At 50.5% G+C, this 127,241-nt stretch overlaps 2 protein-coding genes across 6 annotated transcripts; one reads left to right on the plus strand and one right to left on the minus strand.

The window, feature by feature from the left end:
* Positions 1–48,263: 48,263 nt before the first annotated feature.
* PPP2R2D (protein phosphatase 2 regulatory subunit Bdelta) lies at positions 48,264–101,648 on the plus strand. 5 transcript variants are annotated; one of them, XM_027586830.2, is made up of 10 exons: positions 48,264–48,383; positions 48,492–48,584; positions 81,170–81,267; positions 85,096–85,261; positions 85,656–85,768; positions 88,732–88,909; positions 91,705–91,869; positions 94,049–94,218; positions 94,291–94,382; positions 99,864–101,648. In XM_027586830.2, the coding sequence occupies exons 1-10, from the start codon at positions 48,377–48,379 to the stop codon at positions 100,141–100,143; spliced, it is 1,362 nt and encodes a 453-aa protein (XP_027442631.1). In that variant the 5' UTR covers positions 48,264–48,376; the 3' UTR covers positions 100,144–101,648. The 5 variants fall into 5 exon arrangements, with proteins under 5 accessions (XP_027442631.1, XP_027442657.1, XP_027442643.1 ...); XM_027586842.2 differs by lacking the exons at positions 48,264–48,383; positions 48,492–48,584 and adding an exon at positions 78,157–78,205; XM_027586838.2 differs by lacking the exons at positions 48,264–48,383; positions 48,492–48,584 and adding an exon at positions 80,433–80,624 and having other exon boundaries at positions 99,864–100,155.
* A 6,816-nt stretch (positions 101,649–108,464) lies between these two features.
* Positions 108,465–121,241, minus strand: BNIP3 (BCL2 interacting protein 3). The gene is made up of 6 exons (XM_027596809.2): positions 121,040–121,241; positions 113,505–113,655; positions 112,907–112,991; positions 111,062–111,168; positions 110,824–110,973; positions 108,465–109,336 (listed from the first exon to the last, which is right to left on the minus strand). The coding sequence occupies exons 1-6, from the start codon at positions 121,083–121,085 to the stop codon at positions 109,291–109,293; spliced, it is 585 nt and encodes a 194-aa protein (XP_027452610.1). The 5' UTR covers positions 121,086–121,241; the 3' UTR covers positions 108,465–109,290.
* Positions 121,242–127,241: the final 6,000 nt, after the last annotated feature.

A 127,241-nucleotide genomic window follows, 5' to 3' on the forward strand; every position in this document is an offset into this window, starting at 1 on the left:
CAAAAGAAAGCTGAGGCGGCAATCCTTATATCAGACAAATTAGATTTTAAAACATGGACTGTAATAAGAGATGAGGAAGGACACTATATCCTACTTAAAGGGTCTATCCAACAAGAAGATCTAACAATGGTAAATATCTATGCCCCTAACATGGGAGCAGCCAATTATACAAGGTAATTAATAACAAAAGCAAAGAAACACATTGAAAAAAATACAATAATAGTGGGGGACTTTAACACCCACCTGACTGAAAAGGACAGATCATCTAAGCAAAAGATCAACAAGGAAATAAAGACTTTAAATGACACACTGGACCAAATGGACTTCACAGACATATTCAGAACATTCCATCCCAAAGCAATGGAATACACGTTCTTCTCTAGTGCCCATGGAACATTCTCCAGAATTGATCACATCCTAGGTCACAAATCAGGTCTCAACCGGTACCAAAAGATTGGGATTATTCCCTGCATATTTTCAGACCACAGTGCTTTGAAACTAGAACTCAATCACAAGAGGAAAGTTGGAAAGAACTCAAATACAGGGAGGCTAAAGAGCATCCTACTAAGGAATGAATGGGTCAACCAGGAAATTAAAGAAGAATTAAAAAAATTCATGGAAACCAATGAAAATGAAAACACAACTGTTCAAAATCTTTGGGATACAGCAAAGGCAGTCCTGAGAGGAAAGCATATAGCAATACAAGCCTTTTTCAAGAAACAAGAAAGGTCTCAAATACACAACCGAACCCTACACCTAAAGAAGCTGGAGAAAGAACAGCAAATAAAGCCTAAACCCAGCAGGAGAAGAGAAAAATAAAGATCAGAGCAGAAATCAATGAATAGAAACCAAAGGAACAGTAGAACAGATCAACGAAACTAGGAACTGGTTCTTTGAAAGAATTAACAAGATTGATAAACCCCTGGCCAGACTTATCCAAAAGAAAAGAGAAATGATCCACATCAACAAAATCATGAATGAAAGTGGAGAGATCACAACCAATACCAAAGAAATACAAACAATTATAAGAACATATTATGAGCAACTCTGTGCCAGCAAATTAGATAACCTGGAAGAAATGGGTGCATTCCTAGAGATGTATCAACTACCAAAATTGAACCAGGAAGAAATAGAAAACTTGAACAGACCTATAACCAGTAAGGAAATTGAAGCAGTCATCAAAAATCTCCCAAGAAATAAAAGCCCAGGGCCAGATGGCTTCCCAGGGGAATTCTATCAGACATTTAAAGAGGAATTAATACCTATTCTCCCGAAACTGTTCCAAAAAATAGAAATGGAAGGAAAACTTCCAAACTCATTTTATGAGGCCACCATTACCTTGGTCCCCAAACCAGACAAAGACCCCATCAAAAAGGAGAATTACAGACCAATACCCTTGATGAACATGGATGCAAAAATTCTCACCAAAATACTAGTCAATAGGATCCAACAGTACATTAAAAGGAGTATTCACCATGACCAAGTGGGATCTATCCCTGGGCTGCAAGTTTGGTTCAACATCCGCAAATCAATCAATGTGATATAATACATTAACAAAAGAAAGAACAAGAAACATATGATCCTCTCAATAGATGCAGAAAAAGCATTTGACAAAGTACAGCATCCTTTCTTCATCAAAACTCTTCAGAGTATAGGGATAGATGGTACCTACCTCAATATCATAAAGCCGTCTATGAAAAACCTACAGCGAATATCATTCTCAATGGGGAAAAACTGAGAGCTTTCCCCCTAAGGTCAGGAACACGGCAGGGATGTCTACTCTCACCACTGCTATTCAACATAGTATTAGAAGTCCTAGCCAGAGCAATCAGACAACAACAACAAAAAAAAAAAATCAAAGGGATCCAAATTGGCAAAGAGGAAGTCAAACTCTCACTCTTTGCAGATGATATGATACTTTATATGGAAAACCCAAAAGACTCCACCCCAAAACTGCTAGAACTCATACGGAATTCAGTAAAGTGGCAGGATATAATTTCAATGCACAGAAATCAATGGCATTCCTATACACCAACAACAAGACAGAAGAGAGACAAATCAAGGAGTCGATCCCATTTACAATTGCACCCAAAACCATAAGATACCTAGGAATAAATCTAACCAAAGAGGCAAAGGATCTGTACTCAGAAAACTATAAAATACTCACAAAGAAATTGAGGAAGACACAAAGAAATGGAAAAACGTTCCATGCTCATGGATTGGAAGAACAAACATTGTGTAGATGTCAATGCTACCTAGAGCAATCTACACATTTAATGCAATCCCCATCAAAATACCATCCACTTTTTTCAAAGAAATGGTACAAATAATCCTAAAATTTTATGGAACCAGAAAAGACCCCGAATAGCCAGAGGAATATTGAAAAGGAAAAGCAAAGCTGGTGGCATCACAATTCCGGACTTCCAGCTCTATTACAAAGCTGTCATCGTCAAGACAGTATGGTACTGGCACAAAAACAGACTCATAGATCAATGGAACAGAATAGAGAGCCCAGAAATGGACCCTCAACTCCATGGTCAACTCATCTTTGACAAAGCAGGAAAGAATGTCCAATGGAAAAAAGACAGTCTCTTCAACAAATGGTGTTGGGAAAATTGGACAGCCACATGCAGAAGAATGAAACTGGACCATTTCCTTACACCACACACAAAAATAGACTCCAAATGGTTGAAAGACCTAAATGTGAGACAGGAGCCCATCAAATCCTAAAGGAGAACACAGGCAGCAACCTCTTCGACCTCAGCCGCAGCAATTCTTCCTAGAAACATCACCAAAGGCAAGGGAAGCACGGGCAAAAATGAACTATTGGGATTTCATCAAGATAAAAAGCTTTCGCACAGCAAAAGAAACAGTCCACAAAACCAAAAGGCAACCAACAGAATGGCAGAAGATAGTTGCAAATGACATATCCGATAAAGGGCTAGTATCCAAAATCTATGAAGAACTTATCAAACTCAACACCCAAAGAACAAATAATCCAATCAAGAAATGGGCAGAAGACATGAACAGACATTTTTCCAAAGGAGACATCCAAATGGACAACAGACACATGAAAAAGTGCTCCACATCGCTCGGCATCAGGGAAATCCAAATCAAAACCTCAATGAGATACCACCTCACACCCGTCAGAATGGCTAAAATTAACAAGTCAGGAAATGACAGATGTTGGGGGATGCCGAGAAAGGGGAACCCTCCTACACTGTTGGTGAGAATGCAAGCTGGTGCAACCACTCTGGAAAACAGTATGGAGGTTCCTCAAACAGTTGAAAATAGAGCTACCATACGATCCAGGATTGCACTACTGGGTATTTACCACAAAGATACAAATGTAGGGATCCGAAGGGGTACGTGCACCCCGATGTTTATAGCAGCAATGTCCACAATAGCCGAACTGTGGAAAGAGCCAAGATGTCCATCGACAGATGAATGGTTAAAGAAGATTTGGTATATATATACAATGGAATATTATGCAGCCATCAAAAGGAATGAGATCTTGCCATTTGCAATGACGTGGATAGAAATGGAGGGTGTTATGCTGAGTGAAATAAGTCAATCAGAGAAGGACATGTATCATATGACCTCACTGGTAAGAGGAATTCTTAATCTCAGGAAACAAACTGAGGGTTGCTGGAGTGGGGGTGGGGTGGGAGGGATGGGGTGTCTGGGTGATGGACATTGGGGAGGGTATGTGCTATGGTGAGCACTGTGAATTGTGCAAGACTGTTGAATCACAGATCTGTACCTCTGAAATAAATAATGCAATATATGTTAAGAAAAAAAGAAAAAGAAGATAGCAGGAGGGGAAGAATGAAGGGGGATAAATTGGAGGGGGAGATGAACCATGAGAGACGACGGACTTTAAAAAACAAACTGAGGGTTCTAGAGGGGAGGGGGTGGGGGGATGGGTTAGCCTGGTGATGGGTATTGAGGAGGGCACGTTCTGCATGGAGCACTGGGTGTTATGCACAAACAATGAATCATGGAACACTACATCAAAAACTAATGAAGTAATGTATGGTGATTAACAGAACAATAAAAAAATTTAAAGAAAAAAAACTACAGACCAATATTACTCATGAACACAAACACAAAATGTTCAATATAACATTGGCAAACTGGATCCAGCAATATATTAAAAGAACAATACCTCACAATCAACTGGGCTTTGTTGATTGCCAAGTTGATGCAGCACTTGTAAATCAATTAATGGAACCTACCACAGTAACAGATTAAAAAATAAAATCACATAATCCTGTAGCTTAAATTAGCAGAAAACATATTTGACAAAATTCCACATCCTTTCACCCTCAGGAAAGAGAGAAAAGAACTTCCTTATTTATGAAGATTTTATTTATTTATTTGAGACAAAGCGAGAGAGATCACAGAAGGAGAGGGAGGAGAAGAAGCAGACTCTCCGCTGAGCAGAGAGCCCAACACAGGGCTTGATCCCAGGACCCTGACATGATGACCTGAGCCAACGGCAGACACTTAACTGACTGAGCCACCCGGGCGCACCCTGAGCTTAATAAAGCACATTTACCAAAAAAAAAAAAAAAAAAAAAAAAAAAAAATCTATGAATAACATGTTATTTAATGGTTAAAGACTAAATGCTTTTGCTATAATATTGGTGATAAGGCAAGGATGTCTTCTCTTTCTTTTTCCATCCCTAATCAATATTGTACTAATTATAGCCAATGCAATAACATAAGAAAAAGAAATAAAAAGGCACACAGATGAAAGAGGAAGAAATAAAACTGTCCCTATACACAAGATGATTCAGAAAATCTCATGGGATCTACACCCCCCCAAAAAAAGGTCCTAGAACCTATACATGAATTATAAATCTTCTCACAAAATAAAAGGTCAATGTACAAAAAAAAAAATCACCTATTTTCTACATACCAGCAATGAATGATTAGAAAAGAAAATTTTAAAAACAATCTCATTTACTTCAGCTCCAAAAAATGAACTATGTAGGCATGAATCTAACAAAGTAAGTAAAAGATCTATAGACTGAAAACTACAAAATGCTGGTGAGAGGAATTGAAGAAGAGATGAATAAATGGAAAGACAAGCCATGTTCATGGATTGAAACATTCAGTGTAGTTAGGATGTCAATTTTCCCCAAAATGATCTATACATTTAACACATTCCTAGATAAATTCACAGCAGGATTTTTTATAGACATGCAGATGCTTATTCTAAAATTTCTATGGAAAAGCAAAGGAGCCACAATAGACAAATATTTTTTTAAAAGAACAGAGTTGGCAGGCTTGTGTTGCCAGATATTTACTTACTCTAAAACCACTGTGATTAAGATAGTGTGATATTGGTGAAAGAATAATCACATCTATCAGTGGAAAAGAATCAAAAATCCAGAATAAACCCACACAAATATGGTCAATTGATCTTGGACAAAAGTGCAAAGGTAATTCAATGGGGAAAGGGTTATCTTTTTGACAAACATTTCTGGAGCGAGTGGACATCCAGATGCAAAAAAAGCAATGAGCTCAACCTATACTGTACACATTATACAAAAATTAACTCAAAATAGATCATAGGCTCAAATGTAACATGAAAAATTATAATACCCCTAAAATAAAACACAGGAGAAACTATAACCCTTTAGATTAGGCAAAGAGTTCTTGAATGGGACACCAAGAGCGTGATCCATAGGAAAAAGTTAGTAAACTGGACTTCATCAAAATTAAGAATAACTACTCTTTGAAAGGCACTGTTAAGAGAAGAAAAGATAACTCACAGACTGGGGGAAATATTTCAAATCATAAAGCTGATAAAGGACTTGTATCCAGAATATATAAATAATTGTCTAACTCAACCATAAGAAATCTAAAAACCCAGGTTTTTTAATGGCAAAAGATTTGAACAGATACTTTTCCAAAGAGGATATATAGATGACAAGCAGATGGGCAATGATGGTTTTCTTCCTTTCTCACTGGAAGCTGCTGTCCCGAGCCCGGTGGGCCGTGGGTACCTACACCAGTGCAGCCTCTCTGTGTCCGGGTGCCCCCAGCCTCTGTCCCTGCACATCCGTGCTGGTCACGAAGCTCCTGGCAGCAGTCATAAAGGGGAAGATCTACAACCAGTCAAGCGTGTGGCATGCAAGCTAAGCAGACTCACTTAAATGACTGAAATGGCATTTTCTTCCTTGGCCTTTTCTCAGACGACTTGGATTTATGAGCTTTGGTAAAGTGCATCTTCGAGAAGGCCAAGTTTGTAAAACACAGTTCCTTTGTTGAAGGACGTTGGCTGTCCGAACTCCTAACTCTCCAAACTTCACACTAATACTTCTTTAGCCTGCACACCCTGTAGAGGTGAAAGGCACCCCTGGGAAAAACCCCCCTAAGAAGCCCCACACCCCACACTCCCGTCCAGGTGCAGCTTCCCCCATTCCCCCAGGATCTGCAGGCCTCCAGCCCACTGTGGCCTGATGGCACAGCGACAGTTGGCAGCAGACAAGGGGCCTAAGTCATATTTGCCCCCAACATGGCATCACCCTCATAAAACCCCCAGGCTCCAAAACAGAAAGTCTACATTAGCAAGACAGAACTCGAGAACAGATCCCTGCCCCCAACCAGGTGGGCAGTACCATCTACGGGGGCTAGAACTGCGTTTCCCAGAAGCCCCTTCCCCTGCATGACTCCAGATTAGATTTGGCCACGAGAAAAATGTGTGCAAGTCACAGAAGGCAGAAGTGACCCAGGTGACCTCCGAGGTCATAAGAGTTGCATTGCTCTGTCTTGCTCACTGGAACACTCATGCTTCGCCTTGAGCCACCTCAGGCCACCATGCTGTAAGCAAGCCAGGCCAGCTGGAGAGGCCCTGGTTTTTAGTCCTCCCAGGCCAGGCTCCAAGAGTGGGTGACCATGCCTCTGGATGATTCCAGTGCCCAGCTATCAGATCACCCCCAGCCCCCAAGTCTTCCTAGCTAAGGCCCTAGACACTGTGTGTTAGAGACCAGCCATCCCCAGTGTCCCTGTCCAATCCCTGACCTTCTGGATCAGTGAGCATAATGAGATGACCACTAAGTTCCAGGGTGATTTGTTACACGGCAGTAGCACCTGAGACGCTCCCAGTGGTTGGCCACCATGCACAAGAGAGCCAAAGCTCTGGGCAAGACTGAGAAGTCCAGAGAAGTAATCCTACCAAACATACTTTGTTTTCTTGTGCTCATAAGGACATATTTTCCTGGTCTAAGCCAGATGTTGCATGGCTTTCTTCTTCCCTATTCCAAAAGAGAAGTGCTAATGGTGTTGGCCAGGGTCAGGGAGTTATCCTCCCTTTGCCCAACCTGGCTAGACGGGCAGGTGAGAGGCCCTGGTCGACCATCTCAGGTGAAGGCTATTCTGGACTCCAGTCACAGGCTGCTGGGGGAAGATGAAGCCCCTTCTGTGGTTTCTTTGCCTTTCTGCTCATTCCCATCCTTCTGTTCTGTGGGAGCCTCAGGGAGTTCTAGAATGATGAGCGCAGGCTGCTGCCGAGTGTCTCACCTTAGTTCAGCAGGGGAAGGCGGACGGTGTACCCAGCATTGAGCAGGGCAGGGCTTCAGCTGGTGTTCAATTTAGAGAAGGTTTGTTGCAGTAAACACACCAAGATACGTTTCTTTGAGGGTGTTTGTCAGATAATCTCTGGAGGCCATCTTCCCACATCATTTTTCTAGTAAAAACATGGTATTTATTCTTTATTCTAGAAGGAGATTTACTCCCTTAATAATGGGAATCCTGATACTGGCGGGTTCTGTTGCATGCTGGAGCTAATGTTCGCTTTTGAAGCACCATTCCCCTGTCAAAGGTTTAATTGACAACGGGAGATTTACCGCAGCGAGGTGACGGAACATCTGGGGAACTTGAGAACCGCCTGTTTTTACAGCCTTAAGGCTACCAGCAATTTGATAAGCATAAGATATGGATAATTTAAATGTTTAAGCATTTAATTACTAGCAAATGGGAGATGTTTTGTTTTATGTTCTGTGGCTTATTATTTCATAAGTTTTCATGTAAAGCATCCGGGAGCAGGAACCCCCAACTCTCTGTCTCAGTGTCTCTGCCCCGAGCCGTTGCTTTCTGAGAGCCTGCACGTCGCGGCCTGGGGAGACCCGGTCCAGAGCACAGTCCGGCCTTCCACCACCAGCGTCTCGCCCCAGTCCCGCCTCACACGGCCACATCTGAGCGCGGGAGGCCACGACCTGATGGACGGTCTCCGGCCGCCACCAGCAGCCCCGACACAGCACTAGGGGGCCGCCAGGCCTCCTCGGAGACCCAGGGAAAGAACCAGGACCAGCCTTTCCTCGACCATCGGGACCTGAAAACCTAACGGCAGGGAGCGCTTTGGGGAACCTTGGACACACGACCACAGATGCAGCCTAAAGACATCGCCCCTGTGCTGGCATCATATGGACCGTATGGAAAGCCTAGGCTGGTTCCTTTCCAGCTTCCTGTCTGCTCCTTCCCCGGACGGCGTCTCCCTCCACCCGCATCAGCTCTCCGCAGGAAACCCGTGTTAGAAAAGTGTCATGAATGCGTTTGTCTTTTTCTTTTTCTCCCACTCAGACAGACATAAACGTACAGCCATTCAGGCTAAGATACAGTTACAGGGGCTTTGGTTTTGTTTGTTCTACAAAAACAAGAACAGGATGCGTATGTTTCTCTGAGATTTGCTTTTCTCTCCTAATAAACTCCGTCTGGGTATGGGTGGCTCATCCTCCACGTCTGTGGCGTCCTCGGCCCTGGACACGCGAGGTGTTGCCAGGGCGTGGCCTCTGTGACCGAGGCTCTGATCGGTGTTCTGGAACAAAGTCTTTCTGGAATCATGGTTTTCCTTGTATAAGAATATATGTATTTTAAATATTACTAGTTGATGAAAGATGAGGCAATATTCTAGAGCAGCTGTGCTGGAAGATTCCCACGTGTGAACACCGTCACTAGGTCGAGACTGGCAGCCGAGAGTGGGGGGAGCATCAGAGCCACCGGGTGCTCCCCACCCAGACACGTATTCAACCTGACACTAATTCTCCATGTGGGCGGAGTGACAACGCCATGTGGGAAGTTTCCAAACTCCACCTTAACGAGAGCTAGCTATGTCCCCTCTGTTATTCCGGAACCTGAGTACATCTATGAGCACCAGCCCAGCTATCGGTCAGCTTCCAGTGCTGATTTTTCAACGTGTCATCGGCTTCACTGCCCTACACAAGAGAAGCCAGGCCTATGGGTTCCTCCAGGAACATCGACACCAAGCCTGCTCTTCCAGCCTTGCTGGACAAAGAGCCCCTGCTGGGCAGGTCCCATCTGGCCACTGTACACCTGGCCTCACCCATGATTGCCACCTGATGTCTTCCAGAGGGGTGCCCAGAGCTGGTCTGGCCACCAGTCCCCCTAGGGGGACACCCCATTCCCCCACCTATCTGTTAGATGAAAGACACTCTGACACACAGCCACTGGGCTTGGGGGGGGCGGAAATGGTCAGACACAGACATATCTGTCATGCACCAAGGGCTGGAAAGGGGGTGGCGATGGCCCCTGAAGGGAGGAGGGACAGCCTGCCCAGGCTGGGGACGGGCCTCCCAAGAGAGGGGAAGAGGAAGGGATAGACCATTTCCTGCCAAGCCTCCAGGTGGGAAAGGGCCAGCACATGAAGGGGCTGAACAGAGGCAGCCCAGAGTAGCTGGAGCTCAGACAGAAGAGGCCAGGGCTGTGAGTGTGGGTCCAGACCCCAGCAAGACAGGGGTGTTCAGCCAGAAGTGACAGGATGCCTGAGACTGCCAGGTGCCCCAGCCCTCGAGCAGGTGGAGCATTTCCCACATGGCCCATTTACGGTCAGGAGAGCCTGGCAGCAACGGGGATGGCCCCCCAGGCCAGGGACCCCAGCACTACCACGATCCCAGCCCCCTGTGGACTCATTCTAATTCAGACTTTATGTGCACAACGTTCAGCACTGCGCTGACTTTCAAATCTGGCCAGCTCAGCAGAAAGACGGTAAGTAAGGAGTGCGGATGCTGAGAACAAATGTCACGGCAGAGACGGTGCTGGCAGGGCAGTCACACCCCACATCTGAGTCCTGCCCCCAATTACTTACGGCTTTATGTCGAAGAGTAGTTTCGGGTTATTTACAGCAATGCATAGTCCTCCAAAAACCCCCGGAGAAACTGCTAAGCAACAAATGATAGAGCAAATCCTCATGACTTAGGCCACGAGGGGAAAGCCTGGCCTTAATTCAGACCCCAGGTAATTGGCGTAGGACACTAACCAGAAGCCGATTCACAGCACTTATTAACATGGAGGGCTAAGCTGCTCATTAGTGGCATGAATAGGAAATGTGAAATCCCACACTTGTGCATCAATTATTTTATTTTTTTTAAGATTTTATTTATTGATTTGAGAGAGAGAGAAAGCACATGAGACAGGGGGAGGGTCGGAGGGAGAAGCAGACTCCCCGCCGAGCAGGGAGCCCGATGCGGGACTCGATCCCGGGACTCCAGGATCATGACCTGAGCCGAAGGCAGTCGCTTAACCAACTGAGCCACCCAGGCACCCCTGCATCAATTATTTTAAACACTGCACAGTTTCGGTGGTTAGTCTAAACCACAGAAGGGCCAGGCAAAGGCAGTGTCCAGAAGGCTCCTCCCAATTTGGCGGGGGGCCCGGGGCCTCCGCCTTGCCTGGGTCGTGGAAACACCCCAGGACGGCCAAGGGGGGCATTCACCTTGTGGCAGTGACAGCGGGGGTGTAGCCAGCATGTGCCCCCTCCCCATGCCACCCCCACAGGCTCCCCGCCACCCGGACCCCTGCAAGTCCCGCCGATCTGTTCTCACACCAAGAATAACATGCGTGTTGCCTGGTTTTGAAGGTTTGGTTTCCGTGGAGTGTAAGGCATCGCCCCATCCCATCCAAAGGTGTTCCATTCACGTCTTCTGTGAGTTCAGTAGATATTCAGTATCATCATGAAAACAGTAATTCCGAATTGAAATCAAGAGTGTGAAGGCAGGACAACCTGAGTGAAATATTTATCCCATCCAGGGGCCCGGTTCCCCCAAAGCAGGAAAACACCAAAGGTGGTTAGTTTGAGTTTGAGATCATAAGACAAAATGGAAGGCTTTCCCTCATTTTATAGCTCATTTTATTTCCCCCCGTAACAAACCCTACGTGAGCTAAGACAGGAGCACCAAGTAATTAATGCCCACGCGTGACGCCAAAGCCACCTGTGAAGACACAGCGTCTTTAGATGGTGGGTGTGTGCGTCGATCCAACTAGAATTCACCAGATCCAGAGTGACTGGGCAGCAGGGGAGCCCCAGGCCACTTCCGACCCTGTCAGCCTCCGCGAGGGGGGGGCGGGAGCGCCCACTTCTAACCCAGTCCTCCCCCCGCAGCACCAACCACTCCCCCAGATGCTCAGGGAAGCCAGGTGGAGAAAGGGGAGCGGGCACCCCAACCCCAGAACCAGCTCTTTGGCAGCAGGAGCAGGATCCGGCAGCTGTGCCCCCGGCCCCACTGGCCGGTACGAGGTCTGGGGCCAGTCCCGTGAGGCTTCCAGAGGCCCCACACCAGAGGGAGGAAGCAGACTCCCCAAGCCTGCCTAACGCCATTAGGCCACCTCTCCTCCCTAAAACATTCTTCACACAGACATCCTAAAACTGCCCACCCCCACCCCGGGGCCTCTCCACTCCTCTCTGCTCCCTGAGATTTTCCAGGACCGAGGCCTCTAGATGCATCACTCGGAGGCCAATGCCCCCCTGGGGACAAAGGGATGTAAGTCCTTTGCTTTCAAAGCACATCCCCGGAAGCCCCAGAGGGCTAGTGAATTATTCTTGCTGCCTCTTCCCCCCCCCGTTCAAGACTGGGGTTCACACTGGTAACAGGGCTGTCGAGGTAACATCCGGCATCACCTGCTGGGCGGTGACCGTGGAGCAAAGGAAGGTTGTCTTGTTGCAGCGAGACGGAGTGGGGTTGAGGCAAGAAGAGCCACCCTCCCTTAGCCCTTAGGGACGGCACAGAGGTCTCCAGCGGGGCCTGTCTCTGACAGGAGCCTGTGATCCCCCGTCTCAGGCGGCCAGCACCTTCCTGCCCCACCTGGTGCCCGAGACTTGGCAGGTTCCTGAGGACGCTTTGGAAGGTGGGCCTATTTAAAGCAGAAAACACAAGTCCTGGCTTCGGAAGCACATGCTACACAGAAAAGCACAACCCCACAGGGAAGGATGGGTTAGGAGTGTGTCTGGTGCTGAAAAAACGGCGGCGGGGCGTAGGGGCCCGGGGGGGGCCTGGGGGGGGCAGGTGTTGCTCTTGTTTCAGGATCGGGAGGAGGCAGGAGGCCAAGCCCAGCCGTCACCCTCCCCAGGCCTGGACAGTGCCCTGACTCCCTTGCAGGGTCAGGCTGCGGGGCGCTCAGCCCCAGAGCTGGCTAGGCAAATGGACCACGGGGGGCGGGGGTCAGGGCCCCAGAACTGGGGCTGGGGGTGGGTCTAAGGGAAGTCACACGGAACCAGCTGCCACTCCCACTGCTGGCCTGACTCGACTGGCAGTGACAGCAGAGATCCACTCCAGCCAGCTCCAGGGTGAGGCCAAGGTCAAGCCCCTCGCCTGCTCAAGGACCAGAGATCCTGAGTTGGGCAGTTCTGGACTTGGGTGGCCTCGGGGACCCCACGGCAGGGGCCCAGACACCCTCACTCAGCTCCTGAGAGCTGCCCAGTTGCCCCCCAGGGTCTCTTCCACCTGCTCTGAGCCCTTGTTCTCATTTCTACTCTGGTCTCTCCTCCCAGATCTCCCGGCTAAGTGACCAGGGCTTCCCGTTTCTCTGCAATCAAAGCCATGAGATCTGGACAGTCTGATTGACCAGCTGGGCTACTGACCCCGAGCCAGAGGCCAGAGGTCGCTGGTCAGCCTGAGGCTGGCGCCCTCGGCCAGGTGTCCTTGACCCTCGTCTGTGCCCAAGGGACCCTGTGTGGTGGCTATTTCCAGCAAAAGCTGGGGGAGGCGTCTTCCTTGGAAGTGAGAGGGGCCGGTGGTTTCAAGAGCTCACCAGTGAACATGAAAGGAGAGGAAATGGGGTCTTCCCTTGGCCTCACCCCTGAACGCTGCCCCCACACAGGAGTTCGTGGAAACTGTCCAGGGAGGCATCAGGGAGCCGGGCAGGTGCACCATCCGCCCCCCTCTGGTCCTCCTGGGCCACTCACCAAACAGCCACCCATGAGACCCCTGAGGAGCCCCGGCCAGCTCCTGAGAGTCCAGCTGCTGCCCCCAGATGCCCCGAGGTCCCGCCAGGAGTCTGGGGCAGGATTTCAGGCCCTGCAGGCAGCCTGAGAGCAGTTCCCCATTTAGTGGTCTGAGTGGCTTGTGGGTCTGAGATGGCTCAGAAAGGCCAGACCACAGAGGAAAATGAGCACTTGACTATAAACACTTAGCTTCCGCGAAAGAGCAGCTGTTTTCCTAGAAAGTGTGAGCGCAGTCTTCCCCACAAAACAAGAGCGAACAGGCCTCGGGAAGGGGCATGCTGCTGGCCACACACCACACGCACAAGGCCTTTATTACAGGAGAAAACGTTTATTCCACCCACTGAGGTGCTTTTAGAACACAGAACACCTGGCCACAAGGTACCCTGCCACACGGGTCCTGCAGGAGGAAGCGGCTGACATGTCCGGAGCCCCCCTTATCTTCCGACCGCACGGCGGTCCCACTGTCCTGAGACCCCCAAGTCCCACTAGTGAGGAGCAGCAATGGCTGTGCATCTAGGCCCCCATTGGACCCCCTCCCCACTGCCCCCCAGAGCCACCTTCTCCAAGAGAGTGGTTCCCACACACACAGAGGCTGGGCCTCGGCCCCTCGTGCCCCACAGACACCCCGTGAACTCCCAGCCACTTACCCCCAGGAGTGTAACATGTCTGGCTTTTGCTTAGCCCTCCATGGGCCCCATCAGGGGTTCCCCTTGTCCTGCCATGACCCTCAACCAGTTTAGCTCCCCTCTCTGCCCCCTGAATGCATTAACCCTACACCCAGCTAGAGCTAAACATCTATTTCCCAGAAGCTTGCAGAGAAAATGGACCAGCTCCCCAAAACACCCTGACCTAGGGAACAAAATGGCAGGGCCTGGGGGGGCAAGATGACAAGTCAATAGCCCAGGAAATGGTCACGCTTTCTTCCAAAAACAATCCCCCTTCTGAGACATCATCTTGACGCCCTAATGGGGGTTTCTGTTGAGACACGACAGAGTAAACAGGCATTCTGGTCACACTGTCCTAGAACCCACTGAAACCAGAAGGAATTGAGAAGTGGCAATGGGGGAAATCTGCACCCCACTTAGGGCTGTCAGGGGCCACTTTAGGGACATCCCCAGACATGAGAGCTGAAGCCCCAGCCCCCCGAACGTGGAGGTTTGAGAGACACTGACACAGATGGTTTGTGTCGCCTCAGGCCCCCAGGGGCGCACACGGCCGGCCCAGCGGGGGACAGGGGTGTCCTTCTGGGGAGATGCGCACACCCCACACCCTGTACGTGGGATGTCACAGCGGGGCTTGGGCCTGCAGACCCTCTGTGAGGACCCAGCCATCCACCTCCACGCCCATCGGGGGCCCGACCCTCAGCAAGCCACCAGGCACCCGACTTCCGGTCCTTTTCTACTTGCTTCATCCCTTAACACCGTGGGGACAGCCGGAGACCTGAAGAATCTGGGGAAAAGCCTCCTCCTACCTTAGGAGGGGCGGAGGAATGGGGTGAACAGAGGGCAGGAGGGAAACAGACAACGCAGGGCTCCGAGAGAAAGTTTTTAAACATTAGAATTAATCGCCTGATATGGATAAGAAAAGATATTTCATCTATGGAAAAGAAACAGGTTCCTGTTTTTCAAATTTAGAGAACAATTTAAAATGAGAGCTAGGGTGGGGGGATTAAATCACCAGGAAAGTGAGAGGGTACAGGAAGGGAAAGACAGGTATTTGGAAAACAGGAGAGAAATGAGACAGAATGTGATCTATTTGGGAAATCAAATCTAGGACTAAAAGCTATTCCAGAAATTGGAAGCAGAAAAAGAGAAAAGAAGAGAGAGACGGGAGGACCAAAGAATTACCGAAGAAATAATACAAGAAAATTTCCCAGAAAGAGAGGTTCTAAATGAATCAATCCACCAAAAGCCCAGCATGGAGTCTGAAAACCAGCTTATTCTGAGAACAGGGAGTGAAAGCTTCCAGAAACAATAAAAGAAGCCCAATTTTAAAAAAAGGAAGAAGAAAAAGGAAAGAAATCTTCTCCTTGTGGTGAGAACTCGGGATTCCGTGTCTTAGCGGCATCCCCGTGGGCCCCTGGGCAGTGTCCCACGATACGTGGCGTCCCCAGGCCTTCTTATCTCACAGCTGAAAGTCTGTGCCTTCGACCCCTCCCCACCCGCTGCTTCCAGCAGCCACGGGTCCTATATCCTTTTCGGAGTTTGCTTTTTAGTTTTCGGTTCTTTTAGATTCTGTATATAAGTGAGATCACACGGTTTGTCTTTCTGTCTGACTTATTTCACTTAGCATGACGCCTTCAAGGCCCATCCCTGGACAACCTCACTTGTAATGACCAGGGACAGTTCAGGTACCCATTCCTCTGGCGCGCACACACACCAGCCACAGGGGAGTAAGGCCTACCGGGCGACTGCGGGCTGGGGAACGGGGCCGTTAAAAATGATTATGCAAACCCATGTTGGTTGATATGAAAATGTGCACAGTATATTATTAAGTGGGAAGAAGCATATTCACAGATTATTATCAGATGAGTCTTCTTCTAGAAGTTTACAAGAAAACCTGCAAGGATACACAGCAGAATGGGGTGAGAGGTTTTTGAAACTGCAGGTGCATTTCCCTCATGCTTGATACCTTCCTGCTTTCGCATTTTATTTACAAATACAAGCTACTTCAGAGAATGTGCTCACTTTCTTGAGAAGGTGTCCCTGAGGCAGGCCACCCCCATGGACCTCCTGCAGGCAGCCAAGCACCCCACATGGCCCCGGGAGTTGTCTGGTCCTCAGGCAAGTGCCAAACCGCAGATCAGAACACTGGGCGAGAAGCCCCTTGCCCCTGAGGGCGGTCACACACAAGTGTCAGCTGTGTCTTCCCTGAAGGTGGCTGTCAGTACGCTGCCCCCGAAGCGCCCCAGCACCCCACGGACCTCCCCCAAGAATGGTATAGGAAAAAGGCCCACGCTGCCCAGGAAAGACACCTTCCCAGGACAGCCCTGGCTTCTTGGGACCTCGGCGCACCTGGTACCAGCTTTTTGGGAGCAGAGGGAGGGAGCAACAACTAACCCATTTTTTCACTTTTTAAAAAATGTATGTGTAGTCAAGTTCACTTTTCGTGTGCCGTTCTGCAGTTTAGATGTAAACTCCCACCGCAATCAAAATACGGGATACTCCCACCACCCCAAAATTCCCTCCCAACCCTTCACCACCGTCAGCCTCTGGCCACTGAGCTTAGAGAAGAAGATCCCTGCTCCTCGAAAATTGCCTTTTCCGGAGCGTCGGTGTAGAGCCAGGCATTTTCAGCCCAGTCGTCCCAGTGCACAGGGCGCCGAAGATCCCACGCGGCAGGCGCCCCGTCCTGCTGCCGGCGGCGGTGCGCTCACCCATCCGCAGCTGAAGGCCCAGGCCGTGCCCGGTTCCCGCAGGTACAGCAAAGCCGCTGCGAACGTTCAAGGACGGGTTTTCAAAGTGAACCTACTTCTTCCTCCCCGCGGCTGCTTCTCCAGGCCCGGGGGCCCCGTGCCTGCTTGTAAGTGCACGTGTCCCGTGTCCCGGGCTCCCCCAAAGCTTCTCCACAGGCCCAGCAGCCGCACGTCCTCCAGTTTGTTCTTGTTTCTCAGTGGTTCCGACAGTGGGACCCCCTGACTGCTCCGACCGTGTTCACGGCCGGCAAGGGCCCCCCATGCCCTCCCTGTGGCCTGGCGTCCGTTCAGATCTCAGGCCGGCGTGTGAAATGCTGTGTATGCTTTCTCATTCTGGAATTTGCTTATAGATTCCGAAGACAAGTCTCTTCAGGAATGCGATTTGCCAAGATCAGCCCCAGTCTGTGCTTGGCTTTCCCTTAATGCCGCCTTTCACACAGCAGTGTTTCGTGTTGGTAAAGTTCACGTCTTCCGTGGTTTCTGATTTTGGTGTCCTACCTGAGAAATCTTTTTTTTTTTTTTTTAAGATTTTATGTATTCATTTGACAGAGAAGAGAGAGGAGCAGGAACACAGGCAGGGGCAGTGGGAGAGGGAGAAGCAGGCCTCCCGCGGAGCAGGGCGCCCGGCGCGGGGCTCGATCCCAGGAATCGAACCTGAGCCGAAGGCAGCCGCTTAACGACTGAGCCACCCAGGCGGCCCCTACCTGAGAAGTCTTTACCAAACCCAAAGTCACAAAGATTTTCTCCTGTTTTTTAACTGGAAATTTTAAAAATTATTCCTCTGGGTATTTAAAGTTAAATTGGAGAGTTTGTCGGGATGGAGGGAGCCACGACAGCAATAATCAGGAGAAAACCTACATTAATGTCAGATATGAGACCACTCTTGCCACAGCACATCATGCTTTTGATTTAGGTATGGGATGCTCGGGGAGCACGCGAGAGAACCTCGGCCTCGCTTCGATCACCAGCAGGTCACAGGCTGAGGCCGCGCCTGGTCTGCAGGAACTCCTGCCATCCGCGTCGGGACACTGCCCTCTGCTGCCCGTGCAGCGAACAGCGCCGCTCTCCCCGCCGCCCGCCGGTCTGCGCGGTGGGCCCTGCGGAACCCGCTCCCACCGCCACGAGGCAGGCCTGTGATGGCAGCACCCAATCCCAGACAGGCCCTGCTTCACCCTTGGCTCCTGGCTCAGCTCTCACCCTGGCCTCCCCCAGAAGAAGGAGACCATGGGGGGTTCCCTGTAAGGCCACCACGAGTGCAGAAGGAATGTATGCATGCATGAGTACCCGAAGGACTCGAAGGACTCCAAGGACCCGAAGCAAAGCCCCCTGGGAACCCCTCCCCCAGGACCTCACCAGAGGAGAGAAGAGTCTTCAGTTCAAATAAGATTTAAGAAACTGGCAACAGCATCCATTGACCCATTTGTTGCACATCTCATAATGAAATCTAAAGAAGCAATGCTAAATATATATAAATATATATATAAGTATATAAAAATTGCATATGAAAATAAGTTGACCTGATTATTCTGGGGAGGTGGGAGAGTGGCGTCTTTCCTCTGGTCTCCCAACCACTGTGATAACCTATGTGCACAGCCCCTTAATAGGGATGGATAAATAAACTAAAACATGTGGCCCCGGAAGGTCACAGCCTAAATTGAGCCTTTCGCTACTAGCCCAGGGGGCCTCACTCATTCCAGGGAGGGGCAGAGAGACAGTCTTCAGTGTCTCCAAGAGACTGCGCTGCCTCTGAGTCGTTGAAAGTCGTCGTCACCCAATACACACACAGGATAGCAACTGTGACCCTTGTGTCCCGAGGCTGAAAAGGACCCAGGTCGGGGGGCGTACCCTGGTTCTGTGGATGTGCGTCAGACGGCACACATAGTCTGCTCTGAGCCACTGAGAGGACACATTACTGGAGGCTTGAAGCTCGAGGCAGCCTTCCATCCACCTGGCACGGGCGCCCTGCCTCGGACCCCCTGGTCACGCCCCTCCAGCCCCCACACTCCACAGCTCCCCTGCCAGGTGCGGAGGCCCAGAGCAGAGGGAAAGCCCCCCAGCTGCGGGAGCTCCAGCCGCATCTGGAGGGACGCACCTGCACACAGGCTGATACAGGCAGAGAGGAGAATCGTGGGCTTCATTGGTCTCCCCGAACCCACCCAAAATGCTGATGTGCTTTCATTCTTGCTCAAGAGTTACCAAAAGTCGCTGATAAGATCTAGTCTTTTCAAAAATAAACTTCTGATTGAAGCCACTCTGTTAGAAAAGAGTCCTGAAGTCTGGGCTGCTGTGAGCCCCATTCGCGGGGACCCCCCTCCAGTGGCAGGAGCAGCTACTGGCTAACTCGTGCCTCGAGGCGGCTCCCTTCATCCTTACTCTCTGGGAGGAAAAGGTACTTGCTTTGATCCAGGTGGAAATAATTCTACAAGCTTGTGGGAGGCATGTGCAGGAAAGGGAGCCTCCAGGTTGTGTCTTTGTGTGTCGGGCACTTGGCCGGAGGTGTCAGTGACGTTGGAGGGACCCCCACGTGGACAGTCAGGAACAGTGTCCCTCTCTTAATGCCAGCTGCTCAGCAACCTCATCCCTGCCCTTTGCCGAGGAGACTAACATACTCACAGGTTCCAGGGGTGGGGTGTGGGCGTCCTTGGGACCCTCATTCCACCAAGCCCAGAGCCACTCTCCAGTCCGGTTGAGTGGAGACAAAGCCCCCCCTGGGTGTGCTCGTGGGGCAGGGTGTGGACTCAGCCCAGGCAGAGGCAGCAAGTCAAGATGACAGGAGTGGACCTAGAGAGGACAGAAGTCAGGGGGCCCTGCGGCGTCAGCGCCGGCTCTTTCTGAGTGATCGATGCAAGTGTGTAAACCGGACCCTAGTCCAGGTCGGCAAGCCTCCCCCAGTCAGGTCTGTTAGTGTTGAAAATGCTTCAGAGCCTATGGCCACGGGAACAGGCAGTGACAACCCTCGGCCACTGGACCAGGCAGAGGACCAGCCTGGAGTCCATACAAGGACACGGTGGGTTCAGTGGCAGCACCTGGGGGGGGAGAGCTGTGGATGTCGGGGTCCCTGTCCAGCTCTCGGGCAGGCCCTGTGGCACTGCCGCAGAACTCATGCCTCTCTTCGCCATTGCCGCTCCGAGAACAGGCACCATGATCTATCACGCACGAGGAAGGGCGGCCAGCCGTGAAGCCACCATGACACCTGCAGCTGGAACCAGGACAACTGTTCCCGACCTCCGACCCTCCGTGGACAGCGGACGCGGGCTTTACACGGATAGACAAGCAGAGGGGGGAGAAAGTCGTCTCTACTGACAAGACACCATCCATCATGACATAACTCAATTGCGTGATAAGAGAAGATACTGAGCCCAGCTCTCCTCCCCCAGGACTGACCCCAAAGAAGCAAATAGAGGGGAAAAGCTACAAAACTCAAGAGGGTTTTACTATGGCCATTCAAGCCCGAGGAATAATGTCTCTACATGTGCAAATTTCTTAAAAGAATGTTTCTGACGTGTGTCAACTTTGTGCAACAACCCATGAGTGCTTATAGGAGGCATAACTGCTCTAACAAATGCCTCTAAGAGGCTGGAGAACCAGCAGCAGCTCAGCAGGGTGGCCAGATGCCGTTCCAGGAGGGAGGGGGTGAGCAAGAAATCCAGGCTGCCGGCAGAAGACACCACGCACTGGCCGACTCAGGGAGAGCATAGCTGTGGGGGCCAGAACACGAGCTGCCTTCCGGCATTGAGCCCGCCCCTCCAGAGAAAGGCCAGAGGGACGTCCGTGTGGGTGTGTACAAACCATGTGCAGAGGGACAGAGAGAGATTGTGAGGGATTGACTCATGCAATACTGGAGGCTGGCAAGCTCAAAATCGACAGAGCAGACGGGTAGCTTACAGACCCAGGGAGAGCAGACACTGCAGCTTGAGCTCAAAGGCCACCTGCTGACAGAATTCCCCTCCCCATCCCCCCCCCCGAGGAGATCAGTCTTTTTGTTAAGGCCTTCAACTGATAGGATGCGGCCCACCACATGATGGAGGCAATTCTGCTTTACTCAATATCTAAGGACTTAAATGCTAATCCCATCCAAGAAACACCTTCAAAGCAACATCCAGAATAATGTCTGACCAAATATCTGGGTACTGCGGCACATGAAAGTAACCACTGCAGAGGCCTTGAGAGCGGGGTACCCCCTGGGCACAGAGCCAGGAGAGCAGACTCTTCCACCCAAAACCCGAGAGGGACTGCTGAGTACGAATAGCTCGCAAGGAAGGAGGGTGAAACAGGAAGACTTGTCTCTAGGTAAAACAGAACCTTCCGCAGGTGGCGCACACACGGAGCTGGACCTAAGTCGGTGGAGGGGGGCACCGTGATCCTTAGGGAATTAGCTCATGTTGCTAAACACACCAACACTTTCCCTAGGAATGTGGGAGCGTGATGCCACTTGAGCCAGATCCTAGAGAGATCTTGTCTGTTTTCTTTCTTGAAATAAGCAATACGGAGTTTGAATTCACATGGAGAATTACTCATGTCTGTAAATAGCCAAGAATGTTTTTTAAACTGTGAAAAGGGGATTACACACCAGTGGAATCCTGAGCACACGGCCCAGGCCCAGGAACCCGCAGGAAGGTCAAGGACCTGCCAGAGCACCCGGAGCTGGTCAACTCATTACGGCTGTGTAGGCAGATCAGTGAAAGCAGAGACTCGGTTAGTGGGAGGCCTGGCATATTTGGCCGTGAAAAAAGAAATCCAGAATCCTGTGTCATACCATGCATAAAAATAGACTCTGTGTGGAATGAAGATGTAAAGGGTGGAAATATTAAAAGGGAAGAGACCAGTCTGTAGCCCTGGGAGGGGACAGACCTTCCCCCAGAAGGGGCAGATGTCCAGAAGCCACAAAGGAATCAGGGCTGTCCCGTGGGCTATGAGATTTTTCTTCTCTATTACAGTGAATGTCCCTTATGTGGAAGAGCTCGTACGCACTGACAAAAACATCCAAACAACAGTATGAAGAGGCATCCCCGGAAGAGACGTGAGCTGCCAGTCCAGAGGCAAGGAGAGGGTCCTCTTCCCAGCAGGCAGGTGGTGCCCGGCGCCTGGAGGCTAAACGTCAGGCCAGCCCAGGTGACCAGGCATTTTGGGGGGATGGGGGGCCTGAACAAAGAAGAGACCGGTAGTCAGAGTCAGGGACACCCCAGACGAAAGGGATCTAGCGGCCCCACTGGGCTGTCCCACCGCCGTGCACGAGACAGGGCCTATTGCCATCCTCAGGCTCTACCCACGTTAGGGGACAGTCTGGTGCCTGAAGGAAAAGTGTGCAGGTCGATAAGGTGTGGGGCCCCCCAAAGGGGGCTGTTCCTGGAACCCATTTCCAAGACAGTCCCCCAAGGAAGAAGAGAACTGTCGCCGAAACTCGGTTTGGTGACACACCAGAGTGTTTGACGGGTTCAAGCACGTCTGGGCTGTGGCTTGTTGGCAGCGACTCCTGACGGCCGGGGGGGGCCCTGCCAGCCGAGGGTCCGCGAGGCCGTCCCGAACCGCTCTCCATGTGGTCCTACCAACCAGCCGAGGTGAAAACGCTTCCGGCCGGAAGTTCCATCCCAAGAACCTGGCACTCTTCCAACACGAGGGGATTGTTTTTTTACGCTAAACCAGAGGATGGAGCCAACGTCTGCGCATTTGGCCCGACAACTCTCCCAGATGATCTGTGACATCTCGTCTTCCCCGTTAACGAATTCCTCTTCATTTCCAATACTCCAAGAAACCAGGGGCAGCCAACAGTCTGTGTCTCCCTCCTAAACAAAGCTGCCTCTGGTTAATGATCAAACAGGTATTACTGTCACAGTCTTGATCAATGACATGTTACTAATAACACACTCATGACTGCCCTGAAGAGTAAAATTCTGTGGAGTTGCAGAGGGGAAGACAAACACCAAGTTTGAACAGAGTGACTCCTGAAGATGGTGCTGGGGTGCCCACCCGGCTCCCCAGCGAGGTCGGGCGTGCCGGCCTCCGCAGCTGAGCCTCCCTCCCGCGGCCACCCGCGTGCAGTTCTGGGCACAGGACACAGCCATCCACCGGTGACGCTCTGGGGCCACCCGCATGCAGTTCTGGGCACAGGACACAGCCATCCACCGGTGACGCTCTGGGGAGCCCCACCTCGGATCAGGCTGGAGTGTCGGGAAGGAGCTCCCACAAGCAACATGCGCCCCAAGCAAGCTTGAGTCTCCAAGACAGTTTCTTCTCTGATTTAAGTCCTTCTGTTGCCAAACTGAAAAGCATTGATAATATTCTATCTGTTTAATGTCCAATTAACGCATTTTCAAACAAGCAAACTTGAGATGAAATGTGATTTCAAGTCATTCTTGCCACAAAGTGTCACCCTGTTTCATCCTGAACACCGCATAAGGGACTGTCTCCATCTGGCCTTGTTTCCTGTGAATCTGAAACGGATCCAGGCGGAGCCCCAGAGCGACCCTCCTTCTCACAGCGACGCCCCACAGGGAGGGAGTCCCAGGGATGGAGTCAGAGCCCGGGCAGGGGGCTCACCCAGAAAAGGCTGTCGCTGCCAAAGAGAGGGAGGCCCTTCCAGACGCAGCACCAGGCTTCCTCACTTGGCCTCCCTGGGGCGCCTCTGGGGGGGGTGGGGGGTGGTGACGAGGTGGGCAGGACCCCCGGAACATAGCTGAGGCCCTCTGGAGCCGTGTCCCCGTGGAGAGTCTGTTTGCAGCCGAGCTGCTCCTATGGGAGCCTGTGTCCCCTCCCCGCAGCAAACGTAGCTTGGAAAGGGACCCTCATGCCCTGTCTGGAGCCTCCCAAGCCCGGTTGTCTTGTTCTTTTTTCTTTTTTCTTTTTTTTTTTAGATTTATTTATTTGAGAGAGAGAGCATGATCAGGGAGAGGGGCAGAGAGAGAGCGAAAGGGAGAGAAGCAGATTCCCCAATGAGTGTGGAACCTGACACAGGGCTCGATCTCACGACCCGGAGATCATGAGCTGAGCTGAAACCGAAAAGTCAGGCACTCAACTGACTGAGCCACCCAGGTGCCCCAAGCCCGCTGTCTTCTGAGTGTCTCACTGTGCCTCTGACCCTCGCTGGCCTGGCTACGGACGGTGGCCTCCTCCCCGTCCCCTGTTGTTGACTGGGCTCTGCTCTGCGTATTGGTTAAAGCTCACATCCCAGAGCAGTTCTCATGGCTCTTCAGGGCGGCTTTGCTCTGCTGTGACATGCTCTGGAAGTTGTCATCAGAGCCCCGGGGACATGGGGACCGCTTCTGCCCCCGAACTGTGCACCAGAGAGTGGCGAGAGTGGCAGGCTCAGATGGACCAGGGGCGGGTCCGTGAGCCCCACTCGGCCACCACGCAAGGCATTACTGGTCGGCATGGGAGCTGTGTTCAAGGTGGGGTTAACATGTGGAAGTGTATGTCCTTCTGCAAAAGCCACTGGATTTACACTGAAGATTTTCTAGAAGGTATTTTTAAGTTCCCCCGGCCTGGCCGACTCCAGGTTTCTGGCAGCACGCCATCTCTGCAAGACCACACGTCCCAGAGACACGTGTTTGACCCAATCAAGGAAATCTCTATTGGTTCGGTCTCCTGATATTTGCCAAGGGTCTCTAGAGGCTGGGGATAGAGCAGGAACCCCAGCCTGGAGGTCAAGTTTATGAATAGATGCCCGACATTCCCCAAGTGCGGAAAGATGAAAGCCCGTTTAGGTGAGTCCGAGTGAAAAACTGAAGAGTCGGTCCAGCTTTTTCTTGGGCGATGTGGAGCTGTCGTGAGGGTGGGTGCAGAGCCACGTCAAGGCCCTCGACGCCCTGTCTGAGCTGGGGGTTGCTCCCGGCATCAGAACCCCTGGACCCAGGCAGCCGGAGCAGGGGTCACCTCCACTGCCTGAGCTCCTGGCTGCTCTGCCTGTTGTTCTGGAAGCTTCTGCGCTGGTGTCTGCCCCCAGCCGGGAGCGTGGACCTCCCTTGTGAAGCGCTCGGGTCGGCAGACGCTCCCTGGCTGGGATGACGTCAACGCCCGGCCCTGGGCTGCAGTTGGAGCTGGGCGCACAGGACCGACGGCAAGCCTGCCTGGTGGGCGTGCACCTGAGGCCGGGAGCTCCGGTGGGGGGGCCACACTGCTGTCCCCAGGCGCCGAGTGGGGGACCCACAGCCAGCCCTGGCTGAAAAGGACAAGGAAATGTGGCCGGGTGAACCTGACCAGTCAGTGGCCTGTGGCCCAGGGACGTGGATGCCGGGGGAGTCAAGCTAGACCCCAACCCCTGCGCGTCGCACTGGGTCTGGCAAGGCCTGGGCACCAGTACACCAGAGAGGGAGTGAGGAGAAGGGCCTGAGGCCTGACCCCCACCGCAGGCCCCAGTCCTGGGCGCCCGCCCCCAGGTGACGGGAAGGGTCCTGAGGATCCAACAGAGCGTGCACGGACGAGGACTTTGTAAATTGCCAAGAACTAAATAAATGTTGGGGTTATTATTATTACTTACCAAATTAACTACCCATATTCCATAATTGCAAAGTGCTTCTGAGCAGAGCAGATCGGGACACCAGTGCTCATTAAAAATGCCAGGCGACTCCACATCATTTCGCTGACCTTTGCATTAATTCTTGCCTTTTCTCTCCTCATTAAATCCTATTCCTGGAGCTGTTAGTAGCTCCCCAGTCTTTCCCCTGATTAAATAATGACCCAGGATCAGTCATGTCGGTGTTTCCCATTTTCATTACACCAGCAGCCCGAGGCACCCCCACTTCGGAGGTGTCTGTGTTTGCCGCTGGTGCTGGCTGGCAAATCACCCCCATTTGTGTGCACTGAGTGTGCTTCTCACACCAATTATTAAAAGCTTGCAATTTTGGGGGGGGGGGATTCACTTTTACAAATACTTAGGTTGGGATTTGATCTCCCCTGCACTGAAAGAACACTAATGACTCCCATTCTATCAGCCAAATTTTATCTTCAAGTTTGAGGAAGGATGAGGAGTGACTCTGTCAGCAGACAGGAGGCCCTCCTCCTGGTGGTTTCTTTAGAACCGGGTGGAGGCCACCTCGTTAGCCTGTGGGCAAGCACCCAAACAAGCCTCTAGTGCAAGTATCTGCCCCCACACAGCCCCCCGCCTCAAGTATTTCCTGACTTGTACTAGGAATACCAGACTTGATTCCTTACAGGGGCAAGAACTACAGTGTAGGGTTTTAAGATGTGTTTGAAGTTCAAGATGGGTCAAGAACAAAAAAATACACAGACCAATTCAACAATGAGCAGAGGACTCAAATGAACATTTCTCCAAAAGAGATACACAAACGGCCAATAAGCACATGAAAAGATGCTCCACATCACTGATCATCAGGGAAATGCAAATCAAAACCACAATGAGATACACCTCATCCATCAGGTTGGCTGTTATCAAAACAACCAGGACAACCAGAAAACAAGTGTTGGTGAGGATGTGGAGATATTGAAGCCCTTGTGCACTGATGTGGGAATGTAAAATGGCACGGCCTCTGCAGAAGGAGTGTGGTGGTTCCTCAAAACACTAAAAACAGGGCCATGTACACATTCCTAATTCCAGCTCTGGGCACGCACCCCCAAGGACTGAACGCAGGGACTGGAACAAATGTTTGCACCCCGTGTTCCCAGCAGCATGGTTCACAGCTGGAAGGGGCCCGAGCGTGCACATGGAGGAAGGGAGGAAGGGAGGAGGGTCTCAGCCCTGCGAGGAGCAGCCCCGAGGGCCTGATGCTGAGTGAGAGAAGCCAGACACGGAAGGACCAGCACCGCGTGCCCCACCTTCGTGAGGTCCCCGGGGCGGCACCGTCAGAGACGGAGACGAGACGGTGGGCGCCAGGGCGGGGGAGGGGATGGGGACCGAGCTTCCGTCTGGGAGGATGAGAGTCGCGGGGCTGGAGGGTGGGGCTGGCTGCACAACACGGGGAATGTGCTGGACGCCGCTGAGCTGTACATGTGAAATGGTTAACATAGGGGCACCTTAACTCAGTCGGTTAAGTGTCCAACACCAGGTCTCAGCTCAGGTCATGATCTCAGGGTCGTGAGATCAAGCCCTGCATTGGGCTCTGTGCTCAGCACAGAGTCGGCTTGGAGATTTTCTCTCTCCCTCTGCCCCTCCCCCACCTATGCTTGCGTGTGCACGCTCTCTCTCTCTCTCAAATAAATAAATAAATCTTTAAAATGGATGAAGAAGGGTGCCTGGGTGGCTCAGTTGGTTAGGCCACTGCCTTCGGCTGGGGTTGTGATCCGGGGTCCTGGGATCGAGTCCCACATCGGGCTCCCCCTGTTCGGTGGGGAGCCTGCTTCTCCCTCTGCTTGCCACTCCCCCTGCTTGTGCTCTCTCTCTATCTCTCCCTATATGTCAAATAAATAAATAAAATCTTTAAAAAAAATAAAAATAAATAAAATGGATGAAGAAGATGTGGCTCATATATACAATGGAATACTACTCAGCCATCAAAAAGATGAAATCTTGCCATTTGCAACAACATGGTTGGAGCTAGAGGGTGTTATGCTAAGTGAGATAAGTCAATCAGAGAAAGGCAATTATCGTATGATTTTACTCATATGTGGAATTTAAGAAATAAAACAAATTAACATGGGGAAGGGAGAGAAAAATAAAGCAAGATGAAATCAGAAAGAAGGAGACAAACCATAAGAGACTCTTAACTCTAGGAAATAAACTGAGGGTTGCTGGAGGGGAGGGAGGTGGGGGGAGGGGTGGCTGGGTGATGGGCATTAAGGAGGGCACGGGATGTGATGAGCACTGGGTGTTATATGCAACTGATGAATCATTGAGCTTTACCTCTGAAACTAATAGTACACTATATGTTAATTAATCAATTTTAAATAAAATGAAGTAAAAAATGGCTAACATAGGAGTTTTTATGTTATATATATTTTAAATAAAAATAAACAAATAATTAAATAGTAACAATTAAACAATTGTTTAATAACCAATTAAAATTAATAATTAAACAAAAAGTAAAGTAAAATAAAAAAAAGGTCAAGGTGGGTCCCTTGGTCACCCCTGGACAGACCACGGCAGGACTATTCAGATGAGACAAATATATGGCTTCAGGAGCTATGAGGGGACCAGACCCCCACCGCCCACAGCCTGAGGAAAGGGGCAGCCTGTGGGTGTGGGTCACCATCCCTGCCCAAACCCTCTGAGCCCTGAAAGTACAAGCCGACTACAGAGAAGAATGAATATTGCTTTCTGTTCTAATAATAATAAACTAAAATTTAGTGGATGGTATTGAAACTGCCCCATATTTACGACCCCATAGCCGACTAGACGGGCAGTTCGTACGGCTCAGCAGGTGTTGTGTCCCTCAGTGCCGCAGAGCGGAGCTGGAGCCTCGCCGCCCCAGGCCAGGCCCACTCTGCCCTTTCACACAGAGGAGAACACCTGTTTCAAGGTCTTCTTCTAAAAAGGTCTCTATTTAAGGGTGAACAAGAGGTTCTGTACCCAGCCTGAAGAATTGAGGGGGACCCCTATTTGGACTCTGGAAATAAGAACCTTTATTTCCAACAATGGAAAGAATAGACTGATACCAGCAAACAGCCTCCTGAGCAGGCCTTTGCATTCCAAGTCCTGGCAGAGGGACTGACTTCCCAACGCCTGTAGACCAAAGCCACTGCTGTGGGGAGGCTATGGGACGCAATGACTGGAGGTTTCTTGAGGAACTGAGGCACAAATGGGGATATGAGATACACACATCTGTGATAATAATCACAGTTTTGTCCTAACCCTACATTAATGGACATAAAAAGATTTAAGGGGAGCAGGGGAGGACACTGGAGAAAGGATGAACTTGCCAACAGGGTGACAGTGATCACTCTATGGCCATCTGACCTCTAGCTGGCCCTTCAAATGGCCCAATTCTCCCAGCATGCACCGCAGTGGCCTGCCCCCCCAATCATGGGATGCTCCCAGCATGCACCGCAGTGGCCTGCCCCCCCAATCATGGGATGCTCCCAGCATGCACAGCAGTGGCCTGCCCCCCAATCATGGGATGCTCCCAGCATGCACAGCAGTGGCCTGCCCCCCCAATCATGGGATGCTCCCAGCATGCACAGCAGTGGCCTGCCCCCCCATCCTGTTTTCTCCCAGCATGCACAGCAGTGGCTTGACCCTCCCCAGAGGTGGAAATGCAGGCCAACTGCCACAGAAGCTCCTTACTCTTCTGTAAAGAGGGGAATGAGCTCTAAGCCTCCTGGTAGAGCGCCCCACACAATACTAGAGCCACATGGAACTCTTATATCTAAATTAGTTAAATATTACGGGGCGCCTGGGTGGCTCAGTCGTTAAGCGTCTGCCTTCAGCTCGGGTCATGATCCCGGGGTCTTGGGATCAAGCCCCGCATCGGGCTCCCTGCTCTGCGGGAAGCCCGCTTCGCTTCTCCCTCTCCCACTCCTCCTGCTTGTGTTCCCTCTCTCGCTGTGTCTCTCTCTGTCAAATAAATGAATAAAATCTTTAAAAATAAATAAATAAATAAATTAGTTAAGTATTAGATAAAATGTAAAAATGTAAAATTCAGTTCTTCAGCCACACTAGCCACATTTCAAAGGTTCCATAGCACCATGTAGTCAGTGGCCACCGATTTGGACAGTGCAAACCTAGAACTTTCCATCTTGGCAGGAAGTTCTGTTCACAGAGTTCTCTTAGGGGTAAAACCATGATTCTGACCTCAGGGCCACATCCCCCCAGTCTGGGGAGAGAGGCCACATCGAGGATGAATTGCTTCATACCTACTCAGTGGCCCTAAAGCAGTGGGCAATTCCAGAAGTAAGAGAAACTCAAGAGGGGTCCCCTTCCTGCCTCATGCTCAGTGGATGTTTCCAGAATGTCCACCAATGCGTAAGCAACCAATGACGCCACAGTCATGTCGGTGTTCCAGGAAAATGGAGGGCAGCTGGCTCAAGAGAGTGACGTTGGTGGCGCCTGCTGGGGAGCAAGCTCAGAGCCACAAATCCATGTTTACTAATTACCATCACCCTTCGAAGGCATGGAGTTGACTTCACACTCCTGAGGCCTTCCTAATTGTTCTTATTATTGTGCCGGAATTTTACCTCTGTTGAAATTTTTCATTTTGCATTTTATTACAAGTATTAATAAGCTATATTTAAAACCCAACCTTGCAATTATGTTGAGCAGACTAAATAAATCCACATTTGCTCTGACTCTGTTCAATGGAAGAAAATGAACTGCTGCTAATTCAACAAATATTTTAAAAGTCAGAGCTGATGAATACTTAAATACTGTTCAAAATAAGCATATTTAATTTATGGCTATAAACGCGTGAGCCCACTACCTGCAAAGTCCTGTGCTGGGGGGTGAGGAAGGCAAGTGGGTGGGCCCCCTGTGAGACCTGGGGAGGGCGTGGAGGGTATAGGAGGGTGAGGCAAAGCAACAAAAAAGCATTTGATGGGGTGCATGCTTCCTCACATACATGTGCATGGAGTCACCTGAGAGCAGCATTTAAAACACTGCCCCCCTTAACGAACACAGGTCTGTGCAGTGTGTGCAGGTGAGATGTGGAGGGAAGCCCAGGGTGATGCAGCCCAGGTCTGCACAGACCTCTCTGGGGCCCGAGGGTCTCCAGGACACAGTGTGCTGGGCACTTTCTGCAGCTCAGCTCATTGTCCGAGATACAGCTTCTCTCTGCTCCCAGATGTGACATGGAGATCGTCTTTAAAAGGACGAATAGATAAAGAAGGTGTGGTCCATAGATACAATGGAATATTACTCAGCCATCAGAAAGGACGAATACCCAACTTCTACGTCAACATGGATGGGACTGGAGGGGATTATGCTCAGTGAAATAAGTCAAGCAGAGAAAGTCAATTATCATATGGTTTCACTTATTTGTGGAACATCAGGAATAGCAAGGAGGACATTAGGAGAAGGAAGGGAAAAATGAAGGGGGGAAATCGGAGGGAGAGATGAACCATGAGAGACGATGGACTCTGAGAAACAAACTGAGGGTTCTAGAGGGGAGGGGGGGATGGGTGAGCCCGGTGATGGGTATTAAGGAGGGCAGGTGCTGCATGGAGCACTGGGTGTTATATGCAAACAATGGATCGTGGATCACCACATCAAAAACTAATGATGCAATGTATGGTGACTAACATAACATAATAAAATAAAATTAAATTAAAAAAATAAAAGATAAAATTGAGCCCTAAGACTAAAATCTAAATCAATTCCCAGGCATCAAGTTTTAACACATTCAGACTGTCCCATCTTGAATAAACACAAGTTGGCTTAGATCAGAGGCCTGAATGGCTCCAACTGGGGATGCCGTCCAGCCTGGTGGGAGGGATGGAGGTGCGAAGGGCAGGCGTGCCCAGGCACGGGTCCCAGATCCATCTGCCCGTGGGGTCACAGCCAGGAGGCAGCCAGGGAGGCTGAGGTTCTCGGATGCTAAGCTATTCACCCTAACGACAGGGCCTGAAGACCTGCAGGATGACACCTAACCCAGCCTTGCAGGATGACACCTAACCCAGGCCTGCTGGAACATTCTCCAAATTCAGAGGCAATTGAACTCGCCACACAGGGATCTAGGGTGTGGCCTGGAGCTGCCTGCCAACGCAGAATATATCCTGCAAGTTCTATTCACAATTTTTTAAAATTCCAACATTTCACTCTATCTGTAATACACACATTCATTTTAATATAGAACGCAGTGTTTAATTAGTGGCCACGGAGTGAGACGGTGCACCAGGAAGACGCACCATTTTTATCCAGATGCGCTGTATGCTTCTGGGACCACCGCAAGGCCGGGAAGCCATCCAGCCTGAGCAGGGGAGACTGAAGCTCAGAGAAGCAGGAGACTTCACCGAGGACACAGCCTTCCTTCCGCACAAGCTGCAGCATCGGAATGAGCTGAGGACAGAGCCCTCACTCACTCCAGCCGCTGCGGTCATATGTGCTGCTGGGCACGCGGCAGGACGGGCCAGGCCTCAGCCTTGCCCTGTGTGTCCAGCTCATGACAATGACAGGGCGCCGTTCCAAGCCAGCGTTCGAGTGCTCAGTATTCTGCAAAGGCACCCAAATTACTCATGGATTGTTACTTACATAATTTATGGAGACTCATTTTTCCAAATCAATTATTTTCTCCACAACTCTGATATATTGGTTTAAAATGACGAGCGTTAAAATGTTGAGCATGAAATGAACTCCAAATTAAAGAGAAATGAATCTTCAGGCCTAGCAGGAGAAGTTTCTGGAAACCTTTTTGAAATCCATGTATTTGGAATATCAGACAATTGGGAGACGTTAGAGAAAGGTGGTGAAACTGAGTGAGTTATCATGGTCCCTAAAACAGCCTTCTTCCTGGGAACGCTGCTGACATTACAGGTGACACATCGGGCCTCCCGTGTTTATGGCAGCAGAAGCTCGCTCCCTCAGCTACAGGCCCAAAACTCCTCAGCTGCCGCATGCAAGGAAGGGCAAGCAGGTGGGCTGGCGGGCGAGTAGGGCGCAGAGGCTGCGCGGAGGCTGCTCCCGTCTGCAGATGTGTTCCGACTCCTCCTGTTTGCCCAGCACTGGGGAGACCGGGGCCCCAGGGTTCACAGGCAGGGGCTTACTTAGGGGGCCCCCCACATTCACCACCATGGAACGGGGGAAGCAAGGACCCACCCTGGCCCTCAGGTTGTTCACGGTTGGGAGGGAAACACAAAACTGTGCACCTTGTCTTGGGATACAATGCTTTCAGTTGTCCAAATGTTTTCCCCGAAGCCCAGCATCTCTGCCCGACCTCCACCCTCAAGCTGACCACTGGGGAACCTCAGAGGCCATCTGCCCTGGTGGCCACCCCAGCTGTCATCCCGTGTCACTGTGGAGATAAATCCCGGAGGCCCCCTCTAGCCCTCTGTGTGGCCCTCTGCAGCCCCGGCGGCCAGAAGCCCAGGGCCCTGCAAGTGTGTGGGGCCCCCGGCCCTGGCTCTCCTAGCCCACTGACCATCAGCCATCCCGCCAGGGCACCCTGTGTCACCACCATGCCCAGAACAGCAGTCCCCCTGCCAGACACCAGGTTCCCCTTTCCTCTGGTACCCCCGACACCTTCGGTCCTTCCTGCCTGGTGATGTGAATGGGGGCCGTCCCACACCAGCCGAGAGGCTCCCCGATACTCCGCTCCAAGAGGGAAGGGCTCCAGAGCCTGAGCCCTGTCCTCCAGAAAGGCTCCCAGGCTTCACCTGCAGGGGTTCCTGCTGCCATGGGGACCAGGGAGCCAGGGTGGCAGGGGGCTTACCCCCCACCTTGCTCCATTTGTATGATGAGGAGGGCTGGTCAGGGGACTCTTCCCAGAGTGGGACACCTAATGTCATCAACCAGGAAGGGCGAGAGTGAGCCCCTACCCCTCAAGCAGCTCCCTGGCAGGAAGCCAGCCAGCCACACGGAGAACAAATCAAGCAGGTCCCGTCCTGGGAGCCTGGTTGGTGGGCATCCCTGCTGGGGACCTTTATCCTGAGCTGAGAACGACCCACACGTGGCGGGAAGGTCCTCTGACTTAAAGACAGAACAATTGTAGAAACTGGCCTTGGAAAGGGGGCTTAGCTCCCAGTGGTTCCGACGATACCCTGAGGCCTGGACCCCTGGCTGTATCGGGAGAAGACCCAGAGGGTCTGTCCCACCCTCCCTCAACCCACCCCCTGACTTTCCTGTCCACTGACCATCACCCCCTGACCCCTGACTGCCTCCCCACTGCCCACTGACCATCTCCCCTCTGCCCCTGGCCATCACCCACCTAACCTCTGACCACCTCCCTTCCTGCCCCCCGACCACCTCCCCTCCTGCCCCCTGACCACCTCCCCCCTGCCCCCTGACCACCTCCCCCACTGCTCTCTGACTATCTCTCTGCCCAGGGAGGCCTGGGCCAAAGGTAAGAACAAGGTGCCCAGGGCAGGCCCACTGTGGGGGCAGGGAGATCACAGAGGCTCTGACCCCCTCCCCCAGGGGAAAGCAGAGGAGCGTGGGACCCTAAGTCCCCAAGCGTCCACCCCCCCAGAAGGAAACACCTCATCCGCTATGCTATGTTCTTCGGTGTGTATCCTCTGTCCTAGAAAGTGGCCTTGTTCCCCTCGGGTGCTGGAAATCCAACTAAAACATGAACCAAATGTAATTTTTCCTAGAAAAAGGTGGTTCAGTGGCTGGTCAGGCCGCAGGGTCCCTGGACCCTCCCCAGGGCTCCTCGTTCGCAGGGATGGGCCCAGCCCGTCCAGTTGCAGAACTAGGGGCCCATGATGGCCTGGAAGGAAGTGCCCAGCATCCTGCGTGCAGTTTCATCGTGATTTGGCAAACTTGCCTCTCTCCATTTCCCAGGACTTGTTCTGTGACTCGGAAACTGGAGGAAGTCCCAAACCTGCAGTCCCAGACCTTTGAGGCTCAGCAAGGACGGTGTGTCCTCGGGGCCCTGCGGGTATAGTGAGAGAGCCGAGGGGTGTTTGAGAGTGTGCCCCGGGGCCACCCCGGCGGGAAGACTCATGAGAAGTGGGCACCGACCTGGCTTTCCTTCCCAGGGACCACAGGCAGGGCCACGGGCTCCGGGCAGGAAGGCAGCGGGCGCCCCGAAGATAACGCCAGTGGGGGTAATGTGGTGACCTGGAAAACAGAGCCGAGGGGCAGGATGGATTTCAACAACACCGTGTCTCCTTCCATGCATTCTTTGGTTGTCCTCGCCCCAGCAGAAGGCCGGCAAATGCGGGGTTGCCGTGGCCAGGGCCCGAGCCAGCCCACACAGGACAGGAGTGCCACCCAGTGGCCCTCTCCTGGGCATCCGTGCTCACACCGCACTGCGGAAGTCCCGCTTGGACTCCGGGCCCCTCTCACCTGCCCTTCGTTCATCTGAAGGTCTGGGGGGCCCACACCCACCAGCCACACCCCACATCCTGCTGGGAGAGTGCGGGGGGGGCAGGCCATCAGGGCTCCCCCTTTCTGCTCCGAAGGAGCCCGGCCACCCCAGCCCAGGCATCATCACTCCCGACAGCAGGGGCTCGTGGTGAGGGGCTCTCTTCCCCTTGGAAGAGGCTGGGGCCAAGACCCATAGTCATGAATCTAGGCGGCCGGGGACGGGTTTACTCAGCTGGCCCTGCTCCTCTCTCCCCACAGGAGGACACAGTGGTGGAGCCCAGGCGGTCAGGCCCATACCCTCCAACAAAGTCCTAGGGAAACTGAGCCAGAGGCTGCGCCCACCTCACACCTTCAGCTGCCACTGCCTTGGGAGAAAAGGCTGTTTGCTGGTTTTTGCATGTTTTCGTTCTGTGGGGGGCAGCCCCAAGCCCAATGACAGATGCAAGGGTTTGTCTCCCATCCTGGGCTGTGAGCATGACCCCAGCCCCTGTCCTCCAGACCTGCCTGGTCACCCCAGCGCCCAGCAGCTCCTTCATCCTGCCGGGGTGGGCCTCAGCACAAAGCCTTCAGCAGAGGCTCTGTGTGTGGCTTCAGCTGGGGCCTTGGTCCACAACACTGCCCCCTCCCCACCAGCCCCAGTGTCAGTGATGGGGGACTCCCTCCCTGGGTGGCTCTGAGGACCCAGGAAAGCGGGGGGCAAAGCCTTCAGAGAGGGCCTGGCTGGGAAGCCCGCTTCCCTCCTGACTCCCTAGGAGCAGCGGTGCTGGGCCCCATCGTGGTTAATTCTGGGTGAGGGTCTGGGCCCCAGGGTAGCCGGTTCTGGGCTGGGGTCCCGGGTCCCAGGCCCAAAGGTGGAGCTGAAGGAGGTTAGAAGCCAGTCCCCTGCCTGCAGAGGGAAGGGATGGGGCTCCTGGCTCCCCTCTTTCTTCTCTGTTGTCCCAGGGACTGGGAGAAGGCGGGGCCTGCAGGCCTGGCCCCCATCCTCTCTCCGCACTGACCCACACCCTCCCCTGGAGGGGCTGAGTGGGGAGGAGTTCAGCTTGGAGGGGAAAGGAGGTCTGGAGGCCTCAGGCTCAGAGCCCATTGCCCTGTGAGCTTGGGAAGGCATGTCCTCCCCTGTGCCAACCCTTCACCTGTTAGGGATCCTAGGAGTCCCTGTAAAAAAGATCGTTTGAAAGGAAATGAGGTACATCTGTGGCCTCGGATGTTTGTAGAACTCTAGAATGATCTGGACTATGAATGTTCATTTTTGACCAGCGTGGACCTTTGGGGTCACGTGAGGTTTGATGTGCAAGCATTTCCGGAGCTGAACTTGTACTCGTGGCTGCATCCTTAAAAAACAGCCTGACCATGAGATGGACTCCCCGGCCGGGACGCCCAGGCCGCCACGCTGCCCTCACAGGCCGCTGGGCCTGGGGCTTGATTCCCGCTAAGGGAGTCTGTTGGCTTCTTCATGCCACAACGTGTCTTCCCGGGCGTCCTGGGAGCGTACCCCTGTGTCCCTTCCCCATTGCTCCAGGGACTCCTGGAGAGCAGAGGCCTCTTCCCAGGGGAGGTGGTCTCCAGGGCCAAGCTGGGCCCCGAGTGCACGGGCACTGAGCTCATGTCCAAAACACCACCATCACCCCGAACCCTGCCATCACGGGTTCAGAAGGTGGACACAGAACCCCCAGAGAGGGACCCGCCTCTGTTCTGTGCAGCGGGCTCCTCTGGGGCGAGGAGGAGCCTGGCTGGAAGGATGGCTGGTCAGGAGAGGGGTGCAGGGGGATGTGAGCCGCCCTGAGGGACAAAGGGGTGGCCGTGAGGGGGCCAGCTCTCTGCTGGGAAAACCAATTGTCAGGGAGCTTGCAGTCCTCAGCTCGCTGCTGCCTCACAGTGTGGCCATGCTCCTCCCCGGTCATCCACACTCTCCCACCGTCCCAATGCCCACCTGCTGAGGCCAGAAGGAGGGTGTGAAATCTCACAGGCGGACCACATGCAGGGGTGCCCCCAGTCCTCCCGGGAGCCCGGCTCAGCACCCGGGGTCAGCACCCAGGGCCCGGCCATCCCTGCCCTCTGCACTCTGGCCGTGTGAGCCCAGCAGCTCCTTTCTCAGCTCTCCGGCAGAGGGGCTCTGCACCAGAGGGTCCCGGCCGGGGCGTACCTGTGTCCTGGCACGCCCTGCAGACCAGCCACTGGCTGGAGGTCCCCCACTGATACGGACTGTAGACCCCTTATCCAGTGTTTTGTTGGCACATACTTGCTAGCAGTCTGTGACTAGTCTGCTTATTCTCTTAACAGCGTGCTTCACAGAGCACATGCTTTTTTATTGTAATGAAGTCCAACTCACACATTTTTCTTTCATGGATGGTGCCTTCGGCGCTGCATCTAAAAATTCACCTGCAGGGGTGCCTGGCCGGCTCAGTTGGTGGACCGTGCAGCTCTTGGTCTCGGGGTCCTGAGTTCCAAACTCTCCACACATTAGGTGAAGAGATTGCTTTAAAAAAAACTCCCTGCCAACCCAAGGTCAGCTACACTTTCTCCTATTTTATTTCCTAGAAGTTTTGCAGTTTCACGTTTCACATTTAGGTCTGTGATGCGTCTTGAGTTAACTTCTGTGAAGGTGTGAGATCTGGCTCTAGATTCTTTATTTTGCAAGTGTTCCAGCACCATCTCTTGAAGAGACCACCTTTGCTCCGCTGTGTCGCCGTTGATCCTTCATCAAGCGTCCATCGACTGTACTTACGTGGGTCCATTTCTCCGATCCGTTGACCCGTTTGTCTACTTTTTCACCAATACCACACCGTCTTGACTACCGTAGATTTACAGGGAGTCTCTAGGTCGGGTAACGCCAGTCCCCCAACCTTGTTCTTCGCCTTCAGTGTTTGTGGCGATTCTGGGCCTGTGTCTCCTCTCCATCTAAACGTTAGCATCAGGTTGTCGATACCCACAACATAACTTGCTGGGATTTTGAATGGGATTGTGTTGAATCTCTAGTCTTCCCATCCATGAACATGGGATTCCTCTCATCCATTTAGTTCTTCTTTGATTTCACTCGTCAGAGTTTTGTTTTTCTCATATGGATCCTGCACCTATATTGTTGGATTTGTACCTAAGTATTTCTTTTCTTCTCTTTCCTTTTTTGGCACTAATGTAGTGTTTTGTCTTTAATCTCGAATCCTGTTTGTTCATGGATAGGACAGCAGTTGACTTTTGTACATTCACCTTGTATCCCGCAATGTTGCCAACACTGCCTCTCAGCTCCAGGAGTTTCTGTGTCAATTTTTTGGATTCTTTAGATAGATGATCTTGCCGTCTGTGAACAAAGATAATTTTGTTTCTTCCTTCCCAATCTGTATGCCTTCGTCTCCTTTTCTTGGCTTACTTCATCCACTAGTACTCCCAGCATGATGTTGAAGTGGTGGTCAGAGGGGACATCCTTCCAGTTCCTGACTCAGGGAAAGCACCCAGTTTCTCACAGTTGAGCATGATGCTGCTATGGGGCTGTGGATGTCCTTTATCAAAGTGGGGGAAGTTCCACTTATTAAACATTTACTAATAGTTACTATTAAAAGTTCCTCTCTTTTAAATCCATTTAAAAGTTATATTCCAGAATTAGTGGTGGAGGCGATTTTCAGGAAGCATTTCTCCCCAGTTTCTGTCCTGAAGATGCCCTGCTCTGCCCTTGCTTCTCCAAACTCCTCATTCCGGGCAGACCTACCAGCTCTGGCCCATAGGACCTTCCCCAGCCCCTCCATCAACCCAGACCCTCATCTGTTCCTTCATCAGCACCCCCCACCCTCACTACCCCCTCACCCTCACTCTCATCCCTGCTACCTCTTGAGCTTTTCCTTTAATCTGAAAAAATCACCAGGGCATTGATAAGTAAGTTGGATTTACTCAAACCATCTTTTTTTAAAGGAAAAACTGCCTTTCTAAGCTACATTTTTAAAATAAATTCTATATACAAGGGGCGCCAAGGTGGCTCAGTCGTTAAGCATCTGCCTTCAGCTCAGGTCATGATCCTGGGGTTCTGGGATCGAGTCCTGCTTTGGGCTCCTTGCTCAGCAGGGAGCCAGCTTCTCCCTTTGCCTGCAGCTCCCCCTGCTTGTGCTCTCTCTATATATATCAAATTAATAAAATAAAATGTTATTTTATTTTAAATTAAAATTAAATTTAAATTTAAATTTTATAAAAATAAAATATTTTTAAAATAAATAAATTCTACATACAAAGCAGTGCTATTTGTGGGGCCCCTTCAAGTGCTCACTAAGGACCTGTGTCTGACCAGGACTCAGGGACACCCCTGCCCGGGGGGAGCCCCATGCCCACCGAGGATCTTGAGGTAATGGAAGGTGGGGTTCCTGGCAGCCCCAGCAACAACTCTATGGGGTCCTCAGAAGCCCCTACTTCAGACTCCCCAAACCTGCTTCCTTCCAGGAAACTTCTGGGGTGGTCAGCACCCACGTAGATGACAGGTGCCATGGCACCAGTCTCTGTCCCTGGCAGGGGATGTGGGCTTCTCAGGACACTCGGCCTCGATCTTCGTTGTTTTATGGGCTCCCTACTTTCTCTGCCTCAGATCTGGGGGAGTACTGCTCCCTTTTAGTAGGACTGTTATTTAGAAGCCAAAATTCAGGCACAGAGATGCTCATGCCATTCAACAGTCACTGCTTCCGGGTCATTCTGCGGAGAGAGTCAGGAAGTGTGTGTGTGTGTGCGCGCGCGCACACGCGCGTGCAAGGCCACAGGCATATGACATAACTTGACTAACAGGTTTCCATTTAACTTCTTTGGTTTATGTTTGTATCTCTCATGTCAAAAACCTTCATTGTTATCAACACCCCGAATGGCTCATTCACTTCGTCCCTGGAGGAGGCGCTGAGTTCCAGCCGGGCTCTCTCAATGGCGCCAGCGTCCCGGCCTTCTGGGCAAGGGAACAGCCAGCATTACTGGCTTCCGGGTGGTTGGGGGCAGAACCACCCCCAGTGGCCCTCCAGGAACATATTGCCAGCCTGTGGTTTTGCCCTGGTGACCCGCGCAGCCCAGGTCTCACGGCAGAAAATGCCCCCTGCCTGGGAACTGGGTCTGATCACGGCCGACCTTATCCGCCTAAGTCCCAAGCTTTAACCAGGACAGGGCAGCTCACACCTTCTCCTTATGGAGTCTAGGCTTGATTTTTAAAATTCAAGTAAGAATAAATTAAAGAATGCCTTTCCTCCCAGGATGTGTATCACATTTATCAAAACATCAAACTCACAGGGGCGCCTTGGTGGCTCAGTCAGTTAAGCGTCTGCCTTCGGCTCAGGTCATGATCCCGGGGTCCTGGGATCGAGCCCCAGGCCTGGGATCCAAACCCTGCTCAGCGGGGAGCCTGCTTCTCCCTCTTCCTCTGTGCTCTCTCTCTCACTGCCTCTCAAATAAATAATCTTAAAAAAACAACTTCAAACTCACAAACACTTGGCAAGACATTGGCCATGGGGCCTGCAAGCTGAGGCTGTATTTCAAGAGCCACACCCTTGAAACAGGTGACCAGAGGACATACTTTGCCTACCAAAGAGCCAGCCACAAGCACTGTCCATGGAGACCCATGATGAGGGAGGTCCCGTTTCTGCTTTGCTACGATGGTTGGGCACAGGGCAGCTATTAGACACAAGAGATGACCTTTTTGCCGCCACGCCAGGCCTGGTCCTCACCTGTCCCAGGGCCAAGGTCCGAGGGCTCTAGAGCATCTCTGGTTAACACGTATCCTGACGGCCCTCTCGCCTCCACTTCAGAGGCAGAGACAAAGTGCCCCAACCAAGCCCTCACAGCCCCGAGGGTCCTAGGGGCCCCCGTAAACACACACGTCCACGTGGTGCCAGGAGCTCGGGGCATTAACTGGGATGAGCTTTCCATTTCCAGGATGATTTGGGGGGCACAGAGTAAGGGCGGCTTCCCTGGAGCCCCCCCATCGCCAGTCCCCACAGCGCCCTCCTGCTTGCCCCGGCTTGGCCAGCAGAGGGCAGCAGCTGCCAGGGACCTGTGGGCAGGGGCTCGAGCCAGGACAGTCCGGCCCATCTGCCGGCGTTTGCCGCGGAGATGTGCACCCCGACATCTGAAGGGCTGGGCCCAGGATGGGATTGCCTAGCTCTCTAAAGCTCAAGGACAAAAATAGGTCACATACATTTAGATGCACGTGACAGTTTTCTGAGCGTTAGTTCCCTCCATACGACCTTCGGGGCCGGCAGAGCTGGGACGGCTGGTCCTATCTTTCACGGATGAAGAAACAAACTCAGGCTGGGGACCACGTGAGGTCATCAGGCTGGGGAAGCAGAGGGGGATTGGGAACCTTGTGATGGAGCCAAGTGTCCGCCGGGGCCCCCCACCGGCACCTGCTCAGGCTGAGCACGCCGGCCACCAAGCTCCCGGAGCGGGGATCGCCTGGGGCACGCGCCCCCCAAGTCCTGTGATCCCAGGAGCTGCTCTAACGTGCCCCCATGGGCACGACCACACGCTGGGACCTGTGCCCGCAGCATCTAAGTCATCGGACCCATCAGGCTGACACCCTCTCCCACAAGGAGGCGAGGAGACTCAGACCGGCAAGGAGACTCTGAAGCACAAAGATCCTTTTTCAGTATACAGAATCCCTAAGCTGCTGGGATAAATGGGGGAAGATTTGACATTTATTGTGCATAATTTAAATTCAAATCGGCTCCCAGTGAAGGAAAATTACCAGATATTCTGAACTGCGGGCCTTTTGTTCTGATCCTTTTGCTGACATGAGGGTACTAACCTGCTTCAGAGCTGCCTTAATTTTTATAATTTATTTTTTTTTAAGATTTTATTTATTTGACAGAGAGAGAGACAGCGAGAGAGGGAACACAAGCAGCGGGAGTGGAAGAGGGAGAAGCAGGCTTCCCGCCGAGCAGGGAGCCCGATGCGGGGCTTGATTCCAGGACCGTGGGACCATGACCTGAGCCGAAGGCAGACTCCTAACCAACTGAGCCACCCAGGCGCCCTAATTTTTATAATTTAGAGGGGGAAAAAAACATATCATGGAATATCGTGAACCTAACGTTTTTATTTTTGAAGTGAAGTTATGGCCATCTGTGAATTATTTCTTTAAAAAAAAGAACACTTAGGGTGCCTGGGTGGCTCAGTTGGTTAAGCGACGGCCTTCGGCTCAGGTCATGATCCTGGAGTCCCGGGATCGAGTCCCGCATCGGGCTCCCTGCTCAGCAGGGAGTCTGCTTCTCCCTCTGACCCTCTTCCCTCTCGTGCTCTCTATCTCTCATTCTCTCTCTCTCAAATAAAAATAAGTAAAATCTTAAAAAAAGATTAAAAAAAACTTAAAAAAAAAAAGAACACTTAAACTGGGCAAGTGATTTAAAATTAAGAAGCACCAAATGCTTGACAGGGATCCAAACCACAGAGAAATACACAGGTGCAGGTGACTGTTGATTTAGGGAGGGAAGATTTTGCCCGAGGGCATGTGCAGATTTCTTGCAGGCCCCTGCTGCTCCTGGGCACGTGGAGATTGGGGGCCGGTCACCTGCCGGCCCACGGCCTCACACTGTTGCTGCAGAATACAAAGCGTACAGAAGCCCGGAGGATTTCTGCACAGGGCCGCCGTGGGAAGTCCCTCTGCCGTCTCTGAGCCTGGATGTGGACGTGGAGGGACCACATGGGCCCCATGGGTAGTGCCAGGCCGATCCCCACAAGCCACTCTGCCTCCTCCGTCTCCCGCATCAGAAATGAGGTGCCGTTGCAGCAGGGACAGGGGAAGACAGCACAGTGTGGTCCTCCTCAGGCTCCCTGGAGCTCAGGAGGACGTGGTGGGCCGCAAAGGCCAGGCTGATCCTACCCAGGAGCTTGTCTGACCCAGTTCCCCGCCTCTGCTCAGTGGAACGTCCCAAACCACCTGACGCTGGAGGCACCGTGGCCGTGAGAGTTAGCTTCCCGTCACACGGCCACACGGGGTGGCAGGTGGGGTCGGGTAGCCTAGGGTTCCAGGGGAGCGGCTCAGATGCCCCCGGGGAAAGGCCCACAGCCGGTAGCTCCCTAGGGCCAGCCAACTTCCCAGCAGGGGGGCAGGGAATGGGGTGGGCGGGCAGGGCCCAGCCGGTCACCCCCACGAGGGCTCCTCAGGGCCACATGTGCACCGCAGGTCCTGTTGGGCTGCCCCTGGGCCCGACACCCACCCTGCTTCCCGCCATCTCTTCCCAAGGGCTGCTGATCAAGAAACTCCTGCACCTTGACCCAGACTCGGGGCCTCGGCCTCGGCTTCGCAGGGACCCCAACCGGGCCCAGAGGCTTCCTGTGTGGGCAGCACCATAGCTCATCATATTCAGGTCCCAACGTCTCAGCCTCACAGCAAAAGGGGAGAGTGTGAGCAGCCCAGGCTCACGCAGTGCAGCAGGAAAGGAGAAGTTAGCGGGCTGCTTGCAGAGGTAGGTCTCGTGGAGCATGCACGATACGGCACGAGGAAGAACAGGGACCCCCCCAGCGAGTCACCAGAGCCTGCTCCATCTCTGCTGTCCCCCCTTATGGGACACCCGTCAGCCCCCATTAGAGCGCAGGGCCTGGATAGGGCTCCTGGGACGGGTGTGCCTTCACAGTGACCAATGGCCCCAGCTTGGCGACAGGGACTATGGACCTGATGCTCTGTCACCTCTGCAGAAGCAGAGGACTTGGCCGTGAGCCCTCGGGAGGACACTCCTGACCTCTGATAGCATTCCCTGCTCACAGACTGGAAGACCAACAGGAGGTTAAGCAGACAGAAGTTTCCTTTTGCTGAGATAACAAATTGCCACCAATGTAATGGCTTAAAACCACACCTGTCTAGCATCTCCCAGCTCTGGAGGCCAAAAGTCACCCCAGGGGCAGATCGGCAGCTCTCTGCCTGGGCTGAAACCGAGGCCCTTTGCGGTCCTGTGGTTGGTTGCAGGACTAAAGTTCCGTTTGCCTGTGGGCTCGCAGCCGAGACTGGTCTTTGCTGCTACAGGCTGCTTGCATTCCTTCTAGCACTTTCCACATGGTCCCTGCCAGCAAGGGCAGGTCGCGTCCCTCACACACTCTGAAAGCCCTCTGACCTGCCCTTCCCTGTGTCTCTGACTCCAGCTGGAAAGTCCTCTGCTGTGTTAAAGTACTTGTGTGATTCAGTGGGGCTCACACAGATAATCTCAGGTAATCTTCCTACGGGGCAGTCTATAACAGTAATTCCTTCTGCAAGGTCCTTTTTACCCTGTAATGTAACGTAGTCCTTTGTTTATTCCTTCCTTCCCTTCATCATTTGGAGAAAAATTCAGGGAAGAGTAAAGAAAAAATACGGGATGAAGTTTAATGCCTTGCAGAGCTCCAGCAGGAAAGAGGCAGCAGATTGTGGAGTGAAGGATGTTTATGGCAGCTTTATTCATGATTTCCAAAACCTGGAAATGACCAAGATGTCTTTTGGTAGGTGAATGGATAAATACACTGTGGTTCGTCCAGACTATGGAATATTATTAATGATAAAAAAGAAGTTATTTATCAAGCCATGAAAACACATGGAGAACCTTAAATGCATGTTACAAAGTGAAAAGGCAAATTATAAAACATTCTGGAAAAGGTAAAGTTATGTAGACAGTAAAAAGATGAGTGTTTGCAGGGGTGAGTGGGGGAGAGGAACAGGCCGAGCACAGGGGATTGTTAGGGCAGAGAAACTACTCTGTATGACACCATAAGACACATGCATTCTGCGTTTGTCCAAACCCAGGGAACGTGCAGCGTGAAGAGCGAACCCCTAGGGACCTCAGTTTAATGATACGCCAACGCAGGCTGGTCTTGGTAAAATACGTACCATTCTGAGTGACTTCGATAGTGGGGGCGGGTGCTGTGCAGGTGCCGGGGCAGTGCGCATGTGGAAAATCTCTGTGCCTTCCTTCCCATTTTATTTGTAAACCTGAAAAACCTGCCCTAAAAAAAATTGAGTCCTTTTAAAAAAAGAATCAGAGACACAATTCCAGGCACTGCACTCTGTCAACGACACGGCTGTGCATCGAATGATGAGGGTGAACCGTCAGTAGGACACACACACCGGGGCTTCCCACGGCCGCTCCCTCCAGCCCACGTGGCCACCCGAGCAGCCCACGGAGGGTGGACCGGAACTCCCTGCCCTTGAACAAGGCTCTAAATCCCGTGCATTTTACAATGGAGGACGGTCCTCTCTGCTAGTAGGGCACGTCTGAGATCACTCTGAACTTGAGAACAACCCACATTCGGCATTCTAAATGGTAGGTAGCCACCGAAATCTAAATAAATCAAAGACATTTTAAAATATAAAGGTGTTCAGGGAAGAACAGTGAACAGGGTAACTTCCTCTGTGATTTCCTTCAAACTATTAAGATATACGGTTCTTGTTAGGTTTGGTGGAAAATTAGATGTGTGTTAAATTAGACTTAAAAATCAACGCATTGAGACATAACTCACGTAAAATAAAATGGACCCACTTTCAGTGTATAGTTCAATGGGTAGGCCGACAGCCTTACACACCTGTGTAGCCATTTCTCCAACAAGATATGGAACGTTTCCATCACCCCAGAAAGCTGCCTTGCTTTGTCCCAGTCGATCCCCTCCGTCGATCCCCTCCCTACCCCATGGCCGTTCCTGCCCCTATCACCGTAGAGCCACTTGTTTCTTCTAGACTGCAGCGTTCTCCAGAGAAAGAGAGCCAACTGGATCTACGTGTAAGTATTAAGGGGCTCTTATTGAGGAATTGGCTCACATGATTGTGGGCACGGAAGTGTGACATCTGCATGGCAGGCTGCAAATTCAGGCAACAGTTGGTGTTGCAGCCTTGAGGCAGAATTTCTTCCCTGGGAAAACCTCAGTTACGTGTTCAGGATGCCTTCAACTGATTGGCTAAACCACCCCCCACCCCCCACCCCCCACTCTCAAGGGTGATCTCTGTTCATCAAAGTCAACCGATTGTAGGCGTTAATTGCATCTACCAAGTACCTCCATGGCAACACCTATATCGATGTTTGATTAAATAACTAGGTACTGTGCCCTAGTCAAGCTGACCTAAGACTATCACTCATGATAAGACAAGTGGAATCACACATTGTGTGTGACTCTGAGCACGGCTCCCTTCATTCAGCGACACTTCTGAGAGTCACACCCCTGCTTCCATCACCGCCTCAGTCCGTTCATCATGGAATCTTATCTCTGCACGAATACAGGAGGCTAGGTTCTAATACACGCCAGGCACTTCACAATTTGGCCATGAGATCTCAAAATAATAAAATAAGAAAATTGCCAAATGCCAATTAGACTCCAGAGTAACTCACTGAGATATTTAAACCTCTTCAGATCATAAAAGAGCTAAAAATCTCTTGTTGATCAGCGGGCATACAGGGAGACGCAAGGAAGGCAAGCACACTGCTTTCGGGAATATTGCGCCTCTGTGTGGCCTCTGATGCTTTTTAATTCTAATTTAATGATCACTAATTCATGAAAGAATACGGCCTAAACTGAAGCCAGACACCGTGCTATTGCTTCAAAAGACATATCTGTAACACACATTAGAACAGCATTTTGTGGGAGAGCCTGAGAGTTAGCTAGTCTTCTGACTGCTCAGAGGCATACTGGCTAAATCTACGCATAGAAAGGGAGATTGCAGCCCCGCGTCTCTGCTCCTCTCCGCAGCCAAGTGTTGTTACTGCCTCCAACGGCTCTCCTCTCACTTTCTCTGGAACCCTCTCACAACAGATTTGCATGGTCCACTCCACAGGAACCCCTCTTGTCCCCTCAGCCATGACACATCCCAACTGCTACAACCAAACGGCCCGTCCTCAGCATTCATCATGTGGCGTTGAGAGCCAGCCACTCCTGCCCCTGTCTTCACCCTTGGGTGAAGACGGGGCTTGGGACTCCGTGTGCCTCTGGTTCTCCAGAAGCCCACCGTCACGGTTATTCCTCCTCAGCCTCCCTCGGGGTTCTGTCGGGGTCCTCTTCCCCATTCGCCCAGTCTCTCCTGGTTTGAAATGCCCGTAGACACTCTCATCCTCTGAATTTATGCCTCCAGGCCCCAACTTCCCTGAGTACCAGACTTCTATGAGCAACCGCCTTTGCAACAGCTCTGCAAGTTCTCCATCAACCTCCGCCCCTGCTCACCTGCTCCTTCTGCAGCCCTTCCCATCTCTGGGCCAAGAAACTCCTTTCCCCCAGGTGCTCCGCCCACCGAAGTGCAGCCATTCCTGATTCCCTTCTTTCTCTCACACTGCATCTACCTCATCTGTAAATCCCAGGGGCTCTGCTCTTCAGGTGCTCATCCCTGAAATCTGACCTCTTCTCACCCCCCACCAGCACATTCATGACCACCCAACCCGCATCCCTTTGCCAGGGATGACCCAACAATCTTGTCAGGAGGCTCCCTGATCTGACCCTTGGACCCTACAGTCTCTTCTCTAAAGAGCAGCCACCACACTGGCCCTGTTAAAACCCAGTCATCACAACTGTCCTCTGCTCATGGCCCCACGGCCTCCTATCCTGTGTGGAGTCCATCCCACTCCCTGGCACAATCTTCTGCGCATGGCCCCACGGACGGCTCCATTTCCCTGACGTCCTCTCCCATCACGTACGGCTACACTCCAATCCCCTCTCCCCTGCGTCATTTTTCTCTCCAGCCCCATCAGACTTACTACACACTTTGGATCTTTTCTCCATTGTCGTCTGTCTACCTGAGACGTACAAGCTCCCTGAGCGCAGGCTTTGTTCGCTCTGTGTACGGCCACATCCCGGAGACGGTGAACAGCGAGCGTGTGGCATGTAGCAGGAGCTGACCCGCAAATAGTATTTTTAGAGTGAACAAATGTTCCTATTTGGGAAAGATCATCTTCTAGGGGTGTGATATGGTCACTGCCAAAATTTACAAAGAGACAAGGTATGGTCTCAGATTCATAAAACTCACAAATGAATAATCCCTCCATATGCCACAGAGAAAGACACCCACGAAGGAAAGAACAATGGGTCACGTCGTACTGAAACACCAAAAGTTTCCCTAAGATTGTGTCCTGGGGCTCAAAGAACCTCTGAAGTAACAATCTGGTGGACAACGGGAGATCGGTGCAGCGCTGCGGTCAAAGGGGGGGACACAGAACGCCCGGGGAGCTCCCGGGGCTTGAGCAGCCGCGCTCACGGCAGCGAAGACGCGCACCGGTGCGGCGCGCGCCAGGTGCTCCTGGGGCCCCGGTGCTCCGCCCGCCGGCCTCCGAGCACGCCCTGCATCGGCTGCTCCGCCCGCGAACCGCGCTCCCATTGGCCGAGGCTCAGACTGGCGGCGGGCCCGGCTCGCGCTGGGGGCGGGGGCCGCCTCGAGCCCTCCCACGACCCCGCGAGAGAGGCTGGCGGTGAGCGGCAGCCTAGAGGCTGGTCTGCGAAGGCGCGCCCACCGCGAGTCCCTGCAGCCCCGCCGCCCTGGACGCCCCCGGTCGGGTTCGGGATGATGCCGGCCTCGGGCGGGGGGGGGGGGGGGGGGGGCCGTGGCGCAGCAGGGGGCGTGGCGCAGCAGGGGGGGGCGGCGGCTTGCGCAGGCGCGGTCGGCGCGCCCCGCAGCCCCCGGCAGCCCCCGCGGCCGCGCGCCGAGCCCCGCCCCGCCCCGCCCCCGCGGGGTAGCTTCCCGGCGGCCCCGCCCCCGCCCGGGCCTGCGGAGGAGGCGGAGGGGGATGACGTCATCGAGCGGGGCGACGGGCATTGGGCGCCATTTTGAAAAGGGAAAAAAAAAAAAATCCCTCCCCGGCAGCCGCGGCGGCGGCGGCGGCGGCGGCGGCGGCGGCCGGGCTGAGGTGCTCGGGCGGCAGCAGCGCGGCGGCCGCCTCCTTCGTGCGCCGCCGCCTCGGTGCCCGCCCGCCCGCCCGCCGGCCGGCCGGCCATGGCAGGTGCGGGGCCCGCGCGGGGCGGGGCGGGCGCCGGGTGGGGGTCCTGGGCGGGGGCTTGGGCGCGGGGCGGGAGCGGGGCCCTGACGCGCCCGGTGTGTGTGTTCGCAGGAGCCGGAGGCGGCGGCTGCCCCGCGGGCGGCAACGACTTGCAGTGGTGCTTCTCGCAGGTCAAGGGGGCCGTCGACGAGGACGTGGCCGAAGGTAAGGCCGCGCCCCTGGCTCCGGCGGGCGCCCCGCGCGGGCGCACGCTCCCCTCCCCCAGCCCCGGCCCGCGGCGCAGCCCCCGTGGCCGGCGGGGCGGCCGCTCGCAGGGAGCGCGCGGAGGTCGGGCGGCGGCCCCGAGGGCTCGCCCGGGGAGCCAAGGTCACGGAGCCCCACGCGGACTCGGGTGCTCGGCGCGTCCCGGGCCCTCCGGCGCAGGCGGCCGCCCTCCGCGCTCGGCGGAGCTGCGGCTGGGACGGCCGAAGGCGGGGCGGCGGCGGGGCGGCGGGGCGGCGGGCGGCGGGGCGGCTGCGGGGCGGGCTGCGCTCGCCCTCCCCGGCCCCGAGAGCAGGCGCCGGGCTCCGGCCTCCCGAGGCCCTCGGCTGCCGCTCGTCGTCCTAGCGCCGGGGGCCCTTGGCGTTCGCCGGCTGCCGTTTCCTTCCTCCCCGGGCCGGCGGCGGGGGGCGCGGCGCGGTGACCTTCCCGCAGTCGTCGTGCCGCTCGTCGCGGAAGTGCCGTCTGTGCCGGGAACGCAGCTTCCTCGGCGGCAGCGGACTCCGCCCGGGTCTCCGGGCCCCTTCTGGCGACGCCCGCCGCCCCAGCTCGCCGGGGGCCGTCGCGAGACCCCGGGGCCGCACGGGACGGCGCGCGGCGGGAGGCTTGGGGCGGCGGCTCCCCGCGGTCACTGAGCGCCGCCTTGCTGTCCGCGCGCCGAGCGGGCGGAGTAAAGCGAGCCTGACTTGTGTGGAGTTCGCTGCCCGTCTCGGTCCCGGGCTGCCCTTTTCTAAAAAAGTGGTTGGCAAACTGCGTGAGTTAGCGGGGAGGTCTAAAACGGTGTGTTTTCAGTGGACGTTGCGCTTTGAAGACGGCATATTCTTTCGTTCAAAAAGCCTTCACCGAGATAACTCTGTTCACTGGGTCGAACCGATTGGAACTTTTTGCGGTTTTAAATCCCGGCTTCGCGCCTTTGAGTGGGTGCAGACGCCGGCGGCGCGGGCTGTGCCGGTCCGTGGGGCCCCCTGCCGGCCGCCGTCGCGCGCCCCGGGGGCTGCGTGCCTGGAGCGCTCCCGGCAGCACGCTTCGGCCTCCGCGCGCGGTCGGCGCAGAGCCTTCGCGGCTCCCCCTCGGCGCCGGGCCCGTGGCCGCGTGTGGGCCGAGGGTGCGACGGCCGCAGGAGCCCGTGGCCCCGGAGGCCGCACTGTGGGCAACGGAGGCCGCCGAGCAAGGAGCGGGAGGAGCTCGCGCCCACGCTCCGCGGCGACGCAGGGGTGCTGCGGGGAGACGGTGCGGTCGGGTATGTGGAGGAGGCTCCCGCGCCGCGACGCGTGCCGCACCCGCTGCTTGTTGAGACCCGTGGCCTGTGGCGCGCGCCCTGCTCGGAGCTCCACGGGGAGGCGCTCCACTGGAACCCCGCGGGCGGGTGCCTTTCTGCTTCGCTCCGCCGTGGCCGTGGCCGAGGCTCGGCCCGGGGCCTCGTCCCCGCCTGAGTGCGGCAGCCCGGGCCCAGCGCTCGAGCAGTGTGCTCGGCGGGCAGAGGCTCTTGCGTTTCTTGTTGCTTTGAAGCGGATGGTTTGGGGGACTCGAATCACAACTCCTGAAGGAAGTGCGGTGCTGTGTGAAATTTGATGACCTTTTCTTTCCTAGGAGTGGGGCTTGGCTTAGTGAGGCGCGGGCCCGGCCAGCACAGCTGATCTGGGACCCCAGGAAGGGCTTCCTCGTGCCCTGCGGGCCGGAGGAGAGCTGGGCCCACAGGGGAACTGGTAATCTTCCTGCTGCTGACCGGGCGCTGCGGCGGCGCTCACTGCTCCCTCCCTGCGGCGCGCTGCCCGTGGCCGCAGTCACCACCCTCTGCAGGTGCAACAGGGCAACGCTGATGCCCAGAGGAGCAAGAGTCAAGAGTCAAAACTGGGGGAAGGCTTCCCGAAGGAAGTGAAAAAGGGTTGGTTAGCTTGTACCTGCAAATCCTTGTGCTCTGGGTAGTGAGTGCCGCGTGGAAGCTGTTCAGTATTCACGTAGGTTTCCACGTGTGGTGCCCAGTCCCCAGGCCCTACGCCCTTTCCTTGGGCAACTGCCACGGGACAAACGCCTTTTGCAGATGCCGCGTGATACTACAGCCCTTTGCTAGTCTGTCTCCAGCTTAAAGGCTGGCTGCCCCCCCCACCCCCCCCCAAACACCTTGTAGAGGACGCTGTCTGGGGTAGTGATAGCCAAGAGACATTGAGTGCTCCCTGTGCTCCTGATTTGGCTCTGTTACCTGGATCCATTAATTCCCTGTTCACACAGGCCTAGGAGAATGGGACTGTTCTTCCCAGTTCTAGATGCAGAAGTCGAGGCACAGAGGGCCGTTAAGTTGGTCAGCAGCCACTGTAACGGCAGAGCCAGGGTTTGAAGCCAGGCCGGCTGGCTCCAGACCCCATGCATGCTGGACTGCTTCAGGAACCGTCCGTGGCCAGTCCTGCTGCAGCCCTCGCTGAGGGATGTGGCTGCCAGCCTTCGGACGGCTACCTTCTAAAGCTCGCAGGAGCCCTCACCGGCCAGAATTGTAGGAGATGGCTTCTGACTTTTGAAAGCAAATGGAAATGAGATGCCTTGAGAGGAAGTACCTATCCCAGGGTTGGAAGGTTAGGAACAAGGGTTAAAACGTGGCCACCAAAGAGCAGATGTCACAAAGACGACTTGATGGGAAGAGCCAGACCCCGCACACCCAGCAGACGATGCAGCAGTTTTGCGTGCGAGTTACTTCAGCACGAGTGTACTTGCCTTCTTGCAGGGAAGCTTTGGGTCCTGCTGCCTTTACACATTGATTGCTTTTCCAGAGAAACAGTGGGGAGGGCTGTCGCCAGAGGGCTTTGTAGCTATGACCTGGTTTTACAGCTTTCTGTATAGCTTGATGGCCGCTGGTTCATCATCGGTAATATCACGTGTCTTGACTTTATACTTGATGGTTTTGTTTTAATCTGTTTCTTAATCCGTGATCTGGTCTGTGGTCTTGAATTGGACGTTAATCTTTTCCTAAAGAGATAAAACTAAAGGTTCATCTGTAACTCCAGCTTAAGTCTGGGGAGTTGTATAAATCCTACAGGTATCTCGGTGACGTGGTACGGCCTTTCTAAAGGGGTTTATGTAGATATATTATTACAGGAAAACTTTGAAGTTGGGGAAGGGAAACAAAAATTAAGGGCACTTGGGTATCAATACCAGGAAGATACTGTGTTTCATGGGATGTGAGCTACATCCGATGTAGATGTAGCTCATCTACATACATTTCCTACATCATTTCCTACATACAGCTCATCTACATACATTTCCTACATCATTTCCTACATACAGGAAAACTTTGAAGTTGGGGAAGGGAAACAAAAATTAAGGGCACTTGGGTATCAATACCAGGAAGATACTGTGTTTCATGGGATGTGAGCTACATCCGATGTAGATGTAGATCAGAAATGTTAACATGTAGGAGCCTGTGCTCCCTGGAATCAGTGAAATCCAGTATTTGTGAATGCAAAACTTTTCAATCATATTTATTATTTTTAGGGTATTGTGGGGGGTGTTTTCTGTATATAGAAAATGAACATTCAGTATTATTGATTTTTTTTTTAAGTTGTGATGGGATACTGTGTTTGATTATTTCAAGTATTCCTCATCTGATACATTGTCTACATTCCATTGTAGGATTCCCGTTTACTTAATATTTATATCTATGCCATTGAAAAAGTTCTCCAGGAAAGCATCTTGTGGGGGAAAGCCTCAAACAAGAAAATGATCTAGTAACATTCTTGCTGTTTAATTTAGGAGAGAGCTTCATGGGGAGGTTGTGTCATTAGGAAATCAGATATGTGTGGTTTTCTTAAGATTAAGGCATTTCACATACTTAGGAGCACAGTGCATTGTAATGCTTCTGAAATCAGGCTGCATGTTCAAGAAGCTGGACTAATCTTATGTAATCAGATGTAAGTGTAAAATTTATGGTAATATTAAATCATACTCCAATTTTTTTTTTATTCCTTGGTTTTAAAAGTCTTGTTTTGATGGGAAATTCTGGGTTTAGTTCATGTCTGCCATTTATCAGGTGTGAAGGCCCATTCTGAACCTCAGCTCACTTATCTAGAAATTATATCAAAAGATTTTTGTCAGGGGGCGCCTGGGTGGCTCAGCTGGTTGGGCATCTGCCTTCAGCTCAGGTCGTGGTCCCAGAGTCCTGGGATCAAGTGCTGAGAGTTCCGAGTCGGGATCCCTGTTTAGCGGGGTGTCTGCTTCTCCCTCTCCCTCTGCCCCCCATGCTCACTCTCTCTCTCAAACAAAGACATAAAATCTTTAAAAAAAAAAAAGAAGATTTTTGTCAAGATTAAACAATCTGCAGTGTTTTTGTTTCCTGCAAAGTGTTGTTTGAGCGTAGGTACGACTGTTAATTAATTCTCACGTATTTTAGGGGTTTGGGTTTGGTTGTAGCTATACGTAGACCTAAAAATCACAGTTTCTTGGTTTTTCCTGATTTCCCCCCAGTCTCTTCACTCACCCTAGATCCCTTCAATTGGGCCTAACCTCCTGGCTTTGCCATTATTATTCAGTGCTCTTTTCTTGCTCGTATTTCTTGCTCATACCCTGTGATCCTTGCTCATGTTTCTTTCCCAACTGAGAATACTCTTTGTTTCCTGCCTACCTCCCACACCCTACTTACTAGTCCTTTTCACGGTCCACTTTCTTTACGAATCACTGTTCAGCCACTCTTAACACCTCGTGTTCTGTCTTAGAGTGTGACCTTTCCCTTTACTTAGTATATCATGGTATTTAGCCCTCGGCTTTATCCTCTTTGTTGTTCCCCAGTTTAGCACATGGGTTAGGCTTGTCTCTTCAACTTGTTACTCAGGATATGGAAAGGCATTTGGTACAAATCCCAGTTCAACCCTCTTACTAGCTTTGTGTTAACTTGACGGGTTACTTCTCTTGTGGCGTTTCATCTGTACAACTGGGATACTATTCCCTGTGGCCGTTACAGGTTGTTAGGAAGGTTCCACATAAATGCAGGGAAAGTTCTGGCAAACAGGCACACACAGTAACTGATAACTGTGGGAATGTTATCTTACGAGATGCTCTCGCATAGAAGAGCTTACTCTCTGTTGCTCCCGGGAGCCAAGTGAAGAAAGTGAAGGGTGTTATGGGGACCGGCTTTCAGCTTAGTTCATCCTGAAGGTTCACGACTGTGTCCTGAAGGGCAGCCGGTGTGGATGTTGAAATAGAGAAACCCCGTTCCTGTCTCCAGAAGCCCTCTCTTGAGACAATCATTGCACCCTCCTGAGAACAGAGCAAGTAGAGAGAACTTGCTTGAAGTGTCCCAGACACAGACTTGGGTGGTGAGTGAAGGGGAGGAAATCAGGGTGTGGCAGGGGGAGAAAGGGAAGAGGAGAATGTTCCAGATGGAGGAGGCTCCGAGAGGAGATTGGCGAGAGCATGGTGCATTCTGGGAAACCAGAGCGTTTGGCCGTCCTTCTGCGGAGAGAGGGGAGTGGCCAACCGTGTTGAGGGGCTGAGTGGGAGGGCCAAAGAGTGCTGAGTAACAGCCTTGAGCACCATGCTGAGGACTTCGAATTGTATCTGGAAGTGATCGCCTGATCCCAAGCCTTTTAAGATTCTAAGCAGAAGAGTGACATCAGCTTTACCTTTTTTAGGGAGGTCACGCTGGCCCTGAGAGAATGGTTGGTGAAGGCGGAAGAATGGAGGCCAGTAGGAAGTTACTGCCTGAATAAAAGCTGGAAATGTGGGCTTACTGGAAGTCAGAGGTCTGCAGATTTTTTTTTTTTTGTAAAGGGCCAAATAGTAAATATTTTAGACTTTGCAGGCCAGGATGTCTCTCTTGCAGCTACAGAGCTCAGCTCTGCCTGTGTAGCTGGAAAGCAGCTGCAGACCCCACAGAACCAAGGGACGCGGCAGTGGGCCAGCATCCCTGTTAAAACAGCGGAGGCCGGGTTTCACCCTCAAGTTGTATTTTGCCAGCCCCTGTGCTAAACCAGTGGTTCTCAGAGCCTTTGGTTGCAGGAGGATCAGAGAGCTTTTGTTTGTATGGGTTATATCTGTCAATATTTACTGATTTGAATTTACTATTTGAATTAGAAGAACTTAAAACGTTTATTATTTCATTTTAAAATAGTAATGAGTCTATTACATGTGAACATAACATCTTTAATGAAAAACAACTTTCCCAAAACAAAAGATTTAGTGAGAAGACTGGCATTGTTTTACGTTTTGTAAACCCTTAAGTATAGGGGTTAATAGAAGACAGCTGGATTTTCAGATGCTCGGCTTCTGCGTTCAATCTGTTGAAATTGTTTTATTGAAATATATGAAGAAAATTTGACCTCACACATGTAGAGTAAGAATGAATTAATAGCCTTTTCATATAATTCTGGATCTTCTTTAACACTACTGCAAAACTGAGTACGTGGTGGTTTCAAGTTCAGTTATGCTTTAGAACCTGAAACTGTCATTTAACTTTTATTCCCTGTTATGTTAAAATCCATTACTTCTATCCTGTAATTTGAATGGATCTCTTGCTCATGTGCATGATTTGGTAACATCATACTTTGGTCATTTGGATCAAGTGTTCCAAATACTGGTACACTGGGTTATTCAGATCTTCAAAATGTTGGTATATTTCATTATAGAGGATCAAAGAAAATCACATTTGTTAATGTCACAGCTGATTTCCTCAGAAAAGTCTTGAATCGGGAAGTAATAGAAATAGATACAAGTTTTCCAAAATTCAAATTTCCTCTTGAAAGTGTGGATGTTAACATTGGCAACAAATGCTGTCAGTTATTTTCTGTGAAGTGAGAGGCTCCCTTTGTTCACTTTCAGGAAACTTCTCTGCCAGATACCCAAGTCTGAATAACCATAGTTGGTGAGTTGTTCTTTCACGTAAAAATGGCATTCCATGAGAAGAGTGACTAGTTCAGCTCGCAACAGACAGCTGTGCATGTGCTTTTCCTTGAGACGGTCACTGTACTTGGAGGTGGAGCAGACGTGATTTATGCATAGTGACCATTTTACCACAAAGAATATTTAAAAAACTCATACCAGAGAATTGGGGTTGAGTAAAATTAATGAGTTTGACTGTTTATCAGGACAGTCCTAGGTGAGACTGGCTTGCTTGCTTTCATGCCTTTGCGTGCGCAAGCGTGTGTGCAAGCACGTGTGCAAGCGCGTGTGTGCACTCTGCTGCCCAGTCCGTGCTGTAAGCGAAGGTGCCACCAGTTTCCACCACCCTTGCTTTTGTTCATCCGTGCAGATGGCAACACTTTAGTATGAAGATCATTTTTGCCTCAGGGACCTCTGGAAGGTTCCTGAGGACCCCCAGGGGTCCACAGACAACACTTTGAGAACTGCTGCTTTAAAGTGAGCTCTAGGGCGCCTGGGTGGCTCAGTTGGTTGAGCGACTGCCTTCGGCTCAGGTCATGATCCTGGAGTCCCGGGATCGAGTCCCACATCGGGCTCCCAGCTCAGCAAGGAGTCTGCTTCTCCCTCTGACCCTCTCCCCTCTCATGCTCTCTCTCTCATTCTCTCTCTCAAATAAATAAATAAAATCTTTAAAAAAAAAATAAAGTGAGCTCTAAGCAGTAGGAATAAGAGATAGGGCAGATTTCAAGATTGACTGTCCTTTCTCATCTTTACTAGATTTTATTGTTTTTGTCAGTATAAAAGCAGAGCATTCAATATTTAAAGAAAAACTAAGTGATACGGATTTATAAAGAATAAAAGTGAAATGCCCTCTTCACTGCCGTCCGGGAATCCTCCCCAGAGGTAACTACTCTTAACTGTTGTGTGTGCATTTTTAGACCACTTCCTATGCATTTATTCATTTCTGTTTTTTAAAACTTAGTTTGTATATAAGCAGTTTTGTTTTTGTTTTTGTTTTTTTTTACAAAATGTGAATCCTGTTATAAACATTGTTTTGCAACTTTTTTGCATCCCTAGTATGTAATTTAAGATTTTACAGTGACCCAGGCTTTCTGCTGAGTTGTGTATATACCTGACCTCATTGACTGTTGCAGCCACCCCTTGAGATATAAGTGCTCCTATTGCCTTTGTTGGGTAAATGAGAAAACTGACTCTCAGGAACATAAGTCACTTGGCCCAAGGTCACAGAGCTAGTGGGTGCTAGTGTCAGGATCCATCCAGTCCAGGTGTTCTGAGTCCAAAGCCCATACTTAAATATTTTTAACCATGCTGTCTTGTGGCATAGCTCTCTTTGGTCTCTTTTGATGGCTACATACTGTTGCATTATACAAATTAGCTCATCTACTTAACTAGTCTCATTGGTGGTTTCCAATTTTTGCTGTTACTAAAGATGCCATGGTAAATAGTCTGGTCGCCCACCTGCCTGTGCGGGCATTTCTCTGGCTAGATTCCTAGGAACGGGCACACTGGCAAAGCTTGATGCTGCCAAATTGCCCTCCCAAAGACGATGCCAACTTAAACCTTCCCCAGGAGTTCTTACCCCATTCACTGACTGAGAACATCAGGCTTTTTCATGTTAGCTGTCATCACGGCAAATCTAATGCTATAATTTGTGTTTCCTTACCAGTTAGCAACAGAGATTTTTTATTGACAATTTGTTTCTTCTGTGAATTGTTAGATCACATCATTTCTCCGGTTTTCTCCTGAGCTTTTTGAAAATCAATTTTTAAAAGCTCTTTATACGTTATGAATAGTAACCTTTAAATATTTTTTACTGTAAACCTTGAATTTTAATTCTTCTGCCCCCTAGTTCGTATGCTCTCCTACCCAGAGTTAAGTCTGCTAAACATGTATCTTTTACAAGGGGATTTTTTGTTGGTATTGCTGCTGTTGGAAATTAAGGAAAGTCAGATCTGTGTGTGGGTCAGTAGTGGTTTAGATGGCGAATGGTAAGTGGGACAGGAAGGGTGGCTCATAAATTGAACATAAATAGAAGATGGAGTTCAGAGCTCAGAGGCGGGGACCAACCCGGAAAACAGAAATCCTGGACAGGGCTTTGGTCTCAGAGCGTGGAACAGACTGTGGCCTGTTTGATCTCCACCCGTCAGAAAACCACAACTAAAATAGGGATGCAGGTGTGTGAATGCACAGAACACGTTTGTCTTTTCTTTTTTTTTTTAAGATTTTATTTATTTATTTGACAGAGAGACACAGCGAGAGCGGAAACACAAGCAGGGGGAGCGGGAGAGGGAGAAGCAGGCTTCCCGCCGAGCAGGGAGCCCGATGTGGGGCTCGATCCCGGGACCCTGGGACCATGACCTGAGCCGAAGGCAGACGCTTAACGACTGAGCCGCCCAGGCGCCCCATGTTTGTCTTTTTCTAAATTTTGCACAATACCAAGCACAGTGTTGGCCCACAGGACATGTTTTGATAAATTGTGAGTTCTCAGTGAGTCCTCATCCTTGCCCCAAAGGTAGCAAGTTCCCAGATGATAATTAGGAAATTTGGGGTGAAAAAAGCAGATGAGAGGTCTTCATCTTTAACCTTATCTATAGGCATATAGATATTTCATTTTTAAAAGGGATAAGTGAAAGAGTTAATATAAATCATCAAAGAAATGGTATGGAGCAAAGAAATTTTAAAGTAGTGGTGAGGTTTTACTTTTTGACATTTCTGGAAAGAGTATCTCTACACTCAATTTTTGGAGGGCAGTTTAGCATATATGTCTGTTAAAGTTTTTTTTTTTTTTTTTAAGATTTTTAATTTATTTATTTGACAGAGACACAGTGAGAGAGGGAACACAAGCAGGGGGAATGGGAGAGGGAGAAGCAGGCTTCCCCACGGAGCAGGGAGCCCGATGCGGGGCTTGATCCCAGGACCCTGGGATCATGATCTGAGCCGAAGGCAGACACTTAATGACTGAGCCACCCAAGCACCCCCGTGACTGTTAAACTTAAAGCCAGGTTGCAACCCCATGATTCCACCTGCAGGAACCCTGCAGGAGCATGCCAGCACTGCAGGATCATGTGTTTACAGAGTTGTGCACTGTGCAGCAAGCAGACATCCGGAAAAACTGAAATGCCCAAAAGTGGTGAAGTGATTAAAAGCATTATGGGAATGAATGAATGAATGAATAAAAGCATTATGGTATGCCCATATTGTGCATTAAAGGGGTCCATACCTGTCGGAAAGCAATCTGTGACATGAGGTTAAAAACAGCAGCTTGGGGCGCCTGGGTCGCTCAGTTGGTTAAGCAGCTGCCGTTGGCTCAGGTCATAATCCTGGAGTCCTAGGATTGAGTCCTGCATTGGACTACTGGCTTCGCAGGGAGTCTACTTCTCCCTCTGATCCTCCCCCTCTCTTGCTCGCTCGCTCTCAGATAAACAAAATCTTAAAAAAAAAACCAACAACAGCTTGCAGAACAGCATTCCCCTGTAAAACGGAGTGTGGTTGTAAATGCGTAGGTGTGGAGGTGCCCTGCCCAGTGGTTCAAAGTGGGGGCCTGTGGAGAGCAGGGGCTCATATTTACACTGACGAGGGACGTCTGCTTTTATGCTGTACGCTTCTGTATTGTTACATGTTTCACACCAAGGATGCATTGTGTTTTGTAATGATAAGGAGAAAAGGGGCCCTAAGAAAAGGAAAAGACCAGCTCTCTAAGAATGAACCCAGGAGAGTTTCCCTTGCTCCTCATGAGCACCTGCTCTTTGGGCTGGTCTCACTGTGTGCGAAAATTCCCTGCACACTGTTGCTGTGAGTTTTCATGCTTCTGCTCCGGGCATCTCGAATGGCAAAATAGATATCCATAAGAACACACCCTTTGAAAAGCACTAGTATCATTAACTAGATTTAAAACAAAGCCAAACAATAACCCAGCTAATAATTTTTGAAAGGGGGGGGGGGCTTCAGTGCCTTTCGTGCGTCAGTGCATTCGTAAGTACACCTAACTTCATAAAGTGGCAGGGGCTACGTCCAACTTTGTTTCTACTGTTCACAGTAAGCCATCTACGTGCATGTTCTACAGAAATGTTATGAAGTCATTGTTTTCAGGATACACCTTACATGTAGGAGAAGGATTTTAAATCTTCAGACTGTTTGCCACCTCATGTTTTGATAAACTCTGTAAGTTACCTTTTTAACCTACATACATATTATTAATATGATACAGTAATAAATAGTCATGCATTCAATATCTCGTCTTACTTGCTTCAGATTTTTTTCTTTTTTAATGTTATTTTATTATGTTAATCACCATACATTACATCATTAGCTTTTGATGTAGTGTTCCATGATTCATTGTTTGCATATAACACCCAGTGCTCCTTTCAATACGTGCCCTCTTTAATACCCACCACCAGGCTAACCCATCTCCCCACCCCCCTCCCCTCTAGAACCCTCGGTTTTGATCAAGAAAGGATGCTGTACTTTGTCAAATGCTTTTTCTGCATCTATTGAGAGGATCATATGATTCTTGTTCTTTCTTTTGTTAATGTATTATATCACGTTGATTGATTTGCGGATGTTGAACCAGCCTTGCAGCCCAGGGATAAATCCCACTTGGTCGTGGTGAATAATCCTTTTAATGTACTATTGGATCCTATCGGCTAGTATTTTGGTGAGAATTTTTGCATCCATGTTCATCAAGGATATTGGTCTGTAATTCTCCTTTTTGATGGGGTCTTTGTCTGGTTTGGGGATCAAGGTAATGGTGGCCTCATAAAACGAGTTTGGAAGTTTTCCTTCCATTTCTATTTTTTGGAACAGTTTCAGAAGAATAGGTATTAATTCTTCTTTAAATGTCTGGTAGAATTCCCCTGGGAAGCCATCTGGCCCTGGGCTTTTGTTTGCTGGGAGATTTTTGATGACTGCTTCAATTTCCTTAGTGGTTATAGGTCTGTTCAAGTTTTCTGTTTCTTCCTGGTTCAGTTTTGGTAGTTGATACATCTCTAGGAATGCATCCATTTCTTCCAGGTTATCTAATTTCCTGGCATAGATTGCTCATAATATGTTCTTCTAATTGTTTGTATTTCTTTGGTGTTGGTTGTGATCTCTCCTCTTTCATTCATGATTTTGTTGATTTGGGTCATTTTTCTTTTTGATAAGTCTGGCCAGGGGTTTATCAAGCTTGTTAATTCTTTCAAAGAACCAGCTCCTAGTTTCATTGATCTGTTCTCCTGTTCTTTTGGTTTCTATTTCATTGATTTCTGCTCTGATCTTTATTATTTCTCTTCTCCTGCTGGGTTTAGGCTTTATTTGCTGTTCTTTCTCCAGCTCCCTTAGGTGTAGGGTTAGGTTGTGTATTTGAGACCTTTCTTGTTTCTTGAGAAAGGCTTGTATTGCTGTATACTTTCCTCTTAGGACCGCCTTTACTGCATCCCAAAGATTTTGAAGAGTTGTGTTTTCATTTTCATTTGTTTCCATGGATTTTTTAAAATTCTTCTTTAATTTCCTGGTTGACCCATTCATTCTTTAGTAGGATGCTCTTTAGCCTCCATGTATTTGAGTTCTTTCCAACTTTCCTCTTGTGATTGAGTTCTAGTTTCAAAGCATTGTGATCTGAAAATATGCAGGGAATGATCCCAATCTTTTGGTACCAGTTGAGACCTCATTTGTGACCTAGGATGTGATCTGTTCTAGAGAATATTCCATGGGCACTAGAGAAGAATGTGTATTCTGTTGCTTTGGGATGGAATGTTCTGAATATATCTGTGAAGTTCATTTCGTCCAGTGTGTCATTTAAAGTCTTTATTTCCTGGGGCGCCTGGGTGGGTCAGGCGTTAAGCATCTGCCTTCGGCTCAGGTCATGATCCCAGGGAACTGGGATGGAGCCCCGCATTAGGCTCCCTGCTCTGCGGGAAGCCTGCTTCTCCCTCTCCCACTCCCCCTGCTTGTGTTCCCTCTCTCGCTGTGTCTCTCTCTGTCAAATAAATAAATAAATCTTAAAAATAAAAATAAATAAATAAAAATAAAGTCTTTATTTCCTTGTTGATCTTTTGCTTAGATGATCTGTCTGTTTCAGTAAGGGGGCTGTTAAAGTCCCCTACTATTACTGTATTGTTGTGGCTGTGTTTCTTTGATTTTGTTATTTAATTGCCTTATATAATTGGCTGCTCCCATGTGAGGGGCATAGATATTTACAATTGTTAGATCTTGTTGGATAGACCCTTTAAGTAGGGTATAGTGTCCTTCCTCATCTCTTATTATAGTCTTTGTTTAAAATCTAATTTGTCTGATACAAGGATTGCCACCCCAGCTTTCTTTTGGTGTCCATTAGCGTGGTAAATGGTTTTCCACCCCCTCACTTTCAATCTGGGGGTGTCTTTGGGTCTAAAATGAGTCTCTTGCACACAGCATATCGATGGGTCTTGTTTTTTTTTAATCCAGTCTGATACCCTGTGTCTTTTGATTGGGGTATTTAGCCCATTTACATTCAGGGTAACTATTGAAAGGTATGAATTTAGTGCCATTGTATTGCCTGTAAGGTGACTGTTACTGTATATTGTCTGTGTTCCTTTGTGGTCTGTGTTACTCTTAGGCTCTCTCTTTGCTTAGAGGACCCCTCTCAATATTTCTTGGAGGGCTGGTTTCATGTTTGCAAATTCCTTTAGTTTTTGTTTGTCCTGGAAGCTTTTTATCTCTCCTTCTATTTTCAATGATAGCCTAGCTGGATATAGTATTCTTGGCTGCAGATTTTTCTCGTTTAGTGCTCTGAAGCTATCATGCCAGTCCTTTCTGGCCTGCCAGGTTTCTGTGGATAGGTCTGTCGCCAATCTAATGTTTCTACCATTGTAGGTTACATATCTCTTGTCCCGAGCTCCTTTCAGGATTTTCTCTTTGTCTCTGAGACTCGTAAGTTTTACTATTAGATGTCGGGGTGTTGACCTGTTTTTATTGATTTTGAGCGGGGTTCTCTGTGCCTCCTGGATTTTGATGCCTGTTTCCTTCCCCACATTAGGGAAGTTCTCTGCTATAATTTGCTCCAATATACCTTCTGCCCCTCACTCTCTCTTCTTCTGGGATCCCAATTATTCTAATGTTGTTTTGTCTTATCGTATCGCTGATCTCTCGAATTCTGCCCTCGTGATCCTGTAGTTGTTTCTCTCTCTTTTTCTCAGCCTCTTTATTTTCCATCATTTGGTCTTCTATATCGCTGATTTTCTCTTCTGCCTCATTTATCCTAGCGGTTAGTGCCCCCATTTTTTTTTAAGATTTTATTTATTTACTTGAGAGAATGAGAGAGAGAGAGCACACGAGAGGGGGGAGGGTCAGAGGGAGAAGCAGACTCCCTGCTCAGCGGGGAGCCCGATGCAGGACTCGATCCCGGGACTCCAGGATCATGACCTGAGCCGAAGACAGCCGCTTAACCAACTGAGCCACCCAGGCACCCAGAGCCTCCATTTTTGATTGCACGTAATTAATAGCCTTTTTGATTGCGACTTGGTTAGATTTTAGTTCTTTTATTTCTCCAGAAAGCGTTTCTCTAGTATCTTTCATGCTTTTTTCAAGCCCAGCTAGTATCTTTATAATTGTCATTCTGAACTCTAGTTCCGACATCTTACTAACGTCCCTGTTGGTGAGGTCCCTGGCAGTCGGTACTACCTCTTGTTCTTTTTTTCTGAGGTGATTTTTTTTTTCCGTCTTGTCATTTTGTCCAGAGGACAATTGATGAATGAGAGAACAAAATGCTGACAGGGTAACAACGACCCCAGAAAAATAGACACTAAACCAGTCAGAAGAGACCTTCTAGAAAGTGGTCGCTTTTCTGTTCAGAGAGTTGGGGCTATTCTTTTCTTTGATCTCCTGTTGAGTTTGTAGGTGTTCAGAATGGTTTGATAACTATCTAGCTGAATTCCTGGGACCAGACGAAATTTAGGTCTCCTACTCCTCCGCCATCTTGCTACTCCTTGCTTCAGATTTTTAAGAAGTAAAAGTTACAGGGGCACCTGGGTGGCTCAGTCAGGGAAGCATCTGCCTTCAACTCAGGTCATGATACCAGGGTCCTGGGTTCAAGCCCCACATCGGGCTCCCTCCCTGCTTCTCCCTCTCCCTCTGCTGCTGCTCCTTCTGCTTATGTTCTCTTGCTCGCTCTCAAATAAATAAAATCTTTAAAAAAAAAAAAAGTAAAAGTTACAGTTCAAGCTGAAGTCCTTTTTGTTAACCCCCAAATCCATTGCTAGCCCCTCTCTCTGTTGCCCAGTGAACTGGGGAGTCCCTGGGCTGTGGGGCCTCATCCCAGCCTGTCCCAAAGGAGTTGCCATACGTTCTTGGTCTTGTCCTGAGAAGGAATTCAAAGACAGACACAGCCCAGCAGACGGGGAGGAGAGCCTCCCAAGCGGGAAGATCTGTTAAAAGGAAATCACACTTTGGAGAGCCGGGAGCTTTAGGGAGAGAGGGGGCTGTGGGACGTAGGGGTCGGCTTTCTGTCTTTTGTGGACAGCTGTTAACAAGGGGGAGGAATACATGTCACTTGGGGTAGGGATTTCTTAGAAGGAGGTTTGCACCTTTTCTTCCTTGTTTGGTCAGAGGTTCCAGCCTGGTGGCACCCACCATCTTGGGCCTGTCTGGTTTGACCCAGCTTCTTGTGGGTTCTTCCAGGACAGACCTCTGACCTTCTCCGTTGCTGACCTCCGGGTACCCCATTAGAACCTAACTACCTGCCTCATCCCCTTCCCTCACCAGCGGCAGCTTCTGCCATGAAATTGGCATTTAGACTATCCCCACTTACACATTTGTACCAGAACAGATGCACGGCTCACCGTTTACAGTTTTTCATCAGGCTAAATGACTGTATTTGCTTTACCCCCGCTGTTGCTGCTGTTTGTCCAGCTCTCTTGTCAGACCTCAGTGATCTGATTGAGTGTTAAAGATCACATTTCTTAGGTTTTGACTTTATGGTACCAGAAAGGATGTGTCTGTCACTTTTTGGAGTCTTTGGAAATGTCAGAAATAGTCTTAGTAGGAGTAGTAGTTACCAAAAATACTTTTTTAAGATTTGTGTATTTATTAGGGAGAGAACAAGCAGGAGGAGGGGCAGAGGCAGAGGGAGAAGCAGGCTCCCTACTGAGCAGAGCCCTATGTGGGGCTCGATCCCAGGACCCCAGGATCCCAGGATCCCAGGATCATGACCTGAGCTGAAGGCAGATGCTTAACTGACTGAGCCACCCAGGCACTCCTACCAAAAACAATCTTTTGCCAGAGCCCAGTTAAGTTCAGGTAGTAATTGTAATTGTAATTACAACTGGAAATTTGAGAGAACGAGAAAGTTTAACTATTCTCAGTTTACTTAATGTTCACAGAGGAACAGTGGAATTCAGTGGCAAAAGGGAAAATTGACTTGAATTATAAAATTAACCACTCAGGACTTTCTGTGTACTGTTTAATACCGTTCAGGGTAAAGTGTGTCAATAGGTAAAATGGTAATCATATAAATTGTTGCTTTAGAAATCCACTGGCTGTTACCTTTGGGGTTGCTGGCCATGAGGGCCTGTGGTGTCCTGGTGGAGGAGCCTGCTGGCTTGGAGAGAGTACATGCCACTGCCTTGAGAACTGGTCCCTGGGGTTGCATCTTTTCATGTCATTTGACCTACAGAAAAATACAGAACCCTCAGGCTAACGTTGATTTGGACCTTGTTTTTTGAGGACTGGGTTTTTGGGTTTTGGTTTTTTTGTTTGTTTTTTTAAAGATTTATTTATTATTTATTTTGAGAGAGTGAGAAAGAGAGAGAGAGAGAGTACATGGGGGGGGCCGTCAGAGGGAGAAGCAGACTCCCTGCTGAGCAGAGAGCCCGATGCGGAACTCGATCCCGGGACTCCAGGATCATGACCTGAGCCGAAGGCAGTCGCTTAACCATCTGAGCCACCCAGGCGCCCTGGTTGGTTTTTTAGATTTGATTTATTTGAGAGAGAGAGCATGAGCAGGGTTGGGGGGGTAGCAGAGGGAGAAGCAGACTCCCAGCCCAGCAGGGAGCCTGATGCGGGACCCTGGGATCATGACCTGAGCCAAAGGCAGATGCTTAACTGACTGAGCCACCCAGGCACCTCAAGGACTGGGATTTTTTTTTTTAATTGAAATCTGTATTAGATTCCTATGTTATATTCTAAGCTTATTTTTATTTAATTGTTTTGTAGAGATGGGGACAGATAGAGGGAGAGGGAATCTTAAGCAGGCTCCATGCGCAGTGCGGAGCCTGACGAAGGCCTTGATCTCACCCACCCTGCGATCATGACCTGAGACAAAATCAAAGAGTCAGATGCTTAACCAGCTGAGTCACCCAGGTGCCCCCTAAGTTTATTTATTTTAATCCCCATCCCCTGCTTTACTCATTCCCCCACCCACCAACCCACTTCCCCACCTCCCCTCTGGTAACCATCAGTTCTCTATAGTTAAGAGTCTGTTTCTTTTGTTTGCCTCTCTCTATTTTTCCTTTGCTGGTTTGTTTTGTTTCTTAAATTCCATGTATGAGTGAGATTATATGGTATTTGTCTTTCTCTGACTGACTTATTTTGCTTAACATAATACTCTCTAGCTCCATCTATGTTATTGCAAATGGCAAGATTTCATTCTTTTTGGTGGCTGAGTAATATCCCATTGTATATATAGACTGCCTCTTCATTCATTCATCAGTCAATGGACACTTTGGCTATTGCAGATAATGCTGCTATAAAAATCGGGGTGCATGTATCCCCTTAAATTAGTATTTTTGTATTTTGGGGTAAGTACCCAGTAGTGCCATTACTGGATAGTAGGATAGCTCTATTTTTAACTGTTTGAGGAACCTCCACACTGTTGTCCACAGTGGCTGCACCAGCTTGCATTCCCACCAACAGTGGAAGAGGGTTCCCCTTTCTCCACATCTTGCTGTTGTTGTTTCTTATAACTTGTTGATTTTAGCCATTCTGACAGGTGTGAGGTGACATGTCATTGTGGTTTTAATTTGCATTTGCCTGATGATGAGTGATGTTGAGCATCTTTTCATGTGTCTTGATCATCTTGTTGTCTTCTTTGGAGAAATGTCTGCTCATGTCTTATGCCCATTTTTTATTTGGATTGTTTGTTTTTTGGGAGTTGAGTTGTTTAAGTTCTTTATATATTTTGGTAACTAAACCTTTATCAGATATGTCATTTGCAAATATCTTTTCCAGTTCCATAGGTTGACTTTTAGTTTTGTTGGTTGTTTCCTTTGCTGTGCAGAAGTTTTTTTATTTTGATGAACTCTCAGTAGTTTATTTTTGCTTTTGTTTCCCTTTCCTCAGGAGACATAACCAGAAAGAAGTTGCTGTGGCCGAGGTCAGAGACATGACTGCCTGTGGTCTCTCCAGGATTTTTATGGTTTCAGGTTTTCACATTTAGGCCTTTAATCCATTTTGAGTTTATTTTTGTATATGGTGTAAGAAAGTGGGCCAGTTTCATTCTTCTGCATGTGACCAGTTTTCCCAGCACCATTTGTTGAAGACACTTTTTCCCATTGGATATTCATCCTCCTTTGTTGAAGATTAATTGACCACAGAGTTGTGGGTTTATTTCTGGGTTTTCTATTCTGTTCCATTGATCTCTGTGTCTGTTTTTATGCCAGTATCATTCTGTTTTGATTACTACCTCTTTGTGATTTAACTTCAAGTCTGGGATTGCAATACCCCCATGGTTTTGTTTTTCAAGATTGCTTTGGCTAGTCACGGTCTTTTGTGGTTCCATACAAATTTTAGGATTATTTGTTCTAGCTCTGTGAAAAATGCTGGTGTTATTTTGATAGGGATTGCACTGAATGTGTATATTGCTTTGGGTAGTGTAGACATTTTACCAATATTCTTGCAACCCATGAGCATGGAATGTATTTCCATTTCTTTGTGTCATCTTGAAATTCTTTGATCATTGTTTTATAGTTTTCAGAGTACAGGTTATTCACCTCTTTGGTTAAGTATATTCCTGGTACTTTATTGGTTTTGGTGCAGTTGTAAATGGGATTGTTTTCTTGATTTCACTTTCTGCCACTTCATTATTAGTATTATAGGAGTGCAACAGATTTCTGTACATTGATTTTTGAATCCTGTGACTTTACTGAATGTATTTATCAGGTCTAGTAGTTTTTTGGTGGATTCTTTAGGATTTCCTGTATATAGTGTCGTGTCATCTGCAAATAGAGTTTTACTGCTTACCAATTTAGATTCCTTATATTTCTTTATGTTGGCTAATTGTTGTGGCTACGACTTCCAGTACTCTGTTGAATAAAAGTGGTGAGAGTGGATGTTCTTGTGAGGCCTGGGAATTTTTTTTTAATTGTGGTAAACTATACAGAGTTTAATATCAATCGTTTTAACCATTTGTAAGCATATAACTCATTGACATTAGTTACATTTATAATGTTGTGTGACCATCAGCACTATCTATTTATACCTAAAACTTTTTCATCATCCTGAACAAAAACTCTGTCCCCATTAAATAATAAATTTTTTAAAAACCCTTTTCCCCTTCCCCCCAGCCCCCAATAATCTCTATTCTGCTTTCGGTTTCTATGAAAATTCATATGCCTATTGTAGGGACCTCGTATAAGTGGAATCATACAACACTGTCCACCTGTATCTGGTTTATCTCACTGTGCGTAATGTTTTTAAGGTCTCTCCACATTGTAGCACATATCAGAAATTTTTTTTTAAAAAGACTTTACTTTTTTAGAGCAGTTTAAGTTCCCTGTAAAATTAAGGGGAAGCTACAAAGATTTTCCATATACCCCCTGCTCCGCTCCCCACTACACACACAGGTTCTTCCACTGTCAACGTCCTCCACCAGGTGGTAGATTTGTTACAACAAAAGAACCAACACTGACAATTGCCCAAAGTCCCATTATCAGCCTGTTGACATTATAGTTCAATCTGGGTGTTAAATGTTCTGTGGGTTGGGCAAATGTGTAGTGACTCATGTCCATCATTATAGTATCATGCAGAGTAGTTTCTCTGCCCTGAAAATCCTCTGTGCTCTGCCTGTTCCTCACCTCCACTCACCCCTGCAACCACTGATCTCTTCACTGTCTCCAAAGTTTGACCCTTCCCAGAGTGTCATGTCGTTGGGGTCACAAGGTACGCAGCCTTTTCATTCTGGCTTCTCTCACATCACTGTATGCATTTAAGGTTCTTTCGTGTCTTTTCATGGCTTGATGGCTCATTTCTTTTTAGTTCTGAATAATAATATTCCATTGTCTGGATGGACCACAGTTCACCTACTGAAGAACAAAGAACATCGTGGTTGCTTCCAAGTTTTAAAAATTATGCATAAAGTTGCTGTAAACATTTGTGTGCAGGTTTTTGGGTAGACATAAATTTTCAGCTCCTTTGGGCAAATGCCAAGGAGCACAATTGTTGAATCATATGGGAAGAGAATGTTTAGTTTCGTCAGAGACGACGAAACTTTCTTGCAAAGTGCCTGCACCATTTTGCATTCCCACCAGCAGTGAATGAGAGTTCTGTTGCTCCACATCTTTACCAGCATTTTGGTGTTATCAGTGATTTGGGGTTTTGCCATTCTAATAGGTGTATAGTGGTATCTTGTTTTAATTTGCATTTCCCTGAGGATGTGATACTGAGCATCTTCTCATATGCTTATTTGCCATCTGTTTATCTTGTTTGCTGAAATGTCTGTTAAGGTTTTTGCCCATTTTGTAGTTGGGCTGTTTTCTTACTATTGATTTTAAGAGTTCTTAGTACATTTCGGATAACAGTCCTTTATCAGCTGTATCTTTTGCAAATATTTACTCCTGATGTGTGGCTTATCTTCTCATTCTCTTGAATAGATCTGAATGTCATTCCATTTTATGGCAGAATTAAATGTGGATTTTTTAAAGTAGGAAATTCTACAACTCTAATGTTTTTATTTATTTTTAGTCATTGAAAATTGAAGAAATTTTATTCTTAATAAATATATTCCTCAAAAGCTATTTGGAAATTGAATTATTTATATTGCACTGAATGAACTTACTGGTCAAAAATAACTTGCTACAATTTTTCTAAAATCACAAACTAGGGAGACGCCTGGGTGGCTCAGTCAGTTAAGCGTCTGCCTTCGGCTCAGGTCATGATCCCAGAATCCTGGGATCAAGCCCCACGTCAGGCTCCCTGCTCAGTGGGGAGTCTGCTTCTCCCTCTCCTCCACACTCGTGCTCTCTCTTGCTATCTCTGTCTCTCTCTCTGAAATAAATAAACACAATCTTAAAAAAAAAAAAAAGAAAAAAAACTAAGGCCTGGGTGATCAGCCCGTAGAAAGCAAAGGGGAGAATAGCATGAGGATTTTGATCTTTATCCTAAGGGCAGTTGAGAATTCATCTGATGCATGTTAAGTAGGAAAATCACACGATCACATTTGTGTTTAAAAAATAAAAGTTACTCCAGCTGCAGTGTGTGGGGGTAGGCTGGAATCCTTTGCGGGGCGAGGTTTTCAGTTGGAGTGTGTGTATTTTTAATTTTCTTCAAAAGTTCTAGTAAGTACTTTGATGATGGTGTTACAAAGAGAATGTCCTGTCTTTGGTAGTTCCAGAGTGCTTTGACTTGCCTTGGATCAGACTTACGCCATGGTCCACACAGCGGCTGTTTCCTGAAGGAGTCACTGTTCCGGAGAGTAAGCATAGAGTCTCCTAAGGACCATTCACGTTATTCAGTGTGTCTGCAGGAGATGGGGGTTGTATTCTGTCAGATGGCCTTTGGGGATCAGAACTTCTCATTTTTTAGGATGGGGTGGAGGGGAATAGAGCATGGAATAATACTCTGTATGAGTCAAATTTTCCTTGAAGAGTGGTTAAATCTCTGAGGGGCTTTAACAAGTGAAATGTGGCTTCCTAAGTTTTGAAGTCCACTGAAACTGGTCTGACAAGACTTGTAGTTGGGTAATGATGTGAACACTGATTTTCCTGATCTCTCTGGTCTTTGCCACCTTACACACATGCTTGCGAGAAGTAGCCAAAAGAAACAAAGGCTCTTTCAGTTTAAGTGAAATGGGATTAAAAATAGTGTTTTGTCGAACAATTCATAGGTTTCTGTTTAGAAAAAACTTGAAATAATCCGGTGTACTTTCAGAATACAATTGAGAAATGTTACAAGTTGTGAGGGCCCTTCCGGTGACTTGGTCCAATCATTTTTATTGTATACTTGTAAAAATAACAGCTTTATTGAGATAATGATTCATTCGGCGTAAAACTCATACTTGTAAAGTTTACCGTTGGGTATTTTTTGGTATGTTCGCTGACTTGTGCAGCCGTCACCACTGTCTAGTTCTAGAACATCTTCCTCCCCCAGAAGAAGCCTCATTAGCAGTCCCTCTTCATTCCCTCCGCCCCAACTCCTGGCAGCCACTGACCTCCTTCCTGTCTCTCTGATTTTGCCTATTGTGGACATTTTGTAGAAATGAAATCATGTATTAGGTGGCTTTTTATGCCTGGCTTTTTCCACTTAGCAAAATGTCCTCAAGGTTCACCCACAATCTAGCACGGGTCAGTATTTCGTTCCTTGTTTGGCTGAATGATATTCCATCGTGTGAATATAGACCACATTTTGTTTTTCAGTTCATTTCATGAACGCTTTGGGCTGTTTCCATTATTTGGCTGTTTAAATAATGTTGCTGTGAATATTCTTGTACAAGTTTTTACGTAGATGTGGTGTTTTCAGTTTTTTCAGGCATAATTCCTAAGAGTGGGATTGCTCAGTCATTCGCTAACTCTGTTTACCTTTTTGAGGAGATGCCAAACTGTTCTCCCAAGTGGCTGCACCATGTCACAGTCTCTCAAGCAATGTGTGAGGGTTCGTTTCTCTACATCCTGGCCAACAGTTGTAGGGTGTTTTGGGCTTTTTTGTTTAGCCATTGTAATACAGACATGCAGTGCTATCCCATTATGCTTTCGATTCGCATTTCCCTAGAGACTAAGGATGTTGAGCATCTTTTCCTGTGCTTATTCAACATTTGTATATTCTCTTTGGAAAAAATGTCTATTCAAGTCCTTTGCTCATTTTTTTAGTTGACTTTTTAAAAAAATTATTGAGTTCTTTATATATTCCGGATGCTAGACCCTCACCTGCTACATAATTTGCAAATATTTCCTCTCACTCTGTGCATTGTCTTTTCACTCGGTGTCTGTAGATGCGCAAGAATTTTCAATTTAGATGATGTCCAACTTATCTTTTTTTCTCTTTTGTCTGCAACGCTTTTGGTGTCTTATCTAAGAAACCATTGCCTAATCCAAGATCACAAAGATTTGCTCCTGTGTTCTTCTGAGAGTTTTATAGATTTAGCCCTTATATTTAGGTCTTTGTCTCATTTTGAGTTAATTTGGTATGTGGCATTAGGTAAGGGTCCACTGTCTTTCTTTTGCATGTGGATATTTAGTTGTCTCGGGCACCATTTGTTGAAAATACTGTTTTTTTCCCCCTTGAGTTGTCTTGGCACCTCTGTTGAAAATGAATTGGCCATGGATGCAAGGGTATCTGTGTGGACTCTGAATTCTGTCCCCTTGGTCTGTATGTCTGTCTTTATGCCAGTACCACACTGTCTTAATTATTGTAGCTTTGCAGTAAAATTTTGAGATCAAGAAGTGTGAGTCCTCCAACTCTGTTCTTTTTAAAAATTGTTTTGGCTATTCTGGGTCCCTTACAGTCCCACATGCATTTTTAGATTTAGCTTGTCACTCTCTGCTGTGGGGTGATGGAGTGGGGGAGACTGCTGGGGCTTTATAGGGGTGTTGCCTGTAGTCTGTACATTAATTTGGAGAATACTTCTGTTTCCACATGAAATCTTTCCATTTCTTTAGGTTTTCTTTAATTTTTCAACAATGTTTTACAATTTTTAGTTTAGAAATCTTGCCATCTTTTGGTTAAATTTATTCCTGAGTACCTTATAATTTTTGATGATACTTACGTAAATGGAATTGTTTCCTTAATTTCATTTTGGGTTGTTCATTGCTGGTGTATAGAAATACAGTTGATCTTTGTGTTTGTTCTTGTGTCCTGAGTCCTCACTACACTTGTTTATTAGCACTGATAGTGGTTTGTGGATTCCTTAGGATTTTCTGCGTACAAAGTAATGCCATCTTTGAACAAGAAAAGTTTTACTTCTTTTCAGTCTGGATGCCTTTCGTTTTCCTTGCCTAATTACCCTGGCTGGAACCTTCAGGAGAAAGCTTCCCAGAAATGGTCAGGGTGAACATCCTTGTCTTCTTCCTGATCTTATGGGGAAAGCATCCACTCTCACCGTTAAGTATGATGTTAGCTGTGGCTTTTTCTATAGGCGCTCTTTATCAAGTTGAGGAAGGTCCCCTCTATTCTTAGTGTATTGAGTGCTTTTAACGTGATGAGGTGTTGGATGTTGTCAAATGCTTTGCACAGGCGATAACCATGTGGTTTCTGTCTGTTCTATTAATATGGTGTATTATTATGTTGGTTCATTTTCAGATCTTAAACTATTTTTGTATTCCTAAGATACAGTTCACTCTTCCTTTTATTAAAATACTGTTTATACTAGAGCAGAGAAAATGACTTTCAGTTCTCCCTTCTGACTTTTCCAGTTTATTTAGATAATTTGCCACAAACTTTTTTTTTTTTTTTAGTGATTGACTAGAAAACAATGTTCAGATTTTTCTGCTTTGTCACATTTTTTTAAAAGATTTTATTTATTAATTTGAGAGAGAGAGGGAGAGTCCAGAGGGAGAGGGAGAAGCAGACTCCCCGCTGAGCAGGGAGCCCGACGCAGGACTCGATCCCAGGACCCTGAGATCATGACCTGAGCTGAAGGCAGACGCTTAACCGACTGAGCCACCCAGGCGCCCTGCTTTGTCACATTTTATACAGTCCACTCCTAATTTGGAGAAACTCAATTTCGAGTGCTTTTAAGATTATAGTGTCTCTAGTTTAGAACCTTAGTATATTTCTTACAGGTGGTTTTCCATTTTTTTATGTTTGGTGGAGGCTTATAATTCACTTCTATCAGTTCATGTCTGGTTTCTGAAAGAGAACTTTTGCCTTTGGTGATCTGCTTTAAAAAGACAGAAGTGCTATACACATGCATATTTATTTGTGTCTGTTAGTAGAAAATTTTCCACTTTTTTATATAAATGTGTAATGTTTTTCACCATAAGAAGCGGAAATTCTCTGATTTATCTGACATGCTCATTAGACTTTTTGTCCTGGGAGAGTAGATAGTACTTCTAAGTCTGAATATATAGAAAAGCATCTTAAGTTTTTTTGAGTGTGATTTTCCCAAAGCCTCTTGTCACTGGATTAATTATCTGTGTTACTGTTGGAGCTCCTACAGTAGATATGCATGCACTCTGGCATGCTGCGGAGCATGAGGTAAATGGTGTGGCCAGTGCCCTTGATACATGTCTTACACGTTCACGGACAGAGGAGAGAATGGGTCTGGCCATGGTGGGAAAGGACCTGGGTGTGTTGAAGCAAGTGACCTTGCCCAGTGGTGGAGGCAGACGCTCCTTAGAGTGAGCTCCAGAAGGAGTGGGAAGAGAGGAGGCAGAGACCGTGAGGACAGAGCACTGTCCAGCTCTGCGTTAAGAGGATGAAGTGGAGATCAGCTTTTTTTTTTTTTTTTTTTTTTAAGATAAGCGATTACAGTATTTCTGTGTGAAATTAGGACTCATCTGTAGAGGGGAGAAAAAGGATGGTGCCGCAGAGAGCGGGAAGGTTGTCTTTGGAGCAGAGTCCTCGAGGGGTCTAGGTGGGACGGGGCCTCCTGGTGGCGCGACTGTGCGGAGGATCTGTTCTGGGCGCTTCTGGTTTGAGCGAAATAGGCAGAATCTCTAGCAGAGTGCGGCGGGGGCTGGCGCACAGGAAGCGTGGGCAGAGGACGAGGTGTGCAGAGATGGTTGCCCGGGGGTCTGGGGGCGCCGCCAAAGGCCGTGGAGGCCGGGGAGCGCGAGCAGAGCACGGCCGTCTGAGAAGGCTTCGGGGCAGCTCCGGGCTTGGAGGCCAGGGCTGGGGAGGGCGGGCCCTTGAGTCAGACTCGGGGAAGCCCAGGACCCGGTGGGGATGGGAATCCGGGACAAGGTAGACCTCAGTAAACAGGATGTGGGGGAGGCGCGGCGCGGCGCGCTGCTGACAGAAGACACGCAAGCATGGGGTGCACATTCCCCAGGGCCCTCCTCCCCTTGGAAGTATTCACACTGGATTAGATCCCCCTGCTTTTGGACTTGATATAAAGGGGATCCCACTGTAAGTGCTCCTCAGTATTTTCTTGGTGAGATTAATCCATTTGGTCGGGGTGTAGCTGAAATCCACTTCCATGGCTGGGTGGTGTCACCCTGTGAATGCTCCACCATGGGAGCATCTTTCTCCTGTTGGTGGGCACGCGAGTGGTTTCTTCTGTGAATGCGCCGCCGCCAAGTGCCGTCGCACTGACCGAGCGCCCGTGTGGCTGGTGGCCTGTGTCTGCAGTGGGGTTTCTGGGTCATGGAACATGTGGCTGCTGAGCTTTGGTGGGCATGGCCCGTCCAAGTGCTGGTGCAGTTCCCCCCCCCCCCCCCCCCCCCCCGCCACAAGCGGTGTGTGAGGCTGTTCCCCATCGGGCTGGCGGACGTGTGGTGGTTTTCACTCACACCACTTGAGACCCTTACTGGCCGGGGATCCGTTCTGATGAGACTTTAAGGGGAAGTAGGTGATTGGCTTTCATCATGAGCCCTTCTTGAGACTGGTTTTCACGAGGTCCCGGCAGTGAGGGGAGAAGGTCAGGAAGGGGACAGTGGTCTCAGGAGGAGCGTGTGCACAAGTCTGGGTCTCCCCCACGTCCTGCCAGTGCTGTTGGGGTCCACGGAGCTTCCTTACCAGGAACAGACAGGTCCCTGGCCAGAAGGTGGCATTTAAATTAGCCTCCACAGCTTGAGCTACCTGGAGAGAGGAGAGAAAAAATTAAATGGCTGGTGACTGCATCTCCCTCCTCATTGTTGGTTTCATTTTGTTTTGACAATGACTCAGCAATTTAGGTGGTAAGTTCCGATCCCATGTGTTACTTATTTGGTAAACAGATGAGCTGTGATAGTTGGGTATTGATAGGGCCTTAGACAGGGTGGTGATGTGATTCGAGCCTTCAAGAATGTTCCTCTGCTTTGTGCAGCTAGAACTCTGATGGGCAGCGCAGGACACGGAGCGGGCCACTCGGGAGGCTGTCCCAGGAATTCAGCCTGACATGATGGTCCTGTCGGACGTAGGGTGGTGAAGTAGAGGAAATGAAATTTTCACACTTGCGTGTTAGTTTTGAAAAGCTTAAAAGTTTGGGAAAGTACCAGACTGTTACAGCCAGCTCCTGTGTACTCAGCACACACCCGAATCCGCTGCTGGAGCTGTGTCTCCCCATCCCTTCGGCTGGACCCCAGGGCGCGACACTGTATCACTCCTCGCTCACTCTTGACCTCCTTGTCTCTCGGAGCCCCTGGCCTCCTGGCCGAACCCCACTCCCCATCTGCCTGCCGAGCAACTCCAGAAGCTCCACTGAAGGGGTCGTTTAAAGTTACTCCGTTCACAGAGATGTCGGTCCCCGGGAGCTCTGGGTCCCCAGCACCCAGGGCACTGCCCGGCCTACGGTAGTCACTCAGTGTGTTTGCCGAATTTTAAAAAAATAAGCTGCTGCCCTCAAATCTCACATGGGCAGTGATACCGTGACACAACCCTGCACTTCTCTGGTGTGGTTCCCTCCTGTTCCAAGAACACTTCCTTCACTCACCCCCAACATCACCTGTGCTCTGAGCAGATGAATCTTCTCTCCTGCCCCCTAGAAAGAAGAGCTGCCGTCTGATGAGACCACTTGTCAAGCCCAGGTCCACTCATGGCTCTCCTGTGCCGTGCACTCCCTGGCCACCCCCCAACACACACCCCCCAGTGCAGGTGCCCCTGCACCCACCTGGCCGCTAACCCAACTCTCCTGTGTCATCAGCCCCCTTCAGCTATGCTATGCCGTGGGCATGTGAACGTGACTTTATGTTCTCCATCTTTTAATGCCTTGTTGACGACGTTTTCCCTCCGGGCCCCCTCCCCCCCATGTCTTGTTCCTGCTTCCTTATGTTGCGTGCAGTACGCCCTCTTAGATCCAGCGCCTCTTATCACCTGCCCCCTCCCAGCCATGAAGCATCCTCAGCAGCCCCTGAGTAATGTCTTATGCTGCTAACTTCCGATTTCCTGGTTTTATTTTGAACAGTAAGTACTGACTTCCCGTTATGGTAACTGATGATTTAGCTTTTTTTGCTAACATCACCTTCCACCCACATGCACCCCCCCCCGGAAAAAAAAAAAAAAAGAACAGGAAAGGAAAGAAAGAGTTGAGAGGATTCTGTCAGGAGTCTCAGTTCCCTCTGCACTGTGCTGACGGTTCGTTACTGAACTGAAGTATACATTTTCTTTTTCATACAAATTTCATTTTCCCCAGAGCTAACGATTGCCCAGTGGCTCCACATGCTTGGTTCTCTGTCTGGTGCGTGTGAAGAGACACTGCGGCAGCCGTGCTACATGCCTCGCCCTGCGGGCCCCAGACACAGTGGGCACCGTCCCTCTGGCCCCCCGTCCCCCGACGACGTCCCCCAGCCGCGACTGCTGTTCCAGAGCCATTGGCTCCTGTCCTGTCTTCACCAGCGTTGGCATGTCAGGTCCCCCATCTTCCTTTGCCTTGGTTTATTCTCATTTTGCCAAATTGCACCTTACAGTGGTTTGCTGAGAACGGGGTTTTGGTTGTGTGGTTTGTGCCTTTTTTTTCCTTTTTCTTTTTTTTTTTTTTTTGCACGTTTGAAAATATCTTTATTGTCCCTTTTAAACGCGATTGAAAATTTGGCTAGGTATAGAACTAGGGGTTGAAAATTATTTGTTCTCGGAATTTTGAGGATGGTAGGTATCCCAGCCACCGTTTTCCAGCGTCCTGTCTGTTGCCATCTGATTCCTTTGGTATATGACCTGTTTGTTTTCTCTGGGAAGTTTTAGAACCTCCCTTTATCCTCGGTGTTGGAGTTCTCTTAGGGAGGCGCTGTAGGAGAGGGTCTGCTCCAGGGTCAGGCCCCTGCCCTGGGACACACTCATCTTAGTCCTCGGACGTCCGCGTCACTTCCTTTCTCTTGTCTTTGCGGAGCTTCTATCCCGACCCTCTGATCATCTTTCCTCTCCTCTTATCCATCTCTCTGTCTTTTGTTCTGCCCTTGGGAAGACGTGTTGAGTTTGGAAATTACTGCCATTTGAATTTCGGAGCGCACATCCTCGTTTTTCCTGTCTCTGTGGTAGCCTGCAGCCCACCCTCCAGGAAGCCGCTGGATGAAGTGGCTGGCAGCCTGTGCCATGACGACAGGCGGAGGCTGCCACCTGGGTGAGCTGGGTACCGTGCCCAGGGCCTGCCTCTCCCTCAGACAGGGATGACAGGAGCCCTGCTTCCTAGGCTGCTGGAGGTTTGCTAGCTTCACACGGGGCCGTGCTCCGTTAGAACAGCACCAGGCCCCTGGCAGGCGCCCAGCCAACATTGCTGAGGTCATTCCTGTTGGCAGGCATTAGCTCCCTGAGGACATTAATTGTTGTTTCTTTGACATTTTGTTGATGCACTGTCCCTCTTTCCTCCAACTTCCTTGTTTTGGTGTTTTCTCTCACCTGTCTGCAGACCCTGAGTGATTGGTTCATGTCTAAGATGCAGCCACTTTGGAGCCAGCAGGCAGTTCCGTGAGCAGGTGGGCTTTCCAGCTGGAGGGCTTCCCTGTGGTTGGTCATTTCTTTTTTTTATATATATATATTTTTTCTAAGATTTTATTTATTTATCAGAGAGAGAGAGAGAGAGAGAGAGAGAGAGGCAGGCAGAGGGAGAAGTAGGCTCCTTGCTCAGCAAGGAGCCTGATGTGAGACTCGATCCCAGGGCCCTGGGATCATGACCTGAGCCAAAGGCAGACGCTTAATGACTGAGCCACCCAGGCATCCCGGTTGGTCATTTCTTTAAGGACCCCAAGTGTTTGAATCTTGAGGCCTTTTCTCCGGAGATTTATCATTTCGGAGAGGAGCCCTGGAGATGGTGGGAATCCTTCACTCGTGGCAGCTGGCGTTTGGGAAACAGGAAGGGGAAGTAACTGTGTGTTCCCACCTGGCAGGATGGGGATAAGCTTGGGGACCCAGCAGTTTGGGAAACTGACCTTCTGCCATCTCCATGCCCAGCACCTGGTGTGTAGCCTGGCCGAAGCCCTCGGCAGGTTGAGACATCACCCCTGCTTAGACTGTCACCTACCATGCCTCCGCCCCTTGCCGTCACCTGCGCGGCAAAGCCTGCCCACCATTGTTGCTTTGTGGACGGACACCTTTCCAGCTCTCTTCGGCACCTTCGTGGTGGTGGGAGGGAAAGGCCCGTGCCCACAGTGGACCACACTTAACAGAAAGTCTGAGCTGGGTTCTTAGGGGTTACCAGCCGTGTGTCATGGTTTCAGAATCTGACTTAGACATTTACTAAGTAAGTTCTGCATCAGCCCAAGGACCCCTCCCAGCAGAGTGCCTCGGCGCGGACGGTGCACTAGCGCACGGGAGCCTTGTGGCCACTGCACAAATACAGTGTCGCCGCCCATGGCCAGCAGGTGCTGACGTGGGCCCTGCGCAGGGGCCTCTGGCTGCTCACACAGCCGGGGCAGTGTGCCTGAGCCCTTGTGCAGTCCGTGGCAGGTGTAAAGGCCCCACTGGGTGCCCTCAGTCAGTACCATATTTTCGCTCTAGCATGATACCAGTTTTGTAAAGTAATGGCCATCACATTAAACTCATGTTGGTAATTTAAATTTCGTTGGTATTTAGTTTGTATATTTATTTTGACTTTAGAGCTCTTCTCAGCTCTGCAGACAACATTTTCTAATTTTAGATTCATACATATTTGCGCAACTTAATGACAATAATTTCTCACCAGTGGTAGTCATGGGAGTTTCTCTTTTAAAAGATTCGGCCCTTTTTAATTAAGTTTAAAAATCACTGACAGAGCTAGAATGCCATTAATTATATAATACCGTACACCCCCTGGGTATGGATGACAGAGACGTAGTCCCATTTAGTCCAATACAGAATATTTCATTTAAACAAATTGGTTTATTTTGAGTAATTTAATTTAAAAAGTGGCACTTCTAACAAGAAGCCTAATCCTTTTCACAGCTGTAACTGAAGGGGTGTTTTTGGTTTTGTTTCTTAAAAAAAAAAAAAGGAAAGGAAAGACATCCCAGGCAAAACAATTCAGTGTGTGTTTAAGTCGTACACAGGGGACGCCTGGGTGGCTCAGTCGGTTACGCGGCTGCCTTGGGTTCAGGTCATGATCCTTGGGCTCCCTGCTGGGCGGGGAGTCTGCTTCTCCCTCTGCCCCTCCCCCTTCTCCTGCTGTCTCACTCTCTCTCTCTCTCTCTCTCTCTCAAACAAACGCTTTAAAAAATTAAAAAGTCGTGCACAGTGCAGGTGAGAGCTTGTATCGCAGGAAGTCCTGTGTTAACAACTATTTGACTAAAATGTGCACACCTTTAAGAGTTGTATTACATTATGGCAGTTTTGGGAGTGGTGAGGGGAGTTTTTCAAGTACTTTCAGTGTTGGGGTCTGTTTCCGAGTATTGGACAAGCTGTTCCAGGAGCTGTGTAGCAGTACTGGTCTAAATACTCCTGCTTCCGTGGGGCCCTGTGTGTGCAGAGCATGCACCCCCGTCCGCCAGTCGGACAGGCCCTTTGTGTTGGTGCTCCAGCAGCTGGTGCGTTTGTGCTGAACCTGTGTCCTCTCCTCCCAGCAGCCAGAGATGAGATTGTCTGGGCAGCTGACGAAGGTGAAGAGTCCCTGGACTGGATGGAGCGGGCTGACAGCAGCCCATGCGGGACTAAACCCACGTTCTTGTGCTGGTTCTGCCCGCACTCTGTGCCCCCGAGCAGGAGAAAACTGTCTTTTCTAAAACTTTTTCTTGATCCAGGAGTCCATTTTATGAATTCCGATCTGTTCCCTCGAGACCTTCGCCTGAGAACACCTAAGGACTTTTCCCGCAGTTGGCTTTGTTGCTTATACCCTCCGGTCTTCACCCGTAGTGAGCTGATGGCCAAGATCTTTGTGTGCTTAGTGTCAGAAATCTCAGATGTCCAACAGCGGTGTCTCACTAGGTAGTGATGATGTCATTATCGATGGTAATGGCTGTATCTAGTCAATGAAATTGAGTTTGTACTGTGTATAATATTTTTTTGTACAGAAGCCAGCAAAAGTTATTGCAAAGAATATTAAAACATCTGTTAATGTCATGTAAGAATCAGATTTATAAGTTAATATTAGGCATGCATCATAAAATCAGACAACAGTCTTCTAGGACCAATTTTTTTGTTTTTTTGTCTTTTCAAAATTAATTTTCTAAATTTTCACTCGATATCTTTATATCAAGACAATGCAGTCTAAATAAATCCTGGTGCCCTAGGGACCAAGCATTCAGTCCACTGAGCAAAACCTGTAAGCCCATATGTGCTCTTGGGCTCTGGGTGCCAGAACTGGAATTGGCTGCTTGGTAAAGACAAGTTTCCCATGAAGATTTTGCTTTATCCAGGGAGAAAGTTTTATATGTGTCTGTCTTTCTTTTGAACCTTTTTTATTGACCTTTGATATTATGACTCCTTTCAAAATCATAATCTGGTAAATTGCTTCTGTATTTTATTGACAGCTGACATCATCTCAACTGTTGAATTTAATTACTCTGGAGATCTTCTTGCAACGGGAGACAAGGGCGGCAGAGTTGTTATTTTTCAGCGGGAACAAGAGGTCAGTGCACAAGCCAAATGAAAGCCAGCTTTTCTCATGTCACTTGGAAGGAGGGAAACACAGGCACTTTCTCAGCCTCTGACTTCACTTAGATTCGGTTACGTCACATTAACCGTATAGAAGCTGCTTATCTTGGGTGAGCAAGAAGATCTGTGTTTCTGCCCACTGACGTCCACCCACTGAGCTCCGATGGAGTCCCCTGTGCCCTTCTTCGGGAGAGGAGAGTCCTTGCCCCACCCACAGGCTGTCGTGAGGACCAGTTGGAGGACGTGGGGTGGTGGAGTGCAGCGTCGCTCTGCTTTCATCCTGTAATTAATTAAAGTGGCTGTGGGGTGAGAATCCCTTCAGCAGCCCTGGAGGTGCCGGCCCCCAGCCCTGTTGTCCAGCACTGCAGTGTGCTCTGAATGGCCCCTGGGGAAGAGTCTGAGTGTACTGGGGGGCCATGAATTCTCTCTCCCTCCTCAGTCAGAGGTGAGCAGCCTGCTTCTTCCATGCCCCCCGAGGGCCCCACTGTCAGTGCTGAGAGGAAGGAGTCCTCGGAACGGGCACCACAGATGACTCGCACTCATGAGCCGTTTTGTAGGTCACTCCCTCTTTTGAGGGAAAAGGGCAGAGAAACCTGTCTTTTTCAGTTATGCATAAGAGGAGAATGGGAGGTAGAACCAGGCCTTGCCAGCTCCCCCTTATTTTTGGGGAGCCTCATTAGAGTTCATGACGAGTGCTGAGGAAGGAAGCAAGACAGCCTGTTGCTCGGCTGGTCTGTTGTGCACGTATTCTGGGCAAGAACCACGGCGCGGCCCAGCCTGGGCAGCTTCACACACAGGGCCCCTCGTCTGTGTGCAGGCAGGTCCGTGGGCAGTTACTTTCCCATCTCTGGATTCTAGTCTCTCTAGTCTCTCTCTTTTTGTGGTAAAACTTTGGTATGGCATCTAGTGGGCCCTTGTTCCCTTCCAGTAGATCTACGTGGCAGCGAACATCAGCCCTGCCATGCCAGAGAGGGGCGCTCGGGGGCATGTGTGGAGGGTGGGCCCTGGGGCCCCCCAGTCAAAGTGAAGGATTGCGTTGGTCAGTGGGAAGAGATTTAGGGAACGCCAACATCTCATCGTTCAAATATACCTGTTGCCGCTCTAATTTTGATTATGTCCACGTAGATTTAAAAACTTTTTTAATCCTATTTTTTCTGATTTGAGATGGTGAGAATTCTTTTGTGGATATTACGTATATTGTCATTAGTGTCTCTAGATCTTCACAGATGATTTGATAGGTTTATAATTTTGCATTCTGTCCCAGAGGTAGATTATTACATGGTGCTGCTTAAAAAGAACTATGTTTATTACTTTTAGTAGACGGATTATTTAGCAGATTGCTGAGTCATAGCTGTCTTAAATTTAAGAGTTCACTTTTAGCTCCTTAAAGTTTGCCATTTTAATGATATTCTTATAGAAAATGGAATTTTTCTCATTTTTGTGACTCATTTAAACCTAAAAAATACTAGCTTCAAATGTGAGATAGATTATAGTAAAACTTGAGCATCTTGTTACAAAATACGTTGGGCGTCACAATTTTGAGAACCTGTAGCATGAAGGGTTTAGTTAAGATGTATTAAATCATGGTTAATAATGTGAAGCAGCAGATTCATACAGCGGCGGGTTGTTGACATTGTTTAAATTTGATAAACCCGGCCATCTGCAACTTAATAAACCCCGGGCAACTTTTTACCGCATCTTTTTCTTCATGTTTTCGTTAACATAAAAAGAGCCTTCATATTCCATCTGCTTTTAAAGTATTTTGGTGGTTGCCATATATAACCCTCACCATGGACTCGGGTTTTTCCAGTGCTCTCAGTTCAGCAACCACTGCCCCCCCTGCGGAGCCCCAGGGCGCAGGCCTGTGGGAAGCACAAGGTGTGAGGACAGCGCAGGGCCGTGCTGGACTGCGGAAGGTGGCGTGGGTGTCAGGCTGGGTTTGGGGCAAGAGGGAGCCATCGGAAAGTTTGGGGTGTGCACATGACGCAAGGCAGGGACCACAGCTAGCAGCATGACGTTCGCGCTTTTTTTCTTCTTAGCGGCAGAGCCCTCTGTTTCGGGAAGCCCAACATTGTCATTCTGAGGTGAGCAGAGTTTGGGACGTGGTTCCGCTCTGCAGTTTATCGTGCAAATTACTCGATTTGAGTAGTTCTGACACCACTCAGTGTGTCTGAAACCAAAATGCACTTTCCACCATCTCCCTGTCCTTGCCCATCCTGTTGCCAGTGCCTCAGGCTGGCAGCCTCGGTGGCCCTGGCTCTGCTCTCTCCTCGGGACCGAGCTGCCATGGGCAAGCAAGTCTTCCTCGAGGCCCTTCCTCTCGCCTTATCTGTTCTTACCTCTCCCTGGACAGAGCGTGGAGACCACTCACTGCCTGGGGGTCCTCAGAGGCTGACGCGGGGCCTCAGCCTGTTGGATGGAGGTTTTAGGTGTTGGGAGTGGGGGTTGGTGCAGTTCACAACAGGAAGACGGGCCTGTAGCATGGGGAGCGTCTGTTGCGGTTCTTGGGGAGCGTGGCCGGGAAGGGCAGGTGGTACGTGGGGTGGGTTCCACATATAGTTGTTAATATTCTGTTTTCTCATAGTTCTCACTGAAACACTCATTGATGCCACAGATTGTTCTTTTTTAAAGATTTCAGTTTCTTTCTCATTAGCAAGGTAGACCATCTGCTGGTGTATTCTGCTTTCTCGTAGAGAGGGGTGCGGGCCTGAAGAAAGAGTTAATGCACCTAACACAGTCAGGCGTGGAAACCATGTCCTACATCCTGGGGTCCATCCATGGTTTCCAGGAGTGTGTGGCCACATAAAAAGCCATGTGGTAGAGAGTTTCAGGGAGCTGGGGGGAAGTTTTCTCATAATAGGTAATCTTAATTCAGAAATACAAAGAAATCTAGACGTAAATGTTCTTCTGTTTCTTTCAATTTCCTTGACACATAGCCTAAAGTATAAAAATGTAAGATTTTAGATGCTGATTATATAGCAAGAATTAAACAAAATCTTGGTGTCGTTGGTTTTTAGTTATGTAACATTTTTACTGTTTCATAGAAAATGTCATTTTGGATACAGAAGATTTCGGAGACTAATATAAATACATTTACGAACCCACCACCTAGGTTTTCCTCTTTCCTAAAAGAAAAGCAAGCCCTCGGCAGGTAGATGAGGCGCCCGTTGTGCTCTCCCTATTTTGTCTTCCAGCTTTGTTCCCAAATCTACCTTCTCATGCTGCCTGCCTTCCCAGAGTTGGTTATTATTTTGAAGACATCATGCATCTTCCCAAGCGTGTTTTTCTACTTTTACTTTAACATATAGAATTGTTTTACGTGTGTTAAAAATTCCATCACAGGGGTCCTCTGCTGGTGCTGGTCACCGCCTAAGTGCCGTTCAGTCCTCCTCCTTCTCCTCCAGGGGCGGGGGTGCGAGTGTTGTCTTGGCGGGCTGTTTCATGGCTCGGCGCAGACCGCTCAGCGCCACGCTGCACGGTGCTGCCCTCTCCGTGGGCCCACCAGCCCCTCCGGAAAACGCACATACGTGATGGAGCCTTGTCCTGTGCAGGCAGCAGTCTGATCCCGCAGACCCTGCTCGGGAGTGCGCGCCCAGGAGCAGGAGAGAAGGTCTGCGAAATCATCTGTTACTGGTTTTTTCCAAGTAAATTAATTCGGAGTGTCCTCTGTTTGATAATTTTTGACCCAGGATTTCTTTTACTTTTAAAATGTGTGTGGTCGTTTTGTATTCAAATTGGTAGTACACTGCATTTTCCTTTGCACTGTGCGTTGTTCATTAACCCGGCTCATGTTTCCTTGCAGAACAAAAGTCGCCCTCACTCTAGGGGAGAATATAATGTTTACAGTACCTTTCAAAGTCATGAACCAGAGTTTGACTATTTGAAAAGTCTAGAAATTGAGGAAAAAATTAATAAAATTAGGTGGTTACCACAACAGAATGCTGCGCATTTTCTACTCTCTACAAATGGTAAGAGCTTTTTTTTTTTTTAATTTGCTGGGTGTAGCACGTTTTTACTTTACTTTTTACTTTAACCCATTCTAGAAGTAGTTTCTGCTTTAAACTTTGGGGAGAAGGTAAATTATTAGCTAGGTAGCAGGTGGTAGGCTGAAAACTTAAAGTATACAAAAGTGAGCATGCACACATACTCCCCATGTGGTATTGCCCTACAGCGCAGACTTCCACACCTTTACTTACCATGCAAAGAGAATGTCCAGGTTTATCCGTAACTGGAAAGTAACCTTCAGAGTCTCATAGCTTACCAATCAACATAGAACCACACAGTTTTCTAACAATACTCGACTAATAGTGGTGCATGATATGGTTTTTCTTTTAATATGGACACTAAGGTTTTTATTTTCAGATAAAACTATTAAATTATGGAAAATAAGCGAACGGGACAAAAGAGCAGAAGGTTATAACTTGAAAGATGAAGATGGACGGCTTCGAGACCCATTTCGAATTACAGCACTGCGGGTACACGCTACCTTTCCTTAAACTACCCAGTTCTCTTCCTAGTTAATCGGGAACGGTGCGTAAGTCAGCTGTTTAGAGAAGACCGCTGAGTAGGACTGCTGTGACATCTGCCTTTTCGATTCATGGAAGCTGTTTGTAATTGTAGTCATCAGTTTATATGTGTGTTAGAATTGGGATTCCTCGTATTTCACATAAGCAGGAAGTCACACAGTAACTTTAGAAAATCTAATGATACTAAAGACTCAGGTCTAATCCTACAACAGGTCTTTCTCAGTGTATCAACTGCCTTTCACTACAAAGGTTGTAAGTAGCACATTGGTGGTGGTGAGGTCCCTGTGGGACTCAGAATGGTGCCCGGGATGAAGCCGCATGGACTGCAGATGCAAGGTGAGCCTCGCACTGCCGGGGCTTTCGTGGCATTTCCTCAGTTAGCTGAGGCACACTCTCAGCTTTCAGAATTCTTGCCTGTCAGTCCATAGTATCATCACTTCCTTTTCTAATTGTTAAATCTTAATTCTTCACTCCCTTTTTGGTATCCCTGGGCACCCTGTGACATGACCGTCTTCATCAGTTCTGATACCTAGATTTGGTTCACATTGTAACGTCTGTGAAATTGAGTCAGGTCACTGCTCAGTGGTGCACACCCTGGAGGGGGCGTGAGACGAGATGAGATACGGGAAGGGAGGTGGGGCGCCGGGACACTCTGCGTGCATGAGACATGAGCGGGAACACCAGCACTGGCCTTAGTCCTGAGGTGTTACCTAAACCATTGCCCCGTGCCTGTGAGAATTGTTGGTTGGCTGGTTTGTTTTTTAACGGGGTTTGAAAGCTTTTGTGAATATTATTTATCAAGTGAAGACCTCATTGGTGAACATGTTGCGGGTTAGTAGTAAGGTGCTCCGGGGAAGGACACCCCATTGCAGAGGCCATAGTGACGCTAGGCGCAGAGCACCCGGGGTCTGTCTCGGTTCCGTTCCCTAAGCTCTGCATGCTGGGTGCATGCGGGGTGCTGGGATGGCGGGCGCACAGGACCGCCACAGCCCAGGTGTGGGGGCAGTGCTCCCCAGGGCGCAGGGGACAGCAGCGTTGCCGAGGAGAAGCACAGGTGGGTCCGTGTCTTCATAGACTTTCGCATCCAAAGTGTCACCGTATGGCCAGGGGGTTGACACGGAGAAGCAGTGTGATTGACTCAGGGCGAGTTTCTAAAACGCTGATTCGAACCAGGTTTGATCTGAACACCGGTGGTTTCTCTGCCACCAGGCCCTTCCGCATCCATGTGGCAGTGATAAACCACAGGGAGTGACAGTAGCTCTTGCACTCCAGCTGCATGTGAAACTCCGAGTGTGGCCGAATGGAGGAGGCTTTGGGTGCCCTGGTCTCTGTCTGTCCCCCACCGCTTTTACGGCCTCCTGCCGAGCACACTGCCCCCGTCGTCAGCGTTCTTCGCCACACCAGACGCTCACGTGCCTGCTGGAAAAGCCACAGGTCTTGGTGGGCTCAGTGTCCCTTTTATTCAGAGGCTCTTTGATACAGTCACCTAGATACACTTGGTCTAACTGGGCCAAGGTGTCGTTTCATAAGAAACAACTGTTAGGAACACACTGTGATTTCAGAGTCACAGGCCATAAAATGACTGGCCTTTGTCACTTTAGGCCCATATTTGATTTCTTAATTATCTCTCTCAAAGCTAAAAAAGGACTATTTGTCTAAACTTACCTGAGTAGGAGTCAAATATTGCTCTTTTTAAATTGTTTTCCTCTTACATTTTTAGTGCCAGAAAAGGGATTTAGTCAGGAGGAGCCTTTCTGTCCTAGCCTGAGAGTTGTCCTGTGTTTTGATCACTTAGAGACTCGTTGGAGGGCTGTGGTGGCCTACCCTGCGCCCTGCAGGACAGACACCACCGCTCCAGAGAACGCCAGCACGGGGTCAGCCCCTAGCTGGTTGAAAACGAAGGCAGTATTTATGCGTATTCCCCCAAGCTCATTTCTTGCAGACTTTTGGGCAGAGAAGTCAATAGGAGAGCTCGCCTCCTAGCCTTTCCAGGTGTTCCCTTTGGCTCTTAATTGGAAAAGTAATAGAGTTACTACTGTTAATTTTTCATCTTGCTTTTAAGCTCCTGCCTTCTTTCCCACTAGATGTCAGTGATGTTGGGACTCTTGTTCTCCTTTCTCACGTGTGGACGCGATCACCCACGATGGCGCCCCTGCCTCCTCGTGGTTGTATAGGTGTGCTCAGGCCGGGCCCTTGCTCTCACCTGTTGCCGGGCTGACTCCACTGTCTGCACGGTGGTGTAGAGGTCCTGTTCCCTGACTGCAGTGCCCAGCACAGAGATGGGTTTTTGTGTCCCTTTTAAAAAAAGACTCTCACTGAAGCGTATTGTACATACCAGAAGCTGTCTCTGCCAGAGAAGTGAACCGCTGCATGAGCTCTCACAGGCCCACGAGCCCACGTGGCCAGCAGCAGATGGAGCGTGGCACCTCATCAGCTCTCTGGGGGCCCTCCCACGCGCTCTCCTGCCCTTGCACCCCTCCGTGGCGGCGCTCGGCATGTGCACTGAGCAGCAGACCAGGGCACTGAAGAGGCTCAGACTGTCACTCTGCAAGGCAGCAGCTGCAAGGAGGGGCAGGGGGTGGTCCTTGACTGTGTCCCATGCTCACCGTGGCTTCAGGACAGACAGGAAAGTGAAACCCCACCATTAGAGGCACCCGTACCCTGGAGGCGGTTTGTTTCCGTGCCAGTGTAGCCTGCCCCTCGGCAAGAACAGCTCTGCCGCAAGGAGGGACAGGGCCCTGTCCGCAGCCTATTTCCACAGCTCTGCTCACTGGTTATTTGGGGTAGTCCCTGTACAAAACTCTTAGCTCGCTGGGAATATAGATGTGTTCTTTTTTGTTTTCTACTGTAAGTGTTGTAATTTTATGTTCTGGTGATCTTTGTTTTGAATTCCTATTTCCTTCCATTTTTAGGTTCCAAAATTGAAGCCCATGGATCTTATGGTAGAAGCAAGTCCACGACGAATTTTTGCAAATGCTCACACATATCATATAAATTCCATTTCAGTAAATAGTGATCATGAAACATATCTTTCTGCAGATGACCTGAGAATTAATCTATGGCATTTAGAAATCACAGATAGAAGTTTTAGTATCCTTCATCAGATGGCTGTCTTGGCATCTTTCATAGGTTTGTTCTTCAGGGAAGTTCTCAGTGTATGTGTGTTTCTGCATATCAGCTTGCTGCATGGTAGCTGTGGTGTTAAGTTCTCTGATTTAACGTGTCCCTAAGAATGGAAACTGCTTTCTACCTTTGGGGAGAGTTCTCTACAAAATGAAAATGACCTCAAGTCCATTGCCCTCCCGGTTCATGAGAGACAATTTTAAATAGTGTGTATCTAGAGGTTCAGTGTTGCCTGGTCCCTTGCCCCCAACACAAACTGGCTAGTAGATACTAGAATAGAAGACATTGACTTTGGTTAGAGTGGTGGTTAGTTACACAGCCCGAGGAGTGACTGATCATGTGAGAATTCTGTTACAGAAGACAAGCTGTTAAGGAATATTCAAACATTCATCTCTCTTAAGAAGGCTGCAGCTGTGCGGTTACCGTTATGGTGAAAATCTACATGCGACTGGTTATTCACTCATGTTAAAAGTTGTTGATTTCTCCAGAAATGAGAGCCCTGTCTTATGTGCACATCGAGGGCCATCAGTCAGGATTTCCCACGTTTGGGAGCGATGTCGGGCTGGCCAGAGTGGGACAGATGCCCTCGGGTCGCCTGGGCTGCAGCCGAGACGGGACTAGGCATGTGTGCGCGCTCCCTTGTACTCAAGAAAATCCATGAAATGAAGTGTGTGTGGTGTTTTAAATTCTAGCATTTCACACTGGATTTTTATTATTTGATGTCCTTGTACTTGCTGTGGTTATTTACTTAACGTGATGACTTAGTTGATGGAAAGAGGGCACGGCGGTTCCGCCATCCGTGCGGCGCCCGCAGCTGCAGGCGGTGAGGTGCTCCTGGGCGCCGAGGCACGAGGCACAGCGCGTGCGGACGGCTGCCTGCTGCGTCTCCTCCTCGTGCAGCTTGGCAACAACCTCCCATCTTCGGGGCTCGTGCTCATGCTCCCTGCTTTCTCTTTATTCTCCTTAAACTCGTATCTGAAATCCTTCTTTCTTCTATTAGTATGTGACCATTTTGAACAAAATGCAGATAATTCATAGGAGGTTCTCCCTGCCCCCCCCGCCATCCCACCCTCCACAGATAGCTGTTGAAGGCAGTTTTTATGTCTGTATTAGGGCGTTTATGTTTAGGAACAGTGGGGGCTCATCCTCTGCACAGTGGTCATGAAGCCCCAAGCACTCGGGGGTGTCGGGGGCCTGAGTTCTGCTCGAAGACCTTAATTACATGACGGCCCTGTGTCAGCCCAGGTCTTTCTCTCCCTCCGTAAACCCACACTCCTGGGGTGCTACCTGCGGTTCTGTGGAACCCAAGAGCCCGTGGCTGCAGAGCTGGTAGCACAGGGCCTGGGGCACGTCAGAAAGCCCCTGCTGCTAGCCTTGTCGTTCCTTGATGCATTAGAACCATCTTTCCCGCTTGCAGCTGCAGGACAGGTTGTACACACTCAGAGCCGTGGACGCAGTGCCCCGAGCCGCTCTGCTGCCGCCCCTTGTGCGCACCTGTGAGCCTCAATCCGCAGGACGCCAGCCTCCGTGCAGGCTTTGAGACGTGGGGGCTCCCACTGCCTCGGAGTATTTGTTTTTAGCAGAACTCTGGACCCTCTTTAAAATAATTTTTCACATCAGTAAAACCAAAATAAGGCCATTTTTAATTTTTCTGATTATAGGTGAGTTTAAGTATCTTTTGTTAATTTACTGTCCATTAGTGTGAGTTTTTTTTACTGTCCTTTGTGATTTTTCTCCTGTTGGAATCTCATCTTTTTTCTTCATGATTTGTGAGAACTGTAATTCATAAATGATTTGTGTATGCAGTCATGCTTTTCGTTGCCTTTACAAAATTTTGTCCCGCAGTCATGTTTTAGATGCCTTTCCTTGTGACCTAGATTATGAAACACGACGCTTTCATATACGTGCTTGTATTTATTAATACTGTTACCTTAGAAGTACCTTTGGTGCACTGCCCTGAGCGCTCTGGCAGCGGGTCGTGCTTCTCGCAGAGCCTCAGCCGCCTGCCCTCGTTCAGCTGTGCCCGTCTGCACACAGACAGCCATCCCCTCCGCGCACCTTGGGCTTCTTGCTTCCTGGTTAACTTTGCAGACTGTGCCGTGTATGAGTGTGAGTGGCGGCGCTGCTCCGTCTGTCGAGGTGCCTCCAGCCCCTTGAGGGCCACGGCCTTGCTGTCTCGTCTCCAGCGATGAGCTGTGGTGTCAGGTTTCTTGCTTGTTTCAGTGGAACGGTTCATCTGGACCCTGTTGTTCCATCCCGACCCAAAGTCAGATTCTACTCTTTCTTTGTTTTCTTCAGTTGCGTGGTTTCTCTGTCTGGCAAGCTATAATGTTAACATTGTTCTAACTGCTTAGAACAAGCTTTTGATGGCAGATCAAGAAAAGATTCTCGAAAAAGCAGAATCTTGGAATCTGGCAATTCTCTTGTGTAATTTATGGATATAGGTATGGGGTTTTTGCACAGGTGGCCGCTTGCTTCCTCTTCTTTACATCATTGAGCTTGTCTGATCTTGCTGGGGACGTCCTCCCGTGGAACGTTCGTGGTCGCGGCAGGGTGCAGGCAGTGTGTGCGTGTGCATGGGCCCAGGCCTGGTGAGGCGTGCGGCGGTGGTGTGAGCAGTGCGGGGACGCGGCTTCTCTTACCAGGAGCCCCTGCTGTGCATGTCTGCTCGCACCCCTCGCTGCGGGGTGTCGCACACCTGACGTTGGCTTGAACGTGGACTAAAGCCCGCCAAGCGCTCTGCCTTAACTGTGCGCCTCCAGACATCGTGGACATCAAGCCTGTGAACATGGAGGAGCTGACGGAGGTGATCACCGCGGCCGAGTTCCACCCGCACCAGTGCAACGTGTTTGTGTACAGCAGCAGCAAAGGGACCGTCCGACTGTGTGACATGCGCTCTTCAGCCCTGTGTGACAGACACTCCAAGTGTAAGTGCCTGGAAGGGCTGGGATGGCTCCTGTTGATCCTGGTTTCCAGGCTTGAGACCCTCTCCAGAGACTTAGCGTTTCTTCTGGTCTCCCTAGACCTGTGCAAGTGTAGGACTGGCTTTTGATCCTAAGTCCCTGGGTGGCTCTTTGGTGGGCCATTGCTGGCACCACGTGGGCCGTGAGGCCATGGTGGGGCAGCCCGTAGGGTTCCTCCCACACCCAGAATCCCAGGGCATCGTCAGAGGACTCCCTGGCTGGGTCCAGCCGAGAACCATCTGTTGCCTCTACCTCTGTGCATTAGGACCTCGGCTGAGGCTGCCAGAACGCATCTCACCCATGACGGTTCTCAGCTGTCAGGATGGGCTCTGTTCGCAGTGCTTTGCTGGACTTGGAGGCAGTTCCCTCAGGCCAAGCTCTAGCGCTTTAATCCTCTGAGCCTTGGTTTCTTCTAGGTGAGGAAAGTTTTGTTTTTATGTTTAGCCATAAAGAATAGGCCTGACCTTACAGGAAACTGGAAGTGTGTGTGTCGTGCATTAGGTCCCATGGTGGGGACTGGACTGTGTACTGGTAACTCTGCTCAAGGGTCCTCACAGTCCGTTGACAGGTCAAGCCAGCCTGTCCGAGGAAGTACCTTCGATTTTCATTTCCTGTGACACTTTTCTCCTCTGGTGAAATCCATTCATGGATCGCTGTGTCTGGAGTGTCTCCCGTAGGACGTGTAGCAGCACCCGCAGTGCCTGGCATTAGAGGGTTTGCACTAACCAGTTCTCAATAACCTTTTTGCCTTGTTCTCATTTTTCTGCAGCTATGTTTTAGAGAATTCCTCCTATAGGAGTCCCACAAGGAAGAATGAGCCTCGTATAACGTTGGCCTGTGTCTTTCAAGAGAATATTCTTTTGTTGTTGCTGTTGTTTTTAGTAATCTACACCCACCGTGGGGCTTGAACTGAAAACCCCAAGATCGAGTCGCACGCTCCACCAACTGAGCCAGCTAGCCGCCCCTCAAGATAATATTCTTGAGTAAACCATTTTAGATACCAAAAGTAGTTTTTGTCAGCAAAATACTTTCGAGTAAATGCTTGGTATTGCCACTGGCTTGCTTAAAATTAACTTCAAATGCAGAACCAAGAAACATAGGTTTCTACATAAAAAGAAAAAAAAAAAAGGCTAAAGCAGCTTAAAATGAAGTACTCACTCGAAGTTTCCTGAGCTGAGGGCATGATGATGCGATCAGGGGTCTGGTGGAGCCTCTGAGGTCTCTACTGCATCGCAGGTGCAGGGCTATTGAGCTTCTTAGAAAGCAAAACCTGTAGGAGAAAGGAAGGTCTGCTAAAGAAGCATCTGGAATCTTTCGAAAAGTAGTAATTTGGTTTTGTTATGTGGAGCTTCACTCCTGAACAGCAGAGACAGACCCCTTTTCCTGACAGGCTTTGGTATATGGGACCATTCTAGAGGTTACAGTCTGGATCTGGTGTTTCCAGGTGACGCCGTATCATCTTCCCGTGATATGGACGGGACAGGTCTGCACGTGGCTCGCCAGGGCCTGGGCTGCTCAGACTCGCAGGTGTTTGTGTGGTAACAACCTGTGGTCAGCACAGGGGTTCTTGACCAAAAGGCACATGGGAGTGTCCTGAGGGGCTTTTCCAGGCCCCAGTCCGGGGCCTCAGGCACAGATGTGGTGCTCCAGAGTCTTAGTGAGATTGCGCGGGGGGGGGGGGGGGGGGGGGGGGGGGGGGGGGCTGTGTTTCTGATGTTGTCCCTTGGCAGTAACTGGCACTGGGACATTTCATCTAAGTCTCTTAAGCTCGGAAGTTGAAGGCCAGAAAACATACTGAGATCAGAAAAATCAGAAGCGTGAGTGGTGTGCAGTCTGCAGCCCCCAGGGAGGGCCTAGGGACTTGAACATGGTTTGTTCTCTCGGTTTGTTGTTTTGTGAAGGTTTTTTGCTTTGTTTTGTTTTCGTGGTTTTTTGTTTCGTTTTTTTTTTTTAGAGAGAGTGAGCGGGGGAGGGGCAAAAGAAGACAGAGAATCCCAAGCAGACTGTGCGCTGAGCGCAGAGCCTGACATAGGGCTCGATCCCACAACTCTGAGATCAGGACCTGAGCTGAAATCACTTAACCCAGCTCTGCCACCCAGGCATCCCCACGTTAAACAGAAGCTGAAAACTTTGTGTTTTTCAGTTTTTGAAGAGCCTGAAGATCCCAGCAGTAGGTCCTTCTTCTCAGAAATAATCTCCTCCATCTCCGACGTAAAATTCAGTCACAGCGGTCGGTACATGATGACCCGAGACTACCTGTCAGTGAAGGTGTGGGACCTCAACATGGAGAGCCGGCCCGTGGAGACCCACCAGGTGAGGCCACCGTGCAGGCATGGCGCCACACCTGTGCACAACGCTTTCTAACCTTCCTGTGGTTTCATTAAGGTCCACGAGTACCTGCGAAGCAAGCTTTGTTCTCTGTATGAAAACGACTGCATCTTCGACAAGTTTGAGTGCTGCTGGAGCGGTTCAGACAGGTAGGGCACGTGTCATGGTGGACCGGCCCTGGGTGCGTGGGAGCTGCCTTGGGGGCTGCTGGGTTGCGCTCTCCAGGCCGCCTGCCTGCCGAGCAGCAGGTTCAAGGTGGAGACGAGAGGGCGTCTGAGCACCTGTTCCCTCGCTTAGGTCCCATCTGTATTCAGACGGTACACATGGCACTAAGGTTCCTTTTGGTGGTTTTTAAAATGCTTTTAAAATATTTTCAAAATATATGTATTTTTTGTATTGTTTCCAAGATGAGCGGGAAGGAAGGACGTGGGGTAATGATTTACCACTAAGCATGTGGAATGGCCATGTTCCAGTTTGCCATTTCCTCTAGAGGGAACAAGAGGGGAAAATGCCCTCCGAGTTCGCTGGTGGTTGTGTTGGACAGCAGGTGGGGTGGCTGACGTGAAGTCCTGGTGGCCTCTAGGAAGTGGAGGCTCTGGTGTCTCGGTAGTTTATTCTGGGCACATTCTCTGAGGAGGGCAGTAACAGCAGTACTGCTGAGGGCTGTGTCTTCGATCTCAGACAGCATAGTGCGTTTCTGGTGCTGGAAAGAGACTGTCCCCGCATCGTCCCTAGTGGAATGGTGAGTCAGGTGGGGCCTCCTTGTGGGACGTGCGTGGCAGGGGGCCTGTGCACATGGGTCACTGTGCGCACACATAATGAGGGGGAGAGCCCAACGGCCAGGGTGAAGAGGGGCAGGCAGCAGAAGGTCGGGGAACCTGGGTCGCTGAGCTGGCCTGGGGGCATCTGGTCCCGGGACCCCACTGGCTGGGTTTTCACAGCAGAGGGCTGGTGTGCTTACAACCTTGGGTCCACACAGTGCGCAGTGAGACACTCGAGGATTATGGAAAAGTACGTCCGGGTGGGGAGTCCCAAGGGAAATGTGTCTGACACCTTAGGGGGTAGGGGAAGCATAGAAATTCTCTGAGATGTGGAACTCTCAGCTTGCCCTCCCTCCCAGGATGCAGAGTTTGTGTCTGGACTGGCTCCATGATCTAGAAAAGCTAACTGAGGAGTTAAGTACTACAGAGCAGTCAGGGCTCTGGGCGTCAAGAGCAAACTGCTTCGGATCCGGGCTTTTACCCTCTTGACATGCCAACTGCCACCTCTTTGCGCTTCGTGGATGCTGCAGCGAAGGGAGTCTCCTGGAGCAGAGGCAGCACCGGACTCCCAGCCCTGCAAAGCAGTTTGCGCTTTATGCAGTCATCCATTTCCCAAGTCCCTCAGCAGCAACACCAGGGGCCTAGGCAGTGCCACACGAGCGGTGGGGCTGGGGTCACAACCAGTGCACCCTGAGCTTCTGCAGAGAGTGGTACACACACCTGCACTTGGACACTGCAGGGCCCTGATGCTCACCCCAGGGAGAGAGCACTCAGGAATCACAGTGTTGGCAAACCCACTGAAAATCTGGCTGTGTGGCTCTCCCATTACACCCAGGACTCAGGATTTCCCCAGATTAAAATCCGTTAAACATGAGCGTACAGGTAAAAAGAACCAAGTACCTGTAGGAAAGCTACTGTGAACAAGTCAGAAACAGCAACAAAACTTAACCTCTGAGGATTCAGATACTGGAACCATAAGTTGCAGAGTATAAGATACGAATGCTGAAAATATTTTCGGATTAATGGAAGAAACCATAAACAAGACCCCTAAAAATGACCTAGGAGATTTGTAAAAGAATCAACTTTTAGAAATGAAAAACACAGTGATTGAAAATCACTGTGGACTTGGTGGGAGATCCAGAGCAGCAACAGAGACCTTGGGTTAGTGAACTGAAGAACACTGGGGGTGCCCAGGGTGCAGCGCAGAGTGGCTGGTGGGACCCGAGAAAGGTCAGGAGCAACCTGCGGGGCGGGGGGTGGGGGAGGGGGCCACACAGCGAAATGTGGAGGCGTGCCCAGGAGGACGTGTGACACGGCCAGGAATTTTCTGTAGCTGACGGAAGACCGAGCACACAGATTCAGGAAGCACAGGAATCCACATCTGTGTCAGAATGAAATTACGGGGCACCAGAAGCAAAGAGAAGATCTTAAAAGCAGCCATGGAAAAACTGACACACTACTATTTGGAGAACGGACGGTCAGGCTGAGTGTGGCCTGCTCAGCATAGCAGACATACAGAAGGTGGCGCGACGCAGCGCCCTGTGCTTGTTTCAGCATGCTGGGGCAGAGCTGCTGTCAGCCTGGGGGGGTGCGTGGAGACGAGGATCATTCAGAACGTGTGTGCGATAAAGGTGCTTTCAGATGGAGAGCAGTTCACCCTGATGGGAGCTCACAAAACAGATCTAGAGGGTGCGCTTCCGGGCAAGGACGCAGGCTCAGAAAGCAGGTGTGAGACCTCAGGGAGGCAGGCAGCCATCGCCGGCCCCGGCCCTGCGAGCAAAGCTAAGGAACGTTGACTCTGAACGATAGTGATTTGTCTAAATTGGTAGTCTGTGTTGGGGGTTAGGGTTATAGCTCTCCCTCAGCCAGAGTAAACAAGCTCTTGAGTGTTGTAAAGACTGGACCAGAGCTATGGGAGCGCACCACCCGCATGCGACGCTACGGACTTACTGAGCTCCGATCCAGACGGTGAAGAAAACAGTAGGAACTTCACCTATGTTTACATGGTAAACTTCTTTATATGGGAATACAACAATAAAAATGAAACCTGCAAGAGCAGATATAACTGGCAAAGAGAGAAGTATCCAGAATATGCAAAAAATTCTTAGTCTATAGGAAAGTGACAGCTCATAAATGGGAATTAATAGAAATGGGAAGAAAATGGATAAAAATGCTCGTCCTCAGTAGGAGTCGGCAGGTCAGACCAACCAGATGCCCTCTCAGAGCTTTCACAACCACGGGGATGTCGGGCTGAGGGGTGGGGGCCAGTGGCCTTGACCGTGGCCCTTTGGAGACTGGCAGCGACCCATGTGGGTCAGGAACCTCATGCACATACAGGCAGGAAAACATGTTCAGAAACAGGAACTAGCGAACCCCTGAAGGAGCTCAGTGTTCACTGTCGGGTGAGTGAACAAGGAACTTGTCTGTTCATAACCTACAATACTAAGAACCGTAGATGATCTCACAAGGATAAAGAGCAAAGAAAGCTTGTTGTTGGAAGAATATGATTCACTGACTTCTGTGTCATCTAGAACGTACAAGACGGTTGCGTTTCTAAGAATGCGTAACTGTTCAAGATGTAAACATGTACAGGAATGATCCTCCCCTACTAGAAGGACTGTCCCGCTAGGGGCCCAGGGTGGGAGACCGGTCTTTCTAGACCGAGCTAGTGGTGGCTTATGGGTAGATGGACAGTCACTGTATTTTTTTTATGCCTCTTGGTATACCCAAAATACTGAAAAATGCCCTTCAATTACCCATCCCCAAGAACATCCGAAGGCTTTCCAGTAACATTTACCTGTTCTTTCATCTCTGCAAACACTCCCCTGCCTTCTTGCCAGGGAGCACCTGTTGAGGGATGGTGTGAGGTGGGGCCGGGGGGCGGCGGGGGGAGGGCGGGGAGGGAGACCTGCACTCTGCCCAGGACCGTGCAGTCATGTGGCACCACTTGGCTGTGCTCAGGTTGCCTAGCAGAAGTGGACATAGCCACTTGCTCCTGGGTCCACTTTGCCACCAGGGAACAGGATGACACCTGGCCACGTGCTTGGGAAGGTGGTCATTTGTGTGGTTTGGGTCGCTGGACCAGTGCGGTGGGAACGCCAACCTCCCACCTCCCATGTGGGTTTGGCGGTCAGAAATCTAAAGAAGGGGCGCCTGGGGGGCTCAGTCATTAAGCGTCTGCCTTTGGCTCAGGTCATGATCCCGGGGTCCTGGGATCAAGCCCCGCATTGGGCTCCCTGCTCAGTGGGGAGCCTGCTTCTCCCTCTCCCACTCCCCCTGCTTGTGTCCCCTCTCTTGCTGTGTCTCTGTCAAATGAATGAATAAAATCTTAAAATCTAAAGAAATAATGAGTCTGTATTGAAGTTGGTCTGCTTTGGTTTTTACCAGGCACCAGCAGTTGGAATCCGTGCCAATAATAAAATAGCATCCTCCTGGGCGCCTGGGTGGCTCAGTTGGTTGGGCGACTGCCTTCGGCTCAGGTCATGATCCCGGGATCCTGGGATCGAGTCCCACATCGGGCTCCCCCTGCTCTGCGGGGAGCCTGCTTCTCCCTCGGCCAGCCACTCCTACTGCTTGTGCTCTATCAAATAAATAAATAAAATCTTTAAAAAATAAATTAAAATAGCATTCTCCTGAAAGAATCTTACCTGTGTTCTGAGGAATTGTGGCGGGTTCAGTTAAGTTTGAGGAGCATGGGCGGAAGCTGCACGTTGGCACGCTTCCTGCTCAGCCTTCCATGGACGTCATCTGGCCCACGAGGCTGAGCCGGAGAGCGCCCTGGGCTGGGCAGCCCTGGCACTGTGTGCTCCCGGCATTCGAGAGCAGAAGTGGAATAAGGGTAGCTGCGAGTAGTCTTCTGAGTTGATCCTGTTTTCTGGGTGCAGTTTAGTCAGACTATGAGGCATTTGCCCATGGTCAAGGTCAGCCGCTAGCCGTGCCTCGAGACAGGAGGCCATGGGCTCCTCGGAGGAGACTGCAGGGAGCTGCCAGGACCGGGCTGTGCCGCCAGCAGGATCCGCCCCGTCCACGGGGCAAGGTCTGAACCTCCTCGTCTGCGGTGGCCACGGGCCAAATCATGGCAACACTTGCTGTGAGCCATTTTTCTCTGTTTTGTAGAAAAAGACCAGAAGTTTGTACCAGTGTAACAAACGTTTTCAACTGTAGAGACGGCAGAAGCCATTAGAATTAATGCTGGAGAAATGAGACCGTGGGCAGACGGCAGCGTCTGAGACCCACACTGAGGTCTAGGACTTTTCCCCTTTGTGTTCTTGTTGCTTCCTGTGAAAGAACTTTTTGACATCAAAATGAATTAAAAAGTATTCTTTGAGCTACTGTGTGTTGTGCTGGGAGAAGTCTGACTAATGTCCACTGAACACAAACCAACTTTGAATCATTGACAGAGTTGGAAATGTTCAAGACCTGAAAATAAATCACAGTTACTCAGGACTGGGATCGTGCCGGGTTTTTTTACTTTTTAAAAATGCATTAATGTGGGGCGCCTGGCGGGCTCAGTCAGAAGAGCACAGGACTCCTGATCTCCGGGGCATGAGTTTGAGCCCCATGTTGGGTGTAGAGATCACTTAAAAAGCGTAATTAAAAGTGTGGCTATTCCTTTTTTCCCTTTCTATCCTGTATTGTACATTTTTGCTGACATGATGGCACATACGCAGTTCAGGAGGAAATTTTCACTGCATGTCTCTCCTGACCATTCTACTGTTGTTTCTTATTTCTAGAAATGGCTTTGTCAGGTAGAGGAGGCGTGAGGGAAGGTGACCGGCGCTGGGCGTCCAGGGCGCTGGGCCTGCGCGCGGCGGGGTGTGGAGCGCTTTGTCCTTGACAGGCGTTACTCTCTCTTCTTGTCTTGAGCAGTGCGATCATGACGGGGTCCTACAACAACTTCTTCAGGATGTTTGATCGGAATACGCGGAGGGATGTCACGCTGGAAGCTTCCCGGGAGAACAGCAAGCCTCGAGCCAGCTTAAAGCCTCGGAAAGTGTGTACAGGCGGTAAGAGAAAGAAGGACGAGATTAGTGTGGACAGTCTGGACTTCAATAAGAAGATCCTGCACACGGCCTGGCACCCGGCAGAGAACATTATCGCCGTGGCCGCCACCAACAACCTGTACATCTTCCAGGACAAAGTCAACTAAGGAAGCCAGCGCGGGGACTGAGCCCGGCTGTCTTCTCTGAGGAGGGGCGCGTCCTCCTCCCGGTGAGGAGCAGCAAGGTGCTGCCCGCTCCCCTTCACAGACTGGAGGGGCCGGTCTTCCACCTGCAGCGAGGCGGGCCAGGTTGCTGCTCCGCGGAAGACCCACTCACCCACTCAGCGCAGCATTGGTGGACAGTGCTCAGTAACGGCCATTACTCAGAATAAATGTATTTATTTCAGTCTGAGCCTTGCTTTCCAGTTTGTAGACCAAAAAGTTAACACCCAAGAGAAAAGTTGTCTGATGGAATGTCTGTCTCTCTGCAGCCCTCCCCCCCCCCACCGCCCCCCCTCATACTCGGGCCTTCACACGTGTGTGCCGCCGTGCCCCCTCCCCTCCGCCTTCCCCCGAGCCCAGGTGGCCTCCATTGCGGGCATGGGTTCGCCAAGCAGGCTCAGGCAGCTTTACTCCCCCCCCACACACCTGTATCTACCATCACGCCTTCTGGTGTGACCACTGAATAAAAGCCACACATTCTAAAACGTGTTTTTAAATCCAAGATAAGTATCGGCTTTTTATTTGCTTTCATGGCACATGATGGAATTCTGCAGAATCGTGCTTTGGAACAACATGAAAAGCTTCTGTCCTCCGTTGGCAGAATGGTGGCACGTGTGCTCTGAACCCGTCCGTCCCAAACTCTGTAACTCTGTTTCGTTTCTGTGGAAAGAGTGCAGGTAACACACCAGGTAAGGTCTGCACAAAGCCTGGGATCGCCTCTGAGAAAGACAGTTGTGAGCAGCAGAACCGCCGCTACGGAAGTACAACATCTGGTTTCCAGTACAGCCAGGAACACAGACGTGCTTTCTCTTTAAACCTTTTTAAAGAGTACTTGTGGGAGGGATACTCTTTTTAAAAATTGCTGAGATTACATGCATGCTCAGTTTCATACTGCATTTCAAGCCAACAGAATTAAGCAACTGTAATTACTGTGCGATGCCATCACTACCCTGGTGTGGCGTATTTTTAAAGTAGGATCTTTGATACCAGAAATCAGCATTTCCCAAGACAAACTGTAGAGGTGTAACAATGCTAAGTGATTGGACCTTACTGGGATTTCACACACGGGCCCAAATCACAGCGTCCTCCAGGGGACGGGAGCGCCGGGGTGCACGCACCGCTCTCGAAATTTTAAGGCGTATTTTGGTTACTAACGGTATCGATCTGTAAGAACAAATGTCTTGATAATGAACATTCTGTTCATTTCCCTGAATTAATGTTAACAGCCACTTCAAATCACATTCAGTTAGAAATGGAGAATTTCTAAGTAGAGTTAATTTAAAAATAATTCTTACCGTATATCCATTGTGGCGCAGTTGACAAATCTGAGGTGTGGAGCAGAGTTCTCGAAGTGTTAGTCCACCCTGGTCCTTCAGAAAAAGCTCCAATGGGATTGTATATACATGTTCAACTATTTTGATCAAAAGGTGTAATAAATTTTAAATGTCTAACTGGATTTGCAGTGTGTGTTCGGACGGCTTTTCCCACCAAGTAGGAAGCGGGCCTGCCGCCGCATCACAGAGGGGACCCTGCCGGAGGAAGCGCTGTCCCCGAGGCCGCCGCAGCGTTCCCCCTTTTCTCTCGTTTACAGTTACATCGTCTCCGTTCCTGAAAGCAAGTTGTGTGAGTTGTTTTCATCCTTAGAATTCTGTGCCGCCGTTTTCTTAAAGCTGTTGTGCTCTCTAGGCTGGTGACCTGGATTGGGGTGAATATGCTTTATTCAAGTGTGGATTTAGACATGCTTTTTTAAGGAAAACTGAGCTTCTAAGCTAGTGTAAGACTCAGAGTCGGGTGGTCAGCTGTCCACAAATCCTCGGCGTTCGCGGTGGGACAAGAACAAAGGCCACGTCTCTGCCGCTCCTGTTTGCCCAGCTGGGGGCTGTCCCCAAAGCTCCGTGCTCCGCACGTGTGGGCAGTCCCTGCTGGCCAGGCTGAGTCCGGGGCTCTGGTCGCCACGTTGCTTTCCCAGGAGGAATTGCTACAGGTCTTTGCTTGAGGGGGTTGAGAAGAATGTCCAAATTGGCACTTGGGTGTGCGCAGAGGAGCCCTGAGTCGGCCTGGGTGACGGCGACGCCTTGGCTCCGGAGGTGAAGGGCCAGCAGGTGCCTGTCGTCTGGGGGACATCGTTCTGTGCGCACCCCGGTCTGAGGCGGGGGTTGCCCTAGGGCTCTGTCTCAGGGGTTAAGTGGGGATGGAACCACCATTTCATTATGACCTGGCTCGGGGGCTCTGGCAGGGGAGTGTAGGAAGTCCAGAAAAGCCTCGTACGAGCTGGTGTGATAACTGACCACGACCCTGGTCTTGGGCCTTCCCGGTGGAGAGAAGGCAGCATCCGGGGCCCACAGACAGCAGCCTTCAGGCCTCGGCCTGCTGACCCTGGGCTCCTTCCCTCACTAGAAGGCCCGTTGTGTGGTCAGCTCGCACCTGCCTGGCCAGGCTCGACCATGCTTGCCTTGGGTCCCATCCTCGGTGCAAAGGGGCTCCTTTGTGCCCACAGCAGGGAGTGCCCCAGGAAGCTGAGCATGTTCCCCACGAGGAGTCTCCACACCAGCTGGGCGCGAGGCCAGGAGCCAACTATGGATGGGGTAGGGATCACATGGGGTTAAAAGGCAGCCCCCCTCCCCCCTACACACACAGGGCTGTCACAGGCCCAGTCACAGGCCTGGGTGCTACTCCTGATGGTGACAACCCCCTTCTACTGGGTGCTTGCTCCACGCAGGCCTTCGGCCAGGGGTTTCCCTCACACCAGTGTGGTGATGGGGTGCAGGTGGGTACCCTGCAGCACACAGTCATGGTCAGGGGCTCCCGTCTGCACTCTATGCCTTGGCCCCACAACGCGCCCCCATGGAGCTGGTGAGGGGCGGGCACATACAGGACACAGGGACACTTGCATGCCGTGGAGCTGTGGCCCCGAAGGGATGAGCAGGGAATCATGGACAGAAGAACGTGTGGAGGTGAGTGTCATCTGGGCCTGGGCTGCTGGGCTCATCCACGCCTCATCTGGCAGCATGTCCCTCTCCTTGGGGCGTGAGCGCCGGTGGGGTCCCAGCATCGGGTGTCCAGGGCGGGCAGCAGCCCCGCTGGCTGGGAGGCTGGGCTGCCGCCGTGCAGGTGTACCTGGCCTGTCCTTTCCTGCCTCAGGTGGCACTGCTTCCCCAAGCACGGCCCTGCGTTCACTTTCAGCTCCCTGCACTCGAGGACTGTGAGAACCAGCGACACCTGCCATGTCTCTGACAAGCCCGTAGCTGGTAAGTCACCAAAGGAGCCCCGTTCCCGTGGCCAAGTCTGCAGACGCGTCCCGAAATCCCTCCAGGCCGCAAGCCTCTGCCTTACACTCAGCAGCGCCACTGGCACCCTTGGGGGCACCACTGACGTCTCCAACAGGCTCTGCTCCTGGACCGGGAGTCAGACGGACACCGGGTCCGAACAGAGGCCTCTGCACCTGTGCGGGAGGCCACTGGAGCGCAGTGGGGCCCAGAGGTACGGGCAGAGCCCTGTCCCCTCGGAGCCCGCCATGCGGCATCACACCCCTCCCTAGACTCTTCAGGTGTTCCTTTGGGATTTATTGAAACAATTCACTTGTCTGCCCCAGAGTTTATTGTTAGTGTCTTTGGAGATCTCGAGACATCTTTAAAAATGTGTGTTCCATAAGGATGAGGAGCATGAATTTGTCATTCCAAGAACTAACATTCAGAGGAAAATATGTGCCCTAAAATCCAAGTATCTTAATGCAGTATAATTCTATGGTTCTTATTAGAAATGGTGTCTTTTTTTTTTTTTATCATTGAGGTATAATGAACGTAGACAAGGTTCAGGTGGACAACATGATTCAATATTTGCATATACTGGGAAGTGACCACCACGGCGACTCTGGTTAGCATCCCTCACCACATATGATCACAAAACGCTCTTTCTTGCGATGAGAACTTCTAAGATCTACTCCCTTAGCAACTTTCAAATCTACAACAGTGTTATTACCTGTAGTCACCACGCCCTGAATTACTTCCCAGTGGCTTTAGTTTACACCTGGACGTTTGTGCCTTTTCATTCTTTCTACCCATTTCCCCACCCCCCCACTCAACTCTGGCAACCACCAGTCTATTGTGTGTGCCTATGCGCTTGATTTTTGGTTTTTGCTTTGCTTTGCTTTTAGATTTCACATGTGGGGCGCCTGAGGGGCTCAGTTGGTTGAGCGTCTGCCTTCGGCTCAGGTCATGATCTCAGGGTCCTGGGACCGAGCCCCGCTTCGGGCTCCTGGCTCAGCGGGGAGTCTGCTTCTCCCTCTCCCTGCTCCTCGCGCCCTGCTTGTGCTCACTCTCTGCCTCTCAAATGGAATTTTTGTTTTTAAAGATTTTATTTGACAGCGACAGAGGGAACCCAAGCAGGGGGAGTGGGAGAGACCATGGAACCGTGACCTGAGTCGAAGGCAGACGCTTAATGACTGAGCTGCCCAGGCGCCCCTCAGATAAAATCTTAAAAAAAAAGATTCCACATATAAGGGGGATCATGCAGTATTTGACTTAGTTCACTCAGCATCGTGGCATATCAAGGTCCATGGCTGAATAGTGTGTGTGTGTGTGTGTGTGTGTGTGTGTGCGCGCGCGCGCGTGCGAGAGAGAGACAACACGTTTTATTTATCCATTGATGGACACTTGAGTTGTTTCTCAATCTTGGCTGTCGTGTCGTGAATAGTACTATGAACATGGTGGGGTGTAGGTATGTTCAAATTAGTGTTTTTGTTTTGCTCAGATATGTACCTGGAAGTGCAGGTGCTGGGTCGTAGGGTAGCTCTAGTTTCAACTGTTAGAGGACCCTCCACGCTGTTGTCCAGAGCGGCTGCACCGGCTTGCGTTCCCCCCAGCCGTGCATGAGGGTTCCCCGTTCTCCGCATCCCCGCCAACATCTGTTTTCGTGTCTTCTATTTGTAGCCATTCCGACAGGTGTGAGGGGATAGATCATCCTGGTTTTGATTTGCATTTCCCTGATGATGAGTGATGTTGAGCATCTTTTCATGTGTCTACTGGTCGCCCGGATGTCGTCTTTGGAGAAACGTCTGCTCATGTCTTCTGCCCATTTTTAATCCAATTGACTTGTTACCATGAAGTTGCAGGAATTTTGAATATTAGCCCCTTATCAGATACACAATTTACAGATATTTTCTACTATTTAGTAGGTTTCCATTTCATCGTGTTGATAAAGATTTTTAGTTTGGTGTAGTCCCACTGGTTTATTTTTTGCTTTTGTTGCTTTTGCATTTGGTGTCAAGTCCAAAAACCCATCACCAAGATCAAGTGTTAGGGAGGTCACTGCCCATTTTTTTCTAGTTTATGGTTTAGGGTCTTAAATTCATTGTTGGGTGGTTTTAACAATTTTTTTTGAAGATTTTTATCTTAAAGATTTATTTTAGGGATGCCTGGGTGGCTCAGTCAGTTAAGCATCTGCCTTCAGCTCAGGTCATGATCCTGGGGTCCTGGGATCGAGCCCCATGTCGGGCTCCCTGCTCCGTGGGGAGCCTGCTTCTCCCTCTCCTTCCCCTTCCCCCACTTGTGCTCTCTCAAATAAAATCTTAAAAAAAAATTATTTTAGCGTGCAAGCAGGGGCAGAGGAAGAGGAAGAATCTCAAGCCAACTTCCTGCGGAGTGCAGAACCTGATTCAGGGCTCAATCTCATGACCCTGAGTTCATGACCTGAGCCCAAATGAAGAGCCAGCCACTCCAGCACCCCAAGATTTTAAAGCTATCTCTATGCCCATGTGAGGCTTGAACTCTCAACCCTGAGATCAAGAATCACATGCGCCACCCACACAGCCAGCCAGGCACCCTGCATCGTGCTCTGCGGTAGCACAGGGGTTCAGATCTCCTGAAGAAAGTCCTCCCCACCACAGGCTCTGGCCGCCTTTCTCGTAGGGTAATTGACTGTGCACACGGGTTTATTCTGGCTCTACGAGGCTGCTTCACCGTCAAGCTCCAGAGTTTTCCTTTTGTGATGATCTTCCATGGGGAGGCCTCCTGCTCTTCGTCACACCTTTACGCACTCACTCCAGCACCCACGGATTCGGCACCTGTGTTTGCCTGATGGTCAGTCGTCCCGTCAGCCCTTCTGCACGGAGCCGGAGTTCTGAGGAAGAACTGTGCCTTTCTCCCATCTGCTGTCAGCGTGGACTCGGGGACGCCCGCGAGTCTCTGGGTCAACGTCCATCACTGTAGCGGCTTTGCTCCTTGTTTGTCCCATTTCAGGCCACTGTGGGTTCTTTCACCTTGGCTTTTGAGCCCTTCCTGACTCCCGCCCCTTGTCCTGGAATCACTGAAGAATGCCGTGAGGAACCAGGGACCAGCCAGCCCTCTGCTGTTGACTTGGCATTGCTCATTAGGCCCTCTGGACAAAGCTAGAAACCTTCGTGTTTGCACACACACTTGGATGGCCATGGTTGTGAGCTAATGCGGACACCCCCCGGTAAAATCCACCGCTGGCTCTGGCCCACGTCCCCCGCCCCTCCAGCATGGCCTCGTTTACTTGTGATAGGTTTCCCTATTTGCATTCCATTTTTAATTCCCTTGAAAACATTGGCTTCGATTATGCATTCTGGCTTTAAAGCATTGCTGTGGTTCTGAGTCCATCACGAAAAAGGCATAGGCCTTCATTCTCCTGCCTACTTCCCACGCCCCTTAGCTGGCACCCCTCACCCCTGTCAGCAGCCAGTCTCCCACATTTCTATATTCGGGGTTTCTTTTTCCACAAGTTGAGCAGTTGTGTTCTTTGGCTCTTTTCTACAGTGATAGCACACCATGTATATTCTCTTTTCAAATACTTTATTTTGTTCACCAGCCTGCAGTTTGGGCAGCCTGCCTGATGCCAGAAGGCCCATACTGAAGCGGGACCGCCCTCCCCAGGTACCTCTCCCCTCGGCACTAGGAATCCCTGGTACATGCCGCGGGTGAAGCAGGCCGGTCCTGGGGAGGAACAGATGGGAAGACTGACCAATCAGAAATGTGGTGGCCACTCTAAGCTGCCTGCCGCTAACTCCAGTTCCTGTTTGTTGGGGAACCAGCACACCCCAGAAATCCCCAGCCGTCTGTTGAACCCTCATGGTAGTTTTCAGAAGCCGCACTGGGCTCCAGCAAGGGAGCGCCACGGCACCGTCACTGCCCGCCTGCACACGGGACCACACAAAATCAAGAGTCTCCGACTCAACCTATGTTTATCTTCAGGGTAGATCCCTACAAGTGCGTTACAGGTCAGAAGGAACGAGCAGGTGGTTTTCCAGGTACTGCCTGATTTTCCCCCAGAGCTGTATCCACCTGCACTCCTCCAAGTGCCCCACCGGAGTCTGCAGGTGTCTGGACCAGGGAGCTGCATTCAGAAGCGGCAACTACGTGTTTTACGTCATTTAACATAATCCAAACATGCTATTCAGTGAATATGATGAAAGGTACAAAGGGCTATTCGCAAAACCACTACAGCGCGATTACCCTACCCAAAAGGAAGACCACCACACACAGAGATCCATGCGAATACAGCACTTGGAGGCAACTGTCCGGCTCCATGCTGGGGGGGGTGGGGGGTGGGGGGCGGGGAGGGGGGCCTCTAGAAGGCTCAGGTCTCCCACAGAAGAGCACTCCCCTAACAGTCGTGGAGGACTCCCAGCCAGTGCTGCTCAGCTCAGTGCTCAGTAATGCCACCAAGAGGGGACAAAAGGAACTGCCTTGCAGAGGGCCCCCAATCGCCCAGGCGACAGACCATTCAGAAGGTACAGGGTAGTCCCTATGCGTGAGGGGCGTGGATCCCAAAGATGCTGGACCTGGCTCAGCCGGGCAGAGTGCGGCCCCCATGGTCAGGGCTCTTGGGACAGAAGCAGCAAAGGAACGAGCCCCTTTGTTTCTGACAATAGGCAAATCCACCTACTGCGAGTCACGAGATTGGCTTGACCACAGCGTGTCCAAGTGACTTGGATCTTTATCTTTTCTAGAGAAGTTACATGAATTCCAATGCCGATCAACCAGCTTTCTCCCAATAAGGCAGCTGTCCACTGCTAGGTCCAGAGTAATCATTTAAATATAAATGGAAATTTTAAAAACTTAGAATGTTATTTTAACACAACTGAATGAGGATGGAAACGTGGAACAGATTCCACAATGGAATAGACACAGGATGTCCACGAGGCAGCCTTTAAAATATGCCGTCCAAAAGGTAATGGTGACAATGGGGCCAACGCTTGGTTTAATCTAAGATTTTTGACATTTCGTTTAAACCATACATAACTACAGTCATCTCTGAAGGATTTGGCAAAGATTTATTTTTTCCTATTTCCAGTCTTTTGAAGTAGACACAGGTTTGCTTAGAATGAAGCTGATTCTAAGAGCACAAAAACCGAACACAAAGAGGAGGACTAAATTCAGCAATCCAGAGGGCTGAGAGAGGAAAAATACTTAGCAGGTGCCGAGGACAGAAGACCACCGGCCCGGACAGCTGTTAACACCCTGCAGGGGCCCGCGGCTTCGTGTCGGAGCAGGACTGACACATCTGCTCCTTGCGTTCCGTGGCGTGACCGACAGCAGAGTTGAGCGTAGTCTTCAGTAAAGACAACCTGCATCCACTTAAACATAGTATTTCCTGGAACAGTGTGAATATAAGGCCACAATATTCATTTGGGATAAACCCCTTATGTAGTCGTCATTTAATAAACATTATTTGTTCTTTTCAAATATAAAGTATTTTAAACTGAGTAACTGGTTACAGATAATTTTTGTTGAAGTTGAAATACTACATGTCATACATATCTAGTGTTAAAATTATTTATACTTTGATATTTATAATATCCAAACAAAATTTACTACCAAATTATTACAGTAGATGTTAATCAGTAGGACATGCTTATTAATTGTTCCCATAGGTATGACTACAGGTTGGCATGGTTTTTTTTTTTTTTTTTTAACTCTTCTTCTGTTCTACTCAATTAGGAACGCAGCATTTACAGAACAGACAGACCCATCCAGTGGCACAGCTGCCCCAGCCCGCGGCGGCTCTTCACCTCGTGCCGCCTCCAGCCCCGACAGAAACCCCGCTACGGGGCGAGAGCTGGCTTCCAGTGCTTCATCAAAAGGTGCTGGTGGAAGTTGTTAGACGCCTTCCAATGTAGATCCTTCACAGAAAAAGCAATCAGCAGTTAGCAGAGACAGGGCCGCTCAGGCTGGGTTAGAGGTTCTGTGGTCGGGGACTGGCTACCTTCGACCTGCTTTTAAGAACTTTGTGATGAATCTATCAAGTACTTCATGATCTGTCATTACGTATTTTATAATCTAATTCTGAAAAACCCCAGCTGTGCCCTAACACCAGCGTGCTCCGTACCCGTATAAGGCAGGCCACCAACCAACCACAAATCCTCGCACGACATGGCCCGTCTCTACGTTCATACAGTGGACACACTGCTGGGGAGCCACCCACGGGGCATCACCACCCACCTCACCAAGGCCTTTACGGAGTAACAAAGCCCTGCCCTCGGGCAGAAAAGAGCCCACAGATCCTGCCCGGGTGGACTTCATTCCAACCGCCACAGGCAGCCCTGACGGGTCCGGGCCACCAGCAAGCTCCGAGTCCGGCAGGGAAGGCAGGGACGCTAGGTGGGAGCGGGCTGCAGAAATTTACCCCGAAATGAAGGCCCAAGCCAGGTACTGAAACCTGCACCAGGCCCTGCTCCCACGGAACCTAATTTGCTAGTTCTGGAAAAAACTCCGAGCCTGGCTCTGAGACACAGGGGCCAGAATAAAGCCAGTGACTCCAAGCAGAAAAGGGGGCAGGGTTTGGCCCAGGACCGTGGAGGACTTTCATGTTGGACGCTGACATCCAGAAGCCTCTGGCCCACCGGGAAGCCACATTGCAGGCATAGTTCCCAGAATGAGGGTCTGAAGCTCCGAGACTCCAAAGGGAGGGCAGGGAAAGCAGCCTTGCGCTCACTTCCCACAGGGCTGGCAGGGCGCTCACTTCCCACAGGGCTGGCAGGCCAGGAGGAACCTGGCAAGACCAGGAAGTGCCCACCTGCCCTACGACTTTGAACAGCCCCATTCACGGGATCTGGGAAAATGGGGGGCTGTCTCCTCCTGTTTCCCTCGCGGCCCTGGAGGCCAGATCCGTCAGATGCCCGTGAATACAATCCGGTCTGTCCGGCAAGCTGCACGCACACACCACCGTGGCACACCACGACATACCACGACAGAGGCTGGGGAAGACCAGCCCACGGTACAAGATGCCAGAGACGCACGGGGCTCACTTCCCTGCGACTGGAACGGGGCTGCGCTGTGGGAGGTGTGGCAGGTCCCTGAGCCCAGCCAGCTGCAGCGGGAGGGACCGCTTAGAGCATCCGTCCACTGGGCGAGAACGGAAGGAGTGAGCCTGGGGTCCGCGCCGACACGGGACGGCCCAGACCCGAAGCCAGGCATCCAGGAAGCACCAGGCAGACGCGATCTCAGTGCGGCCGGCAAGTGAGGGGGCCGGGATCTGGGGTCCACGTTCTGGGCCTCGTCCACATGCTCATGTTACCTAAGCTGACTTACGATCTATACCTGAATGAGGGTTAACAAGGTCCCCGTACTCCGGACCATCAGGACACAGGCCACGCGTGGCCTCACTCACCCCAACCCGATGGCCAGCAGGTGCGAGAGCAGCAGGGACGGGAGGAAGACTTTCAGGAACTCCGCGGAGAAGATGCCCCCCTTCTTCATGACGCTCGTGTTCCTCATGCTGAGTGTGGCCGTGCGCTTCGGGTGCTTGAACAGCAGCTCCCTGGGGAGGACAAGCGGTGAGCCACCTGCTCGCCCAGGAAGCGCCCGCGCCGCCGCCAGGAAGCGCCCGCGCCGCCGAAGACACTCACTTTGGGGGGATGTTTTCCGGCCGACTTGACCAATCCCAAATCCAGTCTGAGTTTTTCTTCAAGATGCTCTCAACTTCTTTCCTTCTCTCGATATAATCTTCCTCAGACTACAACAGAACCGAGAGCAGTCGCTTAGCGCTGCACAGCCACACCACCGAGCACTGCCCGTGCCCCGCACACGCCGTCGTCAGGCCGCTCTGGCCTCCGCTCACGTCCCTGCTTCCCAGACAGACGCGAGGCTGCCGACACCGTCCCTTAAGGAAGCAGTGAGGACAAGGCATCCACATGCAGATGCTGACCGCGGGGCGGGTTTTCAAAGATGACAATCTACAGACCCCATGCGTCTGTGGCTACAGGATGGCAGCCAGTGCCACAGTCTTTGGAAAAGGACAATTTCGTGTTCAGTGGGAGGGAAAGAACCAAAAACTCACAGACCTGTGTTTTCAAGCTACATCTAAAATACGTTAGGAAGGGGCGCCTGGGTGGCTCAGATGGTTGAGCATCTGCCTTCGGCTCAGGTCATGATCCCGGGGTCCTGGGATCGAGTCCCGCATCGCTTCTCTCTCTGACTCTCATGAATAAATAAATAAAACATTTTAAAAAAATAAAATAAAGTATGTTAGGAAAACACGCTAATTATAGGGGACTTTAAAAAGGAGGATCACAGGTAGTTTTGTTTTGTTTTCATTTAAAAAAACTGAACCAGGGGCGCCTGGGTGGCTCAGTCAGTTAAGCATCTGCCTTGACTCAGGTCATGATCCCAGGGTCCTAGGATCGAGCCCCACATCGGGCTCCTTGCTCCTTGGTTGGCAGGAAGCCTGCTGCTTTCTCCCTCTCCCACTCCCCCTGCTTGTGTTCCCTCTCTCGCTGTCTCTCTCTGCCAAATAAAATTTAAAAAAAAAAGCAAAGATTATGTAATTCCTTTTGAAAATCAGCAAAAGCTACTCTAGAATACAGTACCAAAACGAACCAGCTGCCCTGAGGGTATCATCAGGGCACCTGGAGGGCCTGGGTGGGAGGGAGGCCCAGCAGTGAGACCCCACGGGATCCAGTGCCTCAGTGGTACAGACCCCAAGACCTCACTTCCTACGCGATTTTTAAATACGGGAGAAGTCAACTGTTTCGTGTTCTCATCATCACTGAAAACACCCAAAGGAAACCTGGCCCGTGCATCCCAACGTGCGCAGGTCCGGCGGTCCTGGGGGGGGCCCAGGGCCTCACAGCCCAGCACTGTTGGGCCCCAGGTTCTCAGAGACAGGCCTGCCTGACAACGGAACATAGCCCCAGCGTGTAAGACCCAGGAAGCATTTGAGCACATGGTAGGAAAGTGGCCTTCGACTTAAGTAAGTGGCCAGTGGGCTAACACTGAGCCACGCAAGCGCCATTAGCAAGCCAGAGGCTCTGGCAGCCAGCTGCAGCGTGTCCGCGCCACCCCCACACTGGCAGAGCCCCCGAGTGGCTCCGTGTATCATGCCAGGCTCTCCTGAACCCACTCACCGCCGACTGCTAGCCAAGACAGAGACCGGCCACAAAGTGGCTCCCAGGGACTCTCCCCACCGGCCACGGGCCTGTCCAGGCTGCAGGCCCGAGGGACCCCCCCACCCCCCCCACCCCCCCGCACACCTTGGCTGGCACGTGAGGGCAGCAGAGGCCCCGCAACACGTGCTAAGCGGAGCCTGTATTTGTTCTGGTCAGCTCAGTGTGAGGCCTGCAGGGGCGATGCTCCTACCCCACAGCTTTAGAAAAAGCCAAGAGACCTCCATACAACAAACACACGTTTCCCTCCTCAGTCCCACTGGCCACGTTCGCCGTGCCAGCACATCACCAACACCTGCTGCAGCCCACCTGAGAGCTGTTTTTCTCTCCGATGCTGTGGGTGTCTATTTCCGAAGCTCGGGTCGTATCTTGAGGGGTCTGTGAGCGAGGTGGGCTTGGTAGGCACACAGAAGGGAATGCGAGAAATTAACAGGATGTTAACATGATTTCTGTCGTGAGAAGCGAAGCCCCTCCGGGCCCAGGACCGTCTCCTCGAAGAGGAAGCACGGGCGCCGGCACCCACATCTTCCCTCCACCATCTCTGCTCCCCTTTGGCTGAGCTTGGCAGGCGGAGGGGAGCCAGTTTTGGGGGGTGGGGGGTGGACTCCGTACTGCCCTTCTCACCAGCTCTGTGCTCTGAGGCAAGCCCGAGAGCACCTGACCTTTGCTTTCTGACTCAACCGTGCTGTCTGCAGTCAGCCAGGACGTGCCGGGGGCAGAGGCACGGTGACTGGCTGCCTGCCACGTCCACCCGCCGGCTTTACCGCGGGCCCTCCAACACCAGGCCCCATCCCTCCCACCGGAGGGCCAGGCTCCCGCGAACCCGGCGGGGAGAGGGAGGGCACTCTGGGACTTGGCCCGCACGCAGGATAAACCAGCACCGGACCAAACGTGCTTATTTACCCACCTGTCACAGTGAGAGCTCTTCGAGCTACTCCGTCCAGACTCATGCTGGGCATCCAGCAGTATTTTTTCCAGGTCACCGTTATAAATAGAAACAGAGGCTGGAACGCTGCTCCCGTTCCCGTTATTGCTGAAGTGCAATTCCACCCAGGAGCCTGATGGAGACACAGAAGGGCACCGTTGGGATTTTCTGCCCACTGCAGAGCCTAGTCCTGACAGACAACCAGCCCACCCTTCCACCCTTCCATTTCTAAGCAGCGCCGGGGAGACACAACAGGCCAACTCCTTGAAACTTGCCAAAACACGCCCATCTCCGGCAGGTGCATCCCAGTGGCTGGCCTAGCCTCACCTTCCCAGGGACCCAAGGCCGGCCCCTAGCACCCAGATGCTCATCTGCGGGTCTCCTGCCATTCCGGGACACCAGATGGGTGCCTGGTAACCTGCTGGGCCAGCAGAGTCCAACAGACCACAATGCTTTTTTCCCCACTCAACTTCCAGAAGAAAAAGGGCATCAACAAGAGCTTAAGAGATTTAAGTTTTTTTAAGGGTTTATACTATCTCTTATTCACTTATTTCCACACCAGCATCACATTCTGATCCTGAAGCCCCACAAAACTCGTCTCTGCTATTGTTATTTACTTCCCTCAGAAGCCAGATGAACATACTCTGCCTAGAACAAAGGTAATTTCTCACTGAACGTGACTGACCAGAGCAAGCCATCCCCCACGTATTCAATTAGCCACATTAACCAAATTAAAAAGATGTTGTCCAAATGGCCCGTAAACAGGAAAAGATGTCCAGTTCCATTGGAAATCAGAGAAATATAAAATAAACCACACAAGACACTGTCACAGAATGGCTAAATTTAAAGACTGGTTTATTGGGAGGACCATACCTTGGTTCAGGCACCCAGGAGCCTGACAACGGAACATAGCCCCAGCGTGTAAGACCCAGGAAGCATTTGAGCACATGGTAGGAAAGTGGCCTTCGACTTAAGTCGAAGCCTTCCTTTCTTCACAGGAAGAAGTCAGCCTTCTTACTTGAACTAAAAATTGACAATTGTTATGCATCCCGAACTGCTTCTACCCAGATTCTGTAGATTCAGAGAGCTGTCTTGGCACCAGATCATCTGCTTACCAAAATAGAACCTAGCACCTACCACCCCCGACCCACCACCACACCCTGCATGTGAAGCCAGTATCTTCAGCGAGGCTGGTCTCTGGCTAGCCCACCATCCGATCTCAACACTGCCCTGGGCGCACCATGCTTGCTAGGAGAGGGACCCCCCCCCCCCCCCACACACACACACACACACATCAGCACCCCAGTCATGGGGCCCGGCAAGGACTGGTTGGGGAGCAGGAGCCGCCGGTTGTGCCTGTGTCTGGGGGAAGCCAACAGGTGGGAGAGCTCAGAACAGTCCTGGCCCGTCCCGAAGGGTGGATGCGACCCTACACACAGACATCCTGAGCGCACTGCAAGTAGCAGGCTTGGCACAGCTGGGCTGGGGGGGGGGGGGGTCCAACCGCAACGCCCAGTGGGGCTGGACTTGGGGGCCCGCCAAGTGCTTGTGGATGAGCACACCGCATGCTGGGGCTGCGGCCCAGGATGCACCGGATGGCTCCGCCACCAACTGTCCATCTGGTAGGTATGTGGCAGCACCACTAGCGCTCCCGTAACTGCTAGTATGTTTAAGGTTGATTTATTTGTGAGAGAGAGACAGCGAGCACCAGGAGGGACCCTCATGACCTGAGCTGAAACCCAGAGTGAGACGCCTAGCCAACTGGGCCACCCCGGCGCCCCCGTAACTGCTCATGTTTCGTGGTGGCCGCACTCTCGTTTCTGTCGACAGACCCAGGAGCAGGACGGTGGCCAAAGGTAGCACGTGTAGACTTGAGTGGTATTAGGAAGGCCTGCCCTCTGACACAGCTGAACCAAGGTATGGTCCTCCCAATAAACCAGTCTTTAAATTTAGCCATTCTGTGACAGTGTCTTGTGTGGTTTATTTTATATTTCTCTGATTTCCAATGGAACTGGACATCTTTTCCTGTTTACGGGCCATTTGGACAACATCTTTTTAAATTAGCTGTTCAAGGGGCGCCTGAGTGGCTCAGTCGGTTGAGCGTCCACTCTTGGTTTGGGCTCAGGTCAGGATCTCAGGGTCCTTAGATCTAGCCCTGCGTCAGGCTCCATGCGCAAGAGTCTCCCTGAGATTCTCTCTCACGCTCTGCCCCACCACACTCTCTCTGAAAAAAATAAATAAATTAGCTGTTCAAAAATCTCTTACTCTTTCTGTAGGAGTTCAATATTCAAGACACAAGCCTTTTTTTGTCTGAACATGCAGCAAAGTAACTTTCCCTGTGGCTTGCCTTTTCAGGTTTAAGGTCATGTTCTAACAGGTCTTTGATTTTAATTCAGTTTCAATCTCTTCCTACTCTGTGGCCATGGAGACCTGTCTGGTGGGGACCCTCACGCAGATCTGGGTTTAATGAGCCTGGGTTCAGTCTGTGCACATGGTTTCAAACGGGTGAGGTTTTCCCTGCCGACAGCCAGCGGCTCTGCTCACTGACCAGACTGCCCTTGCTCCCCGCTCCCCCGTGCCGTGCACTTCCTGTCAGAAATCAAGCTGGCGATGTGTGCAGGTCTGTTTCTGAGCCCAAAACGGACAGTTTCTGTTGTGTCACAGGTCTATGTATCTCCAACACCATTTGTTAGAGGCCACCCTGGTGGCCTATGGAGGCCAGGGGTGCGACAGGCAGGGTGAAGGTGGCCTATACAGACAGAAATGCAGAGACCAGAGTCACACAATGAGCCATGTTTGTAGCTAATTGTCTTACAACTATCGTGACCCAGAACTGCCCCTCTGCTGACACCAGCATGGCCCTGCACAACACCACGCGATCTCCAACACTGTGTGGGCAGCAGGGATGGAGCCCCCCACTCCGCTCCACCACGTGGGCCGAAGCACCAGCAGGCCTCCAGCTTCCCAGCACGCCAAACGGGCATCTCTTCGGAGTCCTAACCGGCCCTCGGTTGTTGCTTGCATAGGTCACCATCAGAAAAAAGCAAATCAAAGACCCTGCCACTCAGCTTCCCTCAGCCTCCAGTTAGCTAACTAACAAAATGATCACACAAGCTTTCTGGTTAGCACAAGACTTCTCTCCTTAACGTCTCAAGTGCTTCACGCTGGCCCGGCCGCACGAGGCGGCCAGGGCCACACACCCACGGTGTCCACAGCGGCTGCAGGGCCTTCAGGTGTCCCACACCCCAGCATCCCTGACACCGCGCATCGGACCGGCTCCCCACCACCTGCCCCCACCACCTGCCCCCACCTCCTATCACCTCCGGTGCCGCCCAACCCTGAGGGATCATGATAAAAGCTCCTGGCATGGTCCTGCTCCGGGGCCACTCCGCCAGCTAGGAGACCAGCTCCGCTCGGTTCCACGCTCCTAGGCTCCATTTGTCACTCAGATGCCGGGCCCGGCTCCACTTCTGACACGCAATGGGGGTGCGTTGTGCAGGGGTTCAGTCCCACCGGCACACAAGCCGGAGCGCGGCGGGTCCGCACAAGCAGTCCCAGCGCACAGTGGCTCTCCTGGAGCAGACGCGGGCTGTCCGGGCCCCTCACGCTCCTGCTGCAGACTACCAGTCAGGGCCCCTACAACACCCGGCCGGGTGCGGTCATTCCCTAGAACAACTCACAGAACTCAGGAAGACACTTGACGTCCATCTACCCATTATCAGACAGAATACAACTCAGGAAGAGCCCACTGGGAAAGACCCGCAGGACCGGCTACGAGGAAAGCGGCTCGTTCAACACAACTCTGACCCTTGCTGTGTGAAGGTTTTCTAACCCATCTCCAGCCCTTCCCATCCACGAGGGGGTGTCCCCCGTCTTACCCCACCCCCAAGTCACCTCACTACCAGACTGTGTTCCAAAGGGGCTCCTCACAAAAGGGGCTCTTGATCAGTAAGCCACTAGTATCACTCAAATTCCAAGGGTTTTTGGAGCTGTGCCAAGAAGAAGGGAAAAAGATCACATATGAACTTTTTTTTTAAGCAGATGTAATTGGAACACCTAGGGGCCCAGTCAGAGGAGTGTGCAACTCTTGATCTCGGGGTTGTTGAGTTCATGCTTTGTGTTGGGTGTAAAGATTACTTACAAATAAAATCTTCAAAAAAAATTAAAAAATAAACAGATATAATTAACATGTAACACTATTAGATGCAGGTACGCATTTTCTGTTACATCACAAGGGCCAACTTAACACTCCAATGAGACAGACTCATGTTTTTTAAAAATCATATCCTAAAAAGCTCTAAGCATCCCAAGAAAGTAAAAAATCCCATTCTGGACTGTCTATACCTTTGAGTCCAAAACCTGTATTCCAAGAATGATTTACCAGGACAAGTGTTTTATTATTAACCGGCAACAACTAAGCAGGAAGCGTACTTCCTGGCAAGGGAACACAGGGCTGGCTATTGGTCCACCTACATCACACAGGCATTAAAATCACTCTTTTTAAGCAATAAAGGTGGGGATGGAAAGGTGGGAATTAAGGTGGCTTTGTGACCTCAGAAAGCTTCCTCAGAATCACAATATACCAAGTAACTTGGAATAATCAAAGAAAGAGACCGTGGTGTTACAGACCCAAGGCAAGCCCTCCTTCCTAACTTCACGTCCCTCCCCATGCTATCTCCCCCCAACACAGAGGAAGGCCGCGGGCGTCCCATCTCTCCACAAGTTAGAGACGAGGTGCCCAGCACAGCTCCTGCCTCCCCTGTAACAGGACAGCGAATCCCCTGGCCCCAGTGCCTGCTCCACATCCGGGCAAGTGTTTGTCTCCAGCCCAAGGAAGGCCACCCCACTGAGTGGCCCTGGCTGGTGTGGAGAAGCCCGGCCCAGCACTCCGAAAATTCTGGCCTGGAATGCTGATGCAGAATCCCAGCATGCGGGTGTTTTGAAAAAGTTGTAATGGCGATGCTGGGCAGCCAGGGTGGGAGAGAGCACTGATGAGGGGAGAGGCAGGCATCCCAAGAACCTTCCGGACAGTGGGATCAAAGTCAACAGGGGGGTGCTGGTTCTGGAGTGGGCTTCCTCCCTGGGAGAGGTGGGTTTTATTTACGAAATTGCAGGTGCTAAAAGCTTTCTATAAACAGGATCATTATTTACAAGTAAATAAAACAGTGTTTTAGAAAATAAATAACAAAAGCTTCTCAGGTTAGGTGAGACAGGAACAAGAGAGACCTGATGAACCCGTAACTTTGAACTTGTGTCGAAACGGGGTGGAGCATTTAGGATCCCGGTTCCCAACTGGGTGGTTTTCCCTCCACCGGTGGTTCGGGAGGTGCACCAGGACCCCGCCGTCGGAGATGCTGTCGTTCAGGCTCCCAGCATCCCACTGGCCCTTCATCTTACAGGTCACCTCCCCTCTTTTCCACTTAGCCTCTGGGCCGCACAGTGACCATCTGTGAGATGTGGGGGTTGGGCTAGGATCTAGGTGGCCGAAACCCCTTCACTGTCAAAACTTCTCGATCCTACCATTATCCTTCAAAAGAAATCAAGTTTTTCTCTTCAGACACCTCTGCCCACGGTGGGCTGCCTGCGACAACCAAACCGTGGGGCTGGCTGCAGAGAAAGCGCGGAGGGGAGGGGGCCGTCTCAGAGCAAGGCAGTGGGCCCCTTACCGAAGGCTGGCACTCGCGAGCAGCTCAGCTTCATGCTCAGGAGTCCCGCAGGAAGTCAGTGATGCAACCCCCTCCCTGTGGTACTGACACCATCTGCACACAACTCCCTCTCTCCCACCCAGACTGAGGCAGGTTTAGGTCCCAGGGGGAAAGAAAGGCACACACAGTATCCTGCTAGACAACAGCTCAAACCAGAATGGACCAGAGGGCAAAAAGGGACCAGTTCTGCTGCTGCCTCCTCAGGGAGGATGTCTGCAGGCTGGGCTCACCCAGGCTTGCTTAGTACTTGGTTCAAACATAAACAAGAGGTAATCAAATCAGGACAGACGGGGACAAGCACCGCCTCAGCCAGGAACCAGGCCCGGATTCACATTTCTCAGGGCAGCTGTGAGGCCCCACGTGATGTGACGCAAGCGACTCCACCCACGGCGGCTGAGGCCGAGCTAGTGCCCCGCAGCACGTACTCTCCAGAAGGGACCAGAGGAGCCTCAGTGTAACCATCTTTTTATAGAATATGCAAAACACAGAAACAGCTTTTAACTCAGAAGCTGGCAATTTTGTATCGCCAATGACTCAGCAGTTTGGGGTCAGTCAAGGAATGGCGATCTGAGCCCCCTCAGGAGGACTCAGAACACTTGCAGAGACTAGATCCCAGGCTGTGAGTAAAATACTGTGCTGGGGAAGTAGCTTGATAATTAGAAAAAGGATGGTCCTAAGGCAAAGAGTCCATACAACTGGATCTGACGAAGAGACAGGAAGTTTAAACCCTTAATCCATTTATCTGTTTCAAAGAAAATCAGTCGATGTCGAATTTTAAAGAGCTTACAGAACTTTTAAAAGTGGCTGGTTACACACAGCAGGAGACTACGTCTTGCCCAGTAAAATCATGTTAAGGAACAAGAAAAATAATTGGCAGCTCGCTAGATTCTTCCGAATAGAAGAATTTTAACAGTCCTAATGAGCTGAAAAATTCACTCCCAAAGGTCTGAACGGCCGTCTCCAAAGCTTATTTACATGCTCATGTTGCTCACTGAACTTCTGCTTCAGAGAATACAAAGGTCGTGGGTCAGCGGGCTTCTCCCGGGCCCTGGGGATCACTCCAAGGGGCCCGGAGAACAAGGCCTGGGTGGCGGCCCTACTGAGGCGAGCCCCAAGGGGCAGATCCCAAGGCTGCCGCCCACTTGGCCGTGCAAGCGAGCAGTGGCCGCCTGGTCTGGGCCCGGCTCTGGAAATGCAGGAGGAGAGTCTACAGACGCACAAGCAGCAGGCACAGGGCGGGGGGGCCCTGCATGCACTGGGACGGTGTCCCTCTGCTTGTATTTTTCTTAACCCACAAATCAATTTCCAGCTGTCTGGGAACTGACCGGCTAGTACAAGTGGAACCTGAACTTAATAAAGAAAAAAAAAACCTAGCACCTGCCGATACCGTTTTTTTAAGCTGCTTATCTTCCACTAAAGAGCGGTGGGTGGACCTGAGCCCTGCAGCACAGTGACCCCCTTCATCCCTTCCTTCCTCCCAACGATGCCCCAACAGTCCCCACGGACAGAACCCGTTCGGCTGAAATGCGAGGGCCCCACCGTTCGGCCTGAACCACCCCGGCGTCTGCTCGCCAAAGCCAACACCCAAGTGCCGGGCAGGGGGCAGCGCGGCCCTCAAGCAGCTCTGCGGACACGCGGCTGCGACGTCCAGCGGGGCTGCCGGCCACGGACCGAGCTCAGGCTTGTTGGTGGGGTCCAGCCGGCGTCCCGGCCCGCGGCACCCCCTCCACGAGCGAGCCCCACTCCGGCCCGGCCCGCCGCACCCCGCGCGGGCCCCCGCCGCACCCCACCCCGGCTCCCCCGCGGCCTCACCCTGCAAGTTCTCCTCCTGCAGTCCGGGGGTCCCGCTCTGCGACATGGCGCCAGAGGCACGGCGCGGCAGCAGCGGGTCGGGGTCGGGCGGGGACCGGCGCGGGAGGCCCAGACGCGGGTCTCGACCGACTGACGCGCCTCGACGGACGCACGACAGATAAGCGGCGGAAAAGCCGCGGCGTTGCCAATTGGCCGCGGGGCGGGGCCTGGGCGTGCGCGAGAACGCGGGGCGCGCGGGGCGCGTGCGGCGCGTGCGACGCGTGCGCGGGGCGGGTTAAGGGCGCGCCTAAGGGGCGCAGTGCGCAGTGCGCGTGCGCGGAACGGTATCGGCGGGCGGGGCAGGCGGGGCGTGCGTGCGCAGGGCAGGCTCTGAGGGCCAGGTCGCGCGTGCGTGAGCCGGGGCTCTGAGGAGCGGGGCGTGTGTGCGCAGGCGCGCGAAGGGGCGGGGCCTGACGCGGTGTGGTGGGCGCGCTGAGCGGGGCGGGGCCGCACGCGGGGAGCCGTCTGGGGAAGCAGGGTCCCGGCTCGCGTGACTGGCCACCCAAGGCGCTTCGGGGCAGCGGACGCGCTGACTACCCGCCCCTCACCTGCAGAGACCACCCACCAGTCCAGACCCTCACCTGGGTGACCAGCCTATAAATCCAGACCCTCACCTGCAGAGACCACCCACCGGTCCAGACCCTCACCTGGGTGACCAGCCTATAAATCCAGACCCTCACCTGCAGAGACCACCCACCCGTCCAGACCCTCACCTGGGTGACCAGCCTATAAATCCAGACCCTCACCTGCAGAGACCACCCACCCGTCCAGACCCTCACCTGGGTGACCAGCCTATAAATCCAGACCCTCACCTGCAGAGACCACCCACCCGTCCAGACCCTCACCTGGGTGACCAGCCTATAAATCCAGACCCTCACCTGCAGAGACCACCCACCCGTCCAGACCCTCACCTGCAGAGACCACCCACCCGTCCAGACCCTCACCTGCAGAGACCACCCACCCGTCCAGACCCTCACCTGCAGAGACCACCCACCCGTCCAGACCCTCACCTGCAGAGACCACCCACCCGTCCAGACCCTCACCTGCAGAGACCACCCACCCGTCCAGACCCTCACCTGCAGAGACCACCCACCCGTCCAGACCCTCACCTGAGTGGCCAGAGAGCCAGCCTGCTACAAGTCAGACTCCTAGGAAGTCAGCCCAGTGTCTGTAGCAACTGGTCCAGGAAGCCACAGGGCAACCCCTGTAACGGTGAGCCCCAAAGGGCCAGTACCTGCTCGGTCACCGAGGGCTTCCCCGCTTCCTGTCCCTGCTTCTGCCTCCAGCTCAGGACCAAGCAGAGAAAGCCAAAATGCTCCTTAGCCAGTCCTGAGGACCCCTGCTCTAGTCCCCCACCCCAGCCTCCATCAGGACCCACCTGGGCCCCGTTCCCACGGTGACATCTCTCACTCCCCTCCCTGCCTCTGGGTCTCTGCCCTGGGACCCCTGCTGCGGCTGCCACTCTGTCTGCTCGTGGAGAGGCAGTCATCTTTCTGGCCTTCTTTCCGGATGCAGAGGTGCTGGCCCTTCCTTCAGTTTTTTTCTCGTTTATTCAAGAAGTACTTACCACCTGTCGCAGCAGTGCTGTGGATGAGTAGGGCAAGGGAACAAACAGAAAACAGCCTCCCCACAGGGACACAGATTGCAAAGCCCCTCAGGTCAGGTTCCCACCCCACACCTGTCCTCCTGGTGCGTCCCTCAGCTCCTCAGGCCCCCTTCCTGGGAAACTTCCCCAGAACAAGCTGCCAGTCCTGTCTTCCAACCCACAAATATAGCTGCACCCTTATTTAGGTGTTTTCTCTTGGTGAAGTTTCATAGTTTTCAGCATGCAAGGCTTGCCCATCTTCTGTCGCATATATCCCTAAATATTCCTATGTTTAATGTTATTATAATTGCTATTAAATTTCATTTGATTGCTTATTGCTAGTATGGAAATAAGAACATTTTTGTATATTGCACAAAATTGCACATCCTGCAATCTCACCAAAACTTATACATTTTTTTATTTTTTATTTATTTTTTTAAAGATTTTATTTATTTATTTGACAGAGAGACACAACGAGAGCAGGAACATGAGCAGGGGGAGTGGGAGAGGGAGAAGCAGGCTTCCCGCCGAGCAGGGAGCCCGATGCAGGGCTCGATCCCAGGACCCTGAGACCATGACCTGAGCTGAAGGTAGACGCTTAACGACTGAGCCACCCAGGCGCCCCTACACATTTTTTTAAATAAGCCTTCTAAACTCGATAGGCAATTACTGGGAAATGTTTAAGGAAACATGTTTCTTCCTGCAACCTGGTTTTCCCTCTCCATGTGGGACCTTCTAGCAAGTGCCATCGCCTGGAGAACCCCCCCATGAGAGCGGCCAGAGGAGCCCCAAAGCGGACTCGAGGGTCCAAGAAAAGCGCAGTGGGAAATGGGAAAGGGACTCAGTGATGTGAAGGTCTGTGCACCTGACCCCTGCCTCACCTTCCCTTTCCCAGAAACAGGGCTGTTTTTAAGGCAGTGGTCAAGAATTGTGAAAAATACCTTCCACACTTAAAGTGGACGTTTAACTCCATCATAAATGTAAGCGGTTGCAAAGGATATTATTTCTGGCATACCATCATTATTATTGTTTTAATCAAGGTTGCTTGTGTTCAGTTTGCAGGGCTTCTGGAAAAAGGGCAGTTTTTATCCTGAAATGATTCTAAGTCAGAAAGGTGAGAAAACAATGTTCAGAATTGTAGCCAGGCGGCGGAGGATTCCTGAGGAAATCAGTCCAGTCCAGTTTACGAAGAACAGTGTTAGGAGCAAATTTCTACAATCTATAATCACCCTCATTTTTACCAGAGATATTCCGATTGACATTAATTTGTTGACAAAGTAAGTTCAGTTTTGAGGAAACCTGACCTGATTATTGACGTAAGTGCAGCATCATAACCAAATTTCCACCTGTGTCCTGTTACAAAGGGAACAGATTCTTGGTGAACTTATGCACATAAATACGCTCGCTGAGTTTCTGAGCTCTGGAGGGTGCAGGTGTGGAAAAAAGGTAAATGTTTCATTTGTTCACAAAGGAATATGTTATCAACTTGCCCTAAGTCGGCTGAAGATAAAAAGTTGTCTTCAGTCTGGAAAAACAAAACACATTTTAAAAGTCAGCAAAAAGTCATAAAAATTAGAATGCTCCTCCTTAGTTCATTCAGTCCCAGGTAATTGATTCTTGTTCTGCTTAGATACAGTTTTTTCACTAGTTCTGGAAATTTTTACCCAGCTCAGTTTTATGATCTTCATGTAGAAACTTGTACTAGTGGAAGATGAAACAGGGTTGCAGGAGGCTTTTATAAAAGCAGGGATGACAGAAAGGCGTACAAATGCCCTTGATTACAGATCTGATGAGCGCTCAGGACAACACAATGAAGGAATTTGGTTATTTCTGTGACACACAACACTTCAAGATAATAACATCCCAGGACATCAGACTTCTGAGTTTCATGCAATTTTTAAAACATTTGTTCTAATGACATATCTACATAAATACATTCTCAGGGTGTCTAATATCACCTGTTCAACAATACTTCCATGTATTTTAACATACCAAATATGCCTGATTAGCTTAATTTCTCAAAAAATCTTTGAAATGCTCCAGGAGCTCTCTGGAAGATTTCAGTTAGATTGGAGTCAAAATACTTTATTTCATTTTTTTAAGAACCATATTGGGTTGTAACTTTACATTTTTAAAGATTTTATGTATTTATTTGAGAGAGAATGTGCACGCACAAGCAGTGGGGCAGCGGGGAGGGGGGGGCTGGGAGCCTGCCATGGGGCTTGATCCCAGGACCCCAAGATCATGACCTGAGCCAAAGGCAGATGCTTCACCTCGTCACCGCCTGAACCACTCAGGTGCCCCTATTTATTTAAGTAAGCCCCCTGCCCCGCCCCGGGTTCGATCTCACAACCCTGAGATCAAGAGTCACGTGCTCTCCCGACTGAGCCAGCCAGGTGCCCCCCCAAAGACTTGATTTTAGAACTTGATTTTAGGAAGTATTTCCAAACAAAACATTGAAAGGTTTGCACATTTGATTACGTAGAATTACAAGTCATTATGAACCCATATCACATGTTCATTTCACCACAGTGACAATAAAGATGTCAAAGGCAAATGCAAGACCTTTCCATAGTTGGGAGCACAGTGTAGCTCTTCTAATATTGAGACTCAGTTTCCTTAAGTCATCAAAGACATGGTAAACAGAGGAAATTATATTGCCAAAACATAGAATCCTTTGTATGAGGGAAGGGGGGATAACTTTCAAGGAAAAGAAAAACTTTTGTTTATAATTTTTCATGAAGAGCAGACCAACAGTTCCGGAAAACTTTCTTCTTTTAACAGAGAAAACGCAGCACCACTGAACCCTCTTGACTTACTTAATTGATCTTGTTTTAGCCGGTACTGACCACACAGGCACACGCCCTTCCAAAGATTCCTTCTCCATAAGCCTTTCAAACTTTCCTATTTACATGAAGATATTGTCCTAGTGCTGTAGTTTTAGAATGTGGGTGAGGTTTGGTGGGGTGAGGTCCAGAGCCGAAGGCCAAGAAAGAATTCTTGAGACGTCTTTGGTGCAAAATGGTGGTTTTATTAAAGCCCAGGGACAGGACCCTCGGGCAGAAAGAGCTGCTGCCCCGGGCTGTGAGGGGTGACCGATTATATACTTGGGAGTTGGGGGGTAAGGAACAAAGGAGGTTTTCAAAAGAACTTTTATAGGCTAAAGACCACCTACAAGATACTGGAGACCTTGCTATTGTCAAGTTAAGGTTGTTTTTCCCTCTAGCGAGGCATTAACATTAAGCCAGGAGGGACATTATACTCTGCCCACCTCAAGTACTTCTCAATGGGCTGGAGATTACAAGGACATTTAGTTCATTTAGTTTTATCTACATTTCCTTCTGGAAGTTAGGTTATTGATAAGAATGCTTTTTTCTTGTAAATCACTAAAACCTTTGTAAACTGAGGGAGACTCAGGTCTTGCAGGACTGTAATCTCTACGTTGACCGTTTGTTTTTCCTTTCCTTAGCTTTCGGGCGGGCAGGAGTGCCTGAGAAGCACCACACAGATCCCACCAGGGAGTTGCGGGGAGGGGTTGTGGGGTGTCACCCTGTGCTTTGCCCTCAGCTTGCCTTCTGCTCCCTCACCACTAAGTCTGTCTCCAAACAATCAGCCTCACTTAGGATAAAACCACTTTCTTCTCCCTGAACAAAAAATACATTCCCACTCCTCATACCTTTTTTTCCTGACAAATTTTGCAGGAGGTAACATGAATTTATTTGACTTCTGGTCAACACAAGCAGAAGAAAAGTCTATTTAATACCAACAATTCTAAAGACACGTCTCTTTTAATTGAACCAACAGCCCTAAATCTGCTTTAGGAGCGACTAGTTCCCAGATCACATGAACTTGACCCCCGCCCCGTTAGTTTTTGTCTGAGTTTTGGAGTGCCCCCTCTGCACCTGGACCTGCTTTCAGACCAACTAACTGGAGCTCTCGGGCCCCCAGGTTCCTGCAGTCTCAGCTGGCGGCCGAGAGCCCGCCTCCCATTTAGGACACGCACAGACGCACCCAGACGAGATAGCAAAAACCCCACTCAGGCCTGTGCACAGGACACCTTAGGCCCAATTTTCAAATACCTCTCTCTATTTTCCTTCCTCCGGAGGAACACGCCTCCCTGAAGTTTGCAGGGAGCGTCTCCTTTGCCTCCGGGGGGGGGGGTGGGGGGGCTCTCCTCTGCCGGCTCAGGGAGGCGCTAGAGTCTGGGCCCCTTTTAGCAGATTGCAGTTTTTTTTTTTTTAAGATTTTATTTATTTATTCATGAGAGACAGAGAGGGGGGGGGGGGCAGAGGGAGAACCAGGCTCCCAAGGAGCAGGGAGCCCGATGCGCGATCCCAGGACTCCAGGATCATGACCTGAGCCGAAGGCAGATGCTGAACCATCTGAGCCACCCAGGCGCCCAGCACATTGCTGTTTAAAAAGGCCCCTTCCTCCTTCCTTCCCTTCAGTCTCAGGTGATTCTGAGCCGTGTTTACATTTTAAACATCTATAATTTTAAGGGACAGAGAAAGGATGTAAAAACACTTTTTTCTCTAGAGTTTCAGAGTAATTGCCAATTAGAATGTTTCCTCCTTTTTC

Source organism: Zalophus californianus, chromosome 15 (genome assembly GCF_009762305.2).
Source record: "Zalophus californianus isolate mZalCal1 chromosome 15, mZalCal1.pri.v2, whole genome shotgun sequence".
NCBI classification, from domain to species: domain Eukaryota; kingdom Metazoa; phylum Chordata; class Mammalia; order Carnivora; family Otariidae; genus Zalophus; species Zalophus californianus.

Coding starts and splice junctions, on each gene's coding strand:
- PPP2R2D (XM_027586830.2), top strand. Junction 81,268..85,095: donor TTTTTCAGCGGGAACAAGAG/GTCAGTGCACAA, acceptor GTTTCCTTGCAG/AACAAAAGTCGCCCTCACTC. Junction 94,219..94,290: donor GGCCCGTGGAGACCCACCAG/GTGAGGCCACCG, acceptor GGTTTCATTAAG/GTCCACGAGTACCTGCGAAG.
- BNIP3 (XM_027596809.2), bottom strand. CDS start 121,085: ATGTCGCAGAGCGGGACCCCCGGACTGCAGGAGGAGAACTTGCAGG. Junction 113,656..121,039: donor GCAGGAGGAGAACTTGCAGG/GTGAGGCCGCGG, acceptor TGTCTCCATCAG/GCTCCTGGGTGGAATTGCAC. Junction 112,992..113,504: donor AAGAGCTCTCACTGTGACAG/GTGGGTAAATAA, acceptor GTGCCTACCAAG/CCCACCTCGCTCACAGACCC.